General features: G+C 40.8%; 4 protein-coding genes and 1 long non-coding RNA gene across 12 annotated transcripts; 3 read left to right on the top strand and 2 right to left on the bottom strand.

The window, feature by feature from the left end:
• Positions 1 to 44: 44 nt before the first annotated feature.
• Positions 45 to 51116, bottom strand: xirp2a (xin actin binding repeat containing 2a). Its single transcript, XM_051066025.1, is given in 15 exon segments — positions 45 to 193; positions 286 to 419; positions 1519 to 2809; positions 2847 to 6365; positions 6367 to 8373; positions 8375 to 9112; positions 9114 to 9671; positions 9673 to 10851; positions 11453 to 11556; positions 11907 to 11976; positions 12203 to 12289; positions 13956 to 14093; positions 19522 to 19679; positions 31723 to 31834; positions 50711 to 51116. Coding segments are annotated over 14 exon segments (10269 nt in total). The 5' UTR covers positions 50924 to 51116; the 3' UTR covers positions 45 to 193; positions 286 to 324.
• Positions 44363 to 48717, top strand: LOC108900580 (uncharacterized). Its single transcript, XR_001963754.2, has 3 exons — positions 44363 to 44724; positions 47245 to 47290; positions 47592 to 48717. It is a non-coding gene; the product is annotated as an uncharacterized LOC108900580 (long non-coding RNA).
• A 17828-nt stretch (positions 51117 to 68944) lies between the features above and the next one.
• LOC108900573 (cysteine/serine-rich nuclear protein 3) lies at positions 68945 to 76595 on the top strand. 2 transcript variants are annotated; one of them, XM_051066024.1, is made up of 5 exons: positions 68945 to 69351; positions 71126 to 71299; positions 71736 to 71992; positions 72303 to 72599; positions 73575 to 76595. In XM_051066024.1, exons 2-5 carry the CDS (start codon positions 71149 to 71151, stop codon positions 74664 to 74666), a joined length of 1797 nt encoding a protein of 598 aa, XP_050921981.1. In that variant the 5' UTR covers positions 68945 to 69351; positions 71126 to 71148; the 3' UTR covers positions 74667 to 76595. The 2 variants fall into 2 exon arrangements, with proteins under 2 accessions (XP_050921981.1, XP_050921980.1); XM_051066023.1 differs by having other exon boundaries at positions 72303 to 72614.
• A 1954-nt stretch (positions 76596 to 78549) lies between these two features.
• scn1lab (sodium channel, voltage-gated, type I like, alpha b) lies at positions 78550 to 116538 on the bottom strand. 5 transcript variants are annotated; one of them, XM_018701704.2, is made up of 27 exons: positions 116447 to 116538; positions 109386 to 109705; positions 107606 to 107724; positions 107173 to 107262; positions 105620 to 105748; positions 104663 to 104754; positions 102656 to 102934; positions 101735 to 101798; positions 100559 to 100700; positions 100158 to 100364; positions 98310 to 98585; positions 97077 to 97418; positions 96350 to 96482; positions 95949 to 96187; positions 95644 to 95817; positions 94744 to 95100; positions 94048 to 94575; positions 90326 to 90461; positions 89498 to 89652; positions 88719 to 88892; positions 88164 to 88286; positions 86723 to 86998; positions 85721 to 85774; positions 85404 to 85541; positions 83480 to 83584; positions 83118 to 83388; positions 78550 to 83033 (listed from the first exon to the last, which is right to left on the bottom strand). In XM_018701704.2, exons 2-27 carry the CDS (start codon positions 109650 to 109652, stop codon positions 81841 to 81843), a joined length of 6063 nt encoding a protein of 2020 aa, XP_018557220.1. In that variant the 5' UTR covers positions 109653 to 109705; positions 116447 to 116538; the 3' UTR covers positions 78550 to 81840. The 5 variants fall into 5 exon arrangements, with proteins under 5 accessions (XP_018557220.1, XP_018557221.2, XP_050921978.1 ...); XM_018701705.2 differs by lacking the exons at positions 104663 to 104754; positions 107606 to 107724; positions 109386 to 109705; positions 116447 to 116538 and adding an exon at positions 105005 to 105096 and having other exon boundaries at positions 107173 to 107383; XM_051066021.1 differs by lacking the exons at positions 107606 to 107724; positions 109386 to 109705; positions 116447 to 116538 and having other exon boundaries at positions 107173 to 107383.
• A 198-nt stretch (positions 116539 to 116736) lies between these two features.
• On the top strand, positions 116737 to 130231 carry cobll1a (cordon-bleu WH2 repeat protein-like 1a). 3 transcript variants are annotated; one of them, XM_018701712.2, is made up of 11 exons: positions 116737 to 116813; positions 121224 to 121265; positions 123045 to 123180; positions 123289 to 123490; positions 123619 to 123892; positions 124725 to 124766; positions 124848 to 124930; positions 125056 to 125250; positions 125346 to 125445; positions 127450 to 128748; positions 129316 to 130231. In XM_018701712.2, the coding sequence occupies exons 2-11, from the start codon at positions 121256 to 121258 to the stop codon at positions 129321 to 129323; spliced, it is 2349 nt and encodes a 782-aa protein (XP_018557228.2). In that variant the 5' UTR covers positions 116737 to 116813; positions 121224 to 121255; the 3' UTR covers positions 129324 to 130231. The 3 variants fall into 3 exon arrangements, with proteins under 3 accessions (XP_018557228.2, XP_018557231.2, XP_018557230.2); XM_018701715.2 differs by lacking the exons at positions 116737 to 116813; positions 121224 to 121265 and adding an exon at positions 121917 to 122104; XM_018701714.2 differs by lacking the exons at positions 116737 to 116813; positions 121224 to 121265 and adding an exon at positions 122111 to 122338.
• The last annotated feature ends 13948 nt before the right edge of the window (positions 130232 to 144179 follow it).

The raw sequence follows: 144179 nt of genomic DNA, 5'->3' as shown, positions 1-144179 counted from the left end.
CATGACTTTCTTTTCAAGTGATGGTGATTTGACTTGTGTCTTTTCAGCTGTATTCTGCTGGTTCTTATTACTCCATAGTTCTTTGTGTGGTTTCTGTCCAAATCCCTCATCGTAATTTCCTTTGGACTTGAACAGTTGCTTGTAGTGTGGTTTGCAGTACATTCGTCCATGGAGAGAGGCGTAGTTGCCAAGACTAGTAAAGAGAAAGGAAAAGGTTAAAGGAAAGGTTAAAATAGTGCCATATGAAATGAGGAGAATGCTTTGTGCTCTGTGAAATAACCTCACCTTAGTTTGCCTCTGCAGTGTTCACAGCGAAAGCAGCTTTTATGGAAGTTTTGTTTGTCTGCGATCAGAGATTCCATGGGGTACACCCTCTTCCGACACGCCCTGCACAGCTCGGACTCTGGAATTCGAATTTTCTGCAAAAAGAAAGTGAGAGTTTATTTTACAACTGTGGTTTCTATTTAATTCATAGAAAATTCCCCAGAGGGAAACATGTCATTTAGTGCAAGTTATAGGGAAAGTAGAAATGTTGAATTGATACATTTCCACTAAATTAATTCCAGTTAATTGTTAACAAAACCTAGAGCAGTGGTTCCTGAGGAGAAATGTCAGAAAAAAATGAATATGTTTTGTCCTCTCTTTTCCCTTTGGTCACTCTATGACCCCTCAAATTTCTCCTGGGATCATTTGGGGAGATGCTGACCTGCAGGTTGGGAACCGCTGACTAACAGAGTCTTTAAAGCCAGAAATTAATCATTTCTATTTTACCTATAACATAGGTTTATTATCAAACGACATGGCTCTTCCTAAGAACAAAATAAAACTACTGTTATCAGAACAGTGTGGATCCTTCTACATGTAAGAAAATGCTTTGTATAAAAATGCACTACACTGTAATTAGTATCAGTTTTAGTATTGCATTTCATTGTCTCCAAATGGCTTGTCTTGTCTTCTGAAGGATTAAGAGTGCTTTTCATAATTACAGCAAAAGCTAGGAAAATGTAATTATCACAATGTTTTAAAAAGTCATTTTCATTTGGACTTCACTTCATTTAACATGGAATAAAAGGTGAAGCCTTATCTTCAGCTGCAGAATAAAAATGAGTTAAGTATTGTTTTCCTGCTGGAGACATTTTGTGCAGTTCTCCTCTGTCTCGCAGTGGAAACAGCGTCACACACCCAGGCAAGAGAAATATTAGTTCAATATGTTAGCATCATTGCCAGCTTCACACATCAGAGGCATGAATAAACAGGACAAAGTGTAACCTGTGAATATTAAAAGGTGTGAAACTGCCAGTACCTAAAGTGCGAGCTCCATGCTTTAGGGGAGACGTTTCAAATAAAAGAAAACACATCAAAGGGAATCGAGGGACATAAATAACAGTGTCAAACCAAAGTTAATGCTTCTTTTCTTTCCACACAATGCAGTTGATGTCTTAAGAATTTCACACGCAAAGCACGTTAAACACACCGTCACGCTTGTTTAGTATCCTCATGCTGCACAGCTCGGTTTACCCGTCACGACAGTCTCCTGCTGGTGCGTTACAATCTGCGAGGTCCTCTGCTCCGTGACACTGAAACCCAGGTTCTGGAAAACTCCCTGGCTCTCAGCCCACGACTGCTGGAAGTTTCTCAGCAGTTCCTCTGTGGAGACCTCAGGGGGCACGGAGACTGTTGGAACTTTGCCTCTCACCACGTCAGCGTAGGATGGAGGGTTACCTCGGGTCAGGGAGCTCCCAGAATGCATCTCACTCCTCGTCTCCCTTGTCATGTTTCCAAAGTCATCAATGCTGCAGAATTGCTCAGTGACTGATGTCGTGTCAGAGTGACCCACCGCCTCAGAATAGGCCGACTCAGGTTCTCTTCTTTCTATTTGTTCTCTCAGCTCTCGGGCTGCCTGAGAACTGTGCTCCCCTGTCTCAAACACATCCTTTATTGCTTTAACGTTGAATGTCGGGATCTCTTCAGTCCTCGGGGTATGTGGCTCAGCCTCTGCATCCTCTGTATCACTCCCCAGCCTCTCTGTGATGACAATAGGCTCTTTTCTTGTGTAGACTTTTGGTTTTGGAGATTCAAATTTGTTTACCAGCTTAGACAGGTCAACTCTCGGGAGATCCTCTTTCAGAAGATCTATAGTCACGGCCTCGGCGCCTTCCTCGGCATCAGGTCCCAGACGTTCAGGGATATCGATGGGATCCTTCCGGATGTACATCCTGTTCACCTCAGCCTTCTGCGCCTCCTCAAAGAAAGACTTTTTGTCCCTGACTGTCATCATGGAGTCCACCATTTCTGCCACATCCACCAATCCCTGCTCATTTCTCTCTATGGGAGTCCCTCTGTCGCTAAAGGGGGACGATTGCTCCCTTTCAGCTGCAAAACACTCGGGCACTGGCATTGGGGGCGGAGGGGTGATGCCACGAGAAAGCTTGGATGTGGTGTCCCTCAGTTTCATCAGCTTCTCAGAGCGGCTCAGGGTGGGAGACGGCGTGGCCCTGCTGAAGGTGGATGTGGGCGTGTACGACTTGCGAGGAGGAGGCGGCGGCGTCCCGACTGATTTGTAGGGCGGGGGAGAGGGTGTCACCCTGAGCGGCGAGTCCACCCTCCTGGATTCAATGCTAATGAAAGTGGGCGACGGGGTGCGGATGCTCGCTAACGGAGAGGACACTCTAGGATCAGATGCCTCTCTCAGCTCCTGATGCACCTTGCTCTCCTGAAGTGACTTCTTCTCCTCGACCACCTTCTTTTCAGTCCTGGACAAGCCGATATTCATCTTTGACATCTTTGCTGTTGCTCCACTGAGAACTCTCTTGTCTGGTTTTGGAAGCACCGGCGGTGGTGCTGGCGGTTCTTCTTTTTTCTTCTTTCTCCTGCGTTTCCACGGCTGTCAGGTTTTCCTCCAAAAATGTGAGCTTTGTTTGAACAATATTCCTCACATAGACCATCATCTCTTTCAACTTCTTCTTACTTTGCTGTTTAGAAATTTCACTTAAATTCTTTCTCTCCTCTGAGCCCATCACCCATTCAGGGACTTCGCTTATAATCATCCTGACAGCGTTGGAGTCTATTTTGCTTGGTGTGCCCTCCAGCTCTTTTATTTGAACGAGGAGCTTCTGCATTACATTACATTTCTCGAAATCTGTGATTTCATGTGAATGAGTCTCGTCTTTTTGGGCCACTTTCCCCGTTGCTTTCACAGAAACATATTTAGCCTCACCTTTTGCCTTTCCTACCTTTATCAGCATTTTATTTGATTCTGTTATTTGTGGTTTTATTTGCTGTGTCTGCATCTGAACAGCTTCCTGCCTCTGAAGACTTTGCTGCACCCCACCCTCAGTCACAACCGGCTCCTCGTGTCTCTGAATGTGCTCTGTCTTCATGCTCTGCTGACTGTGGGAGACAGGTACATGGTCTTGTCCTTGATGAGTTGCCGATGCAGATGTTACCTTCATCACCTTAGGCATTAAAACAGTAACGGATGGTGACAGCTTTACTTCAGCCTCATTTTTGTGCACCTGTTTTCCCTTTTTCACGTGAACCTCTACTTCAGCTTCCTTCACAGGTGGGGTCACCTGACTTTTCTTCTCCTTTATTTTCATCTCAGTTTTCAGCTCAGTTCTTGCTGATGTCAGCTGGTTGCTTTCCTGATTCACTTTTGTTTCACTTTTCTGTGACACATTACTTTTCTCTTCCTTTAAATGCATTTCACTTTTCATTGCATTCTTTTGTCCCACACTGTCACTTTTCTCCTCTTTCTTCTCTGTTGGCATCTTAAAGGTTTTCACCTTGAAACTCGGAGTTACCTTTGGAATTTTAGTTGGTTGAGAAGGACTCATTTTTCCCTCCTGTGTCAGAGGCTGATTAATATTCTTTACATCTTCAGCTTTCAATGTGACCGCAGCCTGGCTTTGAAGATTTACATTTTCCTGGACAGCACTCTGCGTGGCAGCGACAGACCTGGTGCTGGATTTCTTAATAAACTGCTGCTGCTCCACGACTGAGGAAGTGACCACATTCGAGCATGACTGGACTTCGATATTTGAGGCCTCATGATGAGACTGAGAAACAGCAACAGTCTCATGTTTGGGTGCAGTTTGACCCTTTTTTACAGCTTCAGTTGAGGCAAGTATTTTTTCTGAGGAATGCTCACTGGCAACATGCTTTTTTTCTAAGGCCACACTAGAAGATCCAGGGGCTGATTTCTTATTTACCACTGAGATGGAGGACTTGCTCAAAGGGATCTGGGAAGGGGTTTTCTTGGCAGGTGAGTGTTGTATCAATATTTCCTCCTTGGAAATAGCCTTAGCTTCTTCAATCTTTGCTTCTGTCACTTCTGTGGCCACTTGTTTCTCAGTGCTCTGTGCTGAAGAAAGCTCAGCACTGGCAGCAGGGGAAGGCAGATTAATTGGTGGAGAAGTGGGAGTTGTGACTTTACTCTTCTCTATTTCCTCTTTTTCCACCTGTTGTTGGCGGTACCTTTCCTCAGCAAGCATGAGAGGGGTTTTAAATTTGCGGGCGTAAGGTCTAGCCTTTGGTGTTGGAGCAGGGTCAGGAGGTGGAGGCAGTTTGATGGGAGGGACAAACACTTTGCCTTCCTTTTGCGCTGGTTTTGCAGCGGGGATGCTTGGTATTTTCATCGCTGACACCGCTGTTGATTCAGACTGAATCTGCTTGCTTGTTTCGACCTGTTGGATTGTTTCCTTTTTCACTTCCTGAACTTTAGCTTCTTCTTTATGGTCTGCTAACACTGTTGTTTCTTGATCAGGAGGGAGCTGAGGTGGAGGTGGGGGTGGAGGAGGGGTTGGTTGCTTTTTCTGCCATTTGGGTTTAACTTGTATGGGCTGCTTCTGCGTTTCTGGCTGCTTGGGTACTTTGAATAAAGGCTTGCCAATGGGTTTTCCCAGCTTTGCAGGGGGAGGCTGAGGCATCGCATTAAGCTCTTGCTGTGAGGGAGGTGGAGGGAGAAAATCTTGTCCGCCCACAGAGGATGGAGGCGGAGGAGGCGGGGGAGGAGGGAAAAATTCGGGCTCAGACTTTGTGCATTCCATGGGAGGCGGAGGCGGCGGCGGTGGGGGCGGGAGGTCGCTGTCCTGCATCACGATAAAAGGTCGAGATGAGGGGAACGCTGAGGTCTCGGTCACTGGAGATGGCGGTGGAGGGAGAGAGAGCTCAGACTCTGAGGGTGGAGGCGGTGAGGAGGGAGGAGGGGGGAAGTGAATCTCTGGTTTTGCCTTTTTGATCATACCTTTCCCTCTCATGTCGAGGTTAGAGTGATCACTCTTCATATTTTTGATGCTCTGCTTTTGTGTGAGAGCCTTATTCTCTGTTTGCTTTTGAGATGTCGACGTCTGCCCTGATACTGTTACATTTTGCTTGTGCATGACAGTTTTCTCCATCACTGTAGTCTGCACCTGTTTGATTGTCTTTGTTTCACATATTTGCTTGTCTGAGATATTTGTCTGTGCTGTATTTTGCACCTCTTTCATCACATTCACATCAGCAGCTTTAGTCTCTGTTTGATCATTATTAGTCATTTGTTTATTCTTTATCATAATAGGCTTAGGAGCTTGTATTTTCTGTGGGGGCAGAGCTTTCTGTTTCTGTTCTTTTATGCTCTTCTGCTGAGAGGACCCAGTGGTATTGTCTGTTTTGGCTACAGTAACAGAGTGGCCCTCTTGGGTTATTACCTGTGTTTTCACTGATTTGCTTTCGCTGTGCCTCTGTGTGTGCTTCTGTGACTCACCGCTCTGAGAGAGGTTTTTCACAGCGGGGGCTGGATTGACTGCTACACTTTCATTCTTAGCTTCATGCAGGCATTCATGTTCCCCTTGTTTTACAGTTAATGGATTTTTCACAGGCACTTTTGCTTTCTTGGGAGGATACATACGTTTTGGATTTGAGTACTGTTTTCTTTGCATGAGACACTTTATCGTCCCTTGAACGTCCCCTTTCACTACCTCCTCTTTTTCCATCTGTGATGTCTCCTGTCCTTCATAAAGAGACTTTATGGATGTCTTCACATCCCCTTCAATGCTTCCTCTGCGCTGCATTCGTGGAGATGTAGTCGGCTCGAGCAAGAGCTGGATGGTTGCTTTAACGTCCCCTTGTTCGCTCACTTGATGCTGGTAAATCTTTTTCTCACTCGACGCTTCATGTAAACTTTGCATGGCAGTGTGGATGTCTCCTTTGACAATCTCCTCTTTTTCCACCTCTTTCACAGCTTGCTTCGCCTCCTCCAGAGATTTCAGGGTCCCTTTGATATCACCTGGCACTAAATCTTCAACAGTCACTTCCGTTTTAGAGGTTGCAGATTTCTCCAGTGACTCCAGAGCACCTCTGATGTCTCCCCTGACGATTTCCGGCTTTTTCCATTTCTTTGGCTTGATGCTGGGCCTCCTCCAGAGACCTCAAAGTAGTGGGGATGTCTCCCTTCACCACCTCCTCTTTCTCAATTACTACTTTTTGATTGATAGCTTGAGTCAGTGAATCCAGGGCTGCACTGAGGTCACCTTTAACAATATCCCTTCTCTCGAGGTTTTTGTAGCTAACAGCAGGCTCTGTCATGAAGACTTTAACAGTGCTGTATACATCACCAGGAACTATATCATCCTCTGCCACGGTGCGACCAATCTGCTGCTGATTCTTCCGCAGCAAGATTTTGGTCTCTTCGATGTCACCTCCTATGATGCGCTCTTTTTCCACCTTTTCCTGAGTTTCATCAGATTCGTTCTGAAGCTGTTTCAGGTAATCCAATGCTCCCGACTCAATGCATGTGGAATAAAAGCTGACATTACCTCTTTCCATGTCACCAACCTTTATCTTTTTAGAGTCTTCTCCACCTGAGTTGGAGAGAAGACGATGAAGAGTTCTGCTGACATTCCCTTGAATGATATCCTCTTTCTCCATGCTGGCCCTCTCACCTTTATTTAAGAGGGAATAGATAGTCATCCTCACGTCTCCTTTCTCATCTTCTTGAATCAGAATGCCACGCTTGGAGGAGCCCTCATTCTTAAGCAGATTGTTTATTGCCTCTTGAATGTCACCGCGGATAATTTCCTCTTTTTCAACACTGATTCCCTTTTCCTGGTTGAACAGCTGCTTCACTGTGGTGTTGATGTTTCCTCGCTCCTCCTTGTCAATAGTTATCCCCCTTTCAGTGGTTTCTCTGCGGTTCAGGAGGTTCATCATAATGTTGCTCAGATCCCCTCTGATAATTTCTTCTTTTTGGATTTGTGGAGCGTCCTGGTTCATGAGTTTATACTTAGCCATGCGAACATCACCAATCTCATCTGCCTCTATGAGGATACCTTGTGAGTCCACCATTTTTTGACTGTAAAGCTCCTCAAGTGTCTCTTTGATACTTTTACCTATTATTTCTGTCTTTTCCAAGCTGCTCTCGTTGAATTCATGGAATGGAGTGGTTTCAAATAGCCATGTTGTCGTCTTCACATCAGCCTGTGGGATTTCCTCCTTTGTAACAACAAGCTCTGTGCCATCAGTCTCTTTGATACTGTCAAGGGGCTGCTTCTCAAAGAGCCACACAGACTGTTTGACATCCCCTTTCATTACTTCCTCCTTTGTCACTCTCTCCATGCCATCATATTCTGCGCCTTTGCCGTGGATCTCATCAATTGTGCGGGTTTCAAACATCCATGTGGCAGATCTGACATCGCCTTTTTGGATCTCGCTCACGCTAACAGTTCTAATGTACTTTTGAGACATCTCATCAGTCTCAAATCGCTGCTTGTTTGTTTTCACATCACCGCCTTGGATATCAGCAACTGTTTTGGACCTTACTTTTATTTCCTCTGTAATTTCATCCAGAGGTTGTGTTTCAAACTTCCATCTGGCAGAGCTAACGTCTCCTTTGTTGATGCCTTCCTCGGTCACAGCTTTAATAACATAGACCTCCTCTGAATCTCTAATTGAATCCAGCGGCTTTGTCTCAAACAGCCATCGGGCCCCCACCACGTCTCCTCTCAGGATTTCTTCCTTGGTAACTGTAGTTACTTCATGATAATGGCCCTCCTTATCACGGATGGCATACAGCGGCTGAGTTTCAAACATCATGGTGTAATTTTTTACATCTCCCCTTTCCATTTCATCCCTAAAGATACTAGTAAGTTTTGAAATATCAGTCTCAGAGGACTCCTCTTTGATTTGATCCAGAGAGTATGTTTCAAAAATGAAGCGGCCTTTGTCAACATCACCCCCTTGAACATCAGTCACAGTGCGTGTTTCCTTTGCCTCTTTAACGTCATCGCAGATGGCATCGATTGGCTGGTTCTCAAACATCCAGGTACAGTTGACCACATTTCCTCTCTGGATATCCTCAGCCTGCTGCGTCTTCAGCTTCTGCATTGTTTCCTCAGAAGGTGGAGCTCATAATGTCTGAGGAGCGATTCTCAAAGATGTACTTCATCCTGGAAACGTCGCCTGAGTGGATGTCAATTTCTGTAACCCTCCTGAAAGAACTACTGTCCTCGCCTGTGAGATTCTCAAGATTCTCAGTTTCAAAGAGGAAGCGAGCCAGTCGCACGTCTTTTCCTTGGATGTCCTCTTGCTTTACAGTGCAGGTTTTCAGAATGGTCTCAGAGTCAGATTCAGTATGGTCACGAATGTTGTCAAGTGTCTGGGTCTCAAAGAGCCAAGTGCACGTTTTGACATCACCTTTCTGTACTTCCTCGACATCTGCCTCACTCTTTTCCACCTTTTCATATAGAACATCCATTGGCTGAGTCTCAAATAGCCACCTACAAGTCTTCACATCTCCTTTTTCTATTTCAATACCCTCCTTAATTTTACGTTCTTCATCCTCAGAATTACTGAAAAATTTAATGGCATCAAGTGGTTGAGTTTCAAACAACCACTTGGCTGTTTTGACGTCCCCTGACTCAATCTCTTGCTTGGAAATACCTTTAATAATCTGAAACTTATTGATGCTGTCATCAAACTCATCAATAGGACGTGTTTCAAACATCCATCTACAGCTGCGTACATCACCCTTCACAATCTCCTCACGCCTCACGGTCCTCACCTCATGGTAATGGCCAGAGCTGTCTTGCATAGCATACATAGGAGAAGATTCAAAAAGAACTCTGTTGGATTTGACTGGATCCACTTGTGACACCTTCAACTTGAATTTTCTGTGTTCCTTCACACTTGCTTAAATCCATACTTTCAAATCTTTCTTTATAGTTTGTCACATCTCCTTTGTCAAGAGTTTCAATGTTCACAGTTCTTGTAATTTCCTTCTTCTCTTCCCTTATATTCTCAAGTGGCTGGCTTTCAAAGACCCACTTTTGATGTCTCACGTCACCCTTTTCTTCTTCAGATGCAACCATTTTCTTAAGTTTTCCCACTTCAAGCAGTTCTTTCAGATTTTCCATTGGTACTGTTTCAAACAGATGTCTTGTTGATTGAACATCACCTCCTACAATCTCTTCGGATGGTAAAGGTTGAGCATTGGCGTTGTCCTTCAGAGTATCCATAGGCTGAGTCTCAAAAACCAGACAGTGTTTCCTTACATCAGCTCCAATTATTTCTTCCTTTTGCTTTCTGGAACTCTCCCATTCCTCATCCTTAATGGTGTCAAGAGTCTTTGTCTCAAAAAGCCATCTACCTTTGTTCACGCCACCTTGAATGTTGTCCTCCATTGAAATGCTACATATTCAGCTTGACCATAGCAGGGTCTTTGTTGATCATATCCAGGGGCTGGGTCTCAAACATCCAGCGTGATGTCTTCACGTCTCCTTTCTCAGTCTCCTCCCTGCGGATGGTGGTGATCTCCAGCATCTCTCCTGAATCCCCCCTGATGACATACATGGGCTGGGTCTCAAACATGCGAGTGGTTGTCTTCACATCTCCCTTAATCTCTTCCAGCTCAGACTTCAGGTTCAGAAAGTGGCTTTCCTCAATGGTTTCTGTTTTACCAAGGGAATCTAGATGCTGTGTCTCAAAGAGATACCTGGCAGTTTTGACATCTCCTCCGGTGATGTCTTTGGTGACAACAGCATCTGTCTCCTGCTCATCTTCTTGGTAGATCTTATTCAGACAATCGAGTGGCTGTGTCTCAAAAAGCCACGTAGCAGTACGAACATCTCCTCTCGCAAGATCAGTCAATTTTTGTGACTCCTCAGTTGAATTAGATGTCTCAGTCCCCAGAGCATCCATGGGCTGAGTCTCAAACATCCAAGCTGTGTATCGGACATCTTTGCCAGCAATGATTTCCTGCTGGGCAATATTCCTCACCTCATTCTCATCTGGTGTGTCATCTTTGATTGTATCTAGAGGCTTGTTTTCAAACATCCAGCGCATGGACTGTACTTCTCCTTTAAGGATCTCATCCCACTCCAGGTATTCTCTGTCAGGGCTTGAGCACTTACTTGGGCTGTTGCCATCACTTTCAAAAATATAGCATACCTGCTGGACATCACCCACCATTTCTTCGCTTTCAAGGTCCTTCTTTTCTGCTTCAGTGAGCTGACTCAAGAAGTCTGATTCGAGGTTCTTACGGACCTCTGGGTGAATGTGCTTATAGAGGCGCTTTAGTTCAGCCATGCTCTTGTGTTTAAAGTACTGCTCCTTACTAACAGTGTACTTATGTTGGGAGGCTAGCTCCTGATGCTGGGAAGAGATAGCGTTTTCTGGGACTTCCTGTGATACCTGCAGCAGGTTAGAGGGTGGGGGAGGGAAATGGTCTGTCGTCTCATGAGCCACTGATGAGGTAGATGCTCCTGATGAGGCAGTGGCAGTCTTTACAGTGGAAGATGTGTCATAGATGGTCATTGCTGAAGCTTTAGAGGACTGGTTTATTGGCGTCCATTGAAACTGGTTGAAATCCACATCAACCTTTGGTTCAAAAGTGGTTTTTGTTAAGGAAAAAAGGACATTCATTCAGTCATTTTTCATTTTCGAGTCATGTAAAGCACAGAAAAGGACAGCTTCAAAGTACAGGAGTAATTTCAGAAATGAAGTATCAATTTTCAACCTAAAATAATAATAATTATAAATGTTATTTCAATGATTTTTGCAGCCGAGACCAATTTATTTTCCAAAACTAGGAAAAAAGCACTAAATAACAAACCTAATTTAGATGTAAATTCACAAATACAGACACATCTCAAGTCTGTCAGACCTAGACATCTTCAGTTATGCATGTTCCTAATTACTGAGTTGATTGAAATATTCATTGAAGATCACTTTAACTGATGACAGTAATATGAGTTCTTGTGATAGACTGGGTTTTCCTTTCAACACTGTGAAAAAAAAGTCTCAGACTTTGGCTGTGTAATGACATGAGGTCTTTTATCCGTTCCAATTTATTCTCCATCAACTCATGGCATGCGCAATTTCCTTTTGATGATTTCATAATGTGGCCTCATCCTCATACTGATACCTCATAAAAAATCCCAAACTATCATCTATTTAGATAAACAGACAGCATCATTACCTTAATTTCCTTGGCTGGTGCAGCTTCCTCAATCGTTTTTTCATACTGCTGCTTCAAAGCCTGAGTGGAAACCTTTGGTAGGTCCTCTCCTCCGACGAGCATAACTGAATTAGACACAAGAAGAAGGCTGCCTCATTAAGTCATTCTCAGTGAGGGAGCTCAGGGGGATTGGAAAGAGAAATAAATCATTTCATTAAAAACCTGAGTAGTTTTCATTTTCTGAAACCATGCAGCGGTGATTGCCCAATTTCCACTTTCCAATATTTTACCTTCCTGACTCTGCCCTGATTAGATTTGCTGCTATGCACTGAATAGAAAATCATCTGCACTCCAACTCATTTTCATAGCTCATCCCTTATTCAGCCATAGTGGGAACAATCATTAATATACAGGACACAAGCAGTGCTGTGATAAAAACGTGCAAATTACAATATAAAAGCATGAGCAGAATAACCTGTTTCATTGTAATGGTTCCCATAACTGCTGGCCACATTGTTATGGTGGGCTCTTTGATCATGGACCACCTGTGAAAAGATGGTGACAAATCATTAGTATACTGACATCTTCACAGCAGCCTCCAGCTGTTTTCAATCAGTGGGGTATAATAAGGCTTAGCAAATTTTCTACATAAGGCACATAAAATGCAACAGACAGTTCTGAAATAACCAGAGATTTTGTTAATTAGCAGGTTGTCAATGGTAAGATGCAACCATACAGATGGTTGGAAATGGTGAGTGTAACAACCAGTACCTCTTGCTGACTGTGATAGAGGGTTGTGGTGGGGATGACCTCTCTGGCACTGCTTCTGACTGTCACCTCTGATGAGCTTGACATTTCCTGTCAAACACAGAGAAATGGGAATGCAGAATCACACTGAATCCCCCTCCCAGTCATAGCACATGCCTTCATACAAACACCATCACTCATGAATACGCATAAAGCACAAAAATGGCCACACGCACAGAGACAGACACACATATGCCACGGTTTTATCACCTCATGACTGCGAGCTGTGAGAAACAGCAGGAGAGTAAGTAATTTTTATATTGTGAAAAAGCTTAATAAAATTCCTCTGTGGCTGGTAACAAATGCTTTTCCATTACTGAGCTGCTTCCTAGGGAACGACTAAGTTTAAATTCCACTGAAGGAGGATTTCAGTGCTGGAGAGAAACAGCAATAGATTACAAAAACTGTATAAAACTGCATCAGCCATTTCCTCCAGTGAGATTCATGCAATTTGAAGGAGATGAAAGAGAAATATGATATTTGAGCTCGTATCCTCTGCTGTTAACATGAAAGATACATGCAGGGAAGGGGGGCTCTGTAGTTCCAAAACCACTTATGTCAGTATAATAATATCTTTCCTGATGTACAACCAGTTTTAAAACAGAACTTGGATATTACACCTGTGAAGAAAAGTTGAGTGGTAAGTGGTTTTCTGTTGCAGAACAGAGGCAATAACTTGATCAAACAGACTCAGACATTTTCCCTCACGAACCCCCTATGTAAAATTTAGCATTCAGCAAGGTCCTTGTGCACTCGATGAATCCACTCTGCTTCCTGCCTGAATGAGCAGATGGGGAGAATGCATGGAGGGGCGGCATTGACCTTACTTCACTGAGATCTGGCCCCATCCCAGGCTGCTAACGTGTTCTGGTATTTTGCTCACGCACTGGATGACAGTGGCAGATAGATGAGCAAAGTTCAAGGTGTCCTCTTTGATTTGACCTACAAGAATGCTTTGGAGCCACAGTCATAGCAGCCAAGTTTTTCCAATAAAGAGCTACAGTAGAATGTAAATCATATCATTCAGTGGCATTCATATGTTTCACTCTGTACACGGAGCTCGTGAAGAGAAAGGACAGCCATACTCTGTCTTCCAAGTTCTGTCAACTTAAAAGAGGAGAAAGAAAAATGTCCCTTTCATCTGTCATCTTCAGTATCTCTAACAATTCACTGTCTAAGGAAAAGATGCATACTCTATATGTGATAATATTATCACATGCATACTCCCACCTCTCTCCATTCTCTGGCTTTATGAGAAAGATGCTTACTGTGTGTGCACAGAAAGCAAATGTGTGCTTTGTGTATGAAATATTAGTATTTCTCCTGTGGAAAAAACACAAAGATTTCTATAACTACAGCTAACATGACCATGAACCCTGAAGGAATATGAGTGAAATGTTATCCTTTACAGTGTATCTGTAGTGATCAATCTACTATTTAGAATAGTCATATTATAATCTGTTGGCTTTGAAAAAATATTTTGCCTGGTAACCTAATTCGAACATATTACTTAAAGCCAACATTAATGTTTTTGGAGTTAGCTTAGCATTCATCTTAGCTCTGTAGCTCTGAGCTAATAATTCTGAAATTTTCATGAGATGAACACATAGAAATATCATTCTCACATATATTTACCCATTTTTATATAGAAATATACATCACCTAATGCTTGTTTCAGAAGTTGTTAGAAAAAGTGTAGCGATGACCATGTTCTCACCTGGACAGATTTCTGTTGGAAATGAATCTGGGTGATGCTGGACTGAGAGGACGAAGAGGCAAACTCCTGGTTCTCAAACTGTCGCTTGACACTGGCCAGACCGCCAGGCAGCGAACACGCCTCTGACTCATCCATCATCTGTGAGCAGAAAACAGATAACATAAATTACACCTGCAAATCTGTACACGTATCATGGATTTAACACACCATAAGACTAGAGTTTATATGGGACTGAAGATACTGGATTTGACCTTAGTGAATCAATCTCTGCTCTCACTGTTTGTGACTATGTTATACGTTCTCTTATGCTAATACGAAAGTGAATGCAAAGCCATTATGCTAATGCTTTTAGAAGCATCAGTGGTGGTGGTTTTCTTTTAAACGTGCCATGGATGCTGTAATATCAAAATATCACAAGATGGTTCCTGCAGGTGGAAAGATGGAAAAAGCAATAGGAGAGGTGATGTACTATACGTAACACCTCCTTCAAAATACTAAGACAAGGTAAAGGTCAAATGCAAATAGGGCAAAGTTACATCTGAAGTGGCCAAAAAAGGAATGAAACCAAAATTAAAGTGGGTGAGTTTGATTTTTTGTGTTTATTCCGGGCAGAAATTTCAGCAATAGCAAACATGGCAGGTACCCAATTTTAATGGATTTACTTTTTCCATATCTATCCTGCAACAGAGAGAGAAACATCAATGGAAAATTTAGTCTTTCAGATTATTCAGTTTAATGGAACAAAAAAGCATTTCAATACCTTTTATCAAGCTATGGTAGGAATTACTCCTTAAGACTGGAAAATACAAAAGCCTGATTTCTTTGTAAAGACGAGGAAGACAGAAGAAGACTGTCTAAGTCTCATCAGTATGGAGAATGCAGGCCTCACCCGACAGGATCTGGGCTAGAATACTCACAGACTATTTGATACAATAATCTCCTTTTGGGATTGTCAATTACTTTCCTAATAAAACATTTATATGTAGGCCTCTGCATATATAGCTTCTAGGAAACTGCAATATATATGAGAATCTCCAAGCTTTGAACTGTGTGTGTGTTGATATATGTGTCTGAGTGAATACTGAACACACACACGCACACTCATCACCTTTTTCTTTTTAATGCAAATTAGGGGTACAATGCAATTTCCAAGTTATTGCAGATGAGTTTAGGTCAGTGACATTTTGTTGCAGGGCACCATGTTATCAATATTTTACTACCTGAGAGTACAATAGCTCCATTGATATGACATGAAATCAACATCTCATATTAATGACTGCCACATAAATGTCCACTTGAGCATGCATGCAGGCATGTTTGAACATTGAGCGTGCTTCCTGTGCAGTTTCATGATAGAATCTCTTCTCTTGGCCTATTCCACTTGATTGTTTTGAATTATCTGAATAATTACAATCAATCTAAACAGAAGCACTGAATCCAACACTGTCTCCAGGAAATTACAAACTGCTAATCTGGTTTGACAATTACATTTGGAGACGAACTGTAAGGAGAGAAAATCCTGCATTAGCATCACGCAACAAAAGCACTTTGGTTGAATAGTTTTACATGTTTAGTTTGGGAAATCTGCCTATTTGCTTTCTTAGAAATTAACTACTCTTATTAGTGTATGTTCAATATGAAGCTAAAGTCAGGAGACAGTTAGCGTCAATCAGCATAAAGACTAAAAACACAAGGAAAAGCTAATGACTGCTAACTACTAAACAATCCACTCACTAATTAACAGGTTATATGTTATTTTTTAGATGTTATGTATCAATACTCCAGGAAGTCACTGCAGTTGTTTAATCCCTGCTGCCTGTCTTTATACTAAGCTAAGCTAACTGTCAAGTTAGTTGTGTAGTCTCTTATTAAAAATCACTGATTTGTTCTCATATCTGAGAGCGGTATCAATCCCCCTGTCTAACTCCCAGCAAGAAGGTGAATACGTGTATTGTAAACTATTTTTTAAGGTAGGGAAAGATTGAGATTTTGATTAAATGTTAATAAAGTAAACATGTTCTGTCTTACCAAGTGATTTGACTGCCTAAACATAACAATAAGAAGTGTAATCACACTTAAGTTGCTACAAGTGAATGCTGTAGTGGTAGATGTTGCAGAGAAAAATCATGTTGATAGGATATGTCTTCTGTGAAGCATTGGAAGCATACTGTGTATATGCAGAGTAATTGGTGAGCAGCAGGACAGCTGGATGATGGAGTGGACAGATTGAATGGCTGAGTGACACCGTCACTTGTGTGTGGACATGTAGACAACAGTTGCAAAATGTAGGGAGGAAAAACAAGACTCCCATGCAGATTCCGTCTGGCAAAGCTCCACCTCCCCCAAGTTTTTCTGCCCACTACTCCCCGGATCCCACACACACACATACACACAAACATCCACATTCAGCTGTCAGTAGCCACCACATGAGGCTTGACACTGAGGATCAACTGAGGTTGGGAAGGAGTCAGTGCTGCCACAGCGGCAATCACTGCAGTGAAGTGGAAGAGGACCACTCAGTGAAACTGCTGTTTAGGAAGAGCAGTGCTTTTCTATTGGTGTTATTAAACTACCAACAGACTAATATAGAGGATTTATAGAATTTGTCCAATGGTCATTCAAGTTGTTTTTCTTTTAAAGACAATTATGTGTAAAAGCCATTCATGAAAAGCAACAAGCCACCTGAGGCAGTGCTTTATTGTGATGTCAGTGCAGCTAGAAAAGCACTCTGTGTTATGTTAACACCACCTCTCATCTGTTCTGAAATAGCTATAAAGCTTGGCCTCAAGTGGCTTGTTGCTATGCAGACCTATGACCAGCTAACAGCTAATGCACTCACTCTCAGTACTGGGTGAATTAAGTCATGCTCTGCAGTGGAAGACAACAGCCAGTTATCCCTATTTATTTGTTTTTATTAATTAAATGTTTTAATTATCTTAAGATATTTGATTACTGTATAAGTCTATAGTAATTTTGTAAACCACCTCTGTTTTATAATCACCATAATGCACAGCTTCTTGTGCGTTACTGCATAAGATTACAAATGTGCTGTCTTGTCATGTACAAAGGCACCAGAAGGTGGCAGGTCACCACCTGTATACTGTACACATGCCACAGTGTGACCTGATGAATGACGCGCCCGACATTCATTATTTAAAGTAGAGTTTTTAACTTGATAGCTTTCATGACTAGAGATTGATTTGAAACCAGGGCTTTTACCTCTCTTACAAACTGATTAGAAAGGCACTCCAACAAAAGTGCAGATGTGCTGTTTAAGTTTCAAGCTTTCAGTTTTGCTTTCCACCATCATCAGGAGGTTGGCAGGTAGAGATGTCAGAAACAGCAGCTGGTTGCTCATGTGCATCAACTACGGATGTTACAAACATAAACTGCTTTCCTCAGATATTTAACCTCAGATGCAGTTTCCTCTGCTGCAGTGGTCAGTCTGCTATGCTAACTCAGGTGTAGCACATATTTGTATGAATTTCCATTTCCTCCTCCCATATTCAGAGCCTCTGAATAAGACCACTGTAAGATACACAATGCACAAGGGCAAACATGCAAATTTCAGCGGTGCATTTTGTCTGCATAGAACCTCAGTACAGCCCTTTAATAAATGTGAACAAATGAAACACATTCATTTATGGACAGTGTACAAAAACACAGCAGACATAAGCTGCCTCCAGTATTAAATAACTGCTCTTGATGTTGGTTTCGAGTCAGACCTGGAGCTTGAAACTGCACCTTCCCTTCGAAGGAACTCTACTCTCATGAGTCCGATCAGTTCAAACTCCTCCTGTCACTGTAACAGAGATAACATCTATATGCTTGCAGGTGATATTCCCTTGAAGTTGTTGTGTATTACAGAGGTAGACCACAGTTTACAAGGAAAGAACAGACATTTTCCAGTTGGTAGGGCTTTATTTTAGAAACTGAGCTGACTTACTATACTGGCCTTGGCTGACTAACTGCTCACACAGTTGAATTATTGCATTTATAAAATGCACGCAGGTTCTTCAAAGCAGCTGAGGCTTTTTTGTCCTTGGTAATGACTAATGACTCAGGGATATTCAGAAACGTTATTTTTTGTGTGTTTAATTAAATTAGGAATAATGTGTGAAGGCCTGCTGCTGTGCTGGTTGTGTGGGTTCAATTGAACTTAATGCAAGATGCATCATTTTCCTCCACACATGTATTAAAATAACTCACATTACTGACATGGTGATTTATGGCTTTTGGCCGCGACCTTTTGAATTACCTCTGTGTGTGTGTGTGTGTGTGTGTGTGTGTGTGTGTGTGTGTGTGTTGCTGGTGCACACGTTTACCTATTAGGTGTCAGCAAAGTCCACATTTTCACACTCTGACTTTGTCACAAAAAATCCTTGTTTATGAAATAATCAAATCAAATCAAACATTGATCCATACATAGGTCATTGGATAAAAAACACTGTTTTTGGATTGATTTTTATATTTAATATTGAGATCACATGGACTCTTAGTGGATATCTAATTGTTTTTTTTTTAAATTAAATTAATGGTTATTTACGTGAGCACATTGTTCTGTATGGGTTTGGTGAGGAATTATTTAATAATGAGAGGATCAACGTTCATCTGTTCAGAGAATCTGTGTTTGCTCGGGGTGGAGAGCAGCTGGCTGATAATATATGAACTCAATCAAGTGTATGGGTGACAGAGTATGAACACGGTACTGAGATTTACATCAAAGATCTATATGTACCCAGCTGAGATCTGGTATTTTACCACTCAGCGCTGGAACTGGATGGTAAGTGGATTTATTCAGTGAGTCTGACTCATACAGAAAACGAGTCCTATTTCGTTTTCAAATGTCCTTTTTCTGAAACTGCACAATGCTTTGTTTATATGGATGATTTTCAGACTGTACAAACACCATGAGTGGAATTGAAACATGACAAGGTGCCCTGACTATCGCCACTTTTTTGTACAGGGTCAGGAGCCAAAGGCTGGGAAATCATTGGTTTAAACTTCAACAATATAAGTGCATCATGTGTTAATTAATGTGAAATCTTAATCAGGAAGTAACTAGCTGTCAGATAAATGTAGCAGAGTAAAAAGTGAACTATTTCCCTCTGAAAAGTAGTGCAGTAGAAGTAAGACTGTATTTAAGTTCTGCATGGGAGTAAATGTGGATCAGATAAACTGGCTCCTACTGAGGTGAAATCAGCTCTATGTGACATGACTGCTGAGGACTCCTCCTCACTCCCATCCGCACGCTAGAGGTTTTTCCCATTCTGTCCTGACCATTTTAACACACTGATAAATAATACTGGAGACCTGTGGATCCCACTCCCCCTCCTTCTCCATTCAACAAAGCAGCCTTCCAGCAAGACAGTAGATTTATACCTTGGGCAGATTTAAATGACAGAAATGTGGTCATAAACACCAGCACTGTCTATCACTCATTGTCAGTTTAACTATTTAATCAAAGCACTGCAGAGTCCATGTATCTGACGTCTGCCATCTGCCCCGGTTGCCTGCATATCCTCACTGCCATCTCTGGTTACATCCTGTGGAAGTATCGTCTTACCGCGGCAGAGGAGGAACTGCTGGTTTCTTTCTTGGACACAGCAGCCTGATACATCGCCAGTCGCTCTTTCACTGACACTGTCTCGCCCTCCTGGTCCTCGGCGCTCAGGGCCCTCTCCTCAGGACGTCCTGACCTGGATCTACCAGGACTGCCCGCAGCTAAACACACAGAACCACAGAAATATTAATTTTAAGATTTGAATGCCCTTCATTGATGCACACAAAGCAACCTAGCTTTATCCAACTGTTAGATATATTTCCTCATGAGATCTGCTGATATTTGCCACCCTCTTATTACTCTTTTACACGTCGATGATGACTCAGACAGAGCTTGCCCTTTTGTAATTAGACTTCAGGGACAGTTTTGTTTATATGAATTTTCTGCCATTATACTGGAACAAGCTGAGGTGACTGTTTCTACCAGAATCAATGGAATAGATTTTTTATTTTGCTGCATCAGAGAGAACAACACCTTTACTCTCACATTACATAATCACACTGTAGTTTAAATTACATAGAGACGCAATAAAAGAATATATGTTACATGTAGGTGGTGCCTAAAGTAAAATTTTTGTTTTTTTCCCCTTTTTCTGGTTCTAACTGTTGAAAATCCCGTTTTAAGTTTGATAAAGACATCTGCATAGTTCCACTTACTGTAGATGTTTTAGCTGAGAAGCGGCCAGAGGCAAACAATCTGTAACAAATGTTGACACAAGACCAAAACGCAACGCTCATCAATCACAAAGCACTACTTTATGATTCTTCATATTGCACAGCACATCCCTGCGGATAGCCAATTAGAGAAGACCATTGATTTTACATTTGACTTTTCTGTGCTACAAAGCATCATTAGGCGACAGAGAAGGCTCCGCTAAAGCTCAGCATACACCCACACTGGACCTTTTAGCTCTTGGCATGTTCTCTACCTCCAGGCAACAACACCGTGGGATGAAAGAACACCATAAATAGGAATTATTCTCTCTCATTATGTGCTTGTGTTGTAACCTTTTGACATTTTGAAATTCTCCTCCTTGTTGTGTTTTTGCATTAGGTGCTTATATTTTCTCCACATGCTTGTGTGTTGACTCAATGTAGAGGTCAGATTGACTTCTACTTAAGGGCTGATTCATGTTTGTTTGAGAAGTGTTAAAGCAGCTGCTTCTTGGATGCATATGGGTCTGATGAAGGTCCCCTTGGTGCTGCAGTAGTACAAGGATTAGTGGCAAATTCCGTACTTACTGGTATAGTACATACCATACGTTCATGTTTGGCTGTGCAAGCTATCTTAACACTTCTGCCAGTCCACTAATAGTATATCCTGACTTCACTGGCTTGAAATAGTTCACTCCACATCGTCAAAATGAAGACATCGAACACCCACTGATTTCATCTCTGTCTCCCATATATATATATATATATAAACATTTGTGTAAAATATCATCATTAATCTAGTGGAATTTATGCAGGCTGGATCAGTGAAATAAATGCACTCCCATGGAGATTCTTACATATGGCCACTGGAGTTGTAGTCCTCAGTGTTATTGAAAAGTGACTCTCCTGGATTATATGCATAAATATCCTTTAGGCACCAGTATTAAGTATTTCATCTTAGTTTCAGTTTGTCATGTCAGGTGGCTATTAATACTACAGTACCCTTGAGTCTCTGCTGCTACTGCAATGAAAAAAAGCTATGATGCTTGTAACATAATTTTAAGCTCTGTTATTGGATGTTTTTTCTCAACATGCATCTTGGCTGTCGTAGTTATCTTCTGCCATGGAGTTGTTATGTACACAGTTTTTTTAAGGGAACCACCTGTTTTCTAACACAGTGGTTAATCTTTTATAACTGATGATTCAACCAGGAGAGTTTGACGTGTATCCGAGCTGTACAAGAGCTCCAACAAACAGTTTACGGGGAAAATGAATAAGTCTTTTCCTTCCAGAAGCAGGGGCATCCAAATTTTCATCTACGTAGCAAACTGTCTTGACAGAGCTGACCTTTGAGGAAACAAAGCTGGAGAGTCCAAAATGGAAGAGGCTAACGTTTAGCTCATTAGCTGTGCTGTACCATCCATTTTTATTTAATCTTCTCTGTCCAAGAATAAACTGATCCACTACATAAGAATAGTTGACAGACAGTTATAAGACAGGAGTCAATGGTAAAAACTGTTTGCTAACTTTTTGGCTGGCCTCTCTGTCTGGTGGATTATTGTCAGGAAGACATTAACCATGCTCTGTGCTGGCTGGTATGTTACCACCACCACCATTAGCTATACCAACAAACCCACTAACTATATCTACTCACAAAGCCTCTAGAATCAGTACGCATCAGAATCAAATATTTCTCAAGTATGGATGAATTTTGCTGTGCCATGTTCTGGTTTGACTGAGCCTTGATACAGATCTCATGTGACAAAAGCATGTTCTCATCATCCCACCATTTTTAGCTTTCTGCTACGTGTGGCATGTTAGTGCAACCAATAACCCGTCAGAGAGAGAAACAGGCTGTCCGAGACAGCAGCATCTGAAAATAAACAGGGTTTTACCGCCACATCCTATAAATATAGGTCAGAAATCTTACACCTGAGGCTGCGGTGTAACCTAATGCCAACCTGATGACAGAGACACAAGGATAATGCCCTCATTTATCACCGCAGATAAATGTTCACATCATGGTCTGGAGCTGTCAGGGAGGCACAGACATGTGGGTTTTGATGCCTGAGAGCAGTGATAACAGCACTCTATGGATATCACCGGCTTCTGAGAAGGGTTTGCTGTATGCAAAGCTGCCATAGCATGGAGGTGAGGTAACCAGGCTCCAGGGGAGGGAGGGAAGGAGGGGGGAGGCTGACTGGAGGAAAAAAATACACCCAGCCTTTTTTTAAACCGGCTCTGTCTGCAGCGTCATGTTCCCCTGTAACAAGGAGATTTATGGAGTGGAAGTGTGTGTAGGGATTCATGTGTGTGTGTGAGAGGAATAAAAGGAAGGAAAGAAAACAAAGTAGAGTCAAAACTCAGTAACTTCTAATGAGAATATTTTTTAAAGATTTCAAAGTCATTTCACCATCTCCCTCTGCTGCCACTAATTAGCACTGGTATTGACGGATGTTAAATCAGCATTAATAATAGCTTTCAGACATTGTACCATTGCTTAAGATGTGCAAATATAATGAGGGCCAAATCCCTGTTTACAGTGTGGTACTGATAGCAGAAAATGCTTTCTCACAGACTTACACTTATAACCTGTGTCATTCCTGCTATAGTGCGGTTTAGAGGCACATTTACCACCACACTGAGTACTATTTTCTTCCTCTCAGAGTATTAGCCTCTTATCTCTTCAATTCCACAGCAGAGGCACAAGTGTTAGCACAGAGTGGGGGGGGGGGTAATGGAAGTGGGAGAGGCCGGGAAAAGTCAACAGGGGAGGCCATGCTGCTGCCGGTATGCACGACTCAGTGGCTATATTGAGCCCAGCCGAGGGCCATTGACCTCCCTGTCACTGCCTCCTCGCTGCTGCTGCCTGCGCTAAAGCAATGAGAGGTGAGGTGGCTAGGAGCAAGGAGGTGAAAGGCGGCGTGGGGTGTTAGGGAAAGAGACAAATGAAGAGAATGCATCCAGGAAAGAGTCATTTCTGAGTTTAAGGGTGCGAGAGAAAGGCAGCATGGTGTCGTAGCTCAAAGCTAAATCAAGGCCCATAGATCTATGTCTCCTAATCACAGAGGTGTCACCTCCTTCTCTGACCTCGCCTCACAACAGAAGTCTTAAGCAACCCAATTTTCTGTTCAGTACTCACTGACCAAAGCTTTTGGCTGGTGAGGTTTGACAGGACAGCCAAAACGAGCTACACTAATTGAAATGTCAGCCATGGAGGGCGATTTCCTCCTTACAGATGAAAGCAAAACAGGCACAATAATTGAGCTGTCAAATCTATCAAAATAACTTCTTTACATGGAGACTGGATTGCCCTGGAGTGCTTCCTTATGCTAGACTAAGCGCTTTGTCTCCAATTTGCTAAGCTTTCAGAATATTCTAGATCACACCGCTGCTGGTTATGTCTGGTGGAAGGAAGAAGGAAGTGCCCATGCATGTTTTATGACAACACACAAATCCTAGTGGAATGATGGAAACATACTGAAATATCACATCTCATTCTTTCTAAAGCTCCTGCCCCTGATGTTCCGACACAATACAGCTCCTCCACTTCATCTTATTTCCAATTTTACACCAAAGATGTCTCACATCTGCAGCCTGGGCACATCAAACCAATTCATTATCAGGTAAAATGTCATCTACCATTTCCAATCTGTCTCCATCCGCTTCTGCTTAGAAGGCAAATCACTTTAAAAGAGCTGTGCTGACAGCAGGGCTGATGTTGATACAAGAGTCAGCCTTGAAATGCTGATAGTCCACATGCATCTCTTACCCTCTTCAACTGTGTGGGATGCTCTTTATGTCAAACAACAATAGAAATCCAACAGAATAGAAAAGGCCTTGGAACTCCAGAGAAAGAAATGGGCTTGGTCGCCGAGCCTTAGCCCAACACAGCAAGCAAATCCTGGACAGAGACAGCCAGCGAGGCTTGGAGACCAGCTCCAGCAGTGCACTCCACAGCTCAGTGAGGCCCAGGGATCCAGTGACAGCTGATTTTATTTTAGAAGTCCCCCCTACGTAAAAAAATAGGATGGACTTGGGGGAGAGGGTAGGTGGACGTGGGTTGGCTTTTTTTAGTGTCAAGTATCAAGGTACCCAACATGCCCTTAACCTTATGTCACAGCAGTCTTATGGATACAGACGTCCCACACTGTGAGCTGGGGAACAGACACTTGGTACATCCTTCAGTTACAGAGCAGAGTGTGGGGAGACATGTGGCATTTGGAATCACTGCTTGTTAGCATCGCAAATATCACGACATTTTATGACTCAGCAGACATAGTGGAGATAGATTTCATACATATTGCCTCATAGACAACATCAACTCACACATACACACAAAAGTCATAGAACTCATACCATTCAACGACAGGAACAACAACAGAAAAAAGGAGACATCATGCACAGACTGTCTGAAAGTAAGAGTGCAACATTTTGGTGTAGCTCCCAGTTTGGGTTCAGGAGGCAGGGAGCGTCTCTATATTTAAGATTAGGCTTAAAACTTTCCCTAACAGTTAGCTTCGGCTCAGGTGAGCTCTGAACCATCTCTTAGTTATGCCGTTACAAGCCAAAGCTGCTGGGGAAATTCCCATGACGCACTGAGCACTTCTCTCTCCTCTCTCTCCCTCTCTCCCTCCTGACCATTCATTTATATCACACTACTGTCATTAACTTTGTGTCCTCTCTCCCTGTCCTCATTTTCTATCTTCCTCTCTCTGTATCCTGAGCTGTAGGATCTGGACAGTGCTTGAATACAACAGTATATACACGCCCACCCTGAGTCCTGCTGAATGTTTTACTGTTGGGTTTCTCTCTATAAAATTATAACGTCTTGACCTTTCTCTGAAAAGTTGTGGTTTTTCAGGGAGTTACATGGTGAGTCTGTTCCTTGATAACCAGAGCAGAAAGTCACAGCTGCTGTTCTCCAAGAAATAGATCCTTCACGTAACTCATTGTAAAGTCACTACATTGCTGAGCATTAGAGACAGGCTGGCACATGAACATATGAGACAATGGGCCCACTGTAAAAGGTTCCCCACCGTCCCAGCACAGGAGTAAGACCCCCATACTGTGGGTCGTTTCACATCTCTTCTCATCTCTCTGTAATCTTTATAAGTTTTGAGTCTCTGTAGTTGATCTGACAATTTTGTTGTTCTTTTCTGTCTCTTGGTTAGCATTTTGAATCTCTATGGTTGTTTCTTGGTGCTTTATAGTCATTTTGTGTCACTTTGTAGCTGTTTTGCGTCTTTTTGTGGTTGTGTTGTCTCTTTGTAGTTATCCTGAGTCTTTTTGTTGTTGGCACCAGCACAACATCCAACTGACCCTTAGGGCTCCTTGGCCTGTGGTCGGTCAGTCTGCTCATTGATCTATCCATGCACTGCTGGGCATACTTTTGAACTTTGGACAGAGTCAGGCTAGTGGTTATCTAACTCTCAGTAGGAAAACAAATAAGGATATCCCAAAATATCTAACTATTCCTTTAAAATATATGGATTTGACTGAAATTGGCTTGCCCAGTATATTAATCTAACTTTTCCCTGCATATCCCTGCCTCTCTATGTACATTATTGATCACAGTTTCAGGAAATGGTTAGAATTCCACTTCTTCCAAGAAACACTTTGATATCTTAGCTCCTAAACTAAAGTCAGAATGATAAAACAAAATTGCTCGTGATGCCATCTTCGCCTGCAAAAGCTGCTTAACCTTCAGTGTGGACAATGATTTCGAACATCTGCCAAGATGAACTGAATATATCTTTTTTTGTAAGTGAAACCTTTGCTCCCTTTAAAAACCCATCTTGTACATTGTATGTCTGCCATCAAGATGCCCTTGAGAATTTTTCAAAAACAGCTCCTCAGATGGACAGTAAAGCAACAGAAGCAATGCAAAATAAGGGAATTCAGTGCAGTGTCTGCAGAGGGCCAAGAGGATTGAGCAAGAACCCTTTAATGATCAAGAAACACTGAAGCAGGTAATTGATCGGGGGGTGGGGGTAGGAAATCATATATCCTCTCTGTCTCTTACCATTTGTGTTTATATCTTTCCGCCCTCCGTTTCCATACATCTTTCTTGGACATATGTTACCCTAAAGCAATGGCAAAGGTCCTCTTTTAAACCACTAACCTCCTGTTTGTGTCTGATCTGCCCGGGGCCTTTCATTCACTCTTTTCCAACCTACATCCCTCTTGAAAACACAAGAGACGGTCTAGCTTACATAACCCTGAAGGAATCATGGTGTGTATGCATTCTCTCCATATTATTAGCTGTGATCATGACTGTTTACCAACCTCATAATGCAAGGTGTTCTCCAGGAGCCCACCCCATGAGGTGCCGTTGGCAGCACATCGACTGGAGAAAAGCGTGATTATCAGGCTTGTAGAGAAGCTGCACTCTGCTGATAATCCCACTGAAATTGCACATGGATTTCCTGTTCCTAAAGTGGAAAATAAACATACTCCTGTAGAATACCTAATGAAGGGGCCTGAGAATATACTCCAACTGAGGTCTAGACTGAGTTCACACTCAAGTAAGTTTTAAACTAAAATAATTTTCAGAAAATAAAGTGCTGTGATTTGTCAAGTAAGATGCAAATAGAGATGTACTGTTCCATGTTATGTGACAGTGAGGGCTCTATTTTCCTGAAATATGGTGCAGGGTAAAGGTAAGCATAATAACAGTGACCGCGGGCGTGTCCAGGTGTAGCTGGGCACCAGCTGGAAGACAGGCTGAATACATTGTTAGTGGGAGAAATGTAAAACCAGCAGGTGGTGAGTGTCTGTAATAACCAAATCACATGTGCTCCCCTCATCGGCTTTAAAAGCACCAACAGAGGGAGAGAGGCTGAGAGAGAGAGAGAGAGAGAGAGAGAGAGAAAAGTTCATCTCCATGAACAACCAGAAGCCTCATACATCCTGTCGACGGGGTAATTAACAGGAAGCTGATGTATACAGGTGTAGCAGCTTCTGGAACATCGGTGCGGCTGGTTATAGCTGTGCAAACAATTAAGCTGCAGGCAAATTAATTTAAACTCTGCAGTTATTCACCTCCTCTACATATTTGAAAACACAAAGTACAATAAACATAAACAAGTGTATTATCAGACTGTATATCAGACCTTATGTATTCAAGAGGAAAAAATTTAAAATGAAGCAATCCTCATATCTTTAAACAAAGCCTACAAATACATAGGGTTTGGAGATTTGTTAGTATTTAGAAAAACAAACAAGGTCGGTTCATGTTAAATCCTGCTGTCTCACCAGAAGATTTTCATAATTAATGAAGGTATCCACACTGTGCCAACACTGTGTAAAGTATGCAGGAGGGGAGTGTGCGCCTACACCACGTTCTGAGCAGAAGATAAAGCAAGTGACCATTATCCACTGAAATTATGGAGGGCGTCTCTGCCTCCCTGCGAACTATCAGTTTGTTTTATCATGTATTATGTTTAGCCACTGTGCTCTCCCAGAGTATCATGTGCCCCAATCTTTTACCCTGACTGTCCAGCAGCAGCTCAGAGCCTATACTAAATCATAGCTCAGGTCAGGTCCTGTATTAATAGATCGAGTCGGATCTGGAATGGATTTAAAGATAATTGCAGGCAACACATCAGCTCATGGTGAGCTTTGCTGGTCCAGCACATAGGTTTGCAAACTTGGTCCATGCAGCATTCTGCACCAGAGATAAAAAAGGAAAGGAACAAACATTACAACAGTATTCTCACCAACGTGTTGTATTATTGTAGTTCCCGAAATGAATCATTGTGTGGTGTTACTAATTTGGATATGATGGTTTGCATGTAAGTCACAAATGCAGATATGACTACAAGACGCAAAATGGACAAGTCACTGTTTCACAAAAACAGAACAAATATTCTGACTCAGAGTTTGGACTTTTGTCTTTAATAAAAATAAAAATTCTATCCTGATGTTTAGAAAAAAAAAACCTGGATTATTTACTGTTAGATCCTGATCAATCATGTCACTGTGTCCACAGACTTAAATAATTAACAAAGTCACGCTGTGTAAAATTAGAGGAGGGTCTGGCTGTGGACTGAGATGGAACGTGTAGCAGGAGGCGTATCTGATACTTTTCTAAATCAATGAATCAAAAACCGTAACCCTTCAGCAGACAAGTTAGATAACACCTGCTGCGCTAACTGACTTCTGCCTCCAGAGATATGGGAGTGACAATTTTCTCATTTAACTGTAGGCAAGAAGGCCAACAAGCAAATTTCCCAAAATGTCAAATTATTCCCTTTAAATGGGACCAGTACGTAACTTTTGCTGAAGCCACAAGTAATAAGTGTAAAATAATGGAAAACTAAATTTCTTTGTTGCATGTCATTCCCTCTCTCTTCCCTTATTACCTGTCAGCTAAAATATAAAGAATAAAATATAAGAATAAAAAGATTATTAGAATTTCTTTGCTCAACAAGGTTAAGAAACATAATCTTTTAAATGTCAACCACAACCACTTTACATATTTCTATGAATATTTAACCCATACAGTGTGTAGACATTGTACTGGTTCACCCAGAGGAACCAGGAACCAGCCTCACATCAACACACAAACCTCAATTTTCAATTTCCCACCATCACGCATGTCCTAAAATCAAATTTGTGTCATAATAGCCGCTAAGGGAATCAAATCTGAAATTTACAAGAGGAAAAGCTTTGTTTTTACTCAGAATAAGATTATAAAGACATCATCATTTGGCAGGCAAAACTGGGAGGAGATTAATTAAAACAAAAACAGTGTTTTGGCAAATCCACCTCCAACTGGCAGCTTTTGCACACTTAGAAAAATTCTCTTGGGCTCAGCCTGTCTGACAAGTTTAATCAGCCAGAGACCAATATAAATATATATACAAACAACTTTTAAATAATAGAGTAAAAAAACACCCACTATTGTGCGTGTCACAAAGCCAACCACAGTCTCATGGTGGTGATTCTGGTGTAATACAAGAGGAAACAAGTAAACAAGGATGCCTATTTAGAACGAGCAGCAGTGTGGAGATTTAGAGGTGAGCTTTGCATCTGTTTAAGGTGCAGTTATACCCTGCTTTATTTAAACGTTGCGGCTTTGCAGGGAACAGCTCCTGAAGCCCTCCAGCCATCACGTCAGTCATTTGACCTGGCAGATTATGCAGTGTTGTCACTGACAACTTGTCAGCAAAGACAAAAGTCGTCGCTCAGTCAGGACAACAGGAACGCCGTGGATCGTCAACAAGCTCCAATTTTAGACACAGCGCAGAGATTTAGAGGCCGACACGAAAGCCTGACTGATCTCAGGTAGAGATGGAGGGGCTCTCAGTCTGCCTGCCTGAGTATGTTGAGTGTGAGCATGCATGGTTGAGTTTTCGAGCGTGTGCATGCATTTGTGTGGTTAACACCTTGATACCATTTTGAGGCCTGTCAACACTTCCATCACTTTAAATTCTCACTCTCTCATGCTATCTGCCATTTTTTTGATTTCAATTTACACTGGCATAACATGTAAAGACGTGTGCTGCCAAAGCATATAACAGAAAATGTTGAGAAATGGAAGGAAAGTGATTTATCTGGGTCCACATCAAATAGACACGGGAGAAATCATAATCTTGGCTGAGGTAATACAAACTGGTTGTATAAGAGAATTATCTTAAAACTGTTACAATAATTATTTCTTATATCAACCATGAATCACATGAGCATTTGTATGTGAAAAACCAACTACCTGAATCACAAACTCTGTAGACAGAACATTTGAGCGTCTTTCAGCTCATTGTTTTGGTTTTACTGCTCACAAATGTACTGTTTTGGTTCACTCTCACTGCTCTCACCAGCATCCCTTCCAGCAGCAACATGCAGCCATTAAAAGCTCTATAAAACTGTATAGTACCTGCCCAGCAACAACCAGCACGCAGACACAGCAACATACTGGAGCATTTAGCAGCTAAAGCACTAAATATTTTTCTCAGGAATGAGTGGAGACCAAAAACAGAGCTGAAAGGACAGTGAATATTCCACTTATTTTCATCAGGTGGGTGAAACATGGCTCCAAACGCATGTTTAAGTTGCTCCAACAAAGCAAAAAGGCAAGTGTTTGCTAACAAATTAGGCCTATCTATTTAATAACTCTCGATATGTCAGTGTTGTGTTCACAGTTGGTTCCCACTGCCACCAAGTGGCCAAAGAAATCAGGGCAAAAAGATCATTATTTATCCTGATTTTCCTGTCTTTGTGTGTTATGTTCATAAGATATGCATCCAGACCATTGCATATGTTATATGTATATGTCATTACAACAGATGTATGTTTACAGGTTGTGTTGTCTTGTGACAGCAGATAACAAATCTTTCATCATCAGGCAGGGTCAAAATGCTTGGAAAAAGCTTTTTCAAAACTTTGATCATTGATATTTATATCCATTTATCTTACAAATACTAAGGAAATGGAACTCTGTTCACTGTGGCAACAGTGGCTACAGATACTTTCCTCTGGTCATCCATGATTTATGCCACACTGGTGGCACAGGGGTTAAGGCACTGACCATAAACGACAAAATCCCTGTTTCACATCCGGCCCTGTCGCATGTCACTCCCAATCTCTCTATCCTTTCATTTCCTGCCATCTCTCTATTGTCGTCGTCCTATAAAAGCATAAAAATGCCTCTTTCAGTCTCTACTTCATAGTTGATCACTCTGTATTTAGCTGAGGTTTTGCTTTCATTCAGATTATTTTTAGATGTTCTGCCAGCTGAATTTCACTGTTGGGGGATTGGTAGCAGCTCAGTTTGCCATGTGATTGATTTTCTTCCCTCCTTTGTTAACAATGCTGTTCCTTTAGGTGTTTGTCAGCGGCTCAGATGGATGACACTGGTCTGTGTCTCTAAGGCCGAGTGGGTGTACTGGTCAGTGTAGTGAAGGTCACTGCCAATTGTTCCACCAAGTCTAATACAGTAAGCATTAAACCTGCCTATTTTTCCCTTCAGTATTGGAATCTCTCCCCTTTTTCACCCTCACACATCCACAAAAGTATCACTCACTCCATGATCAACACACTGTGATACCTGAGAGGCCAGTAGTATCTTAGATCGTGCTCCCTTTAGTTTGTTTGTAATCCTCACAGAGTTAAAAAATGGACTGTAGCTCGCACTGTAAGCTCCATCTGTGTGTACACCGTTATCAGCATCAGTGGAAAACAAACTGAGGTAACCACCACAGTGTTGCTATCACAGTAATGGAGGCGCAGTATCTAGCGAGCTCCAAGCTTCCCATTAAAAACACCTGCCAGGGAGGCAGGCTTATCTAGCGAAGAACAATCTAGTTTTCAAAAGCTGCTTTCTGCCAAATGTTTATCTCAAAGAACAAATGGGACAAAACATTGCATTAACCATTCTGCAGCCTCGGTTGTTTGCTTGACAGACTGGTGTAACCATGATGCAATCACAAAGCTAGGCTTCCCGTCATATGTTACAGCTCATTTGATGTTGCATCAAATCAAATTTTTTTTTGGAAAAGTTACTTTTACAACTCTGTTAAAAATACAATTCCCAAAAGAAAATACTCACAAAAAGCGGTGTCCTGAGATGAGGCCATGGTTTGATCTGTTGATGGGTCAGCCTGTGTGAGACTACTGGACATTGCTCGTTTGGATGGGGAGGCGTGGATGTTTGTCACTTCCTGGTAAGAGAGAGAGAGAGAGCTATCAGAGGAAACACCTGTGTTTTTCAACAGGACGATGGAGAGGTGACACAGCAGGTTATCAAAACCAGCGGGCTGCATCCAAATCGCTTGCACACGCCCTGACATAGACACAGAAAAAAACAACAGAGGACACACATGCTATCTCACATACCTTAAGTATGAAAAATGATACAGTCAAGCATCTGGTGACATTTAAGCTGCGGATACCAGAGAAACTTTGTTGCTGTCATCTGGTCTGCACACACAACACATTTAACCACAGCCACTCACACACACACACAAGTGTAAAGAGAGACGACCTTGAACACATTGTGAGCAGCAGACGTTGACTGGAAAGTTAGTGCAAACAGTGTTTGGTTGAATTTTAATAGAGCCACTCTATCAGTAACTAAAGGTGTTTTCACAGTCTTCTATTGATAAAAGGCACATTAGTAAATGGCACGTCCTTGGTGCATACAGGCTTGTTTTTCCCCTGGAAGCATTTTGTCAAAACTTAAAAGTCAGCCTGTGCAACACGCCTATTCAGTTGCAAATCATCCCCATGGGGAACAAACACACCTGTGTCTGTGTGTTTATGTAGGCGTGTGTGTCTTTGCAAATGTACGGGTGTGTTTTTTTCATTTGCAAATCAAATGTGTTCCCCATAGCGTGGTTTTTTTTTTTTTTTTTTTGACAGCTTCTTGCCGGGCATCAGTGCAGAGTGACAACAAACATGCAACATCTCTGCACACGGCAAACCACGTGGCACACACACACATAAATCTGTGTCTGTCTAGCTTGGTCTTCTTCACTCTGCAGAAAGTGTCAACCGTTATTTCAAAAATGCACCAAAGGACAAAACATTGTCCTCGAAAATCTCATTTAGCAAATCCTTGAAACACATCCATGGTCATTTGCATACTTTCCTACAGTATTACACACACACACACACACACATCATGGTAAAACAGGGATGTAAACATAATCTCTTCCTTTCTGTCACTGTCATTCTGGCTCTCTTGCCAAAGTAACACTCACATCGAATGAAGCTCAAACCAGTGAGCTGCGAGGAGCAAAAGCACGCAGTCCAAACCGGCTGCTAACCACAGCTTCCCAGCGCTCTGTGTCTCTCTGCTGATGTTTAAACAGAGTATTTTGTCTAGGACAGGGTGTTACTTTGCTCAGGGGATGATTAAGTGCATGAGCAGTAAGGATGTTTTACAGGCCAGTGTGTGACAAATGCGTGTGTGCGTGACTTTGTGGTGGTTTGAATTCATTACAGCTCGTTACAGAAGCGAATGTCACTGAATGAAAGCTATTAAAGAGATTGAAACATTTATCTCTCTTTGGTTTTCTGGTGAGCTTGTTTACACTTCATTTGTGAGGTGAATTATGAATACATGTGGTGTGTGAGCGTGAACGTATTTTGAAATATATTTTGTACATTAGCTGATATTTTGCAGTTACATCACAGCAGATAGAAGGATTAGCTGTGTGCACATGTACTACAGAAAGTACTGCATTACTGAACAGAAAATAATATAAAATCAGTTTGTAATAAATGTGGTTATTAATTTCTTTTCATCTACTTATTAATTAATCGATATTGTGTTTTTACTCTATATCTATCATCTATTTGATGCATCATGCTAAAGGCTAACAGAGTAACTAGACCATTACATACAATCAATTTCAAGATAACAATTCAATCATAACAGCACTGTAATAGTCAAGAAAGAGAGAAATTCTCACTATCACACTTCTTCTTTTTCATTTCTTTAACATTTCTTCATCTGCAAGTTATACGCGCACAATCCAAGATTAATAATTTTGAAACTTTCTATGGAAACATGCATTTTTGATATGCATGTTTTGAGACCTCATGACTCCAGGAATCTTATCTCTAGGTTTGTACGTTTGTTCGATGGTCGTAACAATGTCATTCCAGAGAACATTCGGGAGGCCTGGAAGAGAGAGCTTGGCATTGGACTTTGCGACTTGGAATGGGAACACCAACTGACACCAAATGATTCAATTTAAAGTTGTTCGTCTTCAATACTGAAAATCTAGGTTACACAAAATGTATCGCTCTGTTTCACCAACATGCAACAGATGTAATGTAATCAAACCAGGTACCATATTTACATGTGATAAGAAAAAGCTAATCCTTTCATAATTATCATTGCTGCATTATTATTGATCCATTTGCATAATTCATCACATCAACCCTCTCCATGAAGCAGTCTTTTTGCTTCACCTTATGCTGTCTAACCATTTGGAATAGATATACATGATTTTGTCCTCAGACATGGTTGAACAATAAGTCATATGGGCTAGTTTACCTCCAGCATCCTTCAGTCAAGTATGTTCAGATATCATTTACATGTTTGAGCAGAGCCAATTTCAGTGCTATATCTGGCACAGAGGAAACTTGGGATTAAAGCCAGTAGAAATTGAGAGTAAACATGTTACTCAAAAATACGTGGCCTGAAGTTATTCATGTTACTGGCAAAAAGAATGTTTTTTTCCCTAGAAGAGGTCACACAATGGCAAAACCAACCAGCCAGTTTGCAAGGAGAGACTGATGTGCAGTCATTTTGCAAACAGACAAAAACCAATGAGCCTGTTCACAAAGCTGATCAAGGGCAACAGAGGGAGCTTCAGAGAAAACAAGAATATAACATCAGCTACAGCACAATAAAAGGATAATATATTGATTAAAAATATTGTGACATTCAGCTTGTTTGATTGCTTATTTAGGAGCAAAACCATTCTATTATTGGCATCAGACTAGTTAGTTCTAAAGACATCAAAATGGTGATTGGTATTGTCCCTGAGTTCACAAGATATTTTGTGATGATGACATGACTACTGCTGTTATCCATTTTCTAGGATACAACAACCAGATGAACAGCAGCAATGGCACAGCACAATGTCTCATGCAGCCATCACCAAGTGCTATCTAGCTCTGAGTCCCAGCCATATGTTCTCTTTGGCGCAAGCTGCCAAAGAGGAAGGAGGAAGAGGGAATAGGGGTGATGGTGATGGTGGTGGTGGTGGGGGGTGTGTCTCCCAACAGATTGACGGAGTTAATAAGGGACAGTGCTTGGTGAAATCTGTCTAAATGTACTTGCCTGTTGCGAGAGATAATCCCTGTGAAAAAAAAGAAAGAGAAATCACTGGATCCTCTTAAAAGAAGCTCAGCTAATGAAATCAATGCTGGCCATCTGGGACCATTTCATGTGTGACAGACGTCTACAAAGAGGCTAGTCGGACCTGTGATGGTGAAACCATGGTAACAGGAAACACTAATACACGCACTGCTAGCCTGGGGAAGTGACACTGTGACACGCTCCACCTTCGCATTGGTGCCTATTAGAGGGAGATATAACCAGAGCGTAGACTGATCCAGGAAACTATGAGCTTACTGTCACGCATGCAGGGACTTGACCATTTTACGCTGATTGTCTCATGTCAGCTGTTGACATTTTCGTCCTCTAATAAGCTGTGTTTCTACTAGTAAGACTTTAATGACATGTCGCGGTGCACGGAGGGTCTCTGTGGAAAGCTGTCCGCCTCCCTCTCCTCAAATGTTCTCTATCTGTCCTCCCCCTCTCCCCTCCTGTGTCATCCTCTGTTTAAAAAATGTCAGTCTTAATAAGTCAATTAGTCAAGAATTGAGTCAGAAGGTTTCGTTTTTCTCAACCCATGGAAGAAAATGTGCCACTTGGGTGAGAGACTGTCAGCTGTAAAGATATAACTGTTCACTTGGATGGCTATTGTCTGAACCTGAATCAAGAGGGTTCACCTCAGTCCACTGCAGAATTTTTCACAAAGGGAACGAGTTATTACTGTACAATTTTAGACAAGTTGGGCACATTTTTAAAGGATATCTTTTATAATTTTAAACCTAGGCTTAATTTTCCATGTTTTTTAATATAAATGATTAACAGGGACAAAAATCTTTGGAATCTTTGCAGTATTGAGCAAAAATGGTGTAGCTGGCCACAATGTAATTCAACAGAGGAGAGTAAGATTTTTTTTTCAGTATATATTACCACCAGACTCTTCTGACAGAAACAGTTATTTTCACCTTGCAGAACACGGGAGTTGCTAGGGTTGCTAGGGTTAGGGTTAACCCTACCCCAACCCTAATTCTTCCAGCACTGACAGATTCATAGATATTTGTCCCTATCAATGATTTACACCCAAAAACATGGGAAAATAAGACCCAGGTTCAAAAATACCAAAGTTATCCTTTAATGAATATATGTTGCTCATATCAAGTATAAAATAGTAATAATAATAATTGATAGCTACATTCCATCTGTAGTATTTGAATCTGGTTATTCACTTAAGTTTATAGCCATGACATGGAGTTTGAAAATGGATTATAATCAGTGCATTTTGGCTATGATAAGTCTGAACACAAGAGCTACTATTCACCTCTTCTCCACCTGACTGCCTTGGACTCAAATAGATCGGAAATTGCTCCGAGTGCTTTTGCTGGAGTTGGTGAAGCTACAGTAGCAGTTCAAATCAATAAGGTCCACGGGTTCCATATTAGATGTGACATTTTGGAGGAGAGAGGTTGTCCACCTCAGTGGAATGTACTCCTTAAGTAAGAATATAAGATCTTATTTTGGGATCACTCTCTTTTCCTTTTCTCTACCTTTCTTTCCCTGTCCTTCCTATCTTCTTTTCTCTCCTTCTTTTGTTCTTTGTGTTGCAGCTCTCTGGCCTGCTTGTCTGCAGCTTGCAGCATGCTTGTTATCCTGATTGTCTTGCAGGTAAATGGTGGGCTGAGCTGCGCCATCAGTAGAGCTGGGAGCACCTGGGACCAGTAACAGCTTTCATTTTAGCCAGGTTGTCTTTTCTTTGCTTATTTGTTTTTCTGTTTTTTTAACCTCCTCATGCCAAGTTCCTAAGACATCCACTCAGACATCTCACTTCATTGTCCTCTTGACATTTTGCAAATGAAATAGTTGATTTAATGCTGTCCATTTAAGGCCTATGTGCCATTCATGTCTCTGGAGTAGCACTGTAGCTCTGGCTGGTGTATGGTGACTGACTGAAGGGGCCTGCCAAGAAAAGAAGTCAATCACACATGACTCACTGTTTGGGTACTTCATTTTAAATGACAGGATTCCTTTGTTGGCAAATGGTGCACACATAAATGCATCCGCGCGTGTGGACACTGACACTGTATTTACACATACAGCTCAGCCACACGCACACTTCCTCTGACAGCTCTTGGAATGAGTGCTTCTGGCTGTGAAAGCTGCCTTATGGGCTGGCTGGCATAACATACAAGTGCCTGCTCTCAAACATGACTCATGAGGCTCAACAACAGTAAACAAATCACTGAGTCTGACTGAGGCAACCAGTTGCTTTGGACTTGTCTCTCTAAAACATGACTGACCTTCTTCAACAATTCACAGCAGTGAGTCAAAGGTCTCAGCAGTCATTTATAACTATTACAATGCAGGGGGAGCTTTGCAATATTTGAAGGGACATTTTGAAGTATGGATATTGAATTTGTTTGCCAGTTGCTTGGATCATGGTATCAAAGGCAAGCAGCAGCGAGACCATGAGCGAAGTACTTAATATGAAGAAGAACACATCAGGCCAAGGTTATGCCTTGTTTCTAACTGTATTCTACAAACTGAAACATTTCAGATGTACCTACTGGAAAAAAAACACTGGGGGGTGCCTGGTAGGACAAATGAAGATTCAAAGATGGCTAAAAGAATTTTAAATAATGGCAGACTCTGACATGGAGACTGTACTGTGGGTTTTTTTTTTTTTTTTTTTTTTTTAAAAAAAGGTAAGTTCAGCACGATCATCCTCTTTGGAAAAATTATTTCTAACACAAAACTGCCAAGAAATTTCAAAAATGAGAGATTTAAACCTGCAGTAAAAAATGATTACACAAGAAACCTTCTCTCTATGCTCCGTATAACCCCCCAAAAACACCTCCTGCTTGATTCACTCCTCCTTAAGTTATGAGTTGCTCTGTTCTTGTAAAGACAGTTCACAGTGGAGTCAGGCTGATTCTGCTGCCAAGCAGAGTGGAAAATTCAATAGTCTGTAAAAATGGCCTGATAACATCTATCTGACCTAAATGTTGCATTTATCATTTACTGATCTCACTAATAGTGGGTGGATTTTTTCCTAATAAAAAGCAGCAGCAGGTTTACTCACTCATTTACTTGCAGTTGAGCCACAGTGATAGAATAAGATAATAAAAACTCCTGTATTTTGTATACAGTATGTGTACATTGCCAGGGATCCTGCCAGTAACTAAAGAGGCTGATGAGTGCAATTAAAGGGGCACTCCATGAATTTTACACCTAAAGGTCACTAGTTATGATGATTCCAACTGCCTGGAAAACCAGTTGTTAAATGTCTTCCGTGGCTCCACAGGAGCTTTGCCAAGCCTAAGAAAATAACCTGATGATATCATCAGGGTTATTCCAGCTCAGAGAGTCACTCAACTCATAACAATATGTATCATTTGGATTTACTGGATACAGCAGGGAGTCTTGCTCTCATTTTTGTTTATTTGTTATGTTTGACAATTTATACAATCTGTTGATATATCTGTATGTATTCATACACCTCATAAATGGATGTTGCTAACTCAACATCTTCTCTTTCTTGTAGTATTCTTTTTATCATGTGCTGTCAACCCTAGAGCTGCTGAATTGTCTTTTGTTGTTTCTCAAACAATGAAAATAAAGATCTATTCTACTATATTGTAGTTTTGTGCTTGTCTCTCTTCTCTCTCTCTCTGTCTGTCGTTCTCTCTCTCTCAATCAAACCAGTCGGGAAGATGGCCGCCCATCTTGACCCCAGTTCTGCTCAAGGTTTCTGCCTCTTAAAAGGACGGTTTTTCTTCACATCACTGCCTAGTGCTGCTCATCTGTGGAAATTGTTGGGTCTCTGGAAATAATATTTTTAAGAGTACAGTACCTGCTCTATGTGAAAAGTGCCCTGAAATAAGTTCTGTTGTTATTTGGTGATATATGAATTAAACTGACTTGACTTAATCAAAATGTATGAGCAAGAAACCAAACCTTTTTACACTAATTATCTGTAAAATGTATGAATGTACAAACAATAATAATTTTTCTTATGTCTTTTGTTAGACTACTATTTCCAAGAATTAACTTAAATTAACAAAATTATTTTAGACTGGTAGGTAAAAAGCTCTATATGCTGACGTTGGCTATGTAGCAGTAGCAAAACTCACAAATAGTGCCTTTAAGAGACAGAGAAATGTAGGATGGAAAAGTAGAAGAGTATGAATATCCTGTCCTCTGCTGCATCGACTCAATACAGTCCAAGGTTTTGCAGCTTTGAGAAAATGCTTCCTAAGGCATCTGTGCTTTGGCTTCAACATTCAGCTGTGTTGTCTGCAGCTGGCTGCACACAGCAACGCCTCAACCTCTGGGGTTAAATCATTCAGGCTGTGTGAATAAATAAATGAGTGAATGAATGCATGAGTGCCTGAGTGAGAGGCTTTGTTAATTATACGAGGTAACGAGTCATTTTGGAACAACAGCTATTTGAGAAAAGAGACTGAACTGCAGAAAACAGAGGTCTAAAAGGTTTCATCTAAATATAGCTCACAGCTACACAGATACATTTTAATATGTTTGCTTATACAATTAGTTTTTTCAACATTTACTTATTTTTTCATACTGATGTTTTAATAAAAATGTTGCAGTATCGAGCAGAGCTTAAATCACAACACAACAAAAGATGGATATAGAAATAATTCTAAAAACTTTTTTGTTATTGATTTCCTTTTGATTTCCATGTCCTCCGCTTTGTGTCAGGTTATTGATAGTGAGCTGATAAAATACAATAACATTCAGTCTGAACATGATGAAATAAACCTGTAGGTTTTTTCAGCTGTGGTCACTTTGCACAATATTCTACAACTACACAGCTCCTCAGACACCAACACTTATACAAATACACAGGGCTAAACAGGACTAACCCATGCTAGCAGCTCTATGAGGCATTGCAGCTAAATGCTAGCTTTAGCATTCTAACACGCTCGCAACGACAATGCCAACATGCGGATGTTTAGCTAGTAGCATAAAAAAGATCTTAAAAGATGCAACTGGACTTTTGCAGAACTTAATACACAGACTAACCACCACTCACACTGTAAACATGCTGTCAGACTCTATCTCAACATAGCAAACCAGAAAAAAGACCTCTTATGTCAGAGAGAGCTTGGCCATCCTATTGGTCAACTGTACAGTACTTTTATATATCGACTCTGGCAAGTCCTGCTCTTGAGAAGCATTACCTAATGAAATCCTGTTAAACCAAACGTCTAATGAAGGGTATACAAATGTATACCTGTTCTAGATTGACTCTAGATCCTTGTCCATGTTGACTCAGAATCAGTTACAAACTGTTTCCACTATCAAAGTTTGCTGTCCTTGAATTGAGAAGCACATTATTGCAAGAGATCTCCTTTTCATCAGGAATAGTATGTACAAGATTTGCAGCCTGAACCACTGAAATGGCTCACAAAGTGCCACCATTATTGTCATTTGCAGGTTAAATGCCACCAGCAAAATCTTGTAGGCTTGTGCTGTTTGTTGGCTGAGGTAAAAACATGCACAAAAAGCACAGAACTGCACTAAACCAACAGAAATGAAGCGCTACAGACTGAATTTGGATCTCAAGACTAATCGTCTGCCTTCTTCAATCACCTCCTCCTCATTGGTGTTATGCAACCATGCGCATTGTTCATCTGAAGGTCATCCCAGCTTTCACGCCATCCTCGCTTCCACTCCCTCCTTCTCTCTCTGTCTACTCTTTGGCAGCTGCTTTCTTTTCGCCATTGTTTTTATTTGTGCCGGGTGCCATAAGCATTCCCTTTTGCAATCCAGCAGAAGTACGAAAACATTTTTTTGGTTTTCAATCCTCTATCGACTGTCCTTATTATGACTAAACAGAGGCATGGCGAGATCCGCCCACATCAATATTTCAAACACTCATGGGCAAACATGGGCACAAAAGAGACACGGTCCAGAAGCAGAGAGGGAGAAGAGAAAGAGCCAAAAAAGAAGTGAAAAAGACAGTGTCTGAGTGAAAAAGTGAATCGACAGACAGAGAATGGTATTGTTTAGTGTTGAAAAAAGTCAAAGAAAACAAACCTAATGAACAACAGAAAAAAGAGTGATAGAGAGGTAGAGAATGCAACGGAGTGGGGGGGTTAACAGTGATTTGAGGTTTTTCTACCAAGCCCAGCTGGGAGAGAGGGGATTAACTAAAGGCCAAACACCCAGACAGTGTCACAGTGAAAAGCCAGGGAGGTGAGCAACAGCTAAATAGAAAGACAGACAGAGGAAATGAACAAACAGAAAAAGAAGAAAGAACAGACAGACGTAAAGTGAGCCAGAACAAAGCCAACAGGGTATATGATTCACATTTATGGCGACAGACAAACAGAGCTGAGCTATTTTCATACTGAAGCCCTCCACTACAAAAACTTGTCTTGATATATGAGCTAAGGGCGCATACATTTCTGCTCCGGTCACAGCCTGTGCTTCATTTTCCTCCCTGGCAGTTTTTTGACACATAAAAACTTGGTGATATTTTTTCATTCTATCCCGTGCTTGTGGAAAGGCTGTTTTTTATTTATTTATTTATTTTTTTTTTTGGATACATGATGCAACATCTAGTCAGAGTTTTCCCTCAGCAGTATTTGTGGTGCTGTCCTGTCAAAATCCTCTCCTGTGTCTGCTTGACGAACAGTGCAGTGGTTTCTGCTTTATTTTTTCACTCTTTTAAACCTGTTTCATGGAGCGAGGTAAAAAAAAATGTGACAGATATTTTTAATGAAAACTGTGACTGGACAGTTTAGACTGTAATAGATGCGGTATTGCACCAAGAAGTGGTACAGAAAGTGGCAGGTTGGTGAACCACTGTAGCCGGTGTGCCAACTGCTGAAGTTACTGAAAATGGAACATTCAACTTTCTAAACTTTGCTAATGGTCATTTAGCTAATGTGTTAGCTTGTTAGCTTCACTCGGTTGCTAACATAAAACATATTTGTACCATTGACTCTCGTCTCATAAATGTCCACAGACCATTTCCCTTTTCTTGAGTTGTTTATACTTGGACAGAGGAGGTTAAATAAAAGTGGATGGTGCAACACAACTAATATGTTGCAATGGCTTCCTCTCCGTCTCCTTAAAGGTCAGCACTGTTGAGATGGTGTGCTATTGCTCTCAAAGTTATGGGTCAAACTTGAATCTGTATTTACTCCCCCCCCCCACCCTATGAGTGAATCTATGAATTACAGCAATTCGATTAGAATCAATCCAGAAAAATGAGTCACAGTGAAATTTTGTTGTTTTAAATTCAGCTGTAACCAGGCCTTCAGGCACAGGAATTTAACATCTGAAAACTTTCTCTTGGTTCCACATTCCTATAACTGGCATCTAAAATCAAACTTCACAGATTCAAACTGACTGTGTATCCGTGACAGACTTTACTTTGATCCTCACACCATTTACACCTGCGGTCTGCCCAATACAACCACAGCTGTCTACTGCTGGCCACTGAGCAGCTTCACTGGAGCAGTTAGAGGTTATGACTAAACCTGCTGCTATTTTTAGCATTACTAACACTCCTCATAGGGCAGCTTTGCTACAGCAAAGCCAGCGGGTAGTCCAGTGTAGTGGAAACATGTTCATTTCCAACTTTCAGTAAGGATGATTTCACTCACCAGTACGTAAAGGAGTGAAGGAGTTGACCATTTATAGAAAATGTTATAATAACTGCACTGTACAGTACACCTGTATGACTCTGTAGTCAACTGATACTCACACAGCTAGTGAGACTGCAAGTGATTGTGAAGCGTGAATGAAACAGCTGATGCCAATCAGCTAATATAAGCATGACTTAAGTGTTCTGCCTGAGCTAACACTATGCTCCAGTTATTCTTAAAGACCTGCAAAATTTCTCTGTAAAATCAATTTATTCCAGCAGAATCTCCGTGACTGGATACACTCACAGGGGAGAAGCAAATGCATGCAAATTTTTATCCAACTGGGATGAACTTTGATCCCACAAACCCACATGGCTGACCAATAAAAAGTCTGACACTGCTGAGCTCTGAAACAGAACAAGACTATTGTAGCTGTGTTCCACAACCCCCTTTTTAGTTTAGCAACTAGTCCTCAGCAAACCTCTAGAACCAAATATTTAGCAGATTAATTTCACTGTGGTGTCAACAGTGAACAGAATCTAAACCTGTATCTGTCATACAGTATCTGTCCATACTCACTCACAAACCATGCACAGTATTTTTTAGAAGTATAATTTAGTGCCCACTTCAACAGGTTTTAACCAGTGTTCCAGTGCTTCACCCTGCATTTCCACAGGGTTAAGTGCCTTGCTCAGGAACACACTGGGGTGGAAGCTGTTAAAGGAGAGGAGAGTGATTTTGTTTGCCCAACTGGGACCATTTGCAAATGACAAATTTGACCTAGATCTAGTGAGCAGCAGATAAATTAAAGTTTGACAGACATCAATGATTTTGAGTTTCCAGAGCTTGGCTGCAGAAACTCCCTGTGTGTATTGACTGCTGAAAACAGGGCCATTAGTAGATCATTAATACAGGCTGGAGGTGTGCTCAGACCGAAGAAAGAACATAGATATATGTCCATTTCTGTAACAGACTTCTAATATTAGACATCTGTGTGTTTCACAGACGTCAGGGATGAAGTATGGTTACTGATTTAGAGGGCCATTTACATTAAGATAGCATAGCGAATCATGCTCATCATAAGATACTGCAAGTCAACTTTTATAACGAGATCTATACATTTACATGTCTGTCATGATGTTCTTATTTTCTTATATGAAAATAATATACTGCATAATTACACAAACTGATTTATAGTTATATTGTACATGTATATAGTCATATATGGTGATGTATATTCAGTTTCTGTATCCTGTGGCCTGTGGCAGAGCTCCTCATTCTGTATTCTGGCTCTCTCTCGCCTGATTATCAGTGATCTTAACTAGGGCTGAAACCTGACAGACATCTGCTTGTCTCCAGGGAGAGAAAGTTGTGGGAAAAAGAGAACATTTTGAAAAGAGTTTTTACAAAAAACTGCCAGTGTCAGTGATTGTGCAGCCCTGAAGTGGGGCCTGATGAAGCTTATCATTATTGAAACATGAATATAATTTGTTAATCAGACTCTGACCCGCTTCACCTGCTAAAATATGAACTCGCTGTTCATTTTGATTCTCTCTCTTAACCCCCACCCCCACCGCTGATTCACTCTGATCACTCCCTATCCATCCTCATCGTCCTTATCCTCTGCCTCCCCCTCCCATCCACTCTCAGTCCTCTTTCACAATATGGCCCTGTGCTCGCTGAATGTAAATCATATTTCAGTCTCTTTCATCAGTCTCTGTGCTCTCTTAATGTTCAGTGAGCAATGCCAACATCACCAGGCACTACTATTTATACTTGACGACTCCAAAGTGGACTGGGATCTGACTCTGTTTTCAGCCTCTCCAAATATACACTGAACTGTGGAACTGACATCGCCTGACATACTGCATGCCTGGTTGATATTCTGGGGATTTAAGTCTATAATTATATGAGTGCGTAATACAAGCTCATGCAGGTGGACGAACTTCATGTCACCTTAGAATACTGGCGTTTATATTCAACCACATGTGACCCAGATTGATTTTTAGCCATCGCTAATGACATGGCGCTAGCAGGGATGGCAATGTCGGTTGGTCTGCTGCTTTGGTCCGGACTGAATCTCAACATCTTTTGGATGGGCTGCTATGAAAATTTCAACACTCATGGTTCCCAGATGTGAACAGTAAGTCAGCTAAAGATACAAAAATGTGAAACAATTCAACACACATGAAGAACAAAGTTTTGAATAAACATTCACTGTGGTTTAGATGGAGGTGTTTTTCTAAGGAAATTCCTCTGGAAATTGACCCCTATTTATAAACTCAACATATCCAAACTTGTCTGTTTTCCATATTTGTACAAAATAAACTTCCTTGGAAATGATTGTCAGTTGTAGAATAAAAGGCTACCAAATATGGTATTGCCATTCAGTCTCCCCACAGTATGACTTAATACTTTTAAGTTTTTAGCTTTTATGCAGTGCTATCACGTAGTCAGATTTGTCCAATTCTTTGGTTTCTGACTAAATACCTGCAGAAAATGACATTCCCAGCAGCCTCAGCTGTATGAGTTTACTGCTAATTATCAAATGTTAGCATGCTAACATAACAGCCATACCCAGTACACAGTTTGCCTGCTAAACATCAGCATAGTTTGTATTGTTATGTTGAGCGTTATAGCATGTTGGCATTAGCATTTAGCCCATATCACTGTGGAGCCTAGCAGCTAGCATGGTTGTTGAGACTTTTTCCCAGCATTTCCTGGTAATGAAAGAACTGGGACTAATTTCTGCCAACTGTTTACATCTGTAAACACTAGTTTGTGTTTAGAGCTAATTAGCAAATGTTAGCCTGTTAACACTCTAAACTATGATGGTGAATATAGAGAAGAATATACCTAATAAATAACAGTATGGTAAGGGTTGTCATTTTGACCATGATGTTAGCATTTATCTGAAAGCTCCACTGTGTCTAAGTACAGCCTCACAGAGCTACTAGCAATTTATCTCTATGCTTTGTTTTTCTCAGCTCTAGGCATGAGGTTTAACGATTAAGCTCTCATTTATGATGCACAGCAATTAAGATTTACATTGGAAACCTTTTCTGAAGAGTCCTTCCTCTTTTTCGCCATGGCAACGAGGAATGGCGGAGATGAGAGATGGCGTGGTGTTGCCCTCACAATGACATACTGTCAGAACTATAATAAATTTTGAAACAGTTAGCCTTGAGGTCTTTGGCTAATTGTTGAACACATATGCTCTTGTGGGGCTGTGGGTGTCAAACTGCGTTAGAGAATCAAGACAATCTGAGTCAGCGCAACAATCTGTATGGAAAAAGGCCCAGAGATATGCATTCATTACCCAGCTATGGGAATGGATTATCATACACTGCAGTGAATATGCACATGCTACCACAGTGCCTCTGGGAAAAAGGGCTGACAGCAGTACAGAGCAGACTTTTAGGTACATTTCAATTCATCAAATCCATAAACAAAATAAACGTCAGGTAGACAAATTATTTATCTGAACGCGTCAAATGAAGAAGGCAGTTTCAGGGCTGTGTTTGGTAGACCACGTAACAGTGTAACTATTCTCAGAGCCAAGGTGGTGAGCAACAAGTCATCATCACACAGCAGACTAGCAATGCGTCACACACACAGCTCCGCTGCCAGCTCCATTAAAAGATTTGAATCTGTGAAACTGAGACGAAAGAGATGCCTGGTAAAAGTTAATGGAATTTTTACGAGCTCAATGGACTTGATGAGGACGCCGGTGTCCTCATCAAGTCTGGATCAATTTCTTGCAGACACATTGTGGCTTTTAGTTTATTTAACATTTAATTAAGTGCATTTAGGAACAGTGGTGCATATTGATCGATTTCTTTTTTTTTTTCCTTTTTTTTTTTTTTGAAAATTGTCCACAATTAGCCAAAAGGCTCAGTGTCATTCCCATCTGATACTTTGAAGTGAGATTTTTCAATGTGGCAGACTGACAAAATGCACACTCTTTGCATAAAAGCTGGAGAAGTGACTTAAAACAGCTATAGAAATGAACCATATGAAAAGCCTAATGCATTGCTCCATTTAATGTCTTTTCGATTGAGTGCTGCCTTTTGAAAACAGGCCATTTGTTGAGGGCATATTATCAAAGGTTCATAGAGAAAATATAGTAACAGGAGGAAAATTAGTATCGTTTCAATCCATTCAGCAAGATACATTAAGAACCATGAGAGGGAGTTAGTAACAGTTATGAAAATAAACCAAGGGAACATTCCAGACCTCTAGTGCCACTGTCTGAATTTATGTAGACACCTCATTCAGCGCCATGGGGCGCATGAGCCCTCCATCTAAAAAAGTTACTGTCTCTCTTCAACCATGTTATCCTGTTAAACACATGTGACTCGCTTTATCACATGGTATGAAATCCTTTTAAATTCTTTTCTGTTGTGATAAATTTACCAAACACATTAGAATTTGATATATTACCAGTTATGCAAATCCTGATAATCTGACTGCTTAGACACAAGAGAACAGCCATTTTAAGACACCTTTAAGCATTGCAAATCAACTCCAATTAACACCAGGTGATTAGCAATTGTCTCACTGTGATAAACTTGTGATTAAGTGCATATAATTCATCCTTTCACTGATACTCTGGTGTATACAGAAACAGCTTTAACACCAGCTTGCACTCTTAACCTCACAGATGCTGCACTGCCACCCACTGGCTAACAGCTGCCATCACAACATGAGTAAGTGCCAAGCCAGGTCATGAGCATTAGAAACATTTAAATTATGTAACCACTAATTTATGCCTGAACATTTTAATGAGCCTGAACAAAATAATGGAAAATTTTCTTAAGTGCAAATGTTCACCGGTCTTGGTTAAAGGCCTATTTTTGTGCACATTTGCATGTATGTAAATTACCAGTGTGTGCATGTGTGCTTCTGAGAATTGTAAACCCCCCCCCCGAATGATAAGATGTGTAACACAGTGTCATCTCATCTGTCTCATGCATCAGTGTGTGTGTGTATTCTTCCCTGTGTGCTCAGTCATGACCAGAAGGTCAGACAGATGCTGTAAACACAAGCCAGCGTCCCTGGAGGATCGGCCCGGCTACACAAGCGGAAAACCACGCTCTTTGCACTCAAGATAAACCGTTGCATCATTTCACATCTGCAGTTGTTGGAAACGCGCACTGCCCCCCCCCCCACACCAAGGATTTTGGCCACAGCCGAGCGACCACCTGGGAATTCATCAGTCATTGTTATGGCTGGCCGTCCAATGACATTGCAGCGTTTAAATAAATTAAATGAGCCACAGAAAGAAAAATATGGTGCATCATCAAATATTAAGCTCAGCCTTACAGATGAGTTGGGAGACAAGGTCGTGTTTTATAACCAGCCGGCTGCAGAGCTATAGTCCTCTCCTCTCTCTGGGAATCTGGGAACACTGCCCATATGCTCCATTAACACTGACTACAAGCTTTTTTTCAAGGAAAGATAGGAACAGACTGTAAGCACTCATGATACAATTCCAAGCTACAGCATGTGTTGCAATGCCAGCTTGTGACAAACAGACATTTGACCAGCTGTGCAGCTTGTTATTTAAAAAGAATACTTATAAATGATTTTCTCATTTCTCCCAAGGGTCATAAATAAGGATTCAGTATGGCAATAGAAGAAAACAAAACTTGAATCTCAGAGGAAAGTTGATTAGTTGTAATGACAGTGAGGGTTTAAAGTCAAATTATTCCACAAAGTATCTATTATCTCTAGTATTTGTAGAATTATGACCCTTGTTCTTGAGCAACAAAGGAGTAAATAGTGTGATATTATTGAGCCACTGTCTGCAGAGGTTGGTGTAGGTGGGTTACAAGAATGTTGGACTTCAACATGGGAGATCACTCATTTTCTGCTTCCTGAACAGTTACTGTTGGTTTCTTTTAACACTGACCATGATCATTCCCTTTCGTTTAACTCTATACCTTTTGTGACCATGCTCATGAAGGTCCCCTAACCATAACAAAGAAGTTATTTTAACCTAAATCATAATATTCCCCTAACCATAGTGTTATAATGTGAGAAAACTGTTTTACTTTTTCTACAGCAATGTTGTTTTGTAATGATTTTGGAAGGCACTGACAGTGATGTTCTCCTGGCAGTAGAAAATGCCATTTCTAGTTACTCCAGTCCTTGTCTGTAAAATGGTCAGATATAATAATAATAACTGTTAATATTGTCATTATTAGTGTTATTATGTTGTCATTGTTTATTTATTTTGGCCACTTGGGGGAAGTAGAAATAAGCTATGAACAGGATACTGTCATATTATCATCTTTTAAGTAGCTAGGGTGGACCGTTGCTTACATTCAGCAGATGCAGAGAACATTAGCACCTGAAAAATTTAAGTCCAGTATTCAGTCTGTTTTTGGTCTCCACCAACCCCTGAGAGAAATATCTGTCTCACTGGCTGCTAAATGCTCCTCTATAGTCCACTTAGTCCCTAACTTTACCTGTCTGCTGTTTGGTGCTACACAGGTAGTGAAAAGTAGCTTTAAGAGCTTTTAAACAAATGCAGAAAAAGAAGAAAATAGCTGCTTATTGCAGCTGTAAACAACACTGTTGAGAGCAATGAGACTGAACCAAAACATAAAAGCTGCAGGCCTCAAACCTGGTACAGTCTGTAATTCTCTGTGGGTTTGCAGAAGCGACCCCTTTCACACACAGTCACTTGATCCATTAAAAATATTGACTACAGCTGCTTTAACAAGTTAAACACAAGAGACAAAAGAGACTCAACCACACAACTCAGCGACTATTGTATATCAAAAGGCTGAGAAAAATCTCCTAATGATAAGCTGCAGATAGCTAATGGTCAATGAGACACTGTGGAATGTGAAGCAGCCATAATAATCCCAAAGCAGAGCTCTTATCTTTTGAGACTGCTATGGCTCATACCACAGTAGCCCAAACACATGTCTGATGACAAAAATAAGGATGCAGTATATTAGCTGGACTGAAAAGCAAAAGAAACCCTCACAAGATGTTATCTTGGCTTTGGTGATGTGGCTCATTAACCACAGTCATCTGTAAAATGTTTTCATCTCAGGAGCCAGATGTGATTTGATTCTAATAGTCCCATGTCTCTCTCTGTTCTGGCCTGACGGAGAAGGTTCGCGCTGCTTCCAGCAGCAGCCGACATACCAATTACAGGGTTATTTTTAAGATCCTGCTTAACCATAAAGCTCCCTAAAATAGGTCTTAAATAACAGGGTATCAAATATCACCAACCTAGTAGCACTGCATAGATGCAGCTGGTGTGTTTCAGTGCCACCAGTTTGCAGTGGCACACACTGAGAACTACATTCCCCATGATGCTTTGGCTCATGTGGATTTTGTTGGCTTGTATTTTTATAGCTTGGATACTCCGAAGAGAGAGGTTTCCATGCACCATAATTGAGCTCATTGTCCTTGGAACATTCTGAGCAAACATTTAGGAGCAAAAAGTAGGTCATCTGGGCCTTTTTGTCTCATCATCAGACATTTGGTAAATGGGAGGTTTTCTCATAATGACCCACTTCACTTCCAGCAGACTTAGATTTTCCTCTCAGAGAAGCCAGCTGAGATGGAAAAACAAAGCAGGGGAGAGAAGGCCACCCTCCTCTCTGGGAAGGAGACGTGTACTGTAAGTGTTTTTCACCAGAGTTTGAGGAAATGATGGAAAAACCACAAATTGCCAGCAAGTGAATCATACTGAAGCAAATGGAGAGATCGAGGACATCACATTTTGTCTTCAGCCTTTCCCATAATCCAAAAACAAGTTACAGTTATGGTCAACCAAAACCTTCCTCGACAGTCATTACATAAAGAAGAAAACTGCAACTTGCAACAGTGAAATCTACATAGTGTACAGTTTCACCACTTAGAAACTAGATCTGGTTTACTTCACAGCCATGTCACCTCTACTGACTTTACACTTTCAAGTTTTTTGAAGGTGTGCAAGAGCTTTTCAATCTGTTCACATACAGGTTGCAACAAACCCACCCATCTATCTGACACATTCAGTGCAAAGTGCAGGCCATGACAGTGACATACTTGGAGAAAAGCAGAAAGTTAAGCACAGTTCACACTAAAGTCTAAAAATAAAAGTCCATAGTAGTAGTACTTACTGAATTTGCCACAGCAGGCTTCTCAAACATCCTCTTCAGGCTATCAAGTGGGATGTCAAACCTCTCAATCCTCTTAGCAGCCTGCAGGTCCTCTCTGAGCACTGGATCGTCTGATGCCTCTACCTGCGGCCCACAGGGACTATGGGAAACGAAGCCCGAGGTCGCCGACACTGCGCTCGCCACCTCCTCTCCATTTCCTGATTGAATTTCCATTGTTGTACAGAAACTGTATCTGCCCCCCCTTTTCCCTTCAGGCTGGTGGTGCTTGGAAGGGAAGTCTATTGTGTAAGGTGAATCAGAAGGGGTGAGGAAGTGAGGGAGAAAAAGAGGGAGCTATAAGAGGGTGAAGAGCAGAGATGGAGATGTTGCTGGGGTTCCCTCTTTGTCTGTCAGGCTCTCTGGGTTGTGCAGGCACACTACGCAGCTGGAGGGAAGAGGAGGAGAAAAGAAAAAGTTCACAGGGAAAGTTTTTTCCTCTCTCCCTCTGCCCTGTAATTACTCATGCACACAGCAGCTTATGTAAACTCACATGTGGGTTCAGAAAAGCAAATTGAGATATGAGTTGTAAGAGCAGGCCAAAGAAGTGACGACAAAGGAAAGAAGAGAGTGACTGTTAGAAAAAAAGGAGGAAAGGGGACAGAGAAGTGCTGATTCTGTAAGGTTAAGCCTGCTTCCTGAAAACCCTGTGTCCTCTTTAACAACTCAAAAAAAAACACATACTTGTTTTTCTGGATACACTGTTTTATCAGCCTGATACTTGACATGATACAGCAACTGCTAATAAACTTGACTTTGTACATTTTCATAAAAATATTCATTAGTTTGGAACCTCTTTCATGACAGTAAAACATGGTTTAAATCTGCTAGTACAGTGTGCTCTACAGAATAACAAAATTGAGTCTGCCTTGACCATCCAGGTCATTTTGCTGCCAACATGTTTCCAATCCAGTTAGCCATTTAAACTGAAGACATTTGCAAAAAGCACATGTGTAACTGATAAAACTGCTGCTTCAGTTTGACTGTGTTTGTATTGTGCATTCTGGCTCATTGTCCCACCATCATTGTTAACATAACGAGCATGTGTTCGTTTCCAACCTACCAAACCATTTTTTCAAAATGCTTGCTGTAAAAAAAGGCCTAAAGTATACTGAATACAATGATATTGCATTGACAGGGGCCACTCTACTGCACAATAAGTACAACTAGTGATATTGTAAATATACTGAGCTAGTAATTTTTCATCTCCAAGTAATGCTGTTACCTGGGGATCCCCTCGTTCACTGTGCCTAACGGTAGTTTGGTGAAGGTTTGGTATCAGTTTCATCTCTGCATCTTCAGTACACACGTACTAATCTTGCTGGAGCTGTGGGAAGATACTTGGCCAATGTCCTGCTGAACAAAACAGGAGAAATGTATAACATGAGTATCTGTATGCTTAACTTGTTCTCCAAGTCTGTTTCCTGAATCGGAACACAGATCCTAGCTGGTGGCTACCTGGATAGGAAAAGGAGTCCCAACTTGGGTTTAAAATACCTTCTTATTATAATGCTACCACTAATGCATAAGTGGCAGAAGCTGGAGCTAACAAGCTAGCAAGCTTGACAGTAAGTAAATACCTCCAAAACATAAGGTAGCTTCTGTATTTTCTCGCCTCTGTGAAAAGTCCAAACTCAGTTTGTGGCAAAGGAAAGGGAAAGAAAAAATAACTGAGGGAAAAGAAATTGCCTGATTTTTTAATTATTACTTTTATGCTGCATTAGTGGGAGCCCAAAAGACCAGGGTTAAAGCTGGCAATAATCAAATCTGCTTTACTTTTCCATCTACTGGTCAGAAGTGAACCTCTGAATGCTTTCAGGAAACAGATTAACAGCTTTTTGCCTCGCCCATCCTCTCTTCAACACCAGGTCTGGGTGGGCAGGAAAGCTCATTATTTCTCATCAAATCATGGAAGGCCCATAACAACTAACCCTGCTGGCCTGCCCTGCAGCCATGGTGGCGCATATATTGTTATATTTTTCACCAGCCACACCAGCATTTCCTAGGGAGTGTTTTCCTGAGCTCTGTCCTGGCAAGAAAAGGGAAATTAACACATTAACTCAGCTTCCTCTGTGTGACTCACATTTCAGCCATTCTCATCCTGTCATATTTAAAGCATCATTCTCATTATATTGTGCCATGTTTCCAGTCTTGAGTGGGTTTTATTGGAGTCAAAATGTTCACCCTGTTATACTCACATGAGCTGAGAAAGAAGAGCAGGGGTCAAATGATGGAGAGGAGAGTAGGAGCGGCTGACAGAGGAAGCTGAAAAAGAATGACAGCTTAGTTACAGGATCAGGTAGAAACAAAGACAGCAGAGTTACAAGCCTGAAATAGCCAGTCACAGACACAATAGAAACATCAATACAGAGGGCGAGAGAGAAAGGAGTTGAGAGGCAATCCGGATAATCCAATCTTAATGAATGAACAGTCATGATATATGCATCTGATAGTACTTTGGAGGACACAGTATCACTCCATTTATACCAGTGGCAGATACATTATTCAGAGAGGGCTAGGGGTATGTGTCACTTTCTGCTGGATCCTGTGTCCATTGAGGCCACTCAGCTTACAGCAGTTACTCATCTATACATGAAAAAAAGAAACAAAAACAAATCCAGTTTTATATCTAACTATACCATTTTAAATTTCCACTAACTTATTTTCCTATGTTATTTCATTTCAGCAACTTTAAAGAGTCAGTTTGTGAGACAGTAGGCCATTTTCTGGAAGGATGATTAACTGTGCTATGCATCTAAACTTGCTGCATAGTGAGGACATATACACACACAAGCATACATACTTTTTAAAGTGCAGGAGTGAGTGGAATTCAGTGTGAGAGCAAGCATAATGCCCCCTAACACAAGGCTCCAGAGCAGCTTTTTTTTTTTAAATACAACAAGACAATATTTCAGGCCTAGAGGGGCTTTAGAGAGACTTTATGGTGAAGATCCACCAGGGTAAAAACACTGTCTGCTTCTATTAAATAAAATATGTTGCAGGTTATGTGTTTGCTCCCATGTTGAATTCCTGGCCAAGGACTCCAGATGACTTTTATATGGAGGACAGACTGAAATATGATCCCTCTGATAAGATAAGGGGATGGAAATAACAATTCTCATTTTATTTTGTCTACACTGAAAGTATGTGCTCACGATCACATTTTCCACTAAACCATTAAGAGTAGTCACTAAATACCCCCACTTAACATAGTTTAACATGATATCTACTTACAGAGCCAAAAGGTCCACTCCGGTTCCCAAGAAAAAGTCTGGTCTGGGAATACAGAAACCATATCAGCATCTCACAGTCATGACAAATTCAGCTGGAAAAACAGTCAAAGACTCTAGCCAGAAAAATCTTCCCAGCTCACTGCACATTATTCATTGCTGTTGGTTTGTTGATATTTTAGGAAATTCCATATTCAGACAAAGTCTCTGATTTCAACACACTGTTTTATCCAGAGTAGACAAGAATGCCTTCTGAAGCCTGATTCTTTCACATACATCATCATACTCTGACATACTTTTGTAGACCAGCCCAGAGGTTAGCATCACCCTGGTTCCTCAACAAAAAGCCAGTGGGATTCTTTCATTGTCTCTTGGATTATTGCAGAAAATAATCTGTGACAAAGAGAGGTTTGTGATACTTAATCATTTTGTTCAAGAAGATAAGATTTTTTAAGCCTACATACAAATGTCCCCAACAACCTCTGTAGTCTGATTTAGCCACTTGTTAGCACTGAATGTCCGTATATTTGGTAAGCCAAATTCCAAAGTATTTGTTTGACTTTTACCTTTTCAGGTTTATTATCATAAACAGCACAGTCAGATAGGTGTAGGGAATAACATTTTTCAAAATATGTCTAGAGAGAGAGTAAATCACGCTTTTTACTGCTTTTTAAGCAAAAAGCCAAAATTCATTGGTTCTAATTTCTCAAATGTGAACATTTACTTGTTTTATATGTTTACATAAGTTCAACCTCCAGAATTCCTGGAATTTACTGCTTCCCACTGTACACACTGTGATACTTCCTGCTCAATTTCTAGGCACACAGGGAGAGACAGTAAGGTTCAAATTACAGCTACTACTCCAGTTACTAAGACTTTACTTCATACCCTACATTCATTATAACACAGCAGGTCATCTGATAGGGCCAAAGGACAGTGATGTGGAGTAGTAACAGTCTGGTCTACCATCAGTGAAAACAGAAGATTGCATGCACAGGTGTGGGCTGCACTCAGGCTCTTTATGTTTGATGCATGAGTGCAGCTGTTGACATTCTGAAATGGAGTTTCATGTCACAAGGACAAACCTTGAGAATCTTTATTTGTATCTCTAGCCATGAATTCATCCTCATGTTTTCCCACTTCAGGGTATTATTATACAATATTCTATATTTTTGTGTCACTCATCCATATCGGTGTCCGTACTGTACAGTTTGTATCATTAGCAAGCTCCACTGGGGACTTGCTGACTTCCTATATGTTATATAAACACCTTATCAGAATGCACTCCTGGAAGAGAGGGTATATTTTGTGAATAGATGGCCTTTCCTTCACTGAAAGATAGTGTTTTCCTTGTCTGGGCTAGTCTAGACTTTGAAAACATTATGGAAAGAGACTTCAACTCCTGCCATCTCAGAACAGAATCATGGTGATTGTATAATTATACTTTTTAACTACTTTTTTCCTAAAATAATTTTCCACCTGTAGATGGTTGACCTCCTGCAAGCTTCACTGAGATGTGCAACTACACACAGAAATCACTGTTACTTATTAATAATAAGCTTTTCAAATGACACAGAAGAAAGTAAAAGATTCAGGCAAGGTATGTAACAGTGAACTTAAAAATATAAGCAAACAGAAACTTGCATGAACCTCAACACTTTGGCTCCCTTCACTCACAGGAATTAGACTATGAATTGATCTATACTATACATCACATCAAAAGGTCAAAGTGCCACTCAAACTAGGGAATATCATTAATTCCAAACTGTTCAGTCAGCCCAATAAAGTTAATTCATCTTCCCCATTTTGCCAAAGTAAACCTCCATTTGGTCACTGGCAAAGCAGAAGCATTCTGGAGGTCCAGGCCCTCAGTCAAGTCTTTGTGAATGTGAAGGAAGAGAAGGTGATTTAGGCCTTGTGCAGACACTGTTGAGCAAAGGAAGTTTTTCAGCCAATGGAGGCTGAAGAGGCTCTGTTCAGCTGTCATGTTTGACATAGGCACTGTCAAATACAGTTGAAGAAGCTTCCCGACTTCACTAAAGACAGATTGTGACCTTCAGCCCTGTGCTGCCGGCATGTCCGCAATTGTGGCTGACTTTGACATGTGACTGATGGGTGTTTCAGCAGAACTGTTGAACTGTTGTATGCCTGCAAAACTACAGGAAACTTCTTTTAACTTCAGGGTGGACAGTGGTTTCATTGTCTAAATGGCCTATGTAATGCTGTGAGGAGTACCTGTTCCATGCTCGAGTTGGGTGGTTAAACCTGTGGATCAGCTCAGAGGTGAGCAGGTCGACTGCCTCAGAGAACTGGCTCCTGTAGTTGTCCTCTGGATTTCCCCACTGAGTGTTGCTGCTTGAGCATCCTATGGACACATACACACAATCAGAGAGGTTAAAACACGGGAAAAAACTGTCCAGAAGTGGTGAAAAAACAAACCATGAGATTAGCATACTCACTTTCTGGTGGAGCCCACACAGAGATCACAAGAGTCTTCTTAAACGCAGCAAGGAGGAAGATTTTATGACAGGCACTGCTGGAGAAGTGACACCCTATGACATGACAAATGATCTTGTGAGAAGGGAAATGGGTCAGGGGCACTGTCACTGCCATTAAACATTTGGTGTTCAGGATAAAACTTGAGGATAAAATGAGTGGTTCTGTCTAAGGGCTGCTTTAACTCATGAGTGCAGCATCAGGGATCGGTCTGTAAACCTGCTCCTGACAGCTGACATCTTTAACAAAGTCCTTGAGTGTCAGGAGGCTCAGCAGGCAGGAGTTCATGTAGCAGATCTGTGCTGGGTTGCGGGACACAAGTCACACTCGGTCAATATCATCAATTCATCAATGACATGCTCACAAGCTGGAGCTCATTTTCACTCAGTAGCTGTTTTATATCCCTGCAGCCTTGTTATTCTTTTGGCCTTGAGGAACCTAGTCCTGCAGATGGGCACAGTGGCAACCCAACATCTTTTCTGTGGGAGTAAAGAAATACTGTGGTTCAATCATGCAAAACATACACTCACACTTTCTGTCAAACACACCACCACTAGGGTTTCCTAGCATTTTTCAGTGCCCTGGTGGTTTTGTCATCTGAGGTGGTGACACTGGTGACAAACACTGGTTGATGTCTTATTGTGAACTTCGTGTTTGTCCACAGAGAGCACTTGAAGAGAAAAGGCAGTTCCTAGTCACTGTCTAGTTAAGACCAAATACAGGGCTGTATAAGGGCAGAAATATGGATCTGAATGTCATCATTTAAAATTGAGTTTGTTAGTTTGTAATTTAATTTCCAGTAAACTTGAAACTGATTGTAATATCATGAAATTGAATTAATTTGCTCCGAAACTGTATTTGAGTCAACTCTTTTCAACTCTTTATATACTGTATTTCCACTTTCAGATCTCACAAATTCAGTTTACAGAGACACACATCTGGTCAATGAGAATACTATGAGGCAGAAGAAGATTCGCATCCACACCAGAAGCAATACGCCAGAGGCGTGTAAGCACCACTGAAGCGTCCATCCGTTTAATCCACAGTGACTCAAACCTCTGCTGCAGCATCTCTGTCCTCAGAAGCAGCTGTCCTGTCAGCAGCAGGGAGGGAAGCTAAGAGACACACTGTCTTAACCAGGCTGAGGAACATCAGAAATGTAGTGCAGGAGTGTAGTTACTAGAGCGTACATAAGGGGTACACTGGAGGAAAACTATCTCCTATTCACTGATTTATCGGTTGTATTTTGCCAGTGTAGGTCTTGAGTTCCACAGTGAAACAAGAAAGCCCATAGTGAAACATCTTCACAACGTACACAATACACACAACAGAGCAGCTGTGCAGCAGAGGAAAGAAAGCATGAGCATAAAAAACCTGAGGGCAATGTGTAGTGATTTCATGTACACGTCTCTCAGAGTTAAGAGTGGATTCTTACATCAGATAAAATGGAGAGGCATTGTTACTGTGGTTACCCTTTACAGTAGCAGTAGTACAGTAAGAAAGCCTTACTGTAAGTGTGCTTAATAGTAAAAGGGCATTAATGTAATTTTGTTTTCAATATAACTGCTATACTGTAATAGGGTTTTAGAGTAAGAATATCTGCTCTACTGTAATTAGGATTTACAGCATTGCTGATTTACCTTAAGTATATTGCAGTAACATTAATATCAGTAGAACATTACTGCAAAATCAAACACATTTACAGTAAATTAAGCTGCATCACTGATCATAACAATACAGTAGTTTATATATGTGTGCAGTAAAAGGCCACATTTCCACCTCCAAACATTCAAATGTCCAAATAAGTGTTCTGCCTTTACAGTAGTATGAGCATGTATCATTTTTCTTTCAGTCTTTACAGTTGTAAAATAATGTACCTCACCATGGTGTGTAGACCTTTGCAAGTTTCTCAAGCTGCATGAAACATTCATATTGATCCATCATGACCTCCACCCTGTGGCAGCTGAGCTGTAAAGAAACAGAGAGGCAGTGTGGGATGGATGTTTAGGGAGCTATCTAGATTTGTAATTAACAAGCAGGCTAACAACTTGTGGCAATTATCTTCACACACACACAGAGTGCTGGCACTAACAGTGTTAATGCAGGTCCAGTAATAGTAGTTGTTACAGCTGTATTTTTAGTAAGAGGCTTGATTTTGTAGCACAAGGGAATATTTGTAAGTAGCAGTAATACCACTTGTTGTAGAATCATCACTGCAGTTATTGTACTGTCTGAGGCTACGTATTGTACTTTAAGTGTTAAAGGGTTTCACATAACCACAAGTAATATATTAACATTAATCAGTACTGTCTACTCTTTGACTGCAACACCACAGCTTTAATGGAGATTATTAGTAACAGTGGATGTACTTACTAATATTGCAATACTTGTAATAACAGCACAGGTAAAAGTAACAGCAGTAGTGTAATGACTGTGAGGTAAATTTGAACATTAAAGTGAATTCCTATTTACCTACTGCATCACAAAACTATCCATATTGTTTAGCATCTAATTTTAAGCTGCTCAGCTGACTTTGTAGCTTTACTGTTTTGTATTTAATCTAAATCAACAGCTCTGTGAGTCTAACAGAGGGACAAAGGTCTCTGTACTGAATTACTGTACATTTGTACATTTACTGTGTACCTGTACCTGACACTTTGGTGACTTAGTGCAGTGCTTTTCTCTTGACAACATTTGAACTGAGCTCAGGTGTGCACTTGGTACCAACTTCTGGATTGATTCTCACAAAGAATCTTTCAACTGAAAAAGTGTACTGTAAATTCTGAAGTTGAGACACACAGCTATCAGCTGTCAGTGTCAGAAATACCTTCTCCTCCATGCTGACAATCCACTGGATCACAGGCAAACTATTTCCTAAAACTATCATTTATATTGGACAGAATACCACAACAACCACCTACTTTGCCATGAAAAATGTAAAAATATAATAGGACATATTTGTCTTACTTAACATGATTACCGTCAGTGAGACCCCAGCCCTCCATCTCCATCTCAAGAGTCTTTTAGTGAAAAATGCCTTCAAAACACAAGAGAAAAACACTTTAAGGACCACTTCACCAAATCATGATTTCTAACACACACGTGTGCACACACACACACACACACACACACACACACAGGGAACAGAAATCAATTACTTAAAGCATGTAGGAATGTGACATTTCTCAACAACATAGCTCAACAACATTTCCTTCCACATATAAAATGTCCAAGTTACTTATAGTAACTGACAAACCTAAGTGACAAGTTTTCATTTTCAAAAAATTCTAAATGATAATTGTTTATTGTAAGAAGTAATAAATATGAACATGTTTAGTACTTGTGCTTATGTTGTGTATATGTACCAACTTTTGCAAATAATAATTGACATGGGAGTAACATAAATTTAAAATACGCCACAGTTGCTAATGCTAACGTTATTTTACGCTAAACTTGCTAACGTTAGCTAACCTTCTTTATAGAGTCTATGTTCCTAGCACGAGCAAGGTTAAAGCTAGCAAAGCATTTTTTGCCTATTGAAATTCCTAGACTCTTATTGTTGGTTTAAAATGTAATTTGTTGCACTGTGGTACTTTCGTATATGAACTAAGACAACAAAATATGATATTTAAATAAGCTATTCTTTTTACAAGTTGTCTTATGAAGAATGCTAACATTGCTAGCTACTCGCACATCTTAATTGGTAACTTGGAGGGAAAAGAATTTTGTCCGCAATGAAAACCCATACATCAGCAATATATAACACACAGAATTTAAACGAGCACTGCAACCTGATTTTATATCTTATGAGATGAATACACTAATTATTTACTTACCTTAAATTGGGATAAGTGTTGGCCTCAGGGGAAACCTATGGAATTGCTTACTTGGACAGCACATCAATCATCAACTACTGTAGCGCCACTGCTAATGTGTTAACAGGAAACTACCACAAGGTGACATCATACAACATACCCATAATGCTATGCACATTACAATAACAAACTGTAACAATGCTTCATGGTGGGATTATTGGGTATTTCATGTTATTAACTGTAAAATGACAGCAGAAGCTAACAGTGTGGGTTGTATACTGAATAACAGCAATGTTATGCTCAGTTTTATGGGCACTGTAATGCTATTTCTAACATCAGTTAATTCCAGGAAAAGTCTTTTGATTGGATTATACTGCACTGTTGATTTGGAGTTTAGTTCAGAGAAGGGATTAAATCTTGATGTCTTCAGGGTGGGAAGCAAGAGTGGAAGCTCTGAGATCATCCCAGGCCGTGTCGATGGCTTGTTTGACTTGGGGCTTTGCCTGCGGTGTTCTTTAAACAGACCAGACAGAACGGAGATGCCATCTGCTCTCCTGCCTGCTTTTCAGCCACCTCCTCCTTTTCTGAGTAGACAAGAGTGACTGTCTCCTTTTTCACATTCATCACAGCTGGTTGCAACATTGTACACTGGTTTTAAGGGAGTAATAAAACACAATGAAAGATGGAACTGTTGCGCACTGGAAAGATGGGATCTGCTGAGAAACTGCAGGGTCATTCAATGGGCTACTAGGTTAATGCACTTTAAAGATCTCATTTACCTTGTGGTTTTATAGAGGAAATATGCCTTTTAATCTAACAAGAACACCTAGTAAACACAGCAGGCTCTGTATGTGGTGCTGGTGGTCTTCAGATAAATAGTAAATCATCTTACTGACATATCATTTACTGGAATTTTATAGAATATTCTTTGTTCATAGTTTTTATAGCTTCATTTTCACATATATTGTCAGTGAAATTCATCATGAAATAATATTTTACACTACAACACACAGTGGAGTACATACCTCGACCAAGGCCAAACAATCCCACACATCTCTTACTTCCTATCTTGCAATATTAAGGAATCTGCACCAAAATGTAATGGGTCATTCCCTTGCCTCATCCTTCCACCAAGTTTGGTGGAAATCAGTTCAGTGCTTTTCACATAATCCAACAAGCAAAAAAATAAACACACCAACACACAGACATGGGGAAAACATAACGTCCTTGGCTGTGGTAATAAAAAATGCTGTCAAAACACCAGGGCTATAATCTTGAAATGAGGCTCTTTAAATATCTATTTGAAGGGCCCTTGGATTCCTCAGCTCTTATCCCCTCATCACATACCTGTGATGTGTTTTCAATGCCAAGACTGCCATCTGCTGTTCACTACCTGGAAACACATCAAAATAAAAGTGATGTCATTCTTTCAGGGGGAAAACGTTTTTGTTGAAGGTGTAAATGGTTTAAAAATCTACCTCATTGATTTTAAAGCATTACAGCTAATTAGGCAATAAAACAGCATGTTTCTGTACATTGTAAGAAATGCAGTGTATCTAAATATAACACAGTAAAGCTGAAACCATCACCTACATGCAAGTTAGTTCAATTTGTTGCATTGTATTGATTTACCACTTAGACTGGCTTGAAATGTTTATGTATGGAAGGTGGATTTAGCTGTATGAAGCTGTTGATAGGTGATAATGGATAGAAATTTGACTTAGCAAGGCTTTTCTGACCGGCAGCAACACAGGAATTAAAAGGGAAGAATTAAAAGGGGGATCAGGAGCAAATTGACCTCAATGCAGCAGCCAAGTTTCAGCTAAATCTCCTCTAAGCCAATTAGTAAGACCCTGACTTACACCTGTGACACCAGGTGAATGTGATTGCTGTAGCTGAGTGGGTGCTGTGATGCAAAACCAGCAGCCTAATACTCTGGATCTACAGGGCTAGGATTCCCTCTCTCCCTCTTTCCCTCACTCTCTAATATGCCCATACCAAGTGCTAAAAACTCTGTGACATAGGCACTATGGCCGCAACCAACAATTATTCTCAGTATAAATTCATTTTCAATTATTTTTTTGATCAGTCTATTAGCTGCATAGTTTATAAAATATACATATACATATTACATATTCCCAGGGCTCGAGCTGACACCTTCAAATATCTGGTCCAAAATCCAAAGATAATAAGTTTACTGGGAGATGAAAAAGAAAAGCAGAAAATCCTCACATTGGAGAAGCTACAACTAGAACATTTTTGCTTGGTAATTACTTAAATGATTATTTGATCATTATAAAATTCTTGGATATTTATTTTCTGTAGATTGACTAATTGTAAGTGTTTCAGGTCTAGTAGGACTCACAGGGCTTGTTGCTGAAGTACTGTAATTGTAAAGCTAACACACTTGCTACCTGGAAACATGCTGACTCTAATCAGCCACAATAAACCACAATTACTATTGTATATACAGTACACAAAACATAGGACTGAAATACTAGCTGATATTAACATACATACTTTCATCTATGGTGGTGAAAATGCCATATATATAAGTGTAACAACAAAAATACAATGCTTTTTTGATATTGGCTCAGATATGATTCCCCCATTTGACAATAATATTTATAGCATCAAAATAAACTAGATCAAAACATCAGGCTAACACATTTAACAATTCTACAGACATCTCCCTACACAGATTTGTGAAGCTATGTTTGGTTTTACAACCAGTTTTGTGTCAAAACATTCCCCCAGTGATGCTGACAGGAGGACAATGAATCATTTATGTGTTAATTAGCAGATGAATGGAACGACATGAGAGGAAAATATCCTCAGTACAAAGTCCCAGTGAGGGATACAGGTGGAAAAATATACTTGCAACACTTTATTTAAATAGAAGATTAAATGGAGTTTACAGATTTTAATTTCAAATAAAGTGACATTTATGACTCCCATGAGTAAAAATTTTGGCAGCTGTTTTTGTTAATGCCAGGAGTCTTATAAGGAATGAACTGGATGTTAGGCATCATTTATTTGCTTCTAGTTTCATGTACAAGTTCTGTATTTCTATCTTTCTCAATGTCATGTTAGCTAAAATAATGTCTTCTTGGTCAAAATGGAAATACAACAAGTAGATTATATAGAAATGATGTAAGTCGTACCATTTATTTTTCCCCTGAGGAAGAGAGACTCCCTTAACTCATCCTTTTCTGTCTCTTTCTCTATCTCCTCCACACACACACACACACACACACACACACACACACACACACACAGGTCTGTGGGTCATGGTGCAGCTAGACAGCTGAGCCATTTGTCTGAGTCCCTGGGGAAACAATTACTCCCGACCAGGCAGCAGAGCCGGACAGGGGCTGGGAATTAATGATGGGCTCATGACTCAAGCTGAAGCAAAAACTTACAGCGAAAGGGTGGTGTCAGTGACCGAGAACTCCCCCTGCTGGTAACTGACACCATGAGTAAAGCAGATGATTTGCTCCCAGAATATATTTAAACACCACAACAAAATTAGAAACTATATATAACATCTTTCCCAACTAGAAGACAAAAACTCAAGACACAACAAATCCCTGTAAGACAGATATCATTAGACAGTGATACCATACAGTTGGAATTAATGAAATGTTATCAGGTGCTGTAGATAGTAGACAGCAACACCAGAATGCATTTAGAGTCATGTGAATATCCACTTAATGAATGTAGGCTCAGTATACATTCTCCCTCTAAATCTAGCACCAACTCATGAGGAAATACCTGGCTTTTAAGTTGCTAATTGCTCCATCTTGTTTACTGATGGCTGAGCAAGTAGTGTACAGATCTCAGATCTCTGAGTGTGACAGTGTGGGCCATAAAACCATAACCATTAGTTAGAATATGGTGAAATGCTCCATCGAGCAGAGGGCAACTGCAGAGTTGATGCTAATTCTGTCTAGGTTCATCGCTTTACAAAACCTCCCTCATATAACACATAAACATCTGATCAATTTTAATATAGAAATGTTGATTAGTGCAGCTTTAAGTACTTGTACTTACTACTTACACATAATAATAATGTGACTTCAAATATATTAATGTTGTGATATTGTAGGACAATGCAGCAAATGGTCAGAAGCCTTACTATAAAGTCAAAAATAATTAGTGATTACTTTGTGTTTAGGTCTTTTTTTCTGCTAACATGAAACATCAAATAACAATAGCAGGAATGGATCTTAGTATGCTGTGTTCATTATTTATAGCAGGGTTCTGTGTGTGGGGATGTGGAGTCCTAATGGCCTGAGCCACAGTCACATGTACAGATGGTTGCAGTGTCCTCTACTGACCTTAACAGCCACATCAGCACAGACTTAGAAAGGATCTGTATGGGACAGACTACCCATTACATTTAGATAGAACATAACAGCCATTAGGGTGTTATTTATACTTCATAATAATGATGCAATTAAGCTATCTTGTAATAAACAGAAAACTGACGTGCTGAAACCATAAACATGTCTGTGCTGATACTTTGTTCAGATTTCCAAGCACACACACACACACACACACACACACACACACACACATCACTGTGTTCTTTCTCTCGCTGTGAAAAAGCAGACCTCTTCCAGCTTTCCCCTCATGCCTCAGCATTAGGAGCTGCCACAGCCCAGCCCCCACCTCCCCACAACCCCTCTAGCTGCCTCCTCCTCTTCCCTCTCTCCGAAAACCCCCTCCACCCCCTCCACCCCCCGCCCCACCCTACCTCTCATGGCCCGTTGCCATGGAAGCTGATTGGAAGGATCACTCTGTCTCTCCCGCACATTTCCACTCCATCCTTGCCGGGAGAAAACAAGGCGATACAGGAGTGTAGCACAAAACCAAAAAAATGTCCTTCTGCAACACTAAGAGGTCAGGTGTTAGTTGATGACAATAACAATAACCTACATATAAACTCATATTGTATTTTGTTTATTTTCTATTTTTAAATGCGATACGTTTTAATTTCACTGATTTCAATTTTCAATCCTCAGCAGTGGCAACTGTGTTAGCAAATGTGTTCATACAAAGCTCTTGATTTCTGTTGCGATGTGTATCTAAATTTCACAGTCAAGGACATTTTCCTCCACACACAGCAAAAAGCACCCTGACAGAACACAAGCTTCAGCACTTTTTAATCACCCTTTAAACTAATGATGAAGCTCCTCACTGCAGAGAGAGAGGACAATTATCAGCTGTCACACATCTTAATGCACTGCAATTTCCTTCTACTTGACAGATTCAAATTTATTCATTCAACACTTATTTACCAGAAATCCACCATTTACTGTACAACTTCAACACTAATTATTGCATAATAAGTCGTGAAACTATAAAACTAATTCAGGAAATTAATGGGTCCACATTGTTTCCTACTTCCAATTTCAAAAATGAAAAAGGAACTGTCACACCGACAGAAGAAATCCCTTATTGCGCTCTATCTTTGCGTACAGTACACACAAATTCAAGGCTAAGGCTCTCGGTAGCTTTATCTCTGATATTTTTCAACCAAGCACTACTATAATGGGAAGACTGAACATTCAGGGTCTAGTATTGCTATAGCAACAATGTTTATGGGCTTGTGAGTGGGGGTTGGGTGGTTAATCACATAATTTGAAAGAAATTGCTGCGTATGTTGATCTTAACCTTTTGTAAAAATGTTGTCTGTTTACAGTAGGTGAGTTTCCATCCACCTGTTTATCGGCACATTTTCAAAATGCGCATTAAAAACTGAATGAAAATAACAAATTCCAAAAACTCTTGAAATACTGCAAAAAAATGTAAGCTTGGCAGAAGAGGGGAAATTTGGCATACTGATAAATACAAAATATGACAAAGTGCAGACTCAGTGAATGGCAAACCACAACAGCTTCTGCTCCACTGAGACTAAAAATGGCAACAGGCAAAAACGTCAGATCTGTGTGGAGTGACTGGGAGACTGTTCATTTTTTTAACCAACACATCAAACACACATAACTACCATATTTCCATCATTACAACTGCATCATTTTTTAAATTTGAGGTTTGGTTGGAGTCCTCTTAATTACATCATCTTGTTGCACCATCTTCTTCAGCAATGTTTGAAATGGCACATGACTGGAGAGTTAGCAGCACTCTCCAACTGACATTCACATAACAGAAGTGCATGGAAACTTCAGTCACATTTACTTTTGCTAACTGGATGGAAACCCACCTAATATCAAACTGCATTTAAAGAGAAATTTGATTATCAAGACAACATGAAAGAAACTGAAATTCTCCATAGGGTAGAAGGCTGTTTACTTACCAGTCTGGGAGAAACCATCACTTCTTTTCTTCTACTTAAGTTAGAATGCTAACTAGCTAGCCCCAGCCCAGCCGGCCTGTCTCTGCACTTTCCGATAGCAACTGGCTGTGGCATTCAGACTGCCCTGAGGAAGTAGTGCTGCTCAGAGGGCGTGTTATAACCTCTTGTCTTGACCATCACCATCACCTGCCCCTGGCAAGACACCACATCTGACAGCAGAGAAAACACAAGAGATTTAAGAGAAATTTAAATAAGCAAAGGACACTGACAACAGATAATAAGCTGAATAAACAGTATCTGGAATTATATGTCTTTTCTTTTAAATACTGAGGAAAATTATACAGAATTTGGTTGGTTGCTTGTAAAGGATTCAAGATCTGTTTTCTTCATCTACTTCATTCAGGTCTATTTTAAGGTTTGTGAGTGATGCTGCACAGTCTGATGAATCTTCTAGTTGAGGTTGACTTCACTGGTAAACAAGCCAATTTATTTCGCACATCACCTCCTACAGTGAACAAGTGTAAACAGCACAATTTCATTTGGTTTGAAAATCAGTATGAGTTCATGACTTTAAGTTCATCCTGCGAGTGCGACACACTGCACTTAAGTTAATTAAATCTCTGTTTGTACATACAGACATGACAAAAGACCTGGAAATTGCATGTAGGTAGCTCTAAGCAGTATGTATGAACAGAAGCAGCGTGTCATCATCCATGGGCAACAAAAACAGCTCTCTTTCTAATTTTAGGCAATTGCTTGTCTCATGCTGCCTCTAAACTGTTGACTGAGAGATTTCAGATGAAAATAAAGTCAAATTGTTCATCTTCCACTGTGGCACATGAGCGCTGAACAAATGAAGTGACTTGCTGTAATAAGAACTGTGTATTGTGTTGATCGTGACAATCTGGGACATGATGTGACTGCTGTGCCTGCACAGCTGGTTCACTCCTGTTGTATGTGTGTTCTCAATATGATCAGAGCATGCAAGCTCACACACTTCCCAACAGCTTCAAGTACTATTTAACAACTTCAGGGTCTTTGTCAGCAAATACTGTATATACTGTAATGTTGGAACTGTCACTTGAATATTTTTATATGCTTTTGGTCTCATGTGTATTGTAATTATCACATATTTTTCTAATTGATTATAAATCTGTTTTTATTATACAGTAGTACGTAGGCTTTATGTTCTTTGTTGTGCTGCTATCTTTCTCAGGATACTATGAAAGAGAGTTGTGATCTCAGTCAGACACTTTTCCTGGTTAAAAATTATAATATATATTACATAAGATTTTATCTCCCATAGCAAATATCATCTACATGCCCTTTGGTAGCTCAGCATTTTCACTGCTCCACTATTCCATAAAACCAAAACACACTCACTAGATATTCAGCCAAAACTGAGTCAAGACTAATATCTCACTTGTTTTAAATGTGTTGTTTTACTGTATAGAAAATCATTATGCCATAGAAATGTATCCTGTAGTGAAAAATTTACATAGCTACAAGACAGAGCCAAAACCTAACTGAGGTAGCTTCACTCTGGATGTGGAGTTAGTGTGTTCTGGCTATTCTTGAAGACAGCCATGAAAGCTAGCTAGCCTTAGCCAACCATAGCTATTGGTAGATAGTGCATCCTCCCTTGTAATCCCTGAAGAATATCTGAAGCAGAATGCAGTATCTGCATTTCTAGTTATTATGTACTGTAGATAAAATACTAAGCATAAAATTAAAGTGTTACACATGCATTTTATCAGCCAGCCTGAAAACTTTAAATCCTTTTCCCCAGATGGTTCTGTAATAGATACCTGCTCCTGTACTTGTGTGTTTTAATCTGTTATACACACATCTTTATTAGTTACTTCCATAATATTTTTCTGCACAAAGGAACAGTGAAAATGATTGATATCCCAGTCATTGTCTCTGTTTCCTCTGATCTATTTCTCTCTACTATCAATTTCAATTTCAAATTAGCTTTATAAAAATAAAGAGAAGGAACAAAGCAGAAACCACATTACATTTGCATCATAAATACCCTGTAAATGTATCAATGAGAGAAATGAAATATAGTGGGGAGTGGGAAACCAGATATCACCTGTGAGGCCAGGCTGTGAAAAGGTGGAGATACTCAGTGTTTCCAAAGCTTAATACCTCATATTTGTGTTAATAATCCTCCTGAAGACTGTGGAAAAGAGGTATTTCACATAGCAGAATCTACACTTTCCACCCCCACCCCATCACATCCACCACCACATCTACAACCCCCCCTCTCCCTCCGCTTCCCCTCCTTTCTCTCTGTGATCTCGAAGGGTTTGCTTCACCTCAGTCAAGCTCCAGCGCTCCAGCCAGCAGCAGCATCGAGCTAACAAGTCTTTGTGAGGAGAGAGAGAGAGAGAGAGAGAGAGAAAGAAAAAGGAAGGGGGGTGCAGAGCAGAGCAGGAGAGAATCAGACTGCGAGAGAGCTGACAGCATGAGCATAGGATGAGGGTGCAAAGGGAAAACGCATAAGATAGATAGACAGAGGCAGAAGTGCTCAGTGCTGCACAATAGTGCCAGAGGCTGCTGGAAAGAGAGAGAGAGAGAGAGAGAGAGAGAGAGAGAGAGAGAGAGAGAGCAGGCATCATGGCAGCGCTCACTGCATCATCACGACACATGGGGATGTTTGGCTGCTGCTGGTGAACACTGTGTGATGCAGAGGAGAGAGTCGAGGACTTCCTGGAAACCAAAGGCAAGACAAGGAAACAGGTCAGTGACGGTCAAACACACTCACAGAGAGCCTTCATGCACAGAGCAGCACAGGTAGAGGGAGATTTAATCACGTCACAGATCGGCGCCGATTTACATTTGTCAATAAGAATTCCCCTGTCAGTATTTGGGATGTGGACATGCATGGGGAGTGGGAGGTTGCGCATGCATGTAGACACGTGAGCAGTCTCATACATGTGTGTGTATGTGTGCGTACATGTGCAGGTTTAGTGCTCTAAATAAGAGCTTGATCAGAAATGTTTAGGTTAAAGCAGCATGGGAAGGCAGCACAGGACACCCTCCAGAATCCAGGAAACACTGCAACACAATATATGACATCAAATATATAGAGAGCTGTTATGTAGTATGATGTGTTCAGTGTTTCTCTGACTATGGATCTTGCTGTTTTTGCTGTTTTTTTTCCTGAAAAGCAAAGAGCTGGAGTGAAGAGCTGAATACCTGGGAGGCTATAGATAGGGGAGAGTAAAGAGAAGGGGGATATTAATAATAAATACTAAAAAAGAGAAGAAGAAATTAAAAATAGGAGTAGTAGAAATGAAGAAAGAAGAAATGAAGAAATTTTGTATAGCAGTAGGTAGTAAGAGAGGGAGAAGGGAGACAAAGCCAGTCGAGAGAGGAAAAGCTTGGCCCAGCATTCAGCTCTGCTGCATATGATGTAATCCTCTCCCAGTCCAAGCAGTCAGCTCAACAATTTTTTACAAATTTGATATTTAAGTATCTACAAAGTACAAACGGCTGGTAAACACACACTTCCCATTATCAGTGATGGTTCTGAAGTGTGAGAGAGAACTTCCAGTGTGTACAAATCACCTCTCATCAGAAGTGTTACTTAACTCTCCACCAATGGGAAAATAGATTATCAGTATATCAAAATCTTAATGAGCTTAACACTTCATTTGACAGAATTGATACTCTACTTTTGAAGCATCCAAAAATATGCCAAGGTCACCAAACAACACATGATGTCAGGTCGCTAAGTTTGGAATAAAACACAGTAAAGTGAGCTCTATTAGGTCATAGTAAAATTTGGTTTGATCTTGCATACATTGCAGAACAAATGCAGTTTTCCAAACACATAAGATCAGTGATTTCACCTTCTCTCAGCCACTTGTGAGGGTTTTTGTTTAATCCTGAATAACAGAGTGGTAGTCCAGCTCATTGTCAGCCTGTGTAATGGATGAAACTGGCTTAACATAAATATTCACTCAACTTAATGATGCATGTGTTTACCTAAGACTGGACCATGCTGCAGGGATATGGAGCTTAAAATAATCTATAATTGCAGCAGCTATACACAATTGTGGATTAAATTCCATTAATCTTCCATGGGCTAGAGTTTTGTTCAGTTTTTAAGGAGGCTGTCTACAGGTATTAGTCGTATTAGTGCTAATTTCATTAACTTTTAATCATGTTTGGAAAAAATATTGGTTTTGAATTTGTTTTTTAAGACATTAACACTGACATTTTATCACCTTTTTAGTTGATATGGCAAATTTGGAAAACATTTGGAGTGATACATGTGTTCACCTGGTAAATATAAATCCAATACTCAATCTTTTTTCCTCTGTTTTTGTTCACCACCTCCTCAGGTAGTTAAATGGTTACAGTATATGTCACATAACTACAATGTTTTAATGGTTCTCATTTTTAGCGGTTTAAGTTTGCTAGCTTGGTCTCAAAAACCTGGAAAAGTAGTCAAAAGGTACCTCTCTGTTAGGACTTTGTAGCATGTTAACTTTGGTCCTTTGTGCAGGTGTGACGAGTGGGAGGAGCCACATGATGAGTGGGATCTTAAAGAGGAAACTTGAGGAGGGTCCGTCCCCTTACCTCTCCCTGCAGGGGTCTGATGATGATGAGGTTTCCTGCAGCGACAGCGGCAACAGCAGCGATAGTCTCAACCATCCCGTCCCCTCCGGACTGCTGGACTGTAAGATCACATTACCACACTGCTCATGTCAGCTGCTGCAGCTACTACACTTTGGAACTGGAGGCACTCAAAATACACTCTTTAGTGTCATTCAGTTGTGATAGTGCATTTTTCTGGTTGAACAGTTCAGAATTTGGAAGAACTAACTAGAATTTTGAATAGGTTTGAGGTTATGTATACCTTACAAACACACTTCATGACAGTATGCACCAACAGTATACAGTTTATCATGTAACGACTTAATTAAACCCATTTTTTGTATGAAAATTTAGCTAATTAGTGGCCATATGTTCCAACAATTCTGAGCATAAAGAGTATAAGTAAAAATTTGTGCTACTGTTAACAGCATGTTGCAGCATTTCCAGTATCCTTTAAAGCACTAATTAAAGTGACGGCCTTTTATCTAAACTGATTCCATTCTCTGTCTCAATCTCAGCTTCCCTCCAGCAGCAGTCGAAGCGACTTCGGGGCCGCAATGTGCACTTTGAGAGCGTGACGGTCTACTACTTCAACCGGCGGCAAGGCTTCACCAGCGTGCCCACGCAGGGTGGCAGCACCCTGGGGATGTCGCCGCGTCACAGTGGGGTGAAGCGCTTCACCCTCAGGGAGTTTGCCATGGAGCAGAAAAGGAGCCACCGCAACATGCTGAAGGATCATCTCAAGGAGGAGAAACTAAATGCCATCAAACTCAGAGTCCGTGGAACAACTGATGCCTCATTTACCTTCAGTGTAGCAAAGTTTCTGGATCATGAGCCTAAAAATGTTCCATATATTAGTTCTTAACCATGATTTTTCCTCCTTGGAAGACTAATTACTATCAAATATTAAAATGGTTACATGGTATGTCATTGCTATTATGTTTTTAAATGAGTGAGGATATGAATAATATACACTGCATGATTTGTAGTCCAGTTTTCCCTACATATAATTATCCTGAGGGACTAAATGTACGTGAAGGCATAAGTTCATGGCCAAATCTTAACTTACTTTTTCTGTCCTCCAGCTGACTAAGAATGGCACCGTCTCATCTGTGGAGGCAGATACCCTGACACTGGATGACATCTCCGAGGATGACCTGGATGTGGACAACACAGAGGTGGACGACTACTTCTTCCTCCAGCCTCTGACTACCAGGAGGCGCCGTGCTCTTCTCCGCGCCTCGGGGGTCCGACGCATCGATGTGGAGGAGAAGCACGAGCTGCGTGCCCTCCGCATGTCCCGGGAGGAGTGTGGGTGCCGCTGCCGTGGGATATGTGACCCAGAGACTTGTGCTTGCAGCCTGGCCGGCATTAAGTGCCAGGTAAATGGAACTGTGGTGAGGCCCATCTATAATACTACAGTGTTGTTCATGTCTGTTTGTGCAGTGCTCAAACTAACATAAAAATTCATCTTCACCAAGAGATCAGCATATGAGCTTTGTTTTACATGCGTGTCCTTATTTGGTCAAAACAGCAATTACCAAAAGTAGGAAATTTAAGTTCTGTTATTTTTCTACCTTTGTGGTTAATTTTTGGTAAGGACTTAAAATGTCTGTACCGGTAATTTGAGTCCTTAAATACAACAGGCACACAGGCAGGTGACTAGCTTGTGGGCCAACGTTAGCTGCTGCATAGTCCCATCTGTGGTTTGAGTGCTCCCTCAGCCACTGCATGACTGTATGTAAGTCCTCATTCGTATCACAGGGTAATATATGAGTGCTGAGGTTATAGGACTACTCGATGCTGTGAGGTCTCACAGCCTGAGTGTGCAGGAGCTGCTGATGACTCAGCATGCGTTGAAATAACTTGAATGAAAAGTTACGTCTGGAAGGAGTCACTGCTTACGTTAGCATACGTCAGCATCCTAGGTGAATAAAAAAAACAGTTTTATCCTCTTTAGCATCCTCCTCATGTGAATCAAATGTCAGTTCGACTTTTCAGAGAGTAGAAAGAACCCCAGTCTTCCATTTTCAAGGGGGTCTTCTGCCGACAGTGTCCTGACAGTTTCTGTGCACACCACTGTTCGTCTTACAGAATGTTCCTGGTCAAAACCTGAGGTTTTAAGGGGCTTGGAAAAGCAGCCTCGTTTCTAGCTTTATGCATTATTGAACTCATCCGCAAGGTTTGGGAGGATTTTTGAAACCAAATGAATGAATTATTTTTATAAACATACAGTAGACTGTATGACATTAATGACACCAACAGTAGATTCAGCCAGCTGTGGTTTGCAGCTGTGTTTTCCTTTTCTGTTACTACTGCCCCACACTTGTGTAGTGAATTATAATTTTTGTCTGCAGGTGGACCGCATGTCCTTTCCTTGTGGCTGCACTAAAGAAGGCTGCAGCAACACCACGGGACGGCTGGAGTTCAACCCGGTCCGGGTGCGCACCCACTTCCTGCACACCATTATGAAGCTGGAGCTGGAGAAGAGCCGCGAGGAGCAGCAGCAGCAGCCGGAGCAGCAGCAGCAGCAGCTTGTAACCAATGGCAACGGTTACCATGGAGACTCCTCCTTGGTCCAGCAGCAGCAGCAGCAGCAGCCGAACCTGCAGTTTCCACTGATGAGTGGCACGCCGCACATTCCCATCATGCACCTCCAGAACACAGGCGACACAGATTCACATCTAGATGAAGAGGAGGAAGAGGAGGAAGAGGAGGAGGAGGAGGAAGAGGAGGATGAGGAAGACGACGAGGATGATGAGGCATATGAGGAAGATGAGGACGGCAGCAGCGTTTGCAGCGGGCTGTCGGACTGCAGCACACACAGCTTAGAAACAATCGACCCTGAGGACGGAGAGGAGGATGAGGAGGATGAAGAAGATGATGAGGAGGAGGAAGAGGAGGAAGAGGAGGAAGATTGGGATTGTTCATTACACGGAACAAGTCCTCCGCCTTACTCTGTTCCACTTCCTTCTGTGCTGAGTTACTCTAACACCACGCTCATGAGCCTCAGTAACCCCTTCCACAACACTCCCTCCATGCAGCATTATCAGATAGACAGCTCTGTAAATGACACTCCTGCTTTTCTCAGTGAAAATGTCACTGTTACTCCCACGCTGCCCACAGTAGAGTCTGCATTAGAGTCAGAAATAAACACAGAACTCCACTGCCGAACATTCCCCGACCCCACGGAGTCCCTGGCGCTCCAAACTTGCTCACATGTAGACCCCCGTGAGACTCACGCTGCGCCTGCCGGTGCGGCCGACGAACAGCCGCTCTCCACAGACTCCCAGAACAATCCAGACGACAGTGACTCACAGACTGGGGCTTCAGCTGGGTCTGTGGAGCAGACAGGAGAGGAAGTGAGAGAGCCATTACAGGGGCAGCTGCAAATGCAAGGAGCTTTGCCTGATGAAAAGACAGACACCTCTTGCTCAGAGTGTGTCTGATGATTCAAATGCTTTAGAGAGGGATCAGTTGTTATTTGGAAATCTTTATTCAAGAATTGTGACCTTCAACCGTCAGAGTTTGATTTATTCTTGATAAGTGCACTTCCAATGAAGACAGATTTTAACACAGAAGGCTCAAAGAGGTGATCTAATTTTATCTCATTTTGTCTCTAAACCTTTTCAAAATTATTGGTTTAGATAAATTACTATAGAACTATAACGTTGTCACTGATACAGATCAATAAAACGGTGTTTCTGTGGGTTACTTGTAACTACACGGAGTATCATTTTTGCCCTGTTATAGTCTTTGATTAGCATGTTTTCTGGTTGTGACTGGCATCTATGACAAATCTATAAGATTCTGAGGTGCTTGTATTGTTTCACTATTTTCCATTGTGCTGGTGTCTCATTATTGCTGCTAATCGTTCTTAAATGCCTGTCTGTATAGCATGTGTTCATTTTACCTAAGCTGTTCCAAGTCTCATACAAACTGTAAAATGATAAATGATGTCACCGGCAACACACTGACATGCATATAAATGATGACCAACATAATTCATTTATAATTCATGCAACCAGTCTTTTTTGTTTCTCTTTTGTGCCCTCTTTTTAGCCATGCTAGCATTGTAGCAAAATCTTTGGTCCAGCAAGTATTGGATGGACTGCTTTAAATTTGGCACATACATTTATGTTCCCCACAGAGGGAATTTGAGTAACATTAGACATCCCTTGAAGTAGCTATAAAGTAGCTAGCTGACTAGCTCCTGTCAGCTTTACACGGCTTTTTAGCATTTTTATTTTTTCTTTACAGCCCACATTTTTACTGCCCTCATAGCATTAGCTGCAGCAGGCACATTTTAGCAAAAAAGCTCTGAAAAATTCATTGTATGCTAGCACGGTTAGCAACCTGCTTGTGAAGAAAGTGGAGCATTTAGCAGCTAAAGAGCCAGATATTTCCCTCAGGGGCTAGTGAAGACCAAAACAGAGCTAAAAGGAGAGTGAATGTGGACACAAATACAACTAAAAATGAATGCTAACGCTACTTCTATCTGCTGGTTGTGTCAATAGCTTGCTGTTAGCTAACACATTAGCAATTTAAACTTAAAATGTGATTTCAGTATTGTGTACGCAGCTTACAAATTGAACTATTCATCCAGAACCATCACTGCGTCATAATTTCACTTTGTCCAATACTTACGACATTCCCATGTACATTCATTTAGCACTAATTAGCAAATGTTAATACTTACATGCTAAATAGGGAGAGTACGCAGTCTGCTGAACATCAGCACGTTAGCATTGTCATTGTGACGATATTAGCAAACGGACATTAGCATTTAACCCCCTGCTTCAACCTTGTCACGTTTAAAAAGGAAATGATACTGTAATGTGAAATGCTGCTAATACGATACCAACAAAGTATTCAGTTAAAGCACAGAGTAACAAGTCATGCTAAACCTAGCTGTCGTTGACACAGTTCATCTCTCATTTTTAGGGACAACATGACAATGTTGCTCTGCCAGTAATTTCTCATTCTAACATCTTTCCTGTTTCTTTTGTCTTTCTTTTCTCTCAAACATCACATTCACCACCTCTTTGGTGTTAAGCTCATCTATGTGCCAACACACTTATTAAGACAAAGAAAAACATTTGTCTGTGCATGTTATTTATCATTTTACAGTTTTGTGAACAATGTGATAAAACTGCACTTTCTCCAGGTTTCAGAGGAGATCAGGCTTGTGTCAGAGTAATTACCTTTGTCTCTCAATACTGCCAACAAATGGGGGCCAAATGTTCTTATGTTTTTAAAACAACTGTACATTTCCATGAGAGCGTGAATAAAAAGGTTTTTAACATCCATCTCACTTTAAAGGTGGTTAATTAATTGCGTTGGTGCTTACAGACCTGAAGATTAAACTGCAGCATTTTTAAGATGCAGATAAGAAAATGAAACGTGATCATTTTTGTGATCAGATAAAATTCACACATACTGTGAATTTCTCAGTGTTTTATTCTTTTTTTTACCAGCAGATGGCATCTGTTGCTCAACATCTGACTTCATGTCGCTGGCCACTGACATCTTCAAACATGAGGGGGTTAAATCATTTTTTTCTTTCCTGACGTCAGTAAATTTGTTGAGTACGTGTTTTCTGCCTCAGGACAATCTGTGACATTGGTTTTGCTCTGAACATCTGTCCTCTGTCAGTAAACAAACATCTTAACTTAAATCAGTTTCTTCCCCACAAACCTACAAAATGTGCATAGAAGTGGATCTGCAGGGATATGTTGACGTCAACACACACCTGTATTATCCACTTGGAGGATGATCTGTCCAACTGCTGTGTCACCCTGCTGTCCCATCCTCATTTACACTCCACCGGTGCTTCCAATTTGACTTTGTTGCACCCTGCAGCCTCTAGAGAGCACTCCTGAGTTAACCATGCTGTCTCTGGCTGAGGCAGGGCTCAGACAGGGGCAAGAGGAAGCTCTGTGTTCCCACCACATTGGCCAGCCTATTCATGTATAGAAATATTTTCATGGCTCATTACATAACCATACAACAAACAGGCTCTGCGGCAGGTGCTGGGCACAATAGAGACTAAACATACATTGAGTAGTCCTTTCTGATTCTTTAACAAAGATGCTCAAATTGTACAGTGTGGGCTGTACCTTGGATTTCATTGGAACAGAAGGTCATCAACTGACCTCTCCCTTTTCTTATATAATCAGACCGGTAAGGTGTGTGTCCACTGTGGGGGGGCTGGAGCAGGGAATGCCTGCCTGTTTTTGTTTTTTTTTTTTTTTTCTGCCAGCAAAGTATTGTGGGTAAGCAAGCTTAGAGACGCTGCTGATCAATCACAGACAGGGGAGCTGTGATGTTAGGTTGCCAGGCAACAGGAAGGGCGAAACAGGCACAGGAGCAGCACGGCGTTCGGAGGTGGTGGTGGGGCTGCTGGGCGGGGGGTAGTCTCAGCTTTTTCACCTCCGTCTATCCCAGCACCACCTTCTCCTCGTACGTGTCTGTCTGGTTCACTGAGTCTGCATAATGTGGACAAGACACTGAGACTAAATACTGAGTGTGACGTGCGACAGCCTTATCTGAAGAAAACACTTAGTATGTTAATTACTGAATATATTAAAATGCTAATATATAGCGCATTTAAAGGACAAATAGTTCCTTTAGCAAATTCTAACACCATGTGCCATTCACTCATGGCTCTCAAAACACAAATCTGTATTTGAGCTTGAGGGTTTATTGTTTGACAAAAATAATGAACTCAAGCTCCACTTACTGTCTTCCTTCCAGAGCTTTGAGCCACATCTTATGGCTTTTCATCAGCAAATGAAGATTGTTCATGGAACTTTATAACTTTATTACTTACTACATCTCCATGAGTTTTACACCCATGGAAGAAGGCTGTAAGATGGGACTAAAAGCTCCAGAAATCTAGTAAGTGGACTTTGAGTAATTCTATTTCCTAGTAAACACTCAAGCTCAACATGGCTTTATGAGTTTTAAATCTGTTTGTAACAATTTGACACCATAGGATCATAATTTGCCAGTTTGAATAATATTAAAGTAAATTTAAATTATATAAGCACTGTAATACACAGAACTTTTCCAGGTGTGCCATATATCATTTAATAATTATGTTTATACCCCATTCACACCATTAGGGGATAATTACTTTGTTTTCAATAGAAGAACTTAAAGCAATTATGTTTTGCCCTGGAAGTCCCAGCTGTCTATATTCAATTACAATCTATATTCACTATCCATCATCTCAGCAATCTGTTTAAACCTCATTGAATATGCTGAGCCTCTTACCTTTTTCCATCATGTCCCCAGCACCTCAGAATGAATGCATCCTGCATGCAAAAATACGCTTCCCAAAATAGGTTTTATTTTGGAAATCTAGATTTTGTGTTTTGTTGCCACATCTTTGGTTATAACAAAAAAAATGTCACTTGTCACATTTTGCAAATTGATACATAGTTAAGTGTAACATGTACTTGAACCACATGAATGATCCTGTTCAACCAAAGTTCCCGCCATGTCAAGCAATCATACTTCAGCTTCAGATCACAGACCAAAGAGCAGATGTCACTCACAGAAAAAAAAAAAAAAAAAAAACCAACCTGTTGAGTCACTGAACAAAGAAAAGGCTGGAAAGGAAATGGAGAAAATAAACAAGCACTTACAAAAAATATGTCTTTTATTCTTTTGGCTTTGAAATTATATTACCATATGAGCGGACAGTAGTCACTTCTTGCATGCAGTTCACTAAAACACTACAAGCGCAATGAGAGATGGCTACTGATTGCTTCATGGTTTGTATCTACAGATATGGGGACCATACATGTGTTTCATCATGTGTTACAGTGCAGAAAGGAAAAGAACAGTTCTAGAAAAAATGTAAATCAAATCTGAGGACTGGAAAAATGGACTCATATCTACAGTAAAAATGTTATTTATATCAGTAGAACATAAGCAACCCGCAGACCCCAGTTGCACACGAACACACACTCGCTCACATAAAGAGAGATGCTTACATTCTCACAGTCTCCCTTTCTTACAAATACGCACATAGACGTACAAATACAGACACACTCAGACTCCCTCTCTCACACACACTTACATGTATGACGGCCACACGTGGTATTACATAGCAGTGGGGATAAAAAGTGCTCTTACATCAAATGTAAGTGTGATGCATACTGTGGGCCCAAACAGCTATATTATTTACAAACCAAACCACTACATTAAAACCACTCGCTTCTCAATTTAATCCGAGAACAACATGAATGTCATAAAAACATTTGTGATATTTTAACCTTTAAATGTGATATATTGTCATGTTCTAGTGTAAGAGCAGTTAGAAAGACTGACATTTTCTTTTCAGTATATTTCATTACTTAAGATATTTTCTTTACAAGAGCTCTGGGAAATGTGAGGAAGAGGAGGGATAGAGGATAGAGTTGAGGACAACGAATGCATTAGAAGAGACACAGCAATACGACAGCAGATGAACGAGTAGATTTGAAGTGTCACCTTAAGGAAATTTTGACATTTTGGGAAATATTCTTATTAACCTTGTTGTCAAGAGTGAGCTGAGACGACTGATACCATTCTCATGAGTATTCATTGGCTAACCCTGGAGCAACAGCCTGGAGTCGCTTAGCTTAGCAGAATAGAATCTATTTTATAACACGTTTAACAAAGCTTGACTAAAAACAGCTCATGAATCAAAGACTGAAATCTATCATCTTATTAACATTGGAATTTAGCTGGTGTTAAGAAATACTCCTTAAGGAGCTACAATGTGTGTGCCAGGTACAGGTGAAGCGGTTAGCTGGAAATAGGGAAAAAATTAGCTTGACTCTGTACAAAGCTTATCAGTATGCGAGTGTTTACATGGAACTATGCAGCAATGACAGGATGCATGTGTCCACAGACCTTATCAAGCAGATAAGCCAATGTGATTAAGCTACTGCTAACACTTTCATGGTAAGCTAACATTACCACAAATGTATTAAATAGCATATGGAATGGAAGAGTTGAAGATTTTAATTAATTAATTACATTTACACAACAATGGTATTTGTACTGGCTACCCTGGTTACCTTGTCTAGATGTAAGAAAACACTCAGGAAGCCGTCAAAATTGAGCACAATTTAATCGATAAGATTAAACATTGTCCGAAAAAAAGAGCTGCTTGAGAACATTAGTCACATTCTTAAATGACCAAATTGGATTTTAAATGCCACTGAAATGTGTGGCACTTTGCATTGTGCATTAGTCTGCTAAATGTGGCTAGCATTAGCATTACGCATTGCTCCGGTCAAGTGGCTATATGCCAGTTTATTCTGGACACAGCCTACACAGCTTACTTTCATTCTCTAGATCAAGATATTGCCCAACTGCAGTGGTTTGAGGACATGCCATCTGTCCCAGTGTCCACCTTGCTGGTTTACAACATCCATGCAATAGTGCTGGCTTGTGGCTGCGTAACATTTTAGACAGTTTTGTACATACAACAACAGCATTGTACATGAATAAAATATCAATAACTAATTTAACCGACTAGTATTTCCGGTGCTGACTCATGTCACTTGTTTAGTTGAGTAACTGTAACACATCCCTAACAGGGGCTAGCAGCTTTATTGCTGCGCTCTGGAATGAGTCAGGCTAGCTGTTTTCCCTTTTGTCTCTAGCCTTCACTCTCAGTTAAGCTAACGGTCTCCAGGCATGAGAGAGATATCAATCTTCTCATGGAACTCTCAGCAAAAAAGCAATTGTGCATATTTCCCAAAATGTCAAACAATTCCTTTTAATGTATCTCATTCCTTCAGCTTGCATACATTCAGCTTCTCTGTATTTAGAGACTTGTAGTTTCTATTGAAATGGGGAGATGGCAGTGTGGATAGAAGCACAATACAGATCTGAACAATCACTGATGGCACACCAGTGAATACAATGTACTTGTCCATTGTACATCAGTGGTATGTTTGTTGTCTCAGCTTTGTATACTGTATGAACCAAGAGCATTCTGGCACTGACCCTGCACTGTACGAGTTTCAGATGGTTGTTGTAGTTTCCAGCATTGACTTTGTCTGCCCTTGGTGATTTTACAACAGTGAAAGCAGTGGACACATTCTCACGATAATGACACAAAAAGTAGAAAACATTCTTCCTCATAAAAAAAGAAACCTCGTAACGAAAAGAAATGAACAACAACAACAAAAAATAAAAACAAAAACAAAACTGCAGAGTACTTGTTAAGTGATACAGCGATTGTTAAATTCAAGACACTGGATTTATAGTAGTAGCAGCAGCACTAGCTACAGACAACTTAACAGTACACTCAAGTGTGTCAGATAGTAACAACAACCAATAGGAAAATCACAAGCGTTTTGCAGAGAGGCTTTTTCATTTTCCAATCAATCTCTGGCAGTGTCTGCTGGATAATTTGTTTCCACATCTTCCCACTCAGAAGACCCCATGTATTCATCAATGCCATAACCGCACTCTGATTTTAGGCCTACCTGGCATAGTATTCCTCAACTCTTAATCAGCACACAAGCGTACATCTATCTACCCCCCTTAGAAGCTGTAAACAAATTTCCCTCATGTCTCTGATGCATTTTGTTTTTTTGTTCCTTTTTAAAAAGTCTATTTCTTTCGGTCTTTCAAGTCCTTCACTTTGTTTTCTTTTTCTCTGTTTTCTTTCTCATATTTGTCCTTGTCTGATTTCGTCACACTATTGTAGGAGGGTGGGGAGGCTGTAGAGGGAGTCATGTCCGTTTTGTCTGAGGTGGAGTTCTCATTGAATTTGCTGATGACCATCACGTCCTTGTCAGGGTCGCGGATACCCTCCTTCAGCTGCTCCTTGTAGAGGGCGGAGGCCTTCTTCATGGCCAGACGGATCATGTAGCGGCGGAAGGCCCTCTGAATGACTATGGCCGACATGTCCTCTTGTTTGCGGCGGAGGGTGGTGGTGATGGGCTCGTAAGACACCTTAGAGGGGTTAGAGGCCATGAAGCGCTCCTCCATCTGCCCGCGTAACACGTCCATCTCGCCGCCTTCGCCCAACACTCGCTTGGTGAAGGCAAACAGGATGTCAAGGCAGTGGATGCGCTCGCCACTCACCATGGGCAGGTCCATGGAGATGAGCTGGATCATATTAGGCTTGGGCATCCGCAGCGGTGGGTCTAGAGCATCTGCAAAGTCAGAAAGCTTGCTGTACTCCATGAACTGAGTGGCGTCTGGATCAAAACGCTCCCACACTTCATAGAACATCTCAAAGTCATCCTCACTCAGTGGCTCAGCGCTCTCCTCAGTAGCCACGCTGAAGTTCTCCAGGATAACGGCAATGTACATGTTGACCACAATGAGGAAGCAGATGATGATGTAGCTGACAAAGAAGAAGATGCCCACTGACGGGTTGCCACAGTTGCCTTTGTAGGAGTTGCCTGGGTGCTCCATCTGGCTGTCACAGTCAGGCTCCCTCTTGTTCAGTATGGGTGCCAGCAGGCCGTCCCACCCAGCTGAGGTGGTAATCTGAAACAAACAGATCATACTGTTCCCAAAGGTCTCAAAATTGAACATGTCATCGATTCCTGCCTCACGTTTGACGTAGGCAAAGTTGGACATGCCAAAGATGGCGTATATGAACATGACCAGAAAGAGGAGGAGGCCAATGTTGAAAAGGGCAGGAAGTGACATCATCAAGGCAAAGAGAAGCGTCCGGATGCCCTTGGCACCTTTGATAAGACGGAGGATGCGGCCTATCCTGGCCAGACGGATCACTCGGAACAGGGTTGGGGACACAAAGTATTTCTCGATAACTTCAGATAGAAACATACCTGCAAAAGCAAAAAACCACATTAAGCACACAATTTCACCCCACTTCTACTGGAAAGCTAAGACACATGAGAACATCTCCTTACCTACGATGGAAAGGATCACCACCACAAAGTCAAATATATTCCAGCCAATGGTGAAGTAATAGTGACGCAGGGAGATCATCTTGAGCACACACTCCCCAGTGAAGAGCACAATGAAGACCAGGTTGATCCAGTAAAGGATTTTGTCCATCTCTGGCGTCTGGTCGTCTGTCTCCACCATCATGGTCACCATGTTAAGGCAGATGAGGATCATGATCACGATGTCAAAAGCCTGCTTTGTGATGCAGTCAAACACGCAGCCTTGAAATGCATTCTGAGGGGAAAAGATGAAGCATTAGATATACTACACCTCCACTTGTGGTCCTTTAGTTTGAACTGACAACATGGAGTGTGTGGAGTCTTACTGTTGGCCGAGGTATAGGTTTTTGTGGTTTCTTGGAACCCAGCTTCTTCATGGCATTGTAGTATTTCTTCTGTTCTTCTGTCATGAAGATGTCCTGACCTCCAAAGTAAAGAGGGCACAACAAGACTTGGTTATAACCATGTACTATCATTTTAAAAAGCAATGTGAACAACAGAGTAAGCACCACATGTATGGACCAAGTGCACTAGATCTTATACATATCTCAGTTTTGTATTTGATGAAATTGTGTATGGTATTGAGTATCAAGACCCATTTAAACATGACGCCTTCATTAGAGCAGGTATAAGCATTTCTATTTAACCTTATTTGTGAAGTGAGGGGTGGATCTTCCTGCAGGTGTACAGGTGAAGCTCTTCTGTCAGTTGCTCAACACAGAGAGCTTCTTTTTTATTGATCTGAGATTAAATATGTTTAAATATTGTTTCAGATCATTTATCAGAGATATGATATGAATTCCCCTCTCTATATCATACAGGCACACATCACACTCTCAGTGCTGCTCACTGAGTGTATGATACATGACTGGAGGGAAGACTGGTGTCAACACTGAACAACCATCTGTGTGATGCTGTGGCTGTGGGGCTGCTGAACCACACCAACTGATACAGTGTCTCAGTCAGTCAGTCAAGTCAGACCTGCCAGCACGCAGCAAACACAGTGCAAACCCCCTCCCCCGTCTCTCTGCCTCTCATCCTCCTCCCCCCCTGCTCCGTCTCTTGGGCGTTGCCAATCCTATTTGTTAGTGCTTGGTTGAATGGAGGGCAGATTTCCAGACTACATTCACTGTGACACTGCATGGGTATATGTGTGTGTGCAGGCAGGGTGTTTCTCAGTGACTCATGCACCCTCAGTAATCCTTGGCAGCGGCAGGTCTTCACCGTGCTCCAGATAATCATTATTCTGTAGCTCAGTTCTTTCTTTAACGCAGCTGTGGGTCTGCTTTGGCTAAATCTGTGCTTCAGTTGCTTTGTACCCAGGCTCTGTATGTGGTTGGCACACTGTGGCATAGAACTGGTACCTGTTGGTGTTCCTTTGCAACAACATAGCAGTGCAGAACCAAGGCTGAGAGTGTCAATATTAACATCAGCTAGCTGGATGGACAAACAACAACATTTTGCCTGGGATTTTATCTCTTTCATCTCAAATTAATACAATCCGTTTGAATTTTGTCTCTACTTATTACAATGTGCATACAATTGTTACATACATGATAGCACGTTATAATAACTGTCTTAAATCTCTTAGGCATGAGTAGCTACACTGTTTCAAGACAGTAACATACCTTTGTCGTATGTCATTCCCTCTCTCTCCCCCCTTATTTCTGTCAGCTCTCTAATACGCAGTGAGTAGCTCCTCCATTTTGTACATCAACAGCAGATTCAAAAAATGTTTTAAGGATCCAAACAGGAATGTTTTTAAGAAGGCACAGGAATCTGTGGTAATTTAATAAGTTTGATAAAGCCTAACACAAAAAGGGCAAATACACTGTCTGATCTAAGGATGATATAACATCTGGGGTGTAGTGTTGAAAGTCAGTGTAAATTACAATTAAAAGGTTTGTGTTTTGAATATTGAGAAACAAAGCCATGGATTTGGGACACAGCTTATGATATTATATTAAGATATTATCTCTGGTTATGGCAAGTGAAGCCATGGCAGTCGACTGAATAATGTGCAGATTCTGCTTCAGTCTGCCTGTCCTGTAGCTATATGTGCAAGACACACAAACAGCAGGAGCAGATGAATTAGTGAATGATCTTTGAGTCTCTGCTCTGTCTGTGCTCAAGCAGTTTATTAAAGTAGATGTCCATTCTCTACTTGAAGAATTTGATCAGTGACTGTGACCAGTATTTATCTGTTAAGTTTTCATGATGTGATAGAGAATGTTACGAAATGCAACTTATCTTTTTCTTCTGCTGGTTGAAGTTGTCGATGATGACACCAATGAACAGGTTGAGGGTGAAGAAGGAGCCAAAGATGATGAAGATGACAAAGTAGAGGTACATGTACAGGTTCACCTCATATTTCGGCTGGTCTTCCAACTGGAACAAGCAAGATAAATGTAAAATGTTACCAGCTCTCATAACCCTTGATAAAGAAAGAGAAATTAGCTGATTCTACAACTGGTCATGTAACCAGACATAAAAGTTAAGTAAATGGATACATTTCACTCTGTGAAAGCAGACTTGTAAATCCCTCTGTTAACCACGTAGAGACTTACATCTCGAGAATCCACGGCTGCATACATGATGTCCATCCAGCCCTTAAATGTTGCCTAAGGGCAGAGAAATAAGGAAAGAGACAGTCTTAAAATCTGGATGGTGGCAGTGAAGGGTCATCTCCCAAAAGTCAAGCTCTGCCACTTGACTGTTACTTAAAGAAATGAGGATTGTTGTTTCTCTCCTTATTGGTAGCTCATTATGACAATTATACACAACGTTATTGATTATGGGAATGCAGCATTGTCACTGGGGGAAAAAATTACCTCATATATTACATTACCAGCTATCTCTAGTAACAGTGGATGTCATGACAGCTGCAAGAACTGGAAGATATAGCCAGATATTAAAGAGTGGATGACAGGCGTTGCCTTATGTGAATGTATATTTAACAGGCTGAACGTTGTCAAGGGCCAATATATGAAAAGCATTGTGTGACAGGAAACATCTCAGATTCTGTATTTGTATTTGTATTAATTTCAAAGGATAGCAGGGCTGCGACATGGACAGACATTTTCATATTGTTTAAGTGTACTTTCCAAGACTGGATGTTCCTATTCACATGATTTGCCCCACCTGTATAGAGCTCATACAATAAAAATGGGTGAGGCTGAAAGTGGATTTGGACAGCTGAAGAAAAGATTACATATTCTCCACAGAGAGACGCACCCACCCACAGCACCCAGAGGGTTTGTCACATCATTGCTGTATGAGTCTGTGTAAGATGCAGCATTGTTTTATACGGCTTAAGTCAAATAATCTAGTATTTTATTTTGTTTTTATATCTACTTTTTAAGTCACATGAGTGTCTCTGTTTCTCTAAAGTGCATCTATATACAAATGTAAAACAATATTATGAGACTTCAGCTTCACTGTGTATTCATTTTCACGTGTCAGTTAAATTAGTTATCTGCATATTATCTGCTATTATCAGTCTATTATCTGCATAGACTGACTTTTTTGGCAAACTGTCTTCTGTCTAATGTCACTAAGGTTAAACTCACCACTTGCAGCAGAGCCAGATAGCCGGCCCCGACGTTGTCAAAGTTGATTTTGACATTCTTCCAGCGGGCGCTGTCGTTGACCAAGTTCAGGCAGTCACTCTTGTTGTTGACGATGCTGATGGGGAAGATCTCGTCTGTGGTGGTGTTGACACAGTAATAGTACTTCCCTGCAAACAGGTTGACGCCCATGATGCTGAAGATGAGCCAGAAGATGAGGCAGACCAACAGCACGTTCATGATGGAGGGGATGGCCCCCAGCAGCGCGTTCACCACAACCTGGAGAGATTGAAGCACACACAGAAACTCAGCACTCTCCTGCTGCTCAAAGGGAGGTCTCTGCTTGCCAAAATAGAAAGGTCTGAAGTGGCCATTACAATCATCTAATCACTTAACTGTCCTTAAACAGGATATGTGGTACACTTTGATTTGATTGATGCTTTCAGAACTAGAGCCAACTGATTAAAAATGTACAGTGTTCCTATATTATTCAAAGCTGTATCTAATATTTTATGTGTGCACACATAAAGCTCTTACCACCATACATATCTACAAAGAGAATTTAACAACATGACAGTTGGAAAGAAGAAGGTGGATAGGTGAAAAAGTTAACATTTGATAGGTAAAAAAGCAAAACAGAAAAAAACCTTAGAGAGGCGGGATGAAGTCACAACATTTTGTTTGACTGTAAATGAAAAAGACACACAACAAAGAAAAAAATTACAGGTCAAAGGCACCACACAAGCAACAGCTATATACAGTAATCCATTGACACAATGTGAAGAAAGTCATGCAGATAGAAGAAGTTCAGTGTTGAATTGCAAGGAAAAGATAACTTTACAGAAGTTGTAATAAGCATGCAGTCTTACAGTCGGGCCTCTTAACGAGCTAAAACCATTTCACAACATTTTTGTCTGCCATATCTGACATCAAACTTTAACCCAGAAGAATATGACATGCTAAATATTATACTGTGGAGGAACTTTCCACAGGGCAAGCAGACACTGAGAATGTGTCTCTATAGCTTTAAAGACACAATCAAAATAAAAGTAATGTGACTAGAAAAGCACATGTGAAAAAATTCATGGGTTAGCTGAAAGCAGCTGGAAAAGGCCTTCCTTCATTGGGTTAAAATTCAGACAAAACCTTGCTTAGCATAAAAACTACGAGGGGGAAAAACCCCAGAACCAGGTTCGGGGTTTGGTAGCCATCTGCCTCGGATTGAGAAAATATGAAGTTGTATCAATTTTGTCTATTAGCTCTCAGCAAGAAAGGGAACTGAATATTTCAAGCATGCAGAGTTAATGTAAGAGCAAAGTGAGAATAAAATTAACACAAACTACTCTAAGAAGCTGGACACACATAAAATGCTTTCAGCTTGCCCTTGAACAATCATCATTTACAAGTGGTTTTCCTGTCACTGTCCTGTCCCTCATGTCCTTACCCTCATGCCCTCAAACCGAGACAGAGCCCTCAGGGGCCGGAGGGCTCGCAGTGTCCTCAGAGATTTGATAGCACTAAGCTCAGAGTAGCCCAGAGCATTGGCTACAAGGCTGACCAGGGACACCTGAGAGAGAGGTAATGTCAGAGACAAGTGGGGTGAAAGGTGAGACATGAAAAAGGCTTCTGTGCTAAGTGCAAGTCTAGGTGTTTGAACAAGATGGTTCATTTGCCATTAATGATTTGTCTGAACACAATTAAATACATAATTAAGTATTAATAGTGTTTAAAAATGAATCACAGCAGTATCTGCAAAGACTGTGAATTTCAGGTGGAGATGTGACAACAATGAACAATGTCTTAAGTGGACTCAGTGGTTTATATCGTTCAGTAAGTTTATTAAGTACATGTAGCTAAAACTTATGCAGTCTAATGCAGCAGTCCTGCATTAAATCCCCCTTTATGAAGGATTAAAACATTTTAAAAACTATTTTTAAAAATAAAATTGGTGAAGTGAGTCAGATTCCCATTACATGAATACATTGACCAATATACATACATCTACAATGAGGAAGTCGAGCCAGCACCAGGCGTTTGTAAAGTACTTGACGAAGCCGTATGCCACCCACTTCAACAGCATTTCCAGAATGAAGACATAAGTGAAGACCTTGTCTGCGTACTCCAGCATTGTTTTGATGGTCCTCCGCTGCTCAATGTAAATGTCCTCGAATGCCTGCAGAGAATGGAATAAATAATAATGGTGACTGCTGGTGGAAACAATGAGGGGAGAATTATGGAATTGTGCACAGGCCGATGTTAAAGGGGGTCAGGGGTGAAAATGAGCATGGGCCATGAACTCAGCCTAGTAAATCCTATAGACCAATTATGAAAATAAGTATAACCATAGACAGTAAATCTTACTCAGAGGGCTTTTAGCTATCTTTACAAACTCTGCTGGGATAGTTGTGCTCTTCTAAATGTGGGATTTTCCATCTCACAACTGTGTCAAAGAACAGGGCAGCGTGCAGACAGACATATTTGCACTTTGGGGTAATTAAAGTTGCCACTTCACCCGACCTGCTTGTCTCTGGACTATGTGATGAAACCAGAGCACCTGAAGACAAACCATGTGAGCATGGTGAGATAATACTTTCCACAGAGAGGACCGGGGCTAAGATTTACAGGCAGGAGATTCCTGCTGTGGTATGTCACTGCTAACAACTTACCAAACATGCTGTTTATAATGCAAGCAAATTATCAAAAAAAGTTAAGCTTTATATCATTATTTCTCTGGGTCATGGGAAGGTGAGTACACATACAAAAAAAACATTCACTTACCAGTGCTCCACTGCTGAGCAGGATCATGAATATGATGAAGGATTCAAACCAGTTGTGCTCTACTATGATAAAGCAGGTCTTCCTGAGTGTCCACCAGCTCTTATAATTGCTGCCCTCCTCATTGACTTGGCAGCACTGGAACCTGCGCACACAGCCTGAAGGCATGGAACAAATGTGGGGAGAGAGGAATGAGAAATAGACCACAGCAATGTCAATGTTGGCTAAAGGCGACAGTATAAATTGTATGGGTTAATTCTCAAATGGGGTACCATTAAAGCATTGCAGAAAAAGAGCGACAGTCATGCTTCACGCACGTCATGATTTAGTTTAGTTTCTATTGCACTTTTTCTTTATACAATAATAATTAAATACATTTCAATACAATTCTTTGAATTCTAGTGTTTTTAAATCATGATTTTATGCACAAAATGTCAAGTATGTGAACAAAACAACAAAATAATTATCTGTTAAATTTTTAAAGATTCTCTTAACATGAGGTAAATGCTAAACCTCCTATCATTAATCGACAAAATGACTTCTTTATTCCTCACTCATGAGTACTGGAGGTGTGTCAGATAAAATGTCAGGTTACATTACAAACCAGGAGAATCCCACAGACTACTTTTCTTTCTGTCCCGCTGAGCATTTGTATTCACTGTCATTCAGCTGTGAGCGTAACACACCGATGCTAAGCACAATCAGTTAATGCGATTTACTCTACGTCTTGAAATGTGCTGTGGAAGCATTTTCTCTCCCACCTTTCTCACTTTGGCCCACTTTCCCTCTACCCATCATCCTCTCTGCCTATCACCCTCGCAACCCTCTCACCCTCTGTGAAGCAGGCCTCTGGGTCCAGTGACTCCTCTGGCTCGAGCTCCACTGAGTCAACCCCATCTCCTGGGGGGCGAATATCAACTGTGCTCCCCTCCGATGAGCTCAGAGGCTGGGGCTCTGCATCAAGCTTCTGCATAGGCGAGGAAGAAGACGACAGTACAAAGTTACGCTGCAGTGTCTGCAACCGCAGAGTGTCAGTGGTTATAGGAGCCAACCTTCTGAGCTGGTTATCATTGTGATTCTCCATTCACATGTACTCCAGTGCCACAACTGTACGCCTTAGTGTTTTAACTAGGCACTGTAATAGCTCACAGAGTTGGGCTCTTTAAAGTCATTGTATCATCATCATCACATGCAGCATCGATCAAATGTACCTACAGGCTTTGATATTACTTTTATCTGATAGCTTAAATCAGATTATGTGGCAACACATGGTATGGGGAGGTTGGCGTAACAGAAATGCACTGTGGGTACGTTTGATGTGACCTCAGTTTGAGGAAGAGTGCATGCAGTATTCCAGTGCATTATCAATCCAAGCCTGAAATAGTACCAAGCAGAACGTGTGCTTTAGTATTTTCATGTCCACTGAAAAACTGTCCCAAATCAATTTATCTATAATTTATCCCATTTCCCAAAATTGCTCATAATTTCCCCACCCTCACACCTAGAATCCACCCACAGGAAGACGGCTAAACATTTTCCTCAGTGACATGAAAACACATTATTTCCATTCCTTGAAAGCAGTGTACAAGCTTCTTCTGTTTGTGTTGAAGTAGACGGATAACCACATTAGCTTACCAGCAAAAACCAGTACTGTGCACTGTTTATAAGACAGCATGTGGACTGGCGTCTTTTTTGTTCCCATTTATTAAACATACAGGATTTGCACCCATGCATACCCAGAAAACATACAGGACTTTTTTGTCCTTCTCGGTGATATGCAAAACACATGTAAGGACAAGTGTTGCTGCCGTTGTAAAGTTCATTTTACTCCGCCTTCCTTCTCTCTCTTCTCTAAATTTTGAAACCTGGTAACACTCCTTTGAAACCCTACAACAATCTTTTTTTGCAGTAATGTACATTACAACATCATCTGCATGGAGTGAGACTTTTTGGTGTTGTGAGGCTTCCTGTCTGTTTTTCTTTGGGCAAACATGGTGTTATGTAGCCTCATGTCTGATCTGCCTGGCGTGTGAAGGATAGGAACATGTCATCCTAGACAGTGCAGCAGCCCTGATTGCCGTGGGACCCAGCTAATACGGCATGGGAATGATGGAAGCATGCTGCTCACAAGTGCATCGTTCTCTGGAAGGGTGTTTCCCTCCCACTGTTTCTCTCCTTCAGTAAGAGACCCATTTTACCTCCTCTGGACGTGGATTATATGAGGCTTTTACTCTTGACCTACCATGCTTTGATCATATAGAAAATGTCTGATTTTGTTGGCAAGTGTACAAGTTGGGTGACAAGATAGTTGCAGTGAAACGAAAGTGGATAACACAGGCATATAAAGCACACTGAACAATCCTCAAATAACTGTGCATGTCCCATATCTTGTAGGATTCAGAGTAATTTGGGGTGGACTTTTTTTTTCGCAAATGTATTACTAACTAGATTTACAGAGGAAAGAAAATTAAAAAATGACACTTATTTATTGTATCATCATAAATAACTTTCAATCAGTATAAATTGCCACGTGTTATCTGTTTTGCCACTCTGCAAAAATCAGCATTGATTCATTTGTGTTTCAAAATTATCTCCTTGCAAAGAGTTCTGTAAAGAATCTTTCATCATTCCACTATTATTTAAGTATCACAGAAAACAAGTACATACAAGTATTTCATGTGTGTATGCATGGGCTATGAACCAGACAAATGAATTTTGTCAAACTACAGCAAAATTCATTCCTCCATTCCATCTCTCCTTTTTTTTAAAAACTCATTCTCCTCCACCTCCTCTCTTCCTTCATTCTCAAGCTCGGAGTGTTGGATGCCAATCAAGTCCCAAAACCAAGTCAAAACCAAGCAATGAAATCAAAAGCAAGATCATGTTAGATGAGTTCGTCTATCAATGGAAGAAGGTGGTGTTGCTCATTCCTAATGGTTTGTAACTGCAATACAGCCTGATGCTTGGAGGTAAATTATGAAGGGGGGGAAGGGGTAAAGGGAAAACTTACAGCATTGTGTGTGCTGCTGTATGGGAGGGAGGGGTATAAAGCAAAGAGGGTGGGGTGGGGGTGGGGTGGGGGACGGAGGGCAGACCAGGCAAAGAACGAAAATGGGCAATCCATTGAAGGTATGAGAAAAAATATGTTGTTTGTCTGTAAATGGCATAGGCAGTCCTCATGGTTAGTGCTATGGTACAATAAAGTGGTCTTACAATTCTCCTCTCACTGAAAACCTTGAGAGCGTCTGTGACACAGCTGCAATAACAAACGGGGGGTTAAACAAAGTAAGTCATAAACACCAAAAGCCAGCATACAACCTCAAGTCTGCTTTCACTGGTCAACCACAAGGCACAGTGGGGAAACAAGTTAGCCACAGACAACAACATTTTAGATTTCCCTGAGAGTATTTCCCTTAATTGATGCTGTGACACTTGACACTCATCTCACACAACAGGTACACCGATAGCACACACCAAATGTTCCCTGTGTAACTCTAAATGCATAAATTAATATCAATTATCTGTGATTTTAGTTTACAGCATCAAACTCTATGACACAGTAGTTAAGAGACGCCTGAATATCTTTTAACTTCTGCTTTGTTATCAAGGATTCACCAGCCCATGGCTACAGGGTGTAAAGATCAGCAGTGACATGGGAGTACTGTCTGATCCATATATGGAGCATATGGCGCCATGGCTAGAAATAGTCTCCTGAGTTGTTTTGAATCACAGAGGATTGGCACCACACCCACCGTGGCAGGTTGACATCACCAGGGAGCAGAGTCCCAACGCTCTGTCAGCCTGGCAACACTTAACTGCAAACCTGGCATTTGTTCTATTAGAATAGGCAATGAATTACAAATAAATATAAAGTATTACTTTCATGCAAATGATGTGCCAGTGGGGAAGTATTTGATTTTGTTCAAATGGTAGAAGATTTGATTTTGTTTATGGCATACACTGAAAACCCATTTTGGTACAGTATTACTCATCTTAGATCACCTCTCTTTGTTGTTTCATTAATTTAATCTTAACACAATCACACATAATGCTTCCCCTAAAGCATAGAACAATAAATTAGGGAGTCTCTTTTGCAGGTGTGTGTGTGTATGATAGTGAGCTGCATCTGCTATGAAGTTAACCATGTAACACTGTACACAAACACACTGACACACTGACACATACACTCTAATGAGAACATCTAGAAAGTGAACCTGATACATAGGTCAAAGACAAATGAGTCGTTATTTGTCATGGCTGTTCCTTGTTCTCCTGCCAAGGGCTTTAGAACTCCAGAAGATTCCCTCAGTAGCACAGCATGATGCATGTACAAATGAGTCAGCAGGTTATTTTCAAACTGCTCGACTGTCGGAGAATTTTCTGAAAAGGCCATCTCTATGCAAATCTTGACATATTCATCAACTGACTTGAGTTGGGTGTTAACCATTACACATATAAAGGAGCTAATCAAATACAAAAGCTGTGTGACTCAAGTAATTTCCTACAAACTGACATCAACATCTTGGTCATCTAATCAAAGTCATTCATCTTACCTCTTTGCTGCCCTCTACATCTGATGAATCACTGCTGAAATCTTCTGTGTTAAGGTTCTCAAAGTCCGACTCGCCCACAGCAATGGGCACCGTGACTGTCAGGCTGGGGTTATGAATAAATGACATGTAGTCACATTCCTCTATGGGGTACTTCACTGTAGTGTCCCCGCCAGCCCCGACCCCAACCACCAGCCCTCCTCCTGGCCGTCCATTGCCCTCCGTCATGTACACCCCACTAGGGTCTTTGGTGATCTCCACTGAAGTGTGATTGGAGATACAGTTGCCCTTGCCATTGCTGTGCAGTTCGTCCAAGGGTTTGCTCTCCTCAGCCAGACCGGATCCCTTACCGCCCCCGCCAAAGCAGAGGCTCTGGAGGAACTGCCGAACGGTGGCTTTGACGAATGCGATGCCCCGCTGGATCCGGCCCACAGCAATCTGCAGGTTGTTCATCTCGCTGTCATCATCGGTTGCTGCCAGGTTGTCAGCGCTGAATGAACTCAGGAGGAGAGCCAGGAACAGGTTTAGAACCTGGGAAGAAATGGACGTGTGGCAGAGAAAAATGAATCCAGCTTGACTGTAAACAGCATCTGTGCTTTAAGGACTTGACTTAATAACCATTTCAGCCAATATATGCACATGCACCTTAACAGTGAAATCAATATTATGGAAAGGAAACAAAGAGGAAGAACCCCATACCACCAGGTTGCCAATGACCATGACCATCATGAAGACTATCAGGCACATCGTCTGTCCTGCCACCTCCATGCAGTCCCACATGGTCTCGATCCACTCTCCGCACAGCACCCGGAACACGATGAGGAAGGAGTGGAAGAAATCGTGCATGTGCCAACGGGGCAGCTGACAGTCATCAGAAATCTTACACACACACTCCTTGTAGCTCTTGCCAAACAGCTGCATGCCCACCACAGCGAAGATGAAGACAATGATGGCCAGCACAAGAGTCAAGTTCCCCAGAGCCCCCACTGAGTTACCGATGATCTTGATCAGCATGTTCAAAGTAGGCCATGACTTGGCCAGTTTGAAGACCCTCAGCTGTTTTAAAAGAAAATGTGGATGTGTAATTTTCTGGATCTGGACAGTTAGTTACTACAATGAATGAATAAAAATACAACTTATTAAAATGCTTGTCAAATTCATTTTAAAGCATTTCATTTCATAGAAAAAATTCAGTAAGCCCATTTCCAAAAATCTTAAACTACTGCTTTAAAAGCAGTATTTTTTTGTGTGTCGTTTTGTTTACAAGGAAGTCAATTTTTGTGAGTATAACTTTAATCTCAGTGGACAAAATATCACTAACTGTGACCTCAGTACAGCAGCTGTGATAGAAAGCTAATCAGGTGAGCAGAAGAAAACACACAGTGCCCCCAAGGCCACGCTAACTCTCAGTGGGACCTTTCATGTACTGCACAAAAGCTCTCATTACATCATTACCTCATTAATAACATGAATGTTATTGAAAGAGCCATCATGGCCTTACCCTAGAAGTACAGGTTCACCTTAACTTTTCTTGTGTAAAGAGCAGATAAATCATGTGATGTAGCTCCTTTGAAAAAATTACTTTGCTAGTGCCCTTACCAATCTGAAGGACCTGAGCACAGACAGGCCTTCTACGTTGGCCAATCCAAGCTCCATCAGACTGAGACTAACAATGATGCCGTCAAAAATGTTCCAGCCCTCCTGGAAGTAGTAGTATGGATCCAGGGCGATGATCTTGAAACACATCTCTGCTGTGAAGATGCCTGTGAACACCTGAAGGAAAAGAGGGCAAAACTCTAGTTTTACACCTGAACGTGCTGCATAAGAGATATCTTACAATGACTGTATATGTTTCAGTGTATGTTTTGTCCAGTCAGTTTGTAAGCACATCACACAATACTTGCCAGGTTTCCAACTGAGAGGACAGTATTGAATTCTTTAGTCATGGGGTAATGCTCCATGGCCATGAAAAGGGTGTTGAGGACGATGCAAATTGTGATAGCCAGATCCACAAATGGGTCCATGACCACCATGTTGACGACTTCCTTGATTTTCAGCCATGCTGGACAACAATCCCAGATCAGACAGGTGTTGGCAAATCTATACCAGCAGGGGGGGCACTTCTGTCTCGACTCTTCGAGCTCTGGAAAAGGAGAAATTACCACCTTTTGTTATAATGCTCTTTCACACAGCTATTGGAACACAGTTAAAAACATTTCTGAGTTGCCCTCCTAGTTATCTCCTGATTTACATATGTATATGACATTAAGTTAAGACAAGAGGAAATGTATGTTCACATCCTGACCTTCCATGGTGTTGGTGAGGATACTGGCCACACTCATGGCTCTCTGCCGCCCCCCTGGTTCATCTAAATAATCCATGGATGGTTGGTGAAAACCTGACCGGCGTTTCTTCAGCTCAGTATCTGTAGTTGTCCCCTGGTGAAAAAATACCATAAAAAGATTTACAGCAAGATATCTGAGAAATATTTAAGAAAGGCAAATACATTTAGAACATGAGTCAAACAGATTATCAGTGTTGAGGTCATTTGAATGACTATTTTAGGCCGTACACACCCATACTTCACATGGACAAAATAAAATTTTTGACCTGATAAAGGCACTAGATGAAAAATTAAAGAACAAATTCAGTAAAAATTGTCCTGAGAGGATGATGAATGTCTGAATGCAATTTCAAGGGACATTTATCTAGCAGTTCAGGATCATCAAAGTCATTGGGATTCAATTTAAGTCCTCAGTAGAAAACAATGGGCCAGGAAAGTGGGAAAGCACTGAGGAGAGACAGTGACGACAGAGACGAAAAAATGTTTGGATTTGATCTTTTCATGCTATTTGTTAACAATAACAATAATACAGAATATTGTAGACCTTTTCCTTTTATAATGGTACACCTACAGCTATAGACTCTGGTTGGAATCATCTCATCAGCAAAGGGATGTGAATTACAGAATCTATGGGGTATAAATATGAAGGAGGTCAATGGGAAATTAAAGCATGAAACAATTAAGTCACCTCAGGCAGCAGGAGACCTACAGGGGAGGTTGTTACAGAAGTTCCACCGACCAGCGACACCACACCATTGCAGTCTACAGTGCAGTGCATCTTGCCGTTGGCAGGCAGCATGATCCGCGGCGCCCCGAGGCTTGTTTGGCTGACAGCGCTGCAGCGGCGCTCGAGACGGCGTGGCAAGAACAGGGAGCCCCGGCGACTGTCGCTCTCCTCGAAGGTGCTATGCTCATCGTCGGCGAAGTCGTTCTCAGAGCCCATGTCGCGTGCTCTGCCACGGAAGCTGAATAGGCTGGCACGGCTGTTCCTCCGAGGTGAGAGGAGGGATCCACGGATACTGAGGAGAGACTGATAGAGAGAAAGAGAGAGGCAGAGAGAAAAAGAGAAAGGGAAAATGGGGTTAGAGGGTTGAGGGAGGTAGAACCCTGGAATACATGGGGAAGACCGGGAGGGTTGAGGAGAGACACCAAAATGCTACATTTGGTGTTGGGTGGTCCTGAGAAATGAGGGAAGCATGGGTGTATAATTAGACAGGGCAGGAAGGGATGAGACAGAAACAGAGGAGAGAATGGAGTGATGGAAAACAGGAAAAAGAATGACGAAAAATGCCACGAAGAAGACATGGTTGTCAATCATGTGATGTCTATATGAGAGCTGATTGGGGTTCTTGAAAACCAACTGCTGTAATTTTTAGAGTGCAGTCTCTGAAGCTGCCTTTTATTACTTTTTATTTAAAATGTTTTTCAAAGGAGTAGTTATAGGAACAGATATTTTTGGATGTATGTTTATTCACTTATTTTAGATGAAAAGATATCATTTAATGATATTACTCTCATATGTGTATAATGGTATGACGCTGGATACAGCAGCTAATATGCTTAGCATAGCATAAAGACTGGAATCAGGGGAAAAAACTAGCCTTCAAATTTTCACTAATTGACACTTTATTTAGTTTTGTTTGTTTGCTTAGTGTGTAAAATAGAACATTTGAACCAGGCTAGCTGATCTCACCTCTGCAAGAAAGTGTATTTCTCAAAATGCAGAACTATTCCTAATTAATAATAATTTACACACTTACATACTGTAATAAGTGCAAATAAAGTTACATTGAATTGCTTGTTATGGTCCATATTTGTTTTAAATGGTACTTGTACTAATATCAGCCTAATTTTATTCCCCAAAAATCAATTAACCAATTATGAGGCAGCAGTTCATCTGGTTTGTCAGGGAAGTATTTACCTGGTTGGGTGAGGAACATCTCTTCTCATAAGAGAGCCGATTGGCATCAATAGAGAAGCGGAAACTGGATCTTTTGATGCTGTCCTCAGACTCAGACTTGTGGAACTTGCGGCCCCCCCTCTCCTCCTCCTCCTCCCTCTGTTTCCTCTTCTTCCGCCTGTTGCGCCGCTCCTTGGCACTTTTGGAGCTGAGCTTAGACGTCCCTGAGGAGGACTCGGAGGTGGGGCCCCCTCTCCCGCTGTACTCTCCGCTCTCCGTGGCTGCTGCTGCGGCAACCTGCCAGCCAATCAGAGCACAAACACGGTTGTCATGGCGACCCAGTGCCTGTCTCAAAGGCTCTTGTGGAATGGAGCGGAGGAGAGAGCCTGGCAGCTGAGAGCAGCAGCAGCATGAGGAGCCAAATCAGCCTCAGACACCTTCTAAAAATGGACGCCTGATTGTTTTCATGCAAACCAAAACACTTCTGAGTTCTTGATGTTATAATATTCATCAGGTATGAGAAAAATTGTGTGGATGTCAGGTTAAATAACAGCCTTTTTTGTTTTAAAAACAAACTTGCTGTTAAAAAAACTGCATTAAAACAAGTAGGAAGGAACTAGTCTTATAAGCCTAGAAACATGATTAAATCATTGTATAGAATATATCACATCAGGTGCTGAGGATTTCCTGCATTTCCCAAAGGAATATGATTTACTGTTTCACATTAAGCTTTTTCGTCTTTATGAAATGTTTTTGGAAAGGCTTTTTATTTCCTCTTTGTCATCTTTTATCTTTGCTCTAATGGAGAGAAATGCCTCTGTCTGCCTCTGCCAACAACAACAATCTGAGTGTGCAGCCAACAGCTAATTTAAGGATAGAGCAGAGGTGGGAAGGAGGTCTGATAGGAACCATACAGCAAGGCAACAGTAGAAATGACAAGGTACCTGACCTTCCACTAATGAGGATGAGATAGGAGGGAAGTCATGTGGTATTGTACATTAGAAAATGCATAAAGTAAAGAGGAGGCATTTTCATCTTCTTACACTCACTATTATATGTTTACTGTATATCAGTTCATAACATTTTGTGTCATGAAATCTGACATCCCTCTCAGATGAGCTCAGGTACCCCTTCATCAACCCCACCCATACTGCTACAATTATCTTTACATACAGTTCATACCACATGGAGTGGCAGAGGTTAAAAATGTCAGCCATTTAGCCATTACATTTAGCTAACTAATTCTTATTCACTATTTTTTAGGTAATTACTTAATCTGTTAATCTTTTCTTACATTTACCAGCTTCAGTCTCTGACCATGAATAAGAATTTGTTACATTCAGCCATGTGTTACACGTGAAGCAGGACAGAACTGGCTTTGCTGTCATATGCTTCAAAATAACTGGTTGGCTGCCCAAAAGCATCAGGTAGGGTTCTCCCTTGATAATGAGCCACATAACCAGATGACTTACTGATTATAAACTGTCAGTGAGAGCTACAGTGGGCAAATTTCCATTGTCCAGCATTTAATTATGCTTAATGTCCATCTGCTAATTTTTTTTTCTGTAGGTCAACCAAGGACTCCTGATCCCCATGGGGGGTGTCAGTCATCCAAGACAGTGAATCCCTTGGTTGCCCAGGGCGACGCTGCTTATGGCAGCTGGCTCAAGACTATACGCTGAAGTGTCAACAGTTTCCCCATACACAGAGATTCTCCCAGCCACTCTCCTATAATATGAAATACTCAAGGCTATTCAACAAAAAAACAAAATGTTCAAGATAATCACTCTGATGAAATGGACACACTGATCTGTCTGCCTGTATCTCAATTCTAATTTGATTTTGAAAAGACAAAGATGAATGTCCTGCCTGTGCTTCCTCCTGCTGTCTCTTCAGCTGCTCCAGCATGGCCTGGAACTCCTCCTCTTTCTGCTGAGCCTCCTCGATGGTCGCCTGGTTCTGCTCGTCGTAAGCCATGGCCACCACGGCCAAGATCAAGTTGACCAAGTAAAAGGAGCCCAGAAAGATCACCAGCACGAAAAAGATCATGTAGGGTTTCCCTGCAGCACGCAAAGTCTGATGGATCCAAGAGGAAAAGAGAGAAGGGTTGTTGTTTAAAAGTCCTACTGAACTTACTGGATATGTTTCCTAAGGTTGAAGGTTAGCTCTTCATTATGAAATGTACTGTTTTAACTTCATAGTTTTGTTATATTAACATATCCTAGGAGATCTTCTATAAGGCTCACTGTGTACTACAGAGTTCTGCCGACCTGCTGATAGAGGTTTTCCCAGTAGTCCTGGGTCATGAGCCGGAACAAAGAGAGAAAGGCCCAGCTGAAGGTGTCAAAGCTGGTGTAACCATAATCTGGATTACGACCTGCTTTGATACATAAAAAGCCCTCTGGACACAGCCTGTAAGGACAAAAAGGTGTTATGAACAACATATCTCTTTTAACAAAGAAAAATCAGATAAACTGAGAAAGAATAGTTAACATGAAACATAAAATACAAGTTGCTTATTGGCAAAAAGAAGGAGGGCATCGTGTCTCCATAAAAGGAAGAAACATTTTAAAGCACACTTGAATTAGAGTAACTATAACTCCATCCACTACCATTTACTTATAACTGACAAATTGTTGCCAATTGTATATCAAACACTCACCATCAAATGTCTGTCTTAACTTGTGTTTTTTCTAAAGCAAGTCTAACCCTGAACCAAGATATATCACAGATTGGCTCCACCATCTGGAATCTTAACACTGGTGGCTGAAAGATGAATAAGATTACTGTTTAAGTCACAAATATTTTTGCAATATAGCCACCAATGGAAACATGGAGTTCTCTGCTACTGCATTCCTGCACCATCTTTAATTTTACATGGTTTGTATTGTTTTTTGTCACCTGATGTTAAATTTAATATTAAATTTTTCTGTGTTGATGTTCTGGGAGATAGCCATGCAGGGTTTATCACAGTCTCACTAATCCAGTTTTCTCCTCTGACATGTGTTGATGTTCTATGTTACAAGCAGTTCATTTGATATCATCAGCCTCACTAATACAAGTAAGTGATCAGCTGAAACACCTGGTATTTATCAGTCTCTGTCTGACACCTCTACCTGCTCCTGATGACACTCTTAAAGGAAAATCTAAAGATCAAAACAATATACCTAATACCTGTGTATATTTTTATGTGTACATGCCTCTACAGCTTTGTTAAATGGTTTAAAAATGAACCTAAATCAAAAGCTTCCATTAGCAACACAGGCGAAAAGAGAAAAAGAGTTTCAACATTTTGCCAAAACACATTAAGTAAAATGCAGTCATAGTTAACTAGTTTGGATTTCCTGTAATGCCTCAGCGCAGTGGCGAGTGTCGACACTAATTGTGTATGCTCAGCTTTGTGGTGCATCTAATTGGCCTTATAAATAAAACATGTCAAGCCTTACCCAGCGCCACTGCCATTCCCACAGAGCAGAGCATCCCTACGGCCAGGGAGGTAATAGTAATTATCTAGAGAAGAGAGGAGACAGAGGGACGCTAGTCAGAACCACATCACAGCAGTGAAGCAGTGGATATAAAGAAATAAAGAGTGATGGGGAAACAGAGGGATAATAAACACAATGTGGGTTTCTCTTCAGTTTTTGTGTTTGCTATAAAATTGTACAAATGGTGAGACATGGAGAGAAAGGTGCTGATTTGTTTTTTTGTTTTCACATTCAACCACATTAGTCACCCCTTGTTTGTTTTGTGAGAGTGTGACATAAGCACATGTGACTTTTGAAGCAGCCATGGCCACTCTGTCCACATCTACCACTTAACTGTCACGAAATCATAATCACATCTCATGTTCACTGAAAGTGTTACAATGCCAGGCTTTATAACATCTATGTAGTTTTAATCAGCTCTCTTCCCTCTCTCCCCCTCTCCTCTTGCTGTGGCATCAGCTTGTCATGTAGCTGGTGCACGTCTCCTCTATATCTTGCTAGCGGTCAGTGACTCACCCTCCTCTAGCACTTTAGGCTGCTCATGCCACACAGATGGGCTATGGGAGAATGATGAAAGATAGTGAGGGGGTGAAAGTAAAGGGTTTTATTGTTGAGGCGATTATCCGCCACATTTGCCGCTTTCTCCCACCAGCCCTTGTTAGAGAGCGCAACCCCTGCTCCCAGCCATCGCTGTCACTCCCTATCACGGCAGCAGGCCAGCATGCCTGACCTCCCCCTACACCACCCTGACCATTTCTGCATGTGCAGTAGCCAGTATCTGACTCAGGCCGTCTGGGGCGGACACTAACTTGACCCCAGTTAACCCCTACGCGCGCCTAGCAGACATGGAACAGCACTTTCACACCATGTCACTTGGCTTACTCTCATCGCTGATGTACTCTGTCCAGTTGAAGGAGTTAGTTGTAGTGTTCTGCACAAAAGTGATGTTGATGTCCATCAGGCTGTTGTCGTCGGCGGTGATGTTGCTGCTGTCGGTGGCATTGCTGGCAACTGGCAGACGCACGCACTTCTGCCTCAGGTTGCCCATGAAGAGCTGCAGGCCGATGAGGGCGAACACACTCAGGCAAAACACAGTGAGGATCATCACGTCCGACAGCTTTTTGACCGACTGGATCAGTGCGCCGACAATGGTCTTCAAGCCTAAACGTGAGAGAGGGCAAGGGGGTGGGAAGGGGACATCGCAGAATGATTACTGCCTGCTAATTACAGCCACAAGCTTGTATAAAGAAGAAGCTACTAATAAGAGCTTACAGCAGCAAGCAGCCAGGGGGATCTGCAGTGGAGGTTCCTGTATGAACTGCTTGCTGTCATACAGGAACCAGGCTGACACAGATCACTGCTAATCATGGATAAACCACTAGAGAAAGTTATGTGTCTCATGCCCATTATAGTGCTATGGTATTGGTCTCAGTAGAAATTATCAATAATAAAGGATGTGTTTAAGTGTCTGTTGTCTTCTGGTTATGATGCCAATGTAAGAGTGACTGTAAACTGAGCTCTTTTTTAGTGCAGTCGCAAAGACCAGCACACAGCACTAGCTAATGTCCACAGGGTCAACGAGGACGTATCCAAATGCACATTCTGTTTATATCCATACAGGCACAGCACTATGAACAAGGGTGAGTGAAGAGGAATATGAGGAGGGTAATTGTGCTGATTAATTGTTATTCTTTCAGCCAGTTACATTACATTACTTTCTCATGCAGCTGTAGTGGAGCATGAGGAAAACAGATCACTAAATTGTAGAGGAGGGAGAAACACCTAACCTGGCTGTGTCCAAATTTAAAATAATCTGCATACTAGCACCTCTAAAGGTGGCAGGTGTATTTTTGAACTTAGCCAGCTAGCTACTCTTCCTCTTTTCCAGTCTCTATGTTTTGCTAAGCTAAGCTAAGCTAATGGTCTACTGGCTCTAGCCTTGAGACAAACAGACATGGGAGTGGTAGGTTAATCTCCTTGAACTCTCAGTGAGAAAGCAAATAGGATTATTTCCCAAAATGTCAAACTCTTCCTCAAATAGAATAACATTGCAGAGGACTTGGTATTTGCATGGCTTTCTCAACATTAACAACTCGATTTTCACCAAAACACCACTCTGTTGCAACTTCCCCCACCTTTGTGCCATGTGCACTGTGCTAATAAATACCAAAGTCCCAGGAAAAATGCTCAGAAAATACCATTGGTATCCTAGTACAGCTGATACTAGACTTTGCACTGCCACAAAAACAAAGCCCAACATGTTTAAACTAGGCCTAAATGTAGAATGACAGCTTGAATAAGTAATACATATTGTGGAATTAGATGATCCTCTTTATACAAAGACCCAATGACAGTTTTCCTGGATGGTTTACATATGACCTTTATGTTAGTTTGTGATCTGAATAGTTAGTGTTTAGAACGCTGTAACCCAACCACCACTCACCATATCACAATTTCTCCAAAGAAACACACAACACTGAACAAGACATGCACAGGAAAACAAGGTGAGGAGGAACCCTACACACACAAGTGCTTGCCACCAGAAAATCTGGCTTTTGCAATGTCTCATGCAAAAAGGAAAAACAAATAGTGCACAAAATCTACTTGTAAGGCTCCCAAGGCAAGAATAGATTTCAACCAAAAAGAATTCTGCCTTAAAGGATGTATCTAAAAGCTAAGAATCCTGTCAATCTCTGCAGATTGGAGCCAGATTCCAGCTTTTACTGGCCTTGGGACGAAGGCAGCATGAGGGACGGCGACGAGCGTCATCAGGCTTAGCTACAGTGAGATGAGCTGAGACGGGGCAGGGAGGGGGTGCTTGGATGTTAGCAAAACGCCAGTTAGCTGCTAGCATTTGATTAACCCTATAGGCCTGGATGGCTCTCTCACCTGGGATGACTGATATAGTTTTCAGGGCTCGTAGAACCCTGAAGGTTCGCAGTGCTGAGACATTGCCCAGGTCCACAAACTCTGTGACATATCTGTAAGGGAAGGTAGGGAAGGGGGAGGAGGAGGAAGGGAGGGGGCGGGAGTTGGGTAGAGGGGCATTTCGGAAAAGGTGTGGGACACACGCACATACGCGCACGCACGCAAGTCAGGCACCCACACACATGGCATGACAAGACAAAAGGAGGGTCATGGGAAGGGGAAGGGGGAGAGGAGGGAACGGCAAACGGTCACGCACAGAGGACAAATGGCAGGAGTGCTGGCAGCAGGCGCGGGCAGCCTTACCTGGTATTACTGAGATAGTTTTCAAAGCTCGCAATACTCTGAATGTGCGCAGAGCTGAAACATTGCCTAGGTTTACAAACTCTGTTATATACCTGCAGGATCAAATGCACAGTTACCACACAGCATTGCACAGGCAGAAACCCATTACATGTGCAGACATAAACATCTGAGAAAGCATCACGAATTACATAATTAATGAATTACATAATTAAAAACAAAATGAAAATGTATTATGTGATCAGTGAGAAATCCCTCATCTCAACACATACATACAGACTAACATTCGCGATGTAACCTAATGCTCAAGGCTTTGTTTTGTAGTTTCAAGACAAGTAGCTGAAGTCATTGAGGCATGGGACAAATCTGGGCCAAAATACTCCATGCTTTAGGGCTCACATCCATTATAACAGAGTAGAGCTGAGATTTCTGGCTATGCTCTCAAAACATACACCAATAAGCTGCAGATTATCATGCCCCTCTTCATTTCTCTGTCTTCTTCTCACATTCAGTGGGACTTAATAGGCTGCTGGGCTGATTAGCATTAAAGCATTTGGCCTCTTAATCTACGCCAGATCATGTTAAGCTGATCCTAACTATGCTTGTCATAATACTTACGCCATGAGGATAACACTGAAATCCAGCCAGTTCCATGGGTCTCGGAGGAAAGAGAACTTCCCCACACAGAAGCCCCTGGCCAGGATTTTTATAAGGGACTCGAAGGTGTAAATCCCTGTGAATGTGTACCTGGTAAACAAGGTGAAGAAGAGAGGAAATGAAAACACACAGAGAGAAGTAATGATGTTGGTTAACGGCTCCACTGCTCAGAAGCAACGTGACAGGCTCACTGTGTGCACTGCAGTACTGGATTTTTAAATAACATGTATCACTGCCTCCTCTAATCTTATTAGTCTACCATTTTCTTCAAGAGCTTTCTGATAATTACATTATCTCCTGAAAATGCTGCAGTGTACAGTACTGATCTACTCTGATAGACAGAGGACCTGTGCTTTGATTTGCTTGACCAATATTTATTGAAGGCGAATACTGATGTGAAGCTGAGATCAAACTTCAGATAGCATACTATAGCAGCTGGCCTATAACCTCTTCTAGATTATTTTCTGTTCCATAATATAATGTAAGATTTGTTGCTTGGTAACATTGACAGCGCACTTGGGCAACTCCCGCACATCACTAAGTATCCTATTCTATCAAATTTGTCATTATTACTATTAACCCTTTGCTTTGTTTTTTGCTTGATTTTCACATCAGCAGAGGTACATGTTTTTACATACCATTTTACATGTCATATGTTGTTATTTCAGAGTATATTTCAGCATTCTCAGAAATTCCATCAATTGGTTTGTCAGTAGTGCTATACATGTTCTAGGTAGCTACCGCATTCATGTCATACTCGCCTTGCATTACCCAAAGTCTGTTGTCTGTGATTAAACTCAAATTGAATGGATAAGGTGTTATATTGGCATTAAATTGTATTGTACTCCTCACACAACCAACTCTGCAGTTATGCATCTGTCTTGATGACATGAATACTCTCAAGTCATTAACATGGGAATCATTTCCCATCTTTAACATCCAGTCCATATGACGTGAATGCAGCACGTCTGAAATCACTCCCTATCCATTATATAGTGAATTTACCCTCCACCAATTTATTTGAGTGTCTAAAATCTGTATAATGACATCAGAAATTTGAAAATTCAGTGAAAAAAAAGTAGCGTTCATGGTATGACTAACAATCCCATGATGCAATGTGCTATATTTTACAGATGTAAGAATTAACAATTGTGTGACATTACACCTGTGAATGACGACGACCATTCATATGTGGCTAAATCTCAGTCTCACGATAGAGTAAACTACTAAGTGACTACTATACAGGGAGAAGTGATGAGTAATGAGGAAGTGATTTCAGACAGTCAGTGTGTTAGCTGCAGGCTAATATACTGACTCACTGCTAACTCACTTCAAAGTCTGTACTTCTTTATATCCCTTAAGAGTGTAAACTGAACTGCTTTCAGGAATGTGTGTATCATATCTGTGCACTAATATTTGTAATTTGTAATTTGGTTCAAGGGATTAATCAAAAAATATATGTCAATGTAAAAATCACAATCAGCAATAAGAGAAATTTGAGGCTGAGGACTTACTCTACATTCTTGGCCCATTCCGGGGGATTACTGAGGGTCATGAAAGCACAGTTGGTCAGGATGGTGAACATGATCAACATGCTGAACATCGTATGAACTAAGTTAAGGAACACAATGGAACATTTCTGTTATCGAACATAAATCCCTGTACTTGTGTATGCTATAGAACATTTGACAAGATACACTACACTCAACAAAACAGCCAAACAGTCATAACTACCATTTCCATATCCATTACTGCTTCAAGAAATATAAAAATCCATTTTAATCTTCAACTGCTCAGCTGCTGTAAAGCTTGATGTATGTCAATATACAAAGTCTAAACCAATCATGACATTTAGACTTCAACATCAGCTAATTTAAATCCCCCTTTTGTCTGATAAACCCTTTAATCCAAATCAAGCTGTGACCATAGCAAACTCTGAAAGGATATGAGTGTACTAAAACTCTAATAGCTATCCTCCTTAGAGGGTTGAAGGGGCTTAAGAGGTACAAGGCAGGAGTGGCGTTGAAACGGAAGATTGCCTTCCCGCGATTCAATACTATGAAGGTCTGAAAGAGAAACAAAACAAAATGAATTAAAATCTTTATCATACAAAGCTTTGTGTTGTCCCTGTTCACCTTATTTGTTCAATGTGAGACATGCAGCACCCAGGGGGAGAGCTAAAACAGTGCTGTAATAGCATTTGATACAAACTGCATATGTTAGACTACATGTCTTCTCCTGTATTTACTCATCATGCCTGTTTTTGTGCATGTGTGATAAGTCATAACAGCAGACAAGGCTAAGCTGCATCCTCGCCCAGCCTCTGCACAGAGTCTGAGGTTGTTATTATAATGAAGCTAGATGAGTCCACCTCAGGCATGACATGTTTGGCACTGTAGTTCAACTGGCACAACAGTTTAGATTAACATTTAGCACCTCTGTTGGCCCATGCTTTGAAGGCTCTGACTTGGCTGAGCACATTCATGTTGAAAAATTTAACATCTCTCCTGTGGAAACACTAAATGTAGTAGATTTGTTTGAGTTTAATATTGTAAAGAATCAGCCAGTTGTTATTCAAGAAGTACTCAGATCCTTTAGCTAAATGAGGTTTCAATACAACAATGTAAAATACTTTGTTATAAGTAAATATCCATTAATTTAGGAGGATTGATTCCACTCTCATGCCTGCACACTAAATACAAAAGCTACAACCAGCAGATAGTTAGCTTAGCTTAGCATAATAACTGGAAACTCTGGAAAACAGCTAGTGTGGTGTAAAGTCTAATAAAAAAACACACCTAACCACACCTCTTACGTTTATTAATCAGTGATTATGTCTCCAAAAAACCATGTACATCTCAGTTTTTGTGCAGGTTAATCAAACAAATGGCTTTGTCTAAAGCTAACAAAAACACCCACCAACATCAAAGCTCACTAATCTGCACAAAAATGTAAAAAATATTTTACAGGAGGTTATATGTTGACATTTTTGCAGATTTGGTTTCTTTTGGAAAGAGTCAGACGAGCGTTACCCTCTGTTTCCAGTCTTCATTCTAAGCTGAGTGGCTGCTTCTGCAGCTTCATATTTAATTTGCTTATTTAATATTCTCGTCTGCTATTTAAGAAAATAAGACTTTAAGACTGCAAAGCTAAATCAATTATAACAGCACAGATTTCACTTTTCTGATCTCTAAGTTAAGATTCTAAACTGTAAGAGTAAAATATCTCACACTGAATAGAGTCACAATATTTCAAAAGAATGAAATCTGTTCAATAAGTGAATGGTAGTGACCAACATTATAAAATATTGTTTTAAATGAGCCACAGTCTACAGTACCCTCTGATAAAAACTGATCTGCCCTCACTGAAAAGATAGGAAGCTAATGTATTCAGCGGTTATCTTTCTTCAGCAGAAGTTTGTCTTACGTGGGAGGAAATTGCTACATCTGCCCATGGGGTTCCTTAAAATAGTTTATTGAGAGCATCGGGCAATTAACTTCAAGCTTTTAGAGTCTAAAAAGCTTGGACTAAGTACAGACCTGTAATGTATCAAAATTCAGTGCTTGAGTCATACATAATTGAAAGCTAAATCTCTATACATAATGCTGCTTTCAGGCCAACGGTTAAGAACAGTGTCTTCAAGGTATCCATCCACGTCAGTGTCAATATTACACCTCCACAGGATGGACTTAAAAGTACTCTTTTAATAACTTTGATAATAACTGACCTTCTGATTGCTGTAGAAGGGGTCCAAGTCCTCCAGAGGGGTGGACACCAGGTGGGGAGGGATGTCCCCATAAATGAAGGGGAGAGATTTCCCTGCCTCCAGGTCACTGTTGGGCTTTGGCCCATTTTCGTCATCGCTGTCGCTGCGGCGCTCGGCCCGCGGTCTCCGGGCCTCCTCCTCGGCGATGCGCCTCTCGATGGCGGCCAGCGACTCGGGGACGAAGGGGCGGAAGCTGTCAGGTCCGGGCGGTACAAGCAGCTGTGCCATCTTGTCATCCTGCTTCTTCAGAGGGCAGCGAGGGGCTCAGCTGGGGCAGGGAGCTGCAGTCAGAAAGGAATTGGGGGGGGGGGGATGGGACAGGAGTCAGGGCCAGGCTTCTGAAAATAGTAAATTAATTCACCTTTGGAGGTCATCTTCCTGAATCATTCTGTAAGCATGAGATGTTGGAATCCCTGCCTGGATAAATGATATTAAGGGAGGAGTCTCCCCACTCTAAAGCTTTTTTCAGACATGGAATACATTACATTGCTTCATCAAGACCAAGTTTGTGAGACATTTAAAAAACAAAGAAGGTGATTGAACAACACTTGGCTAGAAAATTACATTTATCTCTGCTCAGCCTGTATGTGAACCAACATTTTCTTTGGTTGTCTTTAAAGTATTTAATATTTTACAAAGCATACATTCAAACTAAACTTTGGTGAATAACAGACAGAGCTGGAGTTTTTCTTGAGTTCTGTTCACTGGTCAAATTTGCATAAACGATGCAAGGTGAAAATTTGCTTGGCTTTCTGTCAGAACACAGCATCAGAAGAGCTTTTGAGAGTCCTCTTAAAAGCTTTACAAGTGTTGTTTAACAATATTCCATGTTACAGAAAATCTAATGCGTAATGCTGAGACTCAAATGTAATGTTACATGAGAGGCACAAACTGGTGTATGATGCAGCCAGCAGTGTTACATAGTCCCTGTTTGAAAAGGGCTTTAGAATGAGGAGACAGTCTGACAAAAACACCCAAAACCTTCATTACTCAAATATATTTTACTTCTCATTCATTTCATCAAGCTGATAAAGTGATGGCTTTTTGATGGTGTCTTTTATGTTAATGAATGGAGCTTGGAAAGAGCCATAATGCTTGCATGATATTTGGCACCTGGTGCACAAAAGGAACTAGTATCACTGCTGGAAAACAGTGGTGAGTTGAAAAGGAAGATGTGAAGGAAGAAAATGTGAAGGCTATGTAATTGATTTTTTAAAATGTCTTTCAATGAAGTCATAATTAATGACTGTGATGAGTGTGAGGGACACTTGCAACTGCCTTGTACACTTAATTTTCTACATTTTCTCAGCAATTTTCTCATTTATCAGACAGAGAATTCCACAGCCTTGTGTATATAGTCTGAAAGTGCTCATAGAATGACAAAAACTGTGATTTTTTTTTAATTCTCTTCTATCTTGCACCAAAAATCTGTCCAAAGACTGATCAGACATGAAAAGAATTTAAAACCAGCTGATTCCCAGTTATCCAGCCATTAGCTATCCTTTGAGGGATGCAAGGGGGCAGCTAGAGCCAATCCCAGCTGACATTGGGAGAAAAACAACCATTCATGCTCACATTCACACCTACAGGCAATTTAGAGTTGCCAGTTAATCTAACCTGCAGTCTTGAACTGTGGGAGGAAGCAAGGGCACTCAGAAACCACAGGGAGAACATGCAAACTCCACATGGAAAAGGCCTGGCCAAACCAAGGCAGAAATGTTACCAGGTCTGATCTTGTCAGTTTAACGTTGTCACTTTCACATAATAGTGACTCTCAGACATTAGACATAAAGAGATGCATGGCTTAGAGGAGCTAAAAAGAAATATCACCTGAGACATGGAAATGGCCTTCATGTTTTGACCTTAGCTATCTACATTATTGGTATATAGATAGAATTTCTCCCTATATTACACTTACATTACATAATACAGAACTGCCTTTGAAAGGCTAGAGGAGAGAACACATGAAACACAGCACATTTCACACTCAAATGGTTGATAGGGTGACTAATACCAATTTGAGTGCCTTACTGTGTAACACAATAGTCTGACGTTTCCATTTGGGCTCTGATGCCTGTTTTATAACCGATGACTGATGACTAGAATTCATATCAGAAAGATGATCACAAATCACAAACCTAATGTATTGATATGCCTTAATTTTGCTTTGGAAACAAACCAACTATCTGCTAAAAGGCATTTTTATGTTTCTGAAATGAAAATCGTACTGTATGTCATGGGCAGAATGTTTTAATCAAAGAAGCAGTGAGAGGTCACAGGTAGGGTGGAGGCTTTAGAGAGGCAATGAATATGGGGTCTGACGTTAGTGACACGCCTTCAGCTGATTCACAGGGGCACAGAAATAGCCAGCAACAACTGAGGTGGACAGCATGTGAAAAAGACTCTCAGAATAGAACATAATCTGGCCACTTTTCCCCATTCCACTTCATGGAGAGAGTGGCTTTTACAGAGTCAGAGGCAGTACTTTCCTTTTAATGCTACAATTAATTGGTGGATGGCCTCAAATTAGAAAAAATTGAATGACTGAACTTTTTCCACAATAGCTTTCAGTAGAAACAAATATAGCTGACAGTAATTGTGGATTTTTTTCTTGCACTAGTCAGCAGCAATATCCAATTCCCCCTGTAAACCATCTACTGTACCACCCTTCACACCCAGAAGCCCATCTTACTCTCACAGGAAATAGAGGGAAGGCACACAAACAAGATCTTCCCAAAAAACCCTGGTGGGCCATTATCAGCGCATCCATGGTGCCTCCCAGTCTCTGCAGTCTCACAGGTGGGCCTTCTTCCTCCTGGGACACTGTACTGGCCCAGAAAACAGGAACGTCCCCTCTGGCAGAAACTCAAAAGTGATGTCTCCTTGATTCATCAGTTTTTCTTGCTTTTTCCAAATGGAAATGGAGGAACAGAGACCGCCCCAACAACCTATTTTTCTTTCTACTTTAAAAGGCAGGGGTAGAGCAAGGGGAAATTTCAGGCTATGTTGACATTCAGCCTGTGCCTAAGTATAAAGCAACTCACAGGACGTCTGGAACAGTTTTGAACTTTATGTACCAGGTCAAACACTGGCATGATGTCATACTACTACCTAAACTATTTCAAAGCCCCCTATTTCACACACCTCAATTCTTAATTTAAACAACAGAATGAAAACATTAAAAACCCAGTAACCAGGTTATCAACCATAAAATCTGCTAATAGAAAAGCTTGTTTCTACACATAAACAGCAGAAACAGTTAGACATTTGCTTTCTTGTAAAGAGTTAGATGTAAGAATTGATGCCACTTTCATGTCTGCAGGTAAATAAAAGTAAAAAGAAAAGCATTTGGTAACAGCGGGTTAGCCTTGCTTAGCATTATGAATGGAAACAGGGAAAGGTACTAGCCTGACTCTGTCCAAAGGTTAAAAAATACTCTTAGAAGCACCTCAAAAACCTCACAGTGTGTGTGTTAAATGTTGTACACTAGCTGTCTCCTGGCTTCATATTGAACAGACAAATATGAGAATGATCTCAACCTTCTCATCTCACTCTCAGCAAGAGAGCAACTACATATATTCATGGCTGCAGAGTGCGACCATTTTGGTTAAGGCATATGTGTATGTGTGCCCTGTAACCGTACTCAATCAACATCACGACCTTTAACATACAGGTCATTCAAAGTGAGGAGACCTATTGATTGTTTTTTTGTTAAGAAGAAATTCTGCAGTGTCCCTTACACCCATTCCTGGCCCCACAAAGCCCACCCAAGACCCCACATCATCAGCATGTGTATCTCATATAGATATAGATATAGCCATATCTCATTAACTCTGACCAGACAAGCACAACATCCATTATTACTGCAGTGCATTACTACTTGAAAGCCACAACAGCCAGCAAATGTGTTCTGAAGAATTCCTCAGCCATAAACTGTGAATTAATTGAAGCTTCTCCCATAGGGGCATCTCATAAAACACATCTGCTTGTGTCCCAAAGACTGCCCCGGGACCCGTGTTGTGATGTCTGGCCTGACAGCTTGTCTAGCTTGAGCTGCTTGGGTGGGTGGCAATGCGGCAGTCTGTCGAAGCCTGATCGACCTCGTAGTTCTATTATCACCTCTGGGCCCACCTATCAGCAGGGTCATCCCTGGAGTCAAATGTAACATGACAGACTGAAAACATATAGGGACAGCCAACATTTCTGCACTTATGTATGCTGGCACTAAGAGGGATCATTGTATCTATGTAATTAGAGGTAATCTGGTTCACAGATACAGCCTATGATGTTTGTATAGTATTTCTAAATCTTTTGATATTTTAAGGGTTACACTGACACAGCTCAGTCAATCTAAACCCTTTGGAAAGAGAATAATCTATGTCAGCAACTGTTCTAATGGTCACAAAACAGCCACCACTCAGCCTTCTAAATGATGACACAAAACCCTGACACAAGGCCTATGTCATGCTCCAACTCCTGTCTGTCACTGGGGTGATGTAGGGTGATCTGGCACCCTACACATGTTTCATGTTCCTAAAATAGCACTCAAATGTCACTGTGCATCGATACAGTTTTTGGTACTTTAGTACCACACTGAGTTTTTGTCCTGTCCATACTGGCTGTTAAGAGATCTCAAAAACATCTTCCACAGTTAAGGTGCAGCTACTATGAGGCCTCAGCAGTCTGATTTAGATAAATGCAGTGAGCATCCTCCTCACTTACTGTCTTTTCAGCACAAAATCCCCTCTTTGTGTTACTGTTCCTCCACCACAGTTCAGCAAAGAAGTACAGTCTGTGGAAGCAAAAATGTCAAAAAATTACAGAATTTAATACTAACAAGACTGCAACTGTGAACAATACAAATATGATAACAGGAAACTTCATTTCAGCTTTAACTGAACAATGAAACATTTTTGCATGACCAGTATAGTGAGGAGGAACAATTACAGCAGTAAAAACTGCTTTAATGTGTTCATATGAGCTTGTGGGTGTTGTTTTAAGACAGACTTGAAAAACTGTGACCTGTCCTGTCATGTACACAATATGTCTTCATCTCCACAACAGCTATCTCCCCTTAAAGTGCTCCTAAATGAAACAATAGCTCTCTTTTTCCGTGGACAGATGTTTCACTATCTATGATGCTAAAGAAAGAGGGCAGCTGCTTCAGAAAACAAACAAATGGAAACCTAGCTCAGTATCAGACATTTTGAAAAGACCTCACAACAATACAGCATCTCTCTGGAGTGTTTTCCGACATACGACATTTGCTCTCTGCTTGCTAAATCTACCTCAGTTGTTCAAATTTCATCTGAATTGCTGAAATGTCATCTGACATGGTGTCAAAAGGGCGCTGCTGTCCATGGTGCTTAAAGAGGAGCACTGAAATAACGGTCGCCTGGGAAAACAGACAATAAATAGAAACCTACCTGTTAACTGAGACATTTTAAATGTGTCTGACGACAGTTAGAACATGTCTGCACCATTCGCATACATTTGTCTACAGCGAGTTTATTGTGACCTTAAAGCACTTTGAGAACGTTTTACCTGTAAAAGGCTAATGGTATGATACTCTACATTTTGGGGCTGCTATATTGATTTTCTTGAGAACTAACGGCGACAGAAAAGGTCTGACATGACAGTAAATGCATGGTAGAAGCTTCTGGAGCTAATTAGAAATCAGAAATAAAAAGACAGCGGGTGTCAGACGATACCTTAATTGTCGCGGTTTCAAAAAGAGCCGAGGGGGCCGCAGCAGCTGTCGCCATGTTGATGATGTCTCCGCGTTATCCCCCGGACTCTGAAATCGACACTTTTCGCATTATACTGACCACTGACGAGAGCTCGTCGAATTAGCCGCGGCCATCATGTTTTCTCCCCTCTAGATACACCACCAGCCGCGCGACGACTCCCAGGAGCAAAAAAATATCAAGAAAGGCGACGGCACGTACACATACGCCGGTGAGCCACCGACTGAGGTTGATGCTTTTAATCGCTTCAGCTGCAGCAGCCACCCATCTACATCCCCTGGAAACCAGTGATGCACAACCTGGGGTCCGGGTGCCACCTGGGGTCCTTGAACTGTGATTGAAATGGCTCCAAGCAAATCCAGGAGTGCTTCAGTTAATTTTTTCTGCGGTCATTGTTTTCTCCACATGCCCCATTGTATTAGCGTAATGCAGTTAAATACTAAACCATCAACAAGTGTCCTAATCTAAATCTAATCATATATATTCAACCATAAGTGTATTTTGGGGCTCTGTGATGTAACAGGTTCACACCATCAACCCCTGAATGGGTCTCAATGAGTCTGGGCGTGTCCTTGCCAGATGTGTGTCTATGCTTGTAATCAATCCCCTATATAGACAGCAACTGGTTTACCAAAAATAGAAATAGACCTTTGTTATTTCCTGTAACCTCGGCCGGTGACTTATTTATGAAGACACTTCAGAGTTTTTCCTTTTTAAACCACACATATAATGAATAGTTAACATTTCACACCAAAAGGGCCTATAGCTATGAGGACTATTCCCTCCCCGTATGTCGGGGGATGCTAATATTTGAAACGTATTTTGTTTGTCACGACGTGGAGGTTATTTTCGTTCATTTCATTTGTTTGGAAATGAAGGAAAATGTGCACCTCATCCTCTCACAGTCTATAACTGGGCTGAAATATGCCAGTTTAAAACACCTTCAGTGAAATAGCAGTTTTTATTAAATGAATACCACATTTCGGCGTAGTTAAAACGATATACTGAATGGGGGGGGGGGGGCTTTTAAAAAATACATCACACTGTGGTTTTGTCTGCCTATCACGCGCGCATTATATCGACGATAAAATATGAGATTTTTAAAAATCCTCAATACGTTAACCTGTCAGTTGCGTCAGTTTCCAACAAAAGACATCAAAATACCAATGATATCTTGTCTCAGCAAATATGTTCAGCCTTAAGTCCGAATAACCTTCAATAAAAGTAAACTGTCACGTCAAAGAAGCTGAGAGACCCAAAGATCTGGATACTCACCACCATTACGGTGCCCAGCAGGTGGGGACCTTGAAGGTAGATCCCATATCCGAAAGAATAATCCTTTATTTAAGCGGATAGCCTGTCAATTTGAGATTTAAACCTTTGCCTCTTTTACAGAGAAATCCCGTTCGACGGTTGATGGATTAAATGAGCGCTCCTTTGATTTTTTTTTTTTTTTTTTTTTTTTTTTTTTTTTAGCCGCCTTTGCTTGCTATGGAGAAATCAATCCGCGCTTCCGGTTGGTTAGGCATCACAGGCTGGGAATGAATGTCCTTAAAGCTGTGACTGTCGCAAGATGGCCTGAGTGTACACTTCTAGAAAAAATCAGTCACAGGGGAAGAAAAGCATGAGCAACCTGTTGTTGGTAAGAAGACAACCATCAGTGATATGAAAGTCGTTTTATTTTAAAGTAAACTGCAAGGCAGACAGGGTTAATTAATACTTAATGTAATTCATATTTAATTCAGTGCGCATATTCGTTTTATTTTGGTAGCTTCTTGCTCTATGCTAATTACTACCTTAGGGTTATCATCCAGCATATTTATCAGAAAACCACCTCTTATTCAGTTTCATTTGCAAATTGCCTATTTTCTATGACCTACGTAGCTATATTACATTTGTTTAGTTAAAGAGAATGCATGCTTTTTTCCAGGCTTGAATATATATAACGGAAATAAAGCTCAAGTTAAAGGCGATTATATTACACTTCTAGAAATTGCCAACACTTGTCAACACAAAAGCCTCTGTCAAAAGTTAGACTTTGTCTTGCCATCTTCACTAACTGTAGTTAATAACATAATATAGTTTATTATAATATGTTACATGTATGTTGATACAAATAAAACTCCTCTCCTAAGTTGCCATTATGGCATATTTATGATGTCAGAAAGACTGAACATCAGATTTTGTTTACTTATTTCTCTCTCTTTTTTTAATTTACATAATTTCAAATTAATATTCTACTGATGTTGTATCTGAAATGGGGATGGAGACTGAGGTGTCTTCTTCAGGTGTTTTCACGTGGAGACCACATTGGGGTGCAGATGTCAGTGCACAGAGCTCCCTCTGCACTTTCCTTGTGAATTCATGCCACATGCTGGCCAGTTGCCTAAATTACACTCAAACTGGATTACATAATGCCTACATTATGAGTAAAGTTTGCTCCCTTCTGTACCTGCGAGTGAAATGGAGCTCCCTGTGAACCTGCTGCAGTCACAGTGGTATATGTAAAACATAAAGGCAGACAAACTGTGAGCATGATAAGAATTGATTACAGATTTGTGTGATTTGAATAGATAGGTAAACTCCATTTGGGAAATGAAAATGAGGATAAACTCTGTCCCTCGAAGAGTCACAGTCAGCAGAGGTGGACACACCCTTGAGCTCAATGTAGCATGTCAGTCTCACATGGGCGCAGACAGTTTCACTTCAAAATGTGAACATCATTGACAACACATTTTAACACACTTTTACGAACATGACCTAGCAACATTTATTTTATCTCAGCATTTGCCCAATCATTCCCTGCTGCTAATGAGTCCACGAATGCCTGTTGTTTATCTTTTTTAACACCAAGACTCCATCTCCTCTTTGCTCACAGCAATATTAAGGTTTATGAGCAGCGTTGAGTGCTTAGTGGACTTTTTGAGTTTTGCCTCTATCACAGATCTGCCCTGACATTCTGACTTTGGGTGCATGTATGTAGACTGACAGGATCTGCAGATGTTAAATGGGGACTAGAAAAACTAAGAGCATTTTTAGGGAAATTATGTTAAATGTATATGTTAATTCACAGGTGACAATTGTGTGTGTGTAAATTTATGATATTTATGATCTATAGTTCAGCATCCACTGTTATGGCAGCAAAGGGCAGCATTCCTGAGACAAGAACTGATTTTTGGTGGCTAAAACCACATTCTGTATTAACTTTATTTTATTATGGAGACTAGCAATGTAAATGCAATGCTGTCAAGCACAGTTCTCTATCACTGAAAACAAACAGCAATTCTCAAGGACAGAACTTTAGGGCCACATTTCCTTTTGTTAGATATATGAAAGCATTATAATGTAAATAGCATTCACATTTCACTGTGCTCCCATTTCTAAAATCAAACGTACACCCTTGACCATGATAGAAATATCAAATATAGAGGCTAAAGAGGTCTGTAGAATTTTACAAAAGACTTTAATTATACATAACACTATAAAAAAAATGGTCCTTGTAATGCACAGTGGCAGATGAAACCTTGAAACATTCATCCAAACAAATTTGACTGTGTCAGCAGTTAGATAATAAGTTAGATAATATCTATTTACTAGCTATTTATGGTTTAATTCAAATATAAAATACTGTTAACAATGCACGGAGAGCTCCCATGTAAACAGTGTTTCCTTGGTTATTTTCCACCACTGTGAATGAGTTCACAGTTGTCCATCTTGGCAGCTGCCTGTGACTTTGCTGCATGTTTCATTAGGAGCGGAGTGATGAATTTAGGAGCCTTGTTCAGAGTGTGGGATGTCAGAATTAGGTTGTAGCAGTTGCTCAGGGGAAGGCTTTCATTTGTATAATAGTCCAAATTAACTCTGTGTCTGCTTGCTAGATGCCTGTCTCACATTAAGTCTGCAAAAACAAAGACAGATCACTGGAGTTTGCATGCTAGTACACACATTTTGATACTTTCTATAAATGTTTAGATAAAAAAAAAAAAAAAAAAAAAACAGAACATAGATTGAGAGGTACACATTCTGTACACTGCTGGATAAAGACTTCCTGAGTTTACATTTATCTATTCAAGAATAGAGTTTACATAAGCCTACAGATGAATGTTAACATTGAATGTTGAGTACAGGATAACAGTAGGAAATGAAATCATATTGTTGCCATTTTGATTTCCTTTGACAGGAAAAAAATAACTTGTCTGTATCACGGCACTTATTTAACACATGTAGCTGGTCCAGGATGGAATGTATGCTGTAGGCCTGAGGTAGATCTATCTCTGTCCTCAAGTGGGTGCATTTAAGACCGCGAGATAGAAACAAACTGACAGTTTAACACCTTCTCCCTGTTTATCTAACAGGAGTTAAAGCACTGTGCATGTGTGTGCCGTGGCCCTCCTCCATTTCATAACATGATAAAGTGATGATACAGAGCAACAGACTGGATGGTGTGACTAACAGGCTCTCTGTTCATCTGTTAGTCATCTAAAGAAGTTCATTAACCTAGACAGTCACACAATGATCTGTTTACCGCAGCCAACTACTGTAGAAGTCCATTGAGTCTCCACTGACAGACTTCACAATGAGATTACAAGATTACAGTCGGCGTGGACATGTGTTCCCTGTGCTTAATTTGATTAAAACTCCCACTTAACTGCCTGTTACTGCTCACCTACTATATGCAGATGAATCAAGAGCTTTGTATGATACTACACAGCAGTCTGCCTCACACATAAGCTTCTGTGATTCATTAATGTGTTACCTAAGGGGCTTTTGACTAACTACACATAATCTTGATATATAAGAGCCAGGGAATCATTCTCTGAATCAAAACTGTGGGTAAATAACTTCCTATAATAACTCCACCCTACCAACAGTACAAGTAAGTACTATATAATATATCATGTGTGATACTACATGTGTCAATAGTGGGAGACTTGATATGTGGGAATATTAGATTATATCTAATAATTTGAGTCTATAAATGTGATATTTTCAAACAAAAAGCACAAAATAGGTTCCTGAAGTAGTTTTACACATTTTCCCTGAATTACAACCTTTTGGTAAGATGCTTTCTTTAAACTACAGAGTTGCAAAGATGAGGCTAACTTCATTGTCAATAAATCTAAAATTAGCTAACTGAATAATCTAACTAGACTAAGAGTCTCCAGCCATGCTAGCAGCTCTGTGAGGCTGTAGAAACTAATACCAACATGCTAATGTGCTCCCAATGTCCCAGTGCTGACGTTTAGCTTTTTTTTTTTAACATGCTCACCGTCTTAATTTAGTGTTAACATGCAAACCTTTTCTAATTAGCACTAAACGCAACATAATCCAAAATTCTAGACCAATTACAATTTTAACTTAACACTAAAAGAATGGCTAAAGATAAAAACACATTCAGAATACACTAGGCTTAAGTTATATTGTGTATGCTAGAGGCTACGTTTAATGATTGTGTCCATTAACTGTATGTTCAGTTAATGAACTGCAGCTGCAGCTGTGGCTACTTCTTCTCACTTAGAGATGTACTGTGAAGACCTTAACAGCCCTCAGAGATCTGACATGTTTCATTCAGCTCGGTTACACTGCTGTGACATAATTTACAAAGTAAAGAGTTTACATTGCAGGATTAGTTGGAGGACAAGCTCAGTTTGTCTGCGTGCTATACAATATGATCAGCAATAATTTAGCCAGATCCTATAGAGAGGATCAGTAGCTTATGTGGATTAGAGGCCTTTTCACAAATTGACTGGTATACTCTTTTAACATTTATGTGGTTGGGGGAAAAGCTTTCACTTTGCAGACTGGTTCACCAGGTTACAACATTCATGCCCATTCAGATACCATCCCTGTCTACTATCACCACCCACAAAGCATACACACAGCACACACACACACACACACACACACACACACACACACACACACATGCAAAGTGAGATCACATGACTGGGCAGGGCCTGTAGGTGTGGTAGGCTTGTCTGCTAAACAGGGATTGCAAGGGAGAGATCCCTCGCTTCCTCAACCTCTCTCCTCCCACCCTTTAATAATACAGAGGGGAAAGCTGAAAGAGAATGGGAACCATCTATGGACACAGGTAAGTGCAAAATACAATAGGCTATAGATGCATACTGTATTCAATTAAGTGTCTCTGAATATGGGAGCATGGAGAGACGCAGGCTTTTAAAAGCACTAATCCCTCTTACTCAAGAAACAGTGTAAGCTTATTTGGAACTCATTACTGCTTGAACAACATGGCTGAGGGCAGACAGGGACTGAATGCATGTTGTTCTGTGAGAGTTTCTAAGATACTTTTTATGGTTTCATCATGGTGTTAATCTAATGGATGTCAACTACACAGCAGGCTCAGTTTCTCTAAGGCATTACACTGAAGATTATTTAGCTCTTTGTACAAATGGACCAATGATCTGTTGTTATGTACGTTTGGAAGAAATTATGTATGCATTTAATACTTTTATTTAATTTATGTTATCTAGATCTATTAAGGGTTAAGAATAGGAACAAGTTCGTGAGGAAATAAAGTACACAAGTTATCTAACAGTCAATGTAGGCCTGAAAGATAGGCCTGTCTAATGTTGTATATTAAATTCATTAATTATTTTTAAATGTAGTCCGGATATAATGAGTTTGAACTACACTTAGTATCACAGTATTTAAATATATATAAATCGACAAGTGACGATATTGTTGAATTTTAGTTTAATTCACTACTGTACTCGGTCACCTCTGCGAACGCGCACGTGTCAGTGTCCGCGCGCTGAGGGAGCAGTGGCACGCGCGTGTTGAGCAGATATATACACAGCTGTCTAGTTGGCACGCTCTGGTGAACACCTAGCTTAAAATACACCGAGGGCGTTGACTTTAATCAAACTGTTTATAGAGGCAGTTCCTAAGCGGTGGAAAAGAACCAGCAAGGTCAGAGGTGAAGACAGAGAGAGTGGTTAAATACCTTGAAGGAGGCGACGAGTTTCCTTAATTTACCTTCACAGTGTCGGCTCTCGCTGGAAGTTGCTAGAAATGTTGATGTTGCGTAGTTGTAATTCTGTTTTCAGCGACATTTTGGATACATGTTTGTAATTTTCCCGTAGAAATTGCTAAGTTGTTTGATTTGAATGCTCGTGTTTCACGTTTGATGAAGAAGCTTTTCAGGTAAATTTGTCGCAATATTTCTTTGCCTGCTGAGTTTGGCTTTTTATAGACTAGAGTGAATGAATGTATCAGCTCGCCTATAGCACTGAAGCTAAGTTTAAAGGTTTATCTGTGCCAATGCTAAAAACCAAAGAAGTAGCTCTCAGTTTTACTGATATAGCTTTGAATAAACTTAAACCTGTGTTCAGCAGAGCACCAGTGCTGAGTAGATGAAGAGTCTGACTTACTGTACACTGAATTAGAGAATAAATCAATCACTCACTTAGTCAATGGAATTTGCAAATGTGAATATTTGTTTCTATGGTAGTAAACTGAATGTTTAGATTGTTAGTTGGACAGGACAGTTTGAATATGTCAGTTCTGCTGGGTATTTTACACTATTTTCTGACATTTTATAGAGCAAATAAGTAATTGATTAATTGAGGAAATAATCTGCAGATTAACTGATAATGAAAATAATCATTAGCTGCAGCCTCTTAGGTGTATGTGCAGTATGAGAGTGAGAGTCAGGCCCTCAAAATGAATCTCTGAAATGTTTTAGAGCAGCTGTAAGACATTTCATACTGACAGGAGGGAACTGTTGTACTTCTCTGACTGTATGCTGTTCCTGAAACAATGTATTCACCAGCTGAGATTCTCTTAGACTTCATTTTGAGTATATGAGAGTTAAAAACAATGAATTACTGAAATATTTGTTACCTCTCAGAAGGTTTACCTGACACTGGAGACAGCATCAGATCTTGGGTGGAGATGGATGAACAGGTGAATCCACTGGAGAGAGACCACTCCCTGTCTGTGGTTCTGCCTGGGGGACTGGAGAAGAATGCCACTGTGCATGGAAGGTAGGCCATTTTTGAAAAATAAATTTGGACCAGTAAGATCCTTAACCAATTTCATAACATTGCAGCATCATAAGATTAAGGCTTCATTTCATTTTCTTGTCCTTCTAGTAAACCAGTGATGGACTTACTGGTGACCCTTTGTGCAAGTTACCACCTGAATCCATCTGACTACACTGTCGAAGTTCTCTCACCCAACAAGAATAACATCAGCTTCAAACCAAACTCTCCTATTGGCTTACTAGAGGCTGAGAAGATTGTGCTGAAGCCCAAAGGAGTGGAGGAAAAGATCAGGAGGCCGTACATGCCAGAGGTGAATCCTTTAGTCATATACTTCACTGTAGTGTTATCTGTAGGCTGATTACACAGTATATAAGTAAGTGAAGTTTCATTTCTCTATACTTACATTACATGAACTAAGTAGAAAAGGTCTCTTTGCAGGCAACTGTACGTCTGTTGATCAACTACAATAAGTCCCATAAGGCGGTGGTGCGAGTGAATCCCAGAATGCCCCTTGAGATACTGCTGCCAGTAGTGTGTGACAAGTGTGAGTTTCAAGTAGAATCGACCTTGTTGTTGAGAGACTCTCAGTCTAAAGAGCCGCTGGACCTGAGCAAGACCTTAAATGAGCACGGACTAAGGGAAGTGTTTGCCAAAGATACAGCCTGTAAGGAGCCTGCTGACCATCAGCACCAACCCAGGACACCTGAAGCAGGTATGCTATTTTGATACCCTATGCACTGTATGTCCAATTGAATAGTTACATATAGATTTATATTGCTGCCCTTATTGTATTCACAAATGACAGTACATTGACAGAGCTTTTGGAAACATACAGTGCTTTTCATGCTTTACACATAATTGTATTTGATACATTTGCTATCTGGCATTTTGTAGCAGAGTTTGCAGCTTTGTTAGACTGACCCCATGATTTCAGTGCACTGCAAAGAAAAGCTCATGCAAATAAAACCCAATCAAATGAACAAAACATCCTCACCAATTAGAGTCACATTCATGTATGCATCTTAACAACACACACAGCAGACTCTTCATGTTTCCTGGTGAATTTGCTTCTCAGTTTGTTTGTACTTTCTTTGCTGTGATCTTTTCTCAGTGTTGTGCAGATATTTTCCTAATTTGTTGATCTAGTTGCAGTGTTTTGAGCTCTCCAGGCCACAGTACTTCAATCGACACTAATGAAATTCCTGCAGGCTGCTATCATAGTCCTCCCCCCAGTGCTCTTTGAATTGAACTCTGGGATATGCATGAAGAAAATGTGCTGCTTAAACCACAGCATACTCATGTGTCTGTCAGGACAGGTTTCAGAACAATTACTATACACTTTACTTTGATACTTTAATGGCACCACAAGGTGTCAGTGTATCAGTTTGTAAATTCCAGACTTTTGTCCTTTACAGTGTCACTTTGGTATTTTTGGTGGTCTAGAATGTTTCAAAGATGACATGTATCTGTTCTGACTGTAAAATCTGATGTAATCCCTCTATGTTGGGAAATACAACAATGGCATTGTTTTCTCTCTGAAACAGCTGTCACACCAACAGAGGTCATCTCAGTACCTGCACTACAAGGTAACACACAAACACATTCATGCATGGTCTCAGTATTATCCACCCCTCCTGTTACTGATGAAGTCATTGTACGTTATGCAGACTTGCCAAAGAAGGAGAAGAAACAGAAGGAGAACACAGGATTCCTCAGCTTATTCAGAAGAAGGAAGAAAAAACCTCAAGTGGTAGTGTTGACAGCTTGTAGGAGATGATGATGATGTTAACAACTATCCTGTTTGCAGTGGCTTTACTTGAATAGGCTCCTACAGTACCACAGCATGTATGATTACATCTTTTTTCCTCTCCATAGGAAGGAGCAGTGAGTGCTCCAACGTCTCCTGAACACAGTAAACAAATGGCAGTCAGTATGGATGTGCAGGGCGTTTCATCTTGTAACAAGCTGGTGGCAGATATGCCCAAGAAGAGGCGTGCCCCCCAGCCACCCATGGGTGTATCACAGAGTGTCCCTAACAACCTCAGCACTTGTCATCTGAGAGAGCCACAGGTAGGTTGATAGTAGGGAGGCAGGGAGGAAAGTCATCTCCATCTTCTTCTGCTGCACTCAGGAAATCCCTCAATAATGTCATGGTCTCTCTGTAGAGGTCTGCAGAATCCACCTTAAGGAGCACCAAGAGGAGGGCCCCACCCCCTCCCTGTGCAAACACACACCAGGAGCTGCAGGCAGACACACAAGTTAAAGGTAAAAAAAAAAGTTAAAGGGATAAAGTCCCATCACGCAATAGTCAAATGGGTTCATATTGGCTGTTCAAATACTGCCTGATCCCAGAGGCAAACTCTCAGTTTATTTTGCCATCTAGTGGTGATTGTTGAGGCAGCATCATTGAAATAGCAGCAGAGAAGAAATTTGCTCACAGAATAATCCCAATTGACCTTTTACAGTATTTCAGTGGAAATCAAATGGGTTTAGAGTGGGGTGAATTCTTGTATCTACCAAATCCTTATGGCTTCAGTCAGTGCCACACGAGGTCAAGAGCGATTGAAGTTAAATCAAGATTAAAATGTCAAAGTGAATACCATCAAATAGCAGATTTAGCAGTTAAATCCAGCACAAAATGCGGCTTTTATCAGTCCGAACAATTTAACCCTGTTCGGGGCAATTAAAGTGACCCAGAGTCTTGTTCATAGAACATATTGGCTTCAGTCTGTTCCAAGATAAATCCCTCTATTGTCCAAGCTTTCATTCCCCTGCATTAGTCTGTCTGATATGCTTCTCCCGCCTGGATTCAGGTTCTCTCTGTGCATGGCTCCTTTTCACTGATCTGCTTTCATAGACTTGAATGGACAATGGTCATTCTGTTATTAGACATAGGTTATTAGGGAGCTGTAATTATGTGAGTAATTCTTCAGTGTGTAAGTGGTTGGCACAGTTTAAAAGAAGTAAAAGTTTCTCTCTCCTGTCAGTGTTGTAATTACCAGACTAAAGCCTTCAGCAGTGTCAGTGTTTCGGCTCACTCCCTTGTTTTCTTTTAGTCGTGATAGTGCAACACTCTGCTGAGTCGGTGTCAATTTCAGGCTGACAAACAACTCCCAGCTAGAGCTGATGACCATTAAACACACTCCTGGTCCTCCTACACCTGTGTAATCAAGGTCAAAATCAAACTTCCATATAATACAGTGACAGTGAGAGTTTCACACTGATCAAACTGTTTTTGTTCAGTATGAAACTTAACTGTGAAGGTCTCAGGGTCATTTTTTTGATTATGAAATGTTAACACTGAAGATCGGTGCCCTAAAGCCAAGCTCTCTCTGCTCCCTGCTTACAGACTCTGTGTTACCTGAAGGGGGTGATTGAGGGCTGCTGCTGTCTCCTTTTCCGCTCCTCCTTCCATCATCCCTATTCCTCCTCTCCGTCCTCCTCCTGCATTGGCCTCTTCTTCCTCATTCCCATCTTAGTGGCTTTTATGGATGTCTGTCACTGTGACCTGCTGCACTTCAGTGTTATTTATTTCTCCTGTTTTTAGGTCGTCTGCTTATTCTGCTCCTGTATTTTTGTGAATCTTCTGTAATTTTCTTTCTGTTAAGTTTCAGTCCTTTTTTATAGGTTATTCTTTTAATTGGTTAGATTTTGTAGACTAATTGTCGTGCCTTTAATTCAAAACATAAGCTACACCAACATTAGTATTTGGTAAGTCAGTCATCTATAAGCAATTATTATTTCTCTCGGTGCCCTTGTGAAATGATAAATGTTCTCTTCATCATAGTCATGTTTTTATGTTATATACTCATTCCCTCCTCTGTCATATAGTAATTCCTATTGTATATTTATGTTTATGTTCTCTTTAATCTTAATTACATTTAACCAAAAACTGCAATATGATACAAGTTTATATGCAGGATTTTTCATAATTATTCAGCATTTGTCTTTTTCCAATAAAATTATGAATACTTAATTTACCTTTAACAGTTGTTTTCATATTAAAAATGTGTTTATGTCTCTGAACATTTGACTAATGGTTCAGGTAAGAAAAGAGATGAAGTGATACCGAGAGGCACTGGTTCATCTCTGGGATATTTACATGATAAATATCTTTTAAAAATGACAAAAGAACAGTTGCATTTTATGAGTGTGCTGTGCAGAACTTCCATTGGAAATGCAGCAATTTTTTTCTGACATTTTTTATAATAATAATTAATAATCATTCAGATGAAAAAACTGTTTCCATTTTACCTCCTGTCTCTCCAGGGACTGTAAACTCTCTCAACACTTTGGAGGAGCTGAGAGAAAATGATGAGTCAGACTCTCTAAACCTATCACTATCCTCCTCTTCATCACCACAGCCGTCACAAACATGGTCGTTCTCAACCTCCTCACGTCCGTCATTTGATCCACATCTGCCTTCATTTCGGGGGAAGGACTTATCTGACGCCCGCTGTGCTCTTGCCAAGGTCCTGACATCCTCTGTTTCCAAAGGAACACTGGTCAAGCGTTTGAGGAATTCTGCCACCTTCCCAAAATTTTACAATGGATCCTCTTTTATGTCCATGACTCAGGAGGGTTCAGATAATGGGGCTTTCTGTGCTGAACTTGAGTCTGTTCTTAAGTCTAACCTCCCCACTGAGTCTGAGTGGGAGGATCCTCTACAGAGGAAGGGACTGACCACTTTCAAAGTGGTTCCCACAATGAAACAGAAGTTGCATGACCCAGAACTCACTCTGGATGTCCCAGACCAGTGCCAGGCAACAGTAGAACATAACCCTGAGAGGGAAGCTTCTCCTGAGGCTCAGAATAATCCAACTGAGACAGAGGAGGATCCACATACCCCTGACAGATCAGACACTGAAACCCCTTTGAGTGAAGCTTCTCCTGAGGCTCAGAATAATCCAACTGAGACAGCACAGCACTGCACAGTTTCACCTCCTCCTGAGGTTTTGAATGAAGGGGAGAAAGAAGAGGAGGATGAAGCTGAGGTCACAGTTGAGGTGACTGCAGCTGTGGTGTCAGACCACAGTGATGAAGAACTTACCACTGATGGTCAGATCCACTCAGAAAGTCACAGCCCCACTGGACAGTCTGTAAGTACAGACATGGACCTGTGTGGCTCACACACTGATGAGACAGAAGTCGAACAGGAAGTGGTACAAGAAGAAGAGGAAGAAGAAGAGGAGGAGGAGGACAGTTTCCCTCCGCCTCCTCCACCTGTCTTCTTTACTGAAGACATAGAAGTCGTGGAAGACGGGCAAGAAGATACTACCCCTTCTTCTCTGCCATCCTCCCAACCAGGAAGTCCTACCTGCAACGGGCAGACCAACGCAATCAGCAACGACCATCAAGACGAGTCTACGTCAGCCATGTGTGACCAGCCTGCTGCTGCACCAACGCCTCTGGACAAGATGAGAGCAGCTCCATCCAGATTTGCGCAGGCAGTGGCAATGGCTGTGCAGAGGTCTCGCCTCCAGAGTCAAGAGAAGACTTTCAGCCCACAGGCCCATAATGGTCCACACAGTACACTCCCTTCACCACCCAGGTCTACATATCAGTATGGTGAGTACCACTGACCAGTTACTCTTTTTACTATAGGTGATGGGCCCTGCATTCACACACAATCTCCTGCTACACTGTTGGTTATTTTACACGACCTCTGCGCTGTTGGTGCTGTTTGGAGTGGTTTGAACTGGGTGGGGCTCAGCTGGAAAAGGATGACATCATGCATTTCTGTGCACCAATCAGAGTTGAGCAGAATTTGAATGAGAATATAATGACAGCTCCTCAGTTGTTTGCTTAGGTTGCCACCACTGTCAATCAAATCTGATCAAACCACATCCACACAGCCCTGATGAAACACATTAGCTGAGGTTTTGACCCTTAAACTATGAACAAATAAAACTGCGTGTGTCTAAAATCACTCATTTGTTCAGTCATTCACCACTCACTGTATAACAGGAGTTTACCTCAGTGAGCAGTACATTTAGATTCTGGCAGATATGAAACAGTATATTTCTGAGCATTTGATGTCTGACTGGACATGACTGTGTCAGTGTTTGCCTGAGGCCCCTTTAATTCCTGCCTATAGAAGAAAGACGTGATGTAAATATTTCTCTTCTGCTGAAGGTGCCTGACTGACTTCCTCACACATCCTTGAAAGGAGTGGGATCACAGCTGACTGAGGACACCACACGCAGCATGTGACCTCCAAATAACACGAGAAGCAACTGACTGGGTTTTTGCAAAAATATTTTTCTTTTTTGTCCCTTTGACACCATGTTGTCTCATTTTATTTTTGGCTTTATGTTCACAGGTTGAATATAAACATTTTCTGTTGTGGTGAGGGCCAAATGTACAGGACATGAGTTGTTGAAGTGGACAACGTCCTGTTTTTTCTTTACTTCCTTTTAAAATTTCATTCAGGATGTGCCAAGGCGGACATAACGCTGATGTTGGAGCTTTATTTTGGCAGGGTGTAAAACAAAAGCAGTGATGTAATTGCAATTATCGGCTTATTCTATGTTTGTGCCGCAATTTATTTTCCCCCTCGGGATGTACATTTTTTATGCTTTCACATATGAAGAATGCAGTAAAACTCATGAACTCTACTTCAGACTGGTTTGCTTTTCAGTCACCAGGTGGCAGAAGAGTGTTATTTTTAAATGAATAGAGTATCCATTGGTGAGGTCTTTTTCATCAAATGAATTCTGATGGATGTATCAGTGACAAATTTTGTATGATTTAAAAAGAAATAATAGTAACTTTTGTTTTCTTTTCACTCAGGAGCCATGAATTAAACTATAAAAAACATTAGTCTAACATACAGATTCCCTAAGTGTCTTTTCCTGAAAGCTCTCTGTCCAAGAATCTATATCAATTTGAAGGACGTTTCCAGAATAAAAAAACACATTCAATATTTAATGGGGACATGAGAATTTCCTGCATTTCCAGAAACTAAATAAAAAAATATCCTTGTTGGAAGCATCAGTTTTATGCCAAGCATTTCAACACCTTCCTGAATAAACTCAGTCCACTTTGCTCACATGCTCACACTGTTATGTCTTTAACGGACCTATACCTCAGGGCAATACTGCATAGCTATACTTGGGTGCCAAAAGAATCCACACTACTATACGTATTGATCCAGCCCTGGCCTTGGAGGAACAGCAAGGAGCTATGCGAGGTAGAGACCTAGCCAGAACCGCCTGTGGCTAAACCTCCTTGTTTGCCAGGCCTGGACTGAGTGGGCTCGCTTCAAGACTTTCCATCTCTCTCTCTCTAACATTCCTTGCTCTACCTGTGGAGAGAGGGAGAGAGAGAGAAGGAGAGTGGAGGACGGGTTGCTGGTGGATGATGGGAGGTGACCGTTGACCCTGTCGTGTTTCTGCGGCGCTCCCCCCAGAGGGGGCGCCCGGCCCTCAAGGGCACAGCCGTGTCACACTGCCGTTGTCATGGAGAATGCCATTACCGCCCCTAAGGGAGAGAGCCACATCTAACGTTTAAAAAAAAAAAAAGTCTGGAAAAAGAAACACACACACACATGCTGGATAGAAGCTCTTTTCCTGCCCAAAGCAATGATATCCAATGTAAGTGACAACTCTGGCATTATCCTTTTTTAGCAGTGAAAGGTTGAATTTCAACCTGAGCAGCAATGTTCATGATTATGCAGACACAAGAAAGCTGGATTTATAATGCAGTATAACATTATGTCATGTACATTTATGATCCAGCACATGGCGTAGAATGCTATCAGCACCAATGAACCTTTGAACAACAACAGACATCTACACAAAGAGGTTTTGTTGATTATTGTCTCTGGAGACGAGCTGCAGAATGACATGAACAAACAGGGTATTCGAAATCCTGGAGGACGCTTCAGTCACACGAGCGCGTCCCCGTTCAAGCAAATTAATGAGGAGGCCGTGGCGTGAATACGAGATCACTCCCAGTAAAACTCACACACCTGAGCAAACATGGATTGTTTGGCCACAACTTCCTGTATTCTTTTCATGCTGACATTTTGTGTACAGAAGTGAAACTGCATGTATGGAACATAGATGGACAAACAGGACTTTTGACTGTCAGATCAAATTTGTATAGCTTTAGACATAAACATGTGCAGGTACACTAAGACAGGACATAGTTACAGTATACATGAGCATATTCTGTACATGGATGTCCCCACACTGTACAGTGAACACCCACTTTTATTAAATCATGGCAACATGTCACACATCACACCACTGGCCTCCACTCAGTAGACTTAAAATAAAATGAAAAATATGTAAGAAATTACAGAGGAAAAAAGAAATTGCATGATAGATAAATAGTACAGGAAAACATGTGATATATTCTCTAGATCATATATATACTAATATATATACTATATAAACTAAAGACAGCTCAACCCTAATCCCTCCCATTAAGAAGGAAGAATATTTCACACATTAATGATATACTCTGTGGTCCCATGTGTCCTGCTTATTGATATTTCCATACAAGGTATGTCTTGAAAAAAACATACATTAAAAACAATTCTATGCTAACAATTTATCAATCTGTTGTAATAATATGGGGCAACAAGGTTTTCCTCATGACAATCTTGGCTTCAGACAGATGTCAAAATGAATATGTTGGATGAAACTGTCTGGTTCTTGACTGCTCTAAGAGGGACTAATTTGCTATGAATTGTGGGTGAATTAAGACATTTTTCAAACTAAAGAACATGGCTGACTGAGCAGCTGCGTCCTTTCACTCTAGCAAAACGTATCTTCTGTCAGAGTTCAACACTTACAAGGACATTTTACTGAGAGTAACTGTTAGTGACTCAGGACAGTTTCCTGATGGTGTCCTCACTGCTGTACAGCGCATTACCAACAGGTCACTTCTTACTCACTCAGCAGAATTAGAAAACCACACATTATGAGCCTGTGTTTGCTCTTATTTATGATTTGGTGCTAGTTGTCAACTGGTGCGCACAGATTACCATGGAAACATGGGTCTTACTCAGAGTTAGCCTGGAGGTAGGGTGGCTTTATTTTGTGAAACTTGCATTAGAGTAATCTAATTATAATTAGAGAAGAAAAAAAAATCAGACTAGTCTAACACTGCAGACCAGAATAAATTCTCTTTATTACACCAGTGAGCTCTTACATTGAGCAACTCATGTGTGGGGTCAGGGGGAAGCTGTGCACCCCTAGTTTCTAAAGCCTCTGTTAGATGAGGGGGGAAACATTCTCAGTCCCTTGTTATCTTGTATATCTGAGGAGACATGGATAGTCTTAGTTCTCCACTGAGAAAAATTCAAATGATATTCATTTTGCACAGCACAAAACAAGCCTAACAATATGACTTGGCTCACATACTGTAGCCTACTGCGAGTACACACAAAAAACCCCAGTTTAAATCAATAACACAATAGCTGGCCCACACAAATAGCGGTAATGCACATTTATCATTTATTTATTCCTTCATCTCTTCATTCATCTCTATTTAGTTATCCATCAGATGTATCTGCCTTGTGGTCTCAAGATGCCCACAAGCTGGTAGAAGTCAGAATCTGATTATAAAACAGTGAGTAGGCCCGAGGCATGCTTCACTGGATCCGCTGTGTCTACATGTGTGTTTGGGGTGCACATGTGCATCATAGACAACGACTAATATATGTGTGTTTACATGGCACCTCAATGCTTGGGTAGAAATAATCGATAGATGAATCACCAAAAGCAATGTAGTCCTCCCCAGGCAGTGTGGTGCAGCTTAATGCTATTCTTTCCATTCACCTTGGGAATGGCATCCATCAGGCCTCCCCCCAAAGTGAGGTACGGTTGCCTAAAACATCACCAGCGCTTGAGGGGCTGCTTGGAAAGTGATGCAGGGAGAGCACAGTTGACCTCTCACCTCCTCCATGTTTGCGCTCGTTTCCCTCCTCTTTGGCGGAGCGGCAAATCACAGAGTTCCTGCCTCATTGGCATTGTCAGGCGCTTACAGTTGTGTTTCTCTGCATTGTGCTGGTGGTTAACTGGTTCAAATGTTATGGAAATGATATTTACCTCTTCTTTGATCCTGTAAACTCCAAACAGGCAGACCTTTTTTTCCCTGGTTGAGGGAAGCAGGACTTAAAGAGGTGCTATAAATACAAACAGCAGGAAAAAATAGATATCCAAAGCTGAGCTGCACGTTTAAAATCAATCAAATATCTGGATTGTATACTTGAGCCGAAGCCTTTTAAATCACCATTCACTGTTGCTTGTACGTTAAAGGACACAGTGAAACCTTTCTGACATAAACCACAAAGTCAAGCCAGTTTGATTCATGATGCTCGGCAGCACTTTATAAAATAAGCAGCCGGGAACAAAAGCAGAAGCAACGTTTGATGGTCGAACGTACAGAAGACGGCCCCTGTTGCTCTGTGATAGATAGTGGACAAGCCCTATCTCTCTGTCATTTTTCTTCATTCATCCCTTATCACTGAATCCTGAGAGGGGGGAAAAAAGTGCAGCTTTTCATCGTGATGAATGGTCGACGTCTGCGACTCAATGCGGTGACAAACTGACACAATCGTGGTGCTTAATTTGTCACTGCTGTCCTGTTCATCTGATCAAAACCTCTGCTCTCAGATTGAGTACAATCAAACAGACGAGTGCTTTAATTCAAAACAATGTATTTTCCCCATCCTCGACACTGACACTCACTGTATATCTTTGACTTCTCTGCTCAAGTCTGATCAGTATAATAATCACAGCACATGGCTGTAATCTGACTGAGAACTTGCTGTGAAGCTTGTAATGAAGCTTTGAATGACAATGCAGTGCTGATTTATAACCAAGAGGGGGCACAGTAATCCCTGCTTCAGAACAGTGACATTATGATGGGACTGAGAAATACATTAACTTTGATGGTGGTAATTGAGATATAAGCCCATGACAGGCGACAGTGATTGTTAAAGTTGTTGCAGATCAGGCTTTTATTTTGGTATTTTCGCCATGATTAACACGTTATGAACAATTGTGTACACATTGTTATGGGGCTTCATTTTGGAAAATTGTGGGACATTGCGCCATAAATTTTCTGTACGTGAAATTCCCGCTGGTTCTTAAATTAAGTACCCTGATTGAATAAATTACAGTCTATGTATTTCTGTAAATACTGGATGCCTACAGTGCAGGGACACATATTCTTCAGAATGCTTTATGTAACCATGGTTTTACATTGTTACAATTTGCTAAGGGTTCAAAAAAGGTTCAAATCAAGAGACTTGTCATTTATTTATTAACAGGTTAAACACCAACCCAGTGCATAGATGATTTAGCCCACCAGCTGGTGTGGTTTGAACTGACTATAGTTATAGTATAGGTGCTGTTCCTGCTGTTAATGGATCAAATACAATTTAAAACAGCAGTCTGGCCCAACAGAATTACAGCTATAGAGATATATATGTTTAATATAAAGGCAAACCTTCATCAGCTTTTATATACAGTCACATCATAGCTCCAATAAACAATAAAGAACACAATATGTGTTCTGTAGTTTCACTCATTGGCAGTGTGTACAGGGGCAGTCAGTTTTTACAGGTGTGAACAGACAGGTTGCTCCCTCACTCCAGAAATTATTATGTCTCCTACTTCACTGTATTCTTTGGAAAAAGAGCTGTCTATACTCTGGCTGTCAAGACGAGTTCCAACAAACACGCAGTAATAGTGAGCATGTATGTGTCCATCTGTGGTCAGACAGTATCTTACCCGTTCAGTGTAGTCTTTATATTTTCCCTTGTGGAATCGTACAGCTGCTCTAACATCCGTGTCTTTAGGCAGTCAGACAGGTACTACAGCTGATGCTGCTCCTTGTTGTTGCCTCAAGACCTGTGATTTGTTGTCATTGTCATTGACAAATAAGGCACTATTTACTTTGCTACTTACAAAGTCAGCATACAGCCTTCTGCTTGTTGGTAATTTACAACCTACATTGCTGAGCAGTTAATACTTCCACACACTGCTTCAGATGTTCTGCTTTTTGCGATTATCGTACCACAAGCTGATAGTGAACTGAACCTCCCACAGCAACCCCACTTCAAACCGTCTACTGCACTCATAGAGTGTAAATTTTAAATTCCAACACTGCACATCACTGCAGTCTGAGTATTTAAGTTTCCCCCCAAAATTGAATGAAAGTTTGAAAAAACAGACGACCTTAGTCTATGGTGTCCTCTCTGCTGGCAGGCGTGTTTGTGCAGCACTGCAGAAGCTCATCACAAACTTGTCTTTCTGAAGTGCACCGCCATTGAAGGCTTCTATTGTCATCTGTGGAGGAAAAACTGCTCTGTTATAAAGTAATGTTATAATATGAAATATAGATGTAAGTGGGTAAAAGTCATCTCAAATGTTTAACACTATCATTTTATAAAGCAGTAAATATAAACTATGTGAACAGTAATTAAAAAAAAATCATCGATCAGTCTCCCTTTTTTTACTCTTTGAGAGTAAGAAACAAGGCAGTAATGTGGAGTCAGACTTTACACAGAGTATCATTTATTTATCCTTCCTGCTACTGTGCTCAGTTGTTACACCCTTGTTCCCCACAGTCTTGTTTTCTTCCACATGTACCTACATTTAAGTAGCAGTAGGAACTGGTAAGTATTTTATTGCTAAGTGATGCATTCTGTGATATTACACTGTAAATCGCAGGTTATATTATAAAGTGTTAGTTTTTATGGTCTTATTTGCAGGCCTCTTGATGGAGCCGCAGCACTCAGCAGCATTCCTAAAAATACTAGAGTTTTTTTTTTTTTCCCTTTATTCTCCTCTTTCTTTTTTGTCTGTCATCATTAATAATTCATCTCTTTTCTTGGATGCTAAAACAACAACAAACAGAACAACAGCTCGGATAATGTATTCAGTCAAAAGCTCATTGTCTGGGGGAGGAGGAGAGGGGACAGCGAAAATGTGCACTGGAGTGAGACAAGAGAGCACCCCGACAGGGAGAGGCTCAATGTCACTCCGCACCATGGCGGGAAGGAAGAAAAACAAACGCCAGAGGGGAAAAAAATAAAAAAAAAGAGAGAGGAAGATACAGTTTGTAAGTCATAAAAGCCCAATTAGAGGCATTAGGGTCCTCAAATGGAGGATTACAATGAATAATTTGTGACTGCAATTTTTTCAGGCTGATTGTGCCATTAATGTGGATGACAAATTATTTTTATATATATTTTTGAGAAGGGCGTGTAGAAAAGCTTTCAATGCAGAAAGAAAAAAAAAACAGTAATTCAAGGTTACATGTATAAGGTGCCAAATCTGCACCCCGACTGTCCATTGACTCAGCTGCCTTACTTTAAATCTCTTCACTCCCCTGTCACCCCTTCATTTGGAGTAGCTCGACCTTGAATGTCTCCGGTGTGAACCACTGCCCCAGCTTTCACATTACGCCAGAATGGATCCTGACTCATTCAATTTAAATCCATCAAGAAAGCACAATACAAGGCAAATTAGCTGCCATTATTTAGACACTTTCATGCCCCCAATTTGAGGTTATATGACAATTAGTTACATTTGTCTCCATTATCTTCATGGTTGTCCTGTTCTCTGCAACATACATAGACTTCTTCAACAGGGTTTTGATATTTATAATATATTATAATAATGATAATTGGTTGTTACTTTGCAGCAATAAGAGCTCACTGGCTTTGGACTTGAACGGGCCAGGAGGATAATTCCACTCCTCTTGAGAAACACAGATGCACTTTCTATAGGAAAGTGGACAAAGGGACTCGCAGCCTTCGAAAGTCACACTTTGGAAAGATCTCAAAATTCCACACTGCTGTTTTCATTTTTGCTTTTGGAGGAGGAATGTGTAAATTGCTCTAAATGTTGAAACTCAAATACTGAAAATATTGTTTTAAGAAATGGGTGTTCAACAACTAATCATCCAGTTAAAGACAGGTTCTCTAATCATCCCCACTCACAGGTGACACAGTTCATATTCCTGCCAATGGTTTTCACTGTTGATCTACAGGTGGCTGCTGCCAAGAAAGACAGGGAACGCAGATGTAAACAATACCGGTTTCAGCAAATATCAAAAATCCTGCTTTGTAAATGTTTTATCAGGACAATAACATGTTTTTGAGGCATCAAGGACACACTCAGAGTGATGCGGTGAGTAAGACTGAATGTAAATATAAGACTGTTTACAAGAAAAACCTCACATGGCACCTATAAGTTTCTAAAGTGACATAGTCTGTAGGTTGTGCTGATAACAGTCCTGCATCAGAAGTGGAAATTAGTCACACACACTTTTAAACTAAGTTTCCTCATGATCAGTTATTTTTTTCAGTGTACGTGGTCATTTTTTAAATGTTATGGTGCTGCGTACACACACCTACATATTTACTTTTTGAAAAGTAAATCCAAGAACAGACCTTCTCACGTTGCTTACTGTGGTGACCTCGCTGACCTGGGATTGATTCTCAGGTTCATATATTGCTTCACATTCGGAGAAGAGCAGCTGTGGGCTAGAACATGAAAGTAAACTAAAAGATTTTGGCACAAACTACAGTATGCACAAGTCTGTCAGTAATATATTTATTTCCTATTAAAACAAGAGGGATAGAAAATGTAAAGGGAACACAGTAAAGGAAGATCTGGCAGGAATCCACTCAGGGCCAGCAGGAGAGAGGAGCAGAGAATCGGTTTATTTCCAGGGAGAAAAGATAAAAGACCACGTTTGAATGCGGTTAATGACTTTTCTCACCTGAAGTCTGTGTAGATGATTCCCTGTTACCAGTATAGAACACTGACTTCCCAAACCCAAGCTGAGCCTAGTTTCCACATCGCTCCCTCTTCTCTCTAAAGCGTATACTTTACAGCATCGCTTCTTTCTTATCTTGTGCTTTGTGACGCTGCGGTACGCAAATTTTACATCCATCTCTGCTATGAAGAGTTTAAGGTGGAAGGTTCAGAGCCTGAGAGAGATGAACTGAAAAGCAGTGCTTCTTTGAAGAGATATGTTGCAATGTAAAATCTCACTTTAAAGAGTTTGTTGAAGTAAAGGGCAGTGCTAATAACAGGTGTTCAGGCTGCCTCCCAGCTTTGGTTCTTTAGAGGGCCTAAAGGAAGCTTTAACCTCAGCGTCGTCACACTTAGGGTAAACAAACATGAACCTTACACACAGCAGGAATCTGCTATTCACAATCTCCTGCTGGAAAGTACAAGATATATGGAGTTCAATGCAAAGTGTCCATTTTATCTGAGAATGCTTTTAGCATTCTAGCAAATGCACCAGATTTTTCCACTCAATATGCAATAAAATGAAGGCAAACATCTAAAAACCTTTTAACGATACAGACGTTTTATGTTAAAAAAAAAAAAAAAAAAAAGGAGCAAACAGAGGGTCTTTTTTGACAGCAGGCCCACAAGTCTGCCAGAAATAATTTGGTTTGAGTTAAATCTGTGTTCACGTGTCTGACTCCTGCCAGTTACATTGTTTTGTTTTATCTGGGAAAGGTTTGCAGAGCCTAAATGTTCCTTTTCACTCAAACATGACTGAGAAAAATACATTTCAGAATTCATTTCATTTAATCTTAAATTCAAGTGGTTTCAGTTAATTGCTATATTACTGGCATCTGTACAGTATTGTAGCATTATTTGAGTACCACACCACACTGCCACAAATTACAGCATTCTGAGCATGTTCCAGCCATAACCTTTTCTCTACTTGTCTTCTTTTACTTCATCTGCTCTAGAAAAATAGGTTATATGAATGAAAACAGTTAACCACAGTGCTTACTTTACCTGCATGTAACAGTCATGAAATTATAGGTTTTCAGCCACAAAAGGAAAATCTTTTCAATGTGCTCTCCATCTGTCAGTGTCAGTAAAAAGAGATCTTTTCCCAGCCAACTGAGTGATATATGTTAGAACCATTGATTTCAGCACCTACAAAAATAGCACCTGAACGTGTCTGTGTGCGAGTGTGTAAGCAGAAGCAGTACAGGGCAGCAGCTCAGTCTTTCCTTTGTCCTCGCAATCTATTTGCAAGGCAATGACCAAAGTTGTGCACTGATGAGAGCGCTTTGAACTTAGTTTTAATTGTATGTTTTTAGGATATTGTAAAGGAAAAAAAGACTGGCTCTATCTGTCTCAAATGTAATATGAATTCATGATATGATACCTGGAGTTTATTAATTCAGGGCCACAGAGACAGCTGAATAATGAAATTTAATGAAAATTTTAGATGGACTAAAAGTCAGAGTGCTTCTGTCATTAATTTTAAAAGCACACATACCATCAGGCTTCACACAGTAATGATAAATTCCTCCACTGGGCTTCATGCTATATAGTAACTGTGTTGCTGCGTAAATGTGTAAAAAGGACTTTAGGTTTTTTTTCTTTGTGAAATTCAAGGTCTTATTGTACGAAATGGATTTCTAGAAAATATGCACAGTTGAAAAGTTTAAAGTGGCATTAGGGATTGTAGAAAAATTATTTGCGGTTGGAAGGGCGGCTGATTGTAACGGTTCACTTTTTAAAAAGCAAAGGTCCCTCCAGCTTTATCCAAAAAATTTCAATAGATTCTGTTAACCTAAAAAATACCTTGCAACACCTTCACACCTAATATCTAATAAATAAAATAAGTTTTGAAAGGATATAACTTGTTTAATCATAAAACTTTATGTAAATAAAGCATTTAAACTGGTCTGCCTTTTAAAACTTCATCGCTTTCCAGTAACAACTGTGTACCTCCAAGTCTGTAAACTAGAAACTATGAATCTAAAGAGTTAAGATAATTTATCGTCATCAATCATTTAAAGACCCACTGGATTATTTGCAAAATGCATTGTTAGGAATTGGAAAATAAGGGTGTTTGTTTTAACTAATAAAACGTTGCTGTTATAGAGGTTTTCACAATACAAGTGGCAAAGTAATTTGCACAGCATAAATCAAATTGTTTGAAATTATGACAAACTTAATAGTGAATGGTGCTATTAGACTAGTGCGTCCCATTTATGGAACATTTCAGCCATGTGTTACTAGATCTACATACTGAGTGCTTACTTCTACTGTCACTGACTGAATTAACTGGGAGAGGAAAAGACCCTCACCTGCTCTTCAGCAAAAAGACAAAATTCATGAGTCTTTTTTGACCCCCTAATAATTTTTGTACAGTCCCTTAATTAAACATAAACATAAACTAATCAGCACTTTTTCTTATCAGGTTATTATGTTAATTGACGCAATAAAATCTGCTGACAGGGTGGGTCATTGTGCTGTAACAGAACTTTAACTGGTTCATTATCAGGAAATAAACTGATTCCACTTCTTTATATCACCGAGGAGAAACACAGGTGCTTTTTGTCTCATTTAAAACATGAAACCAAACATATTTGAGATGCCTTTGCATCACATGCAACTGATTACATTCTTTTTAGGAAGTTACTAGTTCCAGAAATAGGAAATCAACCAACATTAGAATCAAATAAAAAAACATAAGTCTAAAGAAAAACAAGCACAAAAACACAAACAGTAGCCTCACAGCTAGCTCACTGAATTGACAATGAATTACATAACTCTGAATGAGCAGATAGGGGTGAAGACGAAAGATAGTCTATGTCAGACACCTCTCAATAAATCATAACACACAATGGCAGCAGGCACAAACAACCATCTGAATTGTTCATTACTGTTGCCACTATTGAGCTGCAGCAGTTTTTTCTGACACTGTGTGGGTATTTCAGGTTTTGGCATCATAAAGCAACAACTTTTCAAAGCAATGTCTTCAAAGGGAACATTTTCTAATCTTCCTGTGACCCTTCCCTTTTATTCCAACAAAAATTTTAGCTTCTGGTATAGCGGCAGGTCTGTCACACTGTAACTAGATAAATTAGCGTTAATGCAATGCTTTCTTTCATTGTCAATGCACTGACACTTAATTTCAGGTCAGAACAATAAATGTGAGTGAATCAATACATTTTTAGCCACATATTCCAGTGGTAATTTCTGAAGTGCAGTGATGTTCTCTGAGGAACAGCCTTCAACATTTCATACTTTAAATGAATCTATTTAAAAGAAATCCACATTCTCTACATTACAGATTTCTTTACAATTAATTGGATTATCAACGTTTTTTCACATATATAAAATTATAACTTAAACAGGTCTGAGGAAAGGTTGTAAAGTATCAGTAAAAATGAACCAATAACAATCATCAAATGGTGATAATTTTCATCCTCATGGCCTTCAGTTCTTTTTTCTGTCAGGGCTTAATTGTCGCTATATGATAAAGAGGGAGAACAAGAAGTGTTCTTGCTACACCCCATCTTTGAGCACTATCCACCACCTGTCTTTATTTGTTGTCTTCCTTAGACCCTCTTTGTCTCTTTGTTGCTTATAACATATTGAGCCAGTACAATAGCCCCACTGTTGACCAAAAAGGATGCTGGCAGGAGAGTAAATCCACTCAGATCCCTGTGGTTTACTCATCCTACCTCACGTCCCGTGGACTTGCCACTATACCTCCGGCCCAGCGTGGGCTGCACTCAGTGAAGCATGGAGCTATTGGACCGGCCATGGAAGCTCTATGTACTCTGACCCCAGAGGAGATTGGATCCTTGGTCATGGAGGAACTCAGGACAGGCTGCCTCCATGGTACCGCAGTACGACTCCTTACAGTGGGATAACGTGTTAGTTGTAGAGTGATAAGACTGCAGTCAATACAGGATAGAAAAGATGATCCTCTTTACTTTTTTACTTTTTATGTTCTGTTTGATTGAGGTAGATTTAACAGTTGTGCCTTTCCAGCTTTAGCTGTTTACATAGCAGTTTGATGAATTCTACACTGCCAACATTTACAGTACAGGATTAGTTCAGTGATGTTCTGTATTTTTCTTACCATCCACAATTCCCCAAAAGACCAAAACCACAATGAATGTATCTTACAAACAAGCACTGTGTGTATACAGAACCTGATATATCTTATCCCTCTGTGCCATAGAGCTCCATTGTTTTCCAACAACTATTAAAAACACATCAGTGAGCCACACTGCTGCACAGGGTGACTGGTTTATTTGGACTCAATCCCACATACACCATCCTGCTGCTTTAAATATTCACTAGAATACCACATCCATGGGTAAAATAGTCCATGACGAATGTACAGTTTTCTTCCCTTTGAGTTGTTTGTTCAAAACTACAGTGCCCAAAAACAGTGTTTTAGGAAATTATTTAGCCTCTTTTAAAAATCAAAGTAGAAATCTGTGACCCATTTTTAAATATTTAGGGACTGTAAAAAATTATTTGACGTGGAGAGGGTGTTCACTTTAAAAAAAAAAAGAAGGAAAAAGAGCCGTCCTCCCCAGTTTTTCAAAAAAATTTAACGGACCTTCCACAAAAACAACAACAGTCTCCCCCTTAAACAAAGACTGTCAAATTTGTACGACTTATTTGAAAGATTTTCTTACTTTAAGTGGCAGGGTCCGACATGTTGTTTGTTTGTTTGTTTGTCTGTGTACTTCTCAGTGATTTGAAATGGACAGAGCTACTAATCGAAATATTATTACTACTGTCAGTGACTAAATCAACATTAGGCAGCTTCGTGAGGGAGCCCTTAGATGGGCTTTTTGTTTAAATGTATCATAGCATTAGATAGAAAATTTCAATCCTTGATGATGATGAAATTTACTTTATTTATTTATTTATTTTATCCTGGGTGCTGATCTTTCTTTATAAACATCATGACTTTTTTTTTTCTTTAAATCAACTACAACCACAATTTTGCATACAGCTGCTTATTCCAGCAGTCAGTCGAGCAACATTATAAGTTTAGGTATTGAGGACATATCTGCCAAATGTAGCCCTGATGATGTTTGAAATGCACCCCAAGCCCTAAGTCTGTTTAAAAAAACAGAAAAGAATAGTCCATCAACTTAGTGTACATTTGGCAGCAAAAAGGTATCCCTATATTTTTTGACTGGGTATACTGCCGACTCTTTGAAGGTGTTTGTCTATGGAGTGTCAGAGCTGTCAAATGATGTTGTCATATAAACATGTCACTGCGAGATCCAATATCTAGCCCCCGTCCACTTGCTGACAGAACAACGCTTCCTCTGTTAAATCCTCTCCTTGCCTGCACAGTACGACTCTTCATAAACAAACAAACCGAGACAAAAGACAGCCGAATTCTTACATGTCGAGATTCGACTCTTTGAAAGCCAAAAAAGAAGGAAGTGCTTCCAGAGAGCGGTGTAACAACCAGCAACTGTCTTCCACTTAACTACCCATACCTTTTGAATTGCATTAGAATACATGAGGACTCCTAGACAGCGAGGTGCTCTCCCCTGGTTCCTAATGTATGACTATTTCATATGGACAGGAGAGGGGGGTGAGGGGGAGGTGTCTGTGGGGGTGATTGACACAGGCCCACATTAGGAGCAGCTTTTGGAAATAGGTCCGTGGAGACTTGGCGGATTGGGTCTGCTGAAGGAACGGTGTCTCCGCGAGGAGCCGTGCCTTCTTAACCCCACTCATTGGTATGCCGATGTGCGGGTAGTGAGCCGTGCTCCAAACGGCACAGCCCTCCAGACTGCCCCCCCCCCCAACACACCGCTATGCAGACACAATCCCACTGAGGACCCGTGACGATATGCAGCGTGGAATACTGAATCAAAATAGACTCCAATTAATAATCACATAGTTAGTTCATTTTTAGGCTCCCTGTGCGCACGCTGTGGCCTGCAGGAGAGCTCATCCGTCCAGAAGTTTCAGCAGGGAAAAGTTTGGTTTAAATTTCACAACATGCAGCAATGCACAAACACACATACACACACAGACACAGGACGTCAAACATGTCAGGTTTCAACTTGGTGGAAATAAGAAGGCACAGGCCCTCGAGTCTGTCCCTCCCATTCCTCCCACATGTGACAAAACACAGGCAAAATAAAATGTTTAAATTTGGTTTTAGATCTCACTTCTGGTCTCTAGAATGAGAGGAATAACATGTCAGCA

This window comes from Lates calcarifer, linkage group LG7_2 (genome assembly GCF_001640805.2).
Source record: "Lates calcarifer isolate ASB-BC8 linkage group LG7_2, TLL_Latcal_v3, whole genome shotgun sequence".
NCBI lineage: Eukaryota > Metazoa > Chordata > Actinopteri > Centropomidae > Lates > Lates calcarifer.
This window is presented reverse-complemented; position numbering and strand designations above follow the sequence as displayed.

Excerpts from the sequence above, each read along its gene's own strand:
- cobll1a (XM_018701712.2), top strand. Across the intron at positions 123,893-124,724 it reads ACCCAGGACACCTGAAGCAG|CTGTCACACCAACAGAGGTC; the intron begins GTATGCTATTTT and ends TCTCTGAAACAG. Across the intron at positions 124,931-125,055 it reads GGAAGAAAAAACCTCAAGTG|GAAGGAGCAGTGAGTGCTCC; the intron begins GTAGTGTTGACA and ends TCCTCTCCATAG.
- LOC108900573 (XM_051066023.1), top strand. The coding sequence starts at position 71,149 with ATGATGAGTGGGATCTTAAAGAGGAAACTTGAGGAGGGTCCGTCCCCT. Across the intron at positions 71,300-71,735 it reads CCCCTCCGGACTGCTGGACT|CTTCCCTCCAGCAGCAGTCG; the intron begins GTAAGATCACAT and ends TCTCAATCTCAG. Across the intron at positions 72,615-73,574 it reads GCCAGGTAAATGGAACTGTG|GTGGACCGCATGTCCTTTCC; the intron begins GTGAGGCCCATC and ends TTTTGTCTGCAG.
- scn1lab (XM_018701704.2), bottom strand. The coding sequence starts at position 109,652 with ATGGCACAGCTGCTTGTACCGCCCGGACCTGACAGCTTCCGCCCCTTC. Across the intron at positions 105,749-107,172 it reads GAATGGGCCAAGAATGTAGA|GTACACATTCACAGGGATTT; the intron begins GTAAGTCCTCAG and ends CTTGTTTACCAG. Across the intron at positions 96,188-96,349 it reads CCTCACCAACACCATGGAAG|AGCTCGAAGAGTCGAGACAG; the intron begins GTCAGGATGTGA and ends CTCCTTTTCCAG.